General features: G+C 35.4%; 1 protein-coding gene across 3 annotated transcripts; it reads right to left on the reverse strand.

Moving 5' to 3' along the window:
• Window positions 1–9645: 9645 nt before the first annotated feature.
• On the reverse strand, window positions 9646–121421 carry Cap-D2 (CAP-D2 condensin subunit). Of its 3 annotated transcripts, none has more exons than XM_081741213.1 (28): window positions 121272–121421; window positions 115724–115853; window positions 109248–109382; window positions 107352–107530; window positions 103785–103930; window positions 101736–101886; window positions 97528–97776; window positions 93548–93709; window positions 91059–91229; window positions 66277–66439; window positions 62230–62371; window positions 60849–61059; window positions 58669–58922; window positions 55764–55896; window positions 54379–54467; window positions 53563–53724; window positions 51561–51681; window positions 45301–45633; window positions 42656–42780; window positions 40298–40424; window positions 37108–37235; window positions 31473–31612; window positions 27825–27957; window positions 22889–23153; window positions 19688–19811; window positions 17858–17947; window positions 11843–11929; window positions 9646–10357 (listed from the first exon to the last, which is right to left on the reverse strand). In XM_081741213.1, the coding sequence occupies exons 2-28, from the start codon at window positions 115842–115844 to the stop codon at window positions 10320–10322; spliced, it is 4179 nt and encodes a 1392-aa protein (XP_081597339.1). In that variant the 5' UTR covers window positions 115845–115853; window positions 121272–121421; the 3' UTR covers window positions 9646–10319. The 3 variants fall into 3 exon arrangements, with proteins under 3 accessions (XP_081597339.1, XP_081597337.1, XP_081597338.1); XM_081741211.1 differs by having other exon boundaries at window positions 9646–10361; XM_081741212.1 differs by having other exon boundaries at window positions 9646–10361; window positions 121268–121373.
• Between the last annotated feature and the right edge of the window lie 22758 nt (window positions 121422–144179).

The following is a 144179-nucleotide window of genomic DNA, read 5'->3' on the forward strand; positions in this document are numbered from 1 at the left end:
GATCGTACAGTTTATAAACAGTTACATTTAGTATTTTTTTAGTGTCTCAAGTAACCCCACTTGACGGTACTGATACCGATACAATCATTCTAATATCAATATTTGTAGACTGCGTGCAGTTTTGTGTAGAAAGTGAAATGTATAAATACTGAAGGGAAAACATTGCACAGAGTTCGTATGTTTAACATACTTTTTTGTTATGTTGTGCAAAGTAACTCCAGCCATGGGGTTACTTTGCACCAAAGTTTATATTTCAATAGCTATGGTCATACTGAATGTTTACTAATGAACTTGCACTAATGTTTCCTTATATATTTAGCTATTATATGTTTAAAATACAGTGTTCTAAATTATTACGTTTGTAAGTTACATGCCATTTTCTTTAAAATTGATTTAATCTTGTGCAAAGTACGGTACTTAGAGAAAATTCGATGACGTTGCTACAAAATCAATTGAACTGTTCTCTAAATTATTTAATATAATGTATTAAATTCCAAATGACCGCAGAAAGTTAGGAAAGATATGCTAATATTATAGCTATTCATGTGCAGGTCTGAACTAAATATGTACGCAGTTTCGCTTTCATTTGTTTTCATACTTTCCAAGGATGTTATAAATAGAGGATCTGCCCATATGTATCTTCATCCTATTAAATCGATGAAGCCAAAAAACAACCGAGCCTTGGCACGTCTGATTGGCTACTCTCGTTTCTGCAATCCTCTGATTGGCTGCTTTCGTTTCCGCCATGATTGTTGGCTCAAAACGTTGCGATCGTATTGGGCAGAGTGGGCAGAGTAGGGTGGTGAAACTGTGACGTATGGCTTCAAGATTTTGTTGTAAGGGCACATCCTCTATTTTATAAGATCCTTGATACTTTCAGTCACTTCTTTTGAACTGCCACCTATCAACAAGTATATAAAACATGATCCAATACCTTTATGATCATGTAAAAGTTGTTTGAATTTCATTCGAGACTCTTGTTGAAGTGTCTTGAACAATACTCTGATCGTGTAAATTTGAGGTATTGAATGGTCTTGTTCAAACTTCCTTTGACGTTGTACAAAAAACATAAGAAAATTTTCTTCATGAGTAAAGAAACCCGTTTTTGCTATTTTAAACATTGTCAATAATTACATGTATTCGTAAAACCATTATTTGAGGAACAAAAAGGAAATTGAATAATATAAATTGAATAAAAAGTTGCGATTCGTGTATTAATTAAATTTGCATGCGTTCCACTCATATTTGCCTTCCACTTAAATTTGCATGCCTTTTGTCATATTTTAAAGACAAAACAAAGAAAAATATGCATGCCTTCCACTCAAAATTCCTTGCTTATCTCTGCCCAAAATTTGTTCACGACGTGTCGTTTGTGGTAATCTGGTTGAGCTTGGTTCCACAATGAAACTATCAAAAACACAATTTATTAAAGCATCAACATCTTTTTCCATGTTTATTTTTATTATTATTATTATTTTTTTATCTCCGCACATCGCAACGTTGTCTGCTTTTACGCAAAACAAACTTTCTTCTCTCACTTAGCGCTCAATTCCTCTGCAGACGACTCTCCATTCGCACGAATTCGGACGAACAATCCCAGTAGGTTGGGATCGTTCGCATTCGCCTCTTTTCTTCGGTTTTCGCAATTCGCAGGTCGGAGTTACTCCAATTTATTTAAACGTGCTGGGGAATTCTCATTCGCATTTGCAATCTCATTCATGTCCAATAGAGGTGCGCCCAAACTGGGGTACAATGATAATTTATTGCAGCAAGGTGATGTGTACACATGTATCGTGGCGGACATAAGTCCTTTATCAGGTAATGGCGACTGCTTTGAAACCAAATGCAAATTATAAAAATTAAATGTCTTATCTGTAGTTTGATGTGCAGAAGAAACAAAATTGTGAACCAATGGTTTAAGAAGAACTCAAGTTTATTTGTATCATCATAAAAGAAATACGAAAGACGTTTTGAAACGAAGAAGTTGTAAGTGGAGGCAAAGAAACTTAAAGTAAACACACTAAAGACGAATTATTTACCATGTTGTGATCGTGGTTCAGTGGTCAAGGCGCTTGACCCGTAATCTGGAGGTCCTCGAATCGGAACCATGGCGTAAATATTTATATGTATCTTTTTTACTTTAGAATTTTTGATGGCGATTGATTGGCGATGACGCGTTTTATTATCTTCAGATATTTGAATACTTAGATGTTTCATCGGTTCGTGTCAACGCGATGCAAAATATGAGTTTTAATTTGCTATTGTTGGTATAACATTTACAGTTGCTTGTTCCAGCTTTTGCGCTAGTTTACAGCCTGCAAAATTTTACGAAGACTGTTACGGAATGAGGCTCAATTTGGACTTAGCATCAAGTGATTTCCACCTATTGAATTCCTCTGAGATTAATATCAGTGTTGGTAATTCATCCACTTTTTGGCTAAATCTGAGCATTTCGAGAGACTGAGAGACTTCTTCGTACAGCCAATTTTCTCCGAATGGATGTCATCATTGCTTACATGCCAATTCTGCTCAATGTAGGCAAAATATTTTATTTTACTGTGATTGGTCGCCTATTTCGGAATCATCTTCGACATCGAAATTTCCACAACGAATGCGACTAAACTATATTTTGACTGTTGCTTCTAATAACTTATCTTTTCCCATAAACAGCAGATCTTTTTCCACTGTTCTACAGAGCATTTGTAGTTTTATCGGAATAAAATTGTAAAATTTAGTGCAGTTTTTGCGGAAAGTTCACTCGTCTTCATGGCGCAATTATTTTTTCGTATCATTCTATGAATTCCAACACTTTCTGCACTGTTACCTGTCAAATGACGTTAGATTTGATCCGCTGCGACTCACGGCCTCAGACACTAACGCCATCTCGTGTTCAAAAGGCTCAATACTTTTAGACTATCTTATAAAACAAAGCTAATGCCGGTTTTCTATAAATCCTTATATAGAATTCATTACTTTTACATTTTAATAAATCTAAATAATTTATTATTTGTATTCTGTTATTTGTCTGAAGTAATATTCAACTAAATCTTAGATATAGAATTCTTCAACTGAAATACTTTAAAACTTTGACCAACATTAGCAATAGCGTGGATAGAATTTTTTAGGGGGGACAATGAAGGGTCCAAGAAAATTTTATATATCCATATTTATTTCTCTCTCTCTCTCTCTCTCTCTCTCTCTCTCTCTCTCTCTATATATATATATATATATATATATATATATATATATATATATAGATAGATAGATAGATAGATAGATATAGATAGATAGATATGTGTGTGTTTCAAAGTGAACGTTTTCATCTTTGTTGTTTCCATTCAAAAGAGAAGTAGGCCTACACTTTTACAGGGAAATGAAATAACTTTTATAGGTTCATGCCTCTACTTATTGAGTTCATATTTGAATGTTTCCAAATCACTTCCATAATGCTGGACCATAGGTTCGACAATGTTGTAATTTAAAATGTTTTCACTTTTTTTATGTAGAGCGGTAATTTTGCTACATGATCCAAAGCAGTTTTCCATATCAGTGATTGCCTTATCAATAGTAGACAGAAAAATGTCTCTCAGTATATTATCTTTAGAAAATTCGTTTTCTGCATCCAATGAAGGAAGAGATTCATTTGTTATATTTCGGTGGCAAATGTCTAGTTCGTTTCCACGAGGAACCCTATAATCTATCTGTTTGCGGTTCTGGAATTCAAGACCATTTTCTTTGTGTATCTCCAAACATTCTTGATAAATTGTTCGAATGTTATTCATTGAGAGTCATATTCACCAGACCTCATTTTCGACAGAGTTTGAACTAGTGAATCTACTAGAATCAAACCTTCCGACATGTCTGCATCTACTTGAGATAATGCGAAGCTCAAAGTTATAACATGGCAGCAGTTATTTCAAATTTTAGCAGCCCGAAAACACTAATCACACTAATTTGCAGGATGGAATGATGGAAGTAAATAAATATCACAAGTTCCAGATTTGGTTTTGCATAATAATATAGTTGTTTGGTAGATAAATTGTAATAATAATAATAATAAAGTAAAAAGTGATGGACAAGGACAAATGTTCTTAAGAGACAAACGTCGCACAGGATCAGGATCTGAACACCAACAGGACACTGATTTGTCGTCTCAATCCACTTTAAATTTTGAGCCTTGTTCTTCTAAAGTAAATTGCCTGTAATCGTCACGTATTCTTAAAATTCCGATTTCACGCTCTAAAAATATTGTAGTTTAATCAGTGACGAAACTAGACAATTGGAGCACGGGGTATATTTTGCAATTAGCATCCCCTTCATCCGCATCTACACCAATTAACGCACAGATTAGTTTGCTGGCACCCGAGGCAACTGCCCTGGTTGCAGCCTCTTGTTTTGGTCTGGCCGTAGTTCAATTATTTTTGGCTACTTTTACCCTTGAACTCTTAAATTGAGTAATGAATTTGAGGACATAATAGGTATGAGGTGAAAGCGTGTATTGGTATACAAGCTTATTGCTCATATATATCCCGTCTATTAATATAAAACTTGGTACAGTCATTTCTTACTCCGTATAGTATTTTCCTTGATACATTTGGATTGAGTGCTTTTAGCCGGGGCCACTCCAGAGAGCTCCAAAGTTGCTGGGAGGAATTTTCCCCACATTCTCCCAATTTTCCTTGTTTAAGTACATTATGGACCCCAATACAAAGCACCTCTGGAAAGCTTGTTTCATGCTAAAGAGAATGAACTATAAACCATGACTTTCCAATGAACAGTGTTGATGCAATAGCTATTTCACTACAAGTCTATGATTTTTATTATACTAACAGGGTTAATGGGACCCAGGGACTTACTCCGTTGTCCATGGCACCTAATTTTTTTGTGTATAAACATATGTTGGTTATGTTTATCGAATGGACTAGGTTTGATTCCCATGTCCGGATGACAGGTTCATATTCCTTCCTTGTGAGAGCATGATAGTTAACGTTTACGAATAATGTATTTTCGCTCAGAATTGCACGAGTAAAATAGTAATAAAAAATTGAGTTTTCATAATTAAAGTAAATTTTAGGTAGTTATCTAGTAACAACTGGATATCGGAAATATACCATTTTAAGCAAATTTATGATGCAATATATTTTCACTGAACATGACAGTCTCGTGTTAGGAGAACTAAATAACTTGAAGAGCTTATAGTGAGTGCGGGCTAAAGGGAACTCAGAAGGAAATATAAAAATATTATAACAAGGTCTTCTAAAAAATTCTTCCAATTTTCAGAAGTAAGGGGCCATGCCCCCCCCCCTCCCAGGAAAATATCCTAGTTACACTAATGAATATAGATCTGCATAGGTACACGAAACATTTCTTTAGAATACTACTTCTGAAACTATTCAAGTTACTGTATACAGTAAATGTTCTCCAACAGTAGTAGTTCGTCAAGCAACGTTAATTCTCTGGAAGGTTCTATGCTCATGAAGGCAATAATTCTTTGCCGAAACGTTTACAGTGAGATTTGCTTCTAGGTGTTTTTGGTGAGTACAGCTTTAATTAATAAGACTGCAACATATAACATGATTTTGTGATGGAACGTAAAGCACTAAGTGAACAGAGGGAGGGTCTTTCCATAACTGCAAAGTCTTAGCTTCAACAGAGGATTTCTGTCGCCATCTATTGGGTTCACATTTATGTTCCGAAACGCAATTTACAGGACTAAATGTGTCAAGTCTCGGGAATCCCAATAGTACCGCGATTCCGTAACCACCGCTAGTACTTTCGTACTACGTAGATCTAGTACCTTTTATATTTTAGTGTTCTAGTACGTTCACCAAGAAATCTAGTACTTTTCTCCTTCTCTTCTTTTCTCATAAATACATTTGGGGAAGAAAAAAGAATCTAATGAAAATTTGGGAATGTACAAAAATTTCTGTTCCTGGTAACTTTTTCTGCCTGTTTTTTCTTTTCAACAATGGTATTTACAAGAGCGGATCTGGAACATATTTGGTCTAGGAATTAATTCGTGCGGGTGGACAAGATATGGCGCAACGAACGGAGCGTCCCACAGTTCCGTGTATCCACACATGTGTTGCAAACCCCTGTCATCGCGTATCGTTCGTAGTATAGGGCAGTGGATTAAAGCGTCAACAACACCAGTTTGTAGTTAAGTGAACATGGCGCAATTTGTGCCTGATAAAGTGTTTTTGCGGGGTGTCCTGCTGCATTACTTTAACATGCAGAAAAGTGCGACTGAAAGTCATCGTATTTTGGTGGAAGTGTATGGTGACCATGCTCTAGCTGAGCGAACGTGTCAGAAGTGGTTTGCACGGTTTAGAAGTGGTGATTTCGGCTTGGCAGACCAAGAGCGAGCTGGACAGCCAAAAAAATTTCAAGACGAAGAATTGACAGCATTCCTCGAGCAGGATTCGTGTCAAACGCAGGAACAACTTGCAGCAGCATTAGGCGTTGATCAAACAACAGTCTCCAAACGCTTGAAAGCCATGGGAATGATTCAAAAGATGTCACATTGGGTTCCACATGAATTGAAAGACAGAGAGGTTGAAAGACGAAAAACCATTTGCGAATTGCTGCTTCAACGACAGCGCAGAAAGGGGTTTCTGCATCGAATTATTACGGGTGATGAGAAGTGGGTCCATTACGAGAACCCTAAACGAAAAAAGGCCTGGGTGAAACCAGGTGAACCAGGTCCATCACAACCAAAACGAGATATTCACTGTGCAAAGGTTATGCTGTGCATATGGTGGGATATGAAAGGTGTGGTGTACTATGAGCTGCTGCAACCGGGTGAAACTATGAATGGAGAACGTTATCGACGACAATTAATGCGTTTGAAGCAAGCTCTGGCCAGAACACGACCAGAATGGGAGAACAGACATGATAAACTTATTGTTCAACATGATAACGCTCGCCCACATGTCGCAAAACCGGTCAAAACCTATTTAGAAAATGTCGGATGGGAAGTTTTACCCCACCCGCCGTATTCACCAGACGTTGCTCCTTCGGACTACTACTTGTTCGATTGCATGAACAACGATTTGATTGGACAGCGGTTTACTTCTTCAGAAGATATCGAAACATGGGTCTCTGACTGGATCGCTTCCAAGGATGAGGACTTCTTTCGCCACGGAATCCGTACATTGCCTGACAGATGGGCGAAAGTGGTGGCTAGCGATGGACAATATTTTTCTTAAGGTATTTATGTATTTTGTGTTTGTACTACAGCTTCAATGTGTGCGTACCAACCGCACGAATTAATTCCTAGACCAAATAGGTGTCGTCCAGTCACCCCCTCTAATTAGTAAATGACCACAGTAAACAATATTATATATTTGGTGATTCGTTTAAACAGTAGGCTATTAAGGAATTAAAAATTGATTTTCTCAAGAAGCCCATTTTTTGGCATTTCTTGTTTTCTTTTGACATCCTCTATATTCGTCATACTTGTGTTACTTCAGTGGTTTTACAGTGAGTTCTAATACGACAATTAACCAGGATTCGGCGAGGATTTTTAGTTTGGGGATGTAAAGTCAAAATTGGGAGGATGTAAGTGTTTTGTATCGAATTTTGACTGGAAAAATTTAAAGTTGGGGTTCTTTCAAGAATGTGGGGGTCACTTCCCCACCCACAGGCAAGAGGGAGTTGTCGGAAACCTTGTAATAAGATATTAATGTCGCAAAATGTTATAAATAGGTTTAAACGGAAGCAGATGAAATGTTAGTACTTTTTCCCCAGATCTAATACTTTTTTCTGCATAGGTTAGTACGAAACATTTTTGTTGTTGGATGGTCACACTGTTCGCGGTTACTGTGAACAGTCATTATGAAATTAATCATAACCTTCTTGTCTTCTCCCGGAGCTAAGATGGTAAGGCTGACGTTAAAGCATCCCCCCCCCAGAAAAATAAAAGAAAAAGAGAAAATGCGTCCACTGCTATGTTGCAAGTTTTGCTCAACCTTCGTAGGTGCGAATTCCAGTTTTCTTCATTGCAATGATGAAATCTCGGTACAAGCGTTGCGAGAAGGTATACGCTATTATATTGTAAATGTTATGACGCCGTTTGAAATGAAGTTTCTAGTTTAACAGCCCTTTAGGCTATTGGACCAATGATGTGGGAAGAAATAAAAAAAAAAAAACGATGTTGTCCATCACATAATTGCAGGTTGTTTTCCTCATACTGTACCTAATGGCGGAGAAGCATGAGACCTAAGAGTAGAAAATAAAAATGAAATCTTTAAGTTGTACGTCCCACGGATATGCCAGCTAGGCTAAAGGAGACCGTGATGATGAGAAATGAATGCAATGGTGGAATGAAGAAAGTGGAAGGAAAGGGAGAACCCCTCCAACACGGTGTTTGTCCACCAAAAATAAGAGTAGAACCGTCTTTGGCTATAACTACATAAAATTTCGCACCTTCAGGTCATCTGGTAAATTCAGTCTTCAAATTATCAAACCGCGTTTTACAGTTAGGTAGTATTCCTTGTAAGCTCAATTAAGTGACCGCTGAAACAAATCAACATAAATCTTCCTGACAGCAAAATAATTGAAAGTTTTGGAAATAATTTTCGTAGCTTTGATCTCTCTCGATCACTTGTGGAACTGACATGGTGAGACGTTGTCTGGCAGCCAGCTGCGCTTTCTAAGGGTGGCTGCAAATACCTTCATTGATGTCTCAATGTTTGAAATGGAATTCAAGACCTGCTGTAATTCATTTATAAGAAATGATTCTACAACGTTTCAGTCCATTTTATTTTCAGATCAGCTGAAAATGATCTCAATTATTACACTATTCCAAGTCATCATTTCACCTTTCAATTGATTTCATAGTTTCCGGGAAATACTATGCAAAGATCAGTATTCAAAGAGAAGTATGTATAGGGTGCCCCAGTCGAAGGAAACGTTGGTTTGAAGAAGTACAAGAGGAAATAAAACATTTCCATACATAAGGAATGAAATGAAACGAGGTCGTCAGAGGATGTTTAGAGAATGAACACGAAGTTGCATGCTTCTGGAGCCGGATGCTAGAAATTCTGATGTCATCTCATGACCCTAATAAGCGAGTGTAAGTTCCTCATCATTTAACTGATGGACAAACTCTCGGAAATGTAAATTAAATTCTTGAAACATTTACAATAAATGAATATTATCGGGGCTACCTTCGAATGGGACACCCGTTACAAATTATACGATGTGCGTTTCATACTGAAAGAAGAACACCAGATGTGTATGTACTATATAAAATGGCCATTTTTTATTTAAAGGTTCTAATTTACAAGTGCAAATAGACGATTAGTTTCATACATGAATTAATATAGTTAAACTTACATATAAAATATTATTTTTTTAATGTACATTTAACAGATAAGAAGACACGTAGGATGTTTTAAATACCACAGAGTAACGTATAGTACATCCACAAATACAATTTGTCTCACGGAAGTATACTAAAGACCATCTTATTCATTAACAAATTAAGTAATTCATTCTCTAAGTTTCATTGCAATTATGCACACAACTGGCAAGCCGAGGAGAGAATCCTCCGACATAAAAAGTTAATATAAACTAGGGACTTAATTAAAAATAGAAGTTATGAATCTTTAAATGGCTAACATGAAAGGAACGCTCACAGAACACGATTTACAAATAAATATAATTCAATCCAGTTTGATCTAAATTTCAGCAAGTAACAAAATTAAGAGAGCCAAGAAAATTGCATTTGATTAATTCTATGGAACTTTTTTTTTTTTTTTTTTTTCCAAAAAGAATTGAAGCAATTACTTATTCACAGACATACACATTAAAAAAGAGTCTTAGCCTAAGAGTTTAAGTCTTGAAGACTTGTTTTCTCCGCAACACAGAAATAACTTGATGATCCGTGGTGACTGTTTCACAGAAACTACAGGCAAAAACATTTGTACCGATATGTTCCCTGATTAATTGCAAGCGGTATACAAGAAAGTAGAAAAAGACATTTTCTTTGTTTACGAAGCAGCTGATTATGGTTCTGATTATATAAGAACATCCACCTGACTGCTTCCGTATCAAAAGTGGCTCTGCCAGTGGATTATGTCTTACTCACTGGGTGACTGTTCAGTAACAAAGAGTAGTACTACGGCCTACTTTGTACTGTGCACGGCCAACAAAGCCTCGAATGTGACCACTTTAAATCATTAACACTTATTTCCTCCTACTTCTGGTGCTCCTGGTGGACGCTGGAGTTGCTGCCTTTTTGGTCACCGACGCCGGCCTTTTCATTGGTTCCGGAGTAAATAATCTGCTCCTGGTTGATCCTCGAAGCTTCTTCGCTACAGGCGACGCCGGCTCCGAACTCTCGGAGTCTTTTCTATCTGAAACAACAAATAATAATATCCTCTTTGTCTTCAAGTTACATATAATTAACTTCAGTGGCGTACGCAAGGGAGGTTGAGGTTTAAGACCCTTTCCTTTCACAAGATATAGAAACATAAGTATTTACTATATTAAGATATACATATTTAAAAATCGCGCTTGTCCTAAAAAGGAAGAAACTGCGTGCCCCCCATCGTGACAAAATTTTGCGTACGCCAATGATTAACTTCAAACACGAGAGCAATACGAAAACTGATGACTTACTTTACATAGTTACTTCGAAAATGTAGCCTAACACTTGTTACACTCTTAACTGTCTATGGTTTTGAATCAGTCTTCACGCACAAACTGTTTTAATTACATTTTTTTTTTTTTTTTAAATAAGTGACAACTCAAAAATGGCTGTTATTGACATTCTCTGATATTGAAAATAATTCTAAAAGTTAAGGAGTTTTGTGTAAAAATATCACAAGTGGAGGTACACATCCTTCCCCACAGAACGTAATTGTGCCATTTGTCTACCCACGTTCACTTATATCAGAGCCAATCTTCCATTTACTCTCCTTTTCCATTGCGTGCTGAAATGCCTAAAAATGATTTCGAAAAAATGTAATGCAATATATGCATTAGAAATATATGTAATAATCATTTCCACGTATTTGCATCATTACATCATTATATCAAAGAGAGCTGGGGATATTCATATTTTGTAAAGCTGCGGACTGAAGCTCTCTCATGCTTCTGAAATGAAATGAAATGAAATCTCTAATAGAATGAATGGAACACATACAGTGTTATCAAATAAAACAAGTGGTGGAGGAAATGGTAATGAATGAAATCGTGAAAAGCAGAAACTGGGAGAACCCACTGAAAACCCGCGCACGATATCTGTCCATTACAAAGTTCATTTGGCACGAGCTGGAATTAACCAGAGACCCCGCGTAAATCTGATGTGATGTATCAGTAAATCGCCTTTGGAATGCAGTTGAAATAAATAAAAGATGGATGGAAGATCAAAGTTTAATTTATTTGATTATAAATATGTAAGACTACTCTCAAGTCTTCATCCGATTTCTAAGTGCTTTTAGCTTGAAACCGATAGATCATGTTAAATGAAACACACCCAAATTGTAAGGCGTTTCATTCAAATACTGTTAGTTCTTTTTCAAGCTAAATCACTTTGAAATTGGATGAAGACTTTAAAGATAACCTATATATATAATGTATCATTTGTGTCTGGCACAATTGCATTCAGAGCTACAACTCCTTAACAACAAATCAATGGTTGCCGCTGCGTAACGAGTCCAGTCATTACAGCTTTTGATTTATATCATGCAGATGAAAGATACTAATATTTGATATGGAAGGTTCTGGTTTTCGAGATGTTTCCACACAAATTGCTAATACGTTTCTCCTATTTCTGTATCCTAGGACTAACTGAATACGTAAATACCTTAAGAGGGAACAGTAATGTTTTTACCTGACTGGTGTGAGTCCTTCTTCCTTGCAGTGTCAGTTTTCTTTTTATTAGACTTTGGCACATTTCTGGAGCGAGTATTTGCGTTTCCTTAAATAATAAATGAAAATAAATTACATAAATAAATAGTATAATAATTTAATGTTTGTTCTTATTAAATAAATGAACATTAATAAACAAACGAAAAGCATAATTCATTCATTCAGCATTCGCCGTCAGTTCGTGAAATTACCTGAACAACATTGAAAATAAGCCCCGCGGCCATTGAACAACATGGTTTAATGAACTCCTTAGGAACACAACAGAAGTGTTCGTACAACTACGGAGGATGAAGGCATACATAACACCACTTTCGTTCGGTAATCAACAGGTTGAGAAGGTTGAACTCACGTCGCCGTTTGGATATGTGCACAGTGTAGTCGGCACTACGTTAACATTTCTGATGGAAAAAGGATCTGCAACAGTTGAGTGATTCTATCGTTATTTATTTATTGAATTGAGCCTGTCCCGTCCCTCGGCGAGCACACTATCCAGGAATGGAGGAGGAAGAAAGCGGCCTGGGACTTGTATATTACGTACCATCCCAACATTTGCCTAGTATGAATGAAGAAAACCCACGATGGCTGGTCTGAAAAAACTGTTACACCTTTCCGACCGACTGTCCTCATCGAGAATCGAACCAGAGACCGCTCTTACCAAAGGGAGAGCGTTAGCGAGCGCGCTACGCGGGATCGCGGGGTTCGATTGTGTTCAACGTCCAGGACAGTTTCAAACCTGTCTCCCTTTCCATCCGCTGAAGGTTGCTGCTAGTATGTTGGTCCATGTCTTTCTCCGTCGAGGCGTGGATCATTAGTGATGAACTCCATGAAACGCATGATAAACTTGTCCGCAAGCATACAGCACTGGTGTCCTCATGCTCAAGATAATGCACTCCAAGGGATGCTAAAAGAACGGTGCAGACTCCCCATGCACTGCAGTATAAAACCCTTCCTCATCTACCAAGTGGTGCAGCCAGAGAATTCTTTGACTAACAGTTTTTGTCTTAGAAACTGATACATGTTTGGTGGACATTTCAACTACACCAACCCTGTATTTAAGTCATATCCATCTCCCAGTAATGAGGTACATAATGAATACATTTTTCAAATAGCTGAAATCATTTGCTCATTTCTGGATAAATGAAATTATGCACTGAGGGGACGAATTTGTTTACTGTGTACTTAGAAACTTTATTTGGTTTAAAGTAAAACTTCTGGAATTAAATTATGGTGAGGATAATTTTGTACTCGATTCTTATAACTATCAAATGTCTCATGATGAACTCAAGAGTCTTCTATAATCCACTGATGATATGGATTAATACAGATAATGATGAATTTATGAGACATAAATCATTTACTGAATAAACACGTGTTAATAATATCTAATCATTGTATAATCCGGAATTAGGTACCATTTCCTCTTACAAGTCTATATGGTTATCGCGTAAATCCGATGCAAACATACATCCGATGCGTCTGACTGAACATGTAAAGAAATGATCACCAAAATTTAAGTTGCTATGGACCATAGGGAGCGGAGCTAGGGATGAGAAAACTTCGAATGTCACCGAAATGAGAGAAAGGCAGTAATGACGGTTATTACGATTACTGTGGGTGGTAAAAGAAATTATTATCATCACTAAGCTCGGGGACTGAACTTCGAATTTGCTTAGCGTTTCTGAATTGACAGTGATTGATTGTGTATCTTAACAATGTTCCTTTAGCTGGCAACAGTGTTCAAGTTGCTTAACGCTTTTCAATTGTTTTCGACAGTGTGATGTGTGGAGGCAAGAACATCTAGTTGTTTGGTGGACCCTATATCATGGTCGAAGATCATACAATATAACACAAACAATAAGCCATCGTATCACAATCATTTAGAACTAAAGACCCTCTGAATATGTTTATTCACGTGTATTATTTTTCTGTGCAAACTGAAGTTGTAATCATTTAAATACAGTGGATTTATATTTAAATGAAATGAAATGAAATCTTTGAGTTTTACGTCCAACGGTTATGCCGGTTAGGCAAAAGGAGAGGTGATGATGAGTAATGAATGAAATGGTAGAATGAAGAATGTGGGAGGAAACGGGAGAACCCCGAGAAAACCCATGCACGCGGTGTTTGTCCACCACAAAGTTCACTTGGCGGGGGCTGGAATCGAACCCGGGACCCCAAGCACCAGAGGCGAACGCTCTACCACTGAGCCACCGCGGCCCCTTGGATTTATATTTAGTTGCATTCATGTGGTATACGAATCAAACCATAAAATACAGTCCACTACTATGAACATTGTTTTTAACATTTTATTTTGTGAAATTACAAATATATACATTCACATTGTACAGACAATTTTTAGGCGATAGGCGAAAAAAGTAATTTTGGAACTTTTAATTTACATACATTTTTAATTATTTCGTTTGCATATATATATTTTTATTGGCTGGAGCAATTTTATGATGCATAAGGAAAGTTTAGGAGTGTAATGCAGAAATGGAAACTAAATGCACTTTTTCAAGTTTATTGCAGAAAACAAAATTAATATTTTAAAAATTGCTTTTTAATAAAGATTACTATACGATGAAACTGAATATCTTGCAAAGAGTAAAAGTAAACAAACCAAAATTAACCTACCAGCCATAATAAGGACAGACAACTCAATATAACCTGCATGCAATGTACAGCTGTTCTGAACGAAACGGAACAAGATTCTGTGATAAACGTTTTATTGTGTATAGTATGTATGGCTGGATGAAAGGACTCGCGCAGTTGGCGCAAAAATTTTAACAAAACCAGTTGACGTATGTGCTACAACCTGAAAAGAGCTGTGGTGTTACGTGCCATGCTATGGACGACAGGGAGCGGAAGTAGACGGGTCGTGCCCATGTAGAAAGTGCGCATAGAGCGAGACGGAAGCAGTGCTGGTAGCTTTCGTGGTAGGAGCGACTCCGAGCGAATGAGCATTCGATCACGAATATCAGACAGGGTCAATGGAAGCACAGTACTTTGGAGGCTGATATAAACGTGCATCATATGTGCACAAAATGCGACAAGCTTTTAGTTCTGAATTTGATAGCAGATGTGTTCCGAACGCAGGACGAACGGTTTCGTTGCAGAACAGATTAAAACGCAGCTGTCTGAGGAAGTTGTTGCCATTGAGTTTAAGACACAAGTGGTAGACGACGATGACATAGAAGATGAGGTTAGTCAAAATGATTTCGGCAATGATCCAGCGTTAACAAGGGGAATGGCGCTGGTGCCAGAATGAGGTCTACTAGTCGTTGAGCACCATGAATGTGGTAGTTCGTCGTATGCTCCATCACCACCTAAGATAACGTGAACAAAATTCCCGGACAATTACTTGGACGATGCCTAGAAGATGTGGACTAAGCAGCCCAGTCAGGGAGCCTCCCCATTTGTATAATCCTGGATTAGCGATTGTCATGTCACCGCGTCTGAAAATCACAACTGCTCACGCACAAAAAAGGAAGTCTTGAAAACAGCATTTCTTACAAGCACAATTTATACTGTACGTGAGCATTTCATCGCAATGTGACACCATGCAATTACTCACGACCACACAATATGCATCTGGGCGATGAATATTACGAAAGAACCTATCATTCACAGCGTTCAAATCATGGATCAAACGCTTGAAACGTAAACAACAAAATAGTTTCGCGCAAGTTTTCACAAAGGTAGTTCGAGAGTCGATGTTGATGCCGCCGCTGTTCAAACAACCGCAGCAGACTTTGTTAATTAAATTAAGTCTTTCATTGCAGAGCACGAGTTGACTCAAAATCAGATCATTAATATAGATCAGTCTACATTTGATCGAGTTACATTTTGGAAGTACTCTTCTCATTAAGGGCAGAAAGATGATCTTTGGTGTCATGGGTTCAATAGCCGCCACAACGCATTCATATATGATTATGCCTGTAATTAGAATGGGTGGCACACTATTTCCACATATGTACGTTCCTGTTTCGGAGCTCAGTAGTCACTTTTCAGTCAGCATGGCCGCTGAATTATGCAAGTAGATAAGCGAATATGGCCAAACGCGATTTGCAAATCTTTCTGGAGTAAGTCTTGTGGCCCGATTTGCGGGCTAAGGGTCGTGTTTGCTTTTGGTTGACTTTGGTGAGTAAAACAAGGATGATGATATTTACAATGCGATAGTTCCCAATAGGTTTTTTTTTTTTTTTTTTTTTTTTTTTTTTTTTTTTTTTTTTTTTAAAGAAGCTGATTCCTGCGTTGTACAAACCGCTAACGTGTGTTTCTTTCATTAAAAAACATGATTAAGTTCATCACCAATACTATCCAGCATTAAAGTGTGGCAACGCGAGACCTTTTTCCGCCTTCAGTCATTTGGTCATTACCAGTTTTCCGCAAGTCGATTCAAACCTTTGATCTGCTTTGTGTTCTTCAAATGTGGATATTTCAGTGAACATCCCGCACACCCTCCAAATATAGTTTCGAAACAGAACTTAGTAGGGACGCATGTGACAAGCTTCCATTCATTCGTTGTGCTCACTGCGAGAAATGTTTGTGTCTTGGCCACGACACAGAGTCATTATCGATCTTCATTCAACTGCACCTAAACTACAACGGCCTCTAATTGTCTTTCCTCGCGTGCAAAATCATCCACCCTTCTGAATATGTAATCAGTGTATTCTATTGTCTTTTATGTTGCTAATATATTTTCCCGGTATCCTAATTGCTATTTTATTGTGCTACTTGTTACATCAACTTTCTACTGAGTTGGCACGACTGCGCTCAGGATAACAACCCTATAATATTTTATAGTCCTTGCTCCAAGAATACAGTTGGTACGTTAATTTTGGTTTGTTTATTTTCACTCTGCAAGATGCCTTTCTCTCATCTTAGCGACATTCAAAGTTTTATCTTCTGTAGCTCTGCTCTCTACGGTCCATAGCAGCTTAAACTCTTTTCGTGCTCGATCAGATGAGGATCAGATCCGGTGTTTACATCGGATTTGAACGACAAGCATATAGACCTTTAATTGTTAGTGAATAATCTCACAATAACAAGGATAGGGTCTGGTACAGTTTGTTAAAATGTAACCGGATTAATCGTGTTTTATCGTCAACTATTTGACAAATGGTTGTATCTCAAAATCTCACTTTTTCAGACAAAGAAAGAAATATAATTCCATAAAGGAGGGAAAAGTTAAATATGCAATAATTGACCAATAATTCCACATAACGATTATCTGGAATAGATGACGAGTTATTACATATTCAATTGCTTTCCTGTCTACGTAATCTTAAAAAGTGAGATTCTGAGATACGATACTTCGTCAAATAGTTAACGTCATATGTTCTAGTTGAGACTGCTCTCGAACGTTCCCTTTCTTTCGTTTTGAAAAGATTATTAAAACTTTGTAGGATTTTTAGTATTTTGTAACAGTATAACAGGTAAATTCCTGTTACCAACGTTTATTATTTATTTATTTTGAAGTAGATTGAAGACGAAAGAAGGAAACCAACCAAACGTAACTAGAACACTTAAAAGTCAGTAAATTTGCTTCATTATAATCTTATATCTTATAACATTAAGATAAAGCTTATTTAGCTTGAACCGCATCTTAAGTACTATCCATTCATTAAGACAAAACAACAACATAATAATAACATGGTTAGCTTACGCCTCCGGCGCGGAAGACCTGGGCTCGATTCCCGGCAGGACCTCACGTGGTTCAGATATCTACGTCTCATATAAGCCTCTATACTTAAAGGAGCGCTCAGCCCCAATCCAATAAATAATAATAATAATAATATGTGGGTTAGATACAGTTACATTATTGTGTCCCGTGAATAGTAACAACAAATACAAGAGAAGACATTCGTCACGGAGCTTTTCATACATTTATTTTAAATTGTATTATCACTTTTAATATATGCGTATTTCATTAAATCAATTATGTACTCCTAAAATGAAAAGAAATACTACGAACCTTTGGCTTCATCTTCACTACCTGCTGATTCAAAATCGCTGTCAGACGAAGAAGGAGCTTTGGATTTTGGCGTTCGGCGAGGTTTTCTACCTATAAAATAAATAAACAAATAAAAATTGCTTCTTATGTTAATATCTCATTCTATTACAGTGAAACATATCTTTAATGAAATCACAAAATGCAACGATTTATTTTTGTAAAAACAGGCTATTGCTTGATACAGACATAATTATTTCTTCGAAAAATTTCGTTATGTTTCAGACAGCATTCTGCTTGAACGTAAGTACTTTTCTACATACTATACTTTTATTGTCAGAATTGGCGCGCAGAGCAAATTATCAGAATTGAGGGAATCTCTCACAGCTAAAAATGAATAATAATAAAAAACAAAGCGAAGGAACGTTACACTGTTAACACATTATGAATGTTAAGCTAAAAATACTTAAGTTCTGCAGTAAGCACTTCTATTGTTGATAATTTCTACGTGTTTATCCAGATAACAGTCAACATTTGTAATCACCGCTTTTATATTTTCAAAAACAGTAATGGAAATGGGTCAGAAGTTCTCGAATGTATTTAGAAACAATAGTTAACATTTGCCCGATTCAATATGTTTTAGATACTAATTCATAACAACGAAGAAATTAACTACAGGGTCCGGCAAAAAGGCCTCCCGTATTTGGAGATGGCGCTGTGTGAGTTGTGGTAGGGGTTCGATCGACAGCGGTATACGTGCCACTTTCAGCACTTGTAATGACGTGGCGCGGTGAGCATCGTGCGTTTGTTGTGGCAGAAGTATATTCGTAATAGTTGTTCTGTGATTACTACCCAGCGGGCATTTCGCATTCGGTTCGAACTTGGCCTTCCGGGTAGAAAACTATTCCAATTTAGACATCAAACTTTAGAGCACTGAGTCCAACTACAGTTTCTTTAAAAGGATAGTTTATATTGCTTAACAACAGTACGTATAGTAAAACTGAAAATTAAGAGAATCTATCAGTCTCCCAGGCACACATGAAAAACCCGTAGTATTCACAACCCCTTCAGTCGGCAAATTGGAATTTTTTTCTTTTGAGGGACTATCCATATCTTGGCTTCAAAAACATTTTTTTTTTTTTGTTCCCGCCAAACAAGAAACAATGTTTGCAGAAATTATTTGTTCATAAGAAGGTTGCCGCAAAAAGCAATTATTATTATTATTATTATTTATATTTATACAGTATACTTCCGAGTATCAGGTCTAATGTTGATGGAAGGGCAGGCCGGAGTTCTATGATTCTAACTGTATGTACTGTACAGTTATAATCAGGAACAGCTGCAAGTGTACTATATTAACGTCCGTTCCACACTGACGAAACAATGAACGAAGGAGCAGAACGCTGCTCTTTTCCTGTCACAACTTGTATTTTGCACACAACACGTAGGAGGATCGTAGCACACGCCCGCTTCCAATGCCTTGGCTATGTTGCTAATACAACGCCTTGCCTTTCTAATTTAATTACTATAAAAGAAAACTAGGCCGGATACTTGGGAACAAAGGAATAACTTCTGAAATATGCAAATGGAAGATTACTATATATATAAACGTTGGATAAATATACATATCCTCATCAGGAAACAGCACGAGAAAAATGATTACAACGAATCATTCGTTTCATATGGTTTTATCTCGAATTACATTACCAACCACTACAAGTACAATTACAATTATGCATAAAGTCAATAAACACATATCAATGGCATATACGAACAGGAAATATCTTTGCTGAAGTCATATCAAGTAGTAATGACATTTTAAACAAACCGATAGAGTAAATAACAAAAACTCACAGGAACTGGGCGCAGTTGCATTCTTTTTCTTCACTGCCTGCGAAGCCTTGTGAGCGATGTTTTCCTCTTCTGTTCCTTTGCGCTTAAACTCTTCAATTCTCTGCTCCAACTCTTCAATTAACATCTGCACATGAAAAACAAAAGGAAACATATTCACACTTCTTATTCATAGCCATTATTAATATTCAGTAGAACTCTAATTAAGGGACCGATCCATATCACATAATAGGAAAAAGTACTGTACATTATATACGTTTATATACACCCAAGGTGCATGTAAAAACAAGAAAAGGCCTGGGTTACTACAAAGAAGAAAATAGAAGAGGAAAATGTTATTGTTGTTAATTCTATACAAATACACACCGTGACTATTTTTCTACATAATCAACGACGGAACTCCAAGCATTTCTGGTAGTCTCAAGTTTTTGTAGGCCTTCTTTATAGAAATCTGTCACCGGTGACTTCAGCCAGTCACTTTTTCAAGTAAAGGAACAAAACAAAGAATGATGACTAGGCAATGTATGAGAGGTAATCGAAATTTTTGAATCATCTCAACAGTATGGCTGGGTGTTGTCATAAATCAGAAAACTTCCTCTTGGCCGGTTTTGGATTGCACTTTGCAGATAAGAGTGTTTGCCAATACTTCATGTGATGTCAACTGCACTCTGTCTTCTTGTGTCGATAAATCGGATCACAAACCCAACTACTCATTTGGCGAGATTTTCTATGATGGCAGTCATTTGAACTTACTGCTTCTCGCCACACATTATACGTCTGTTGTACGCACATAATGCTAGAGACTGCTTCTTCGCATACACAGCTTGTCAATCTTATCAGAAAAATAAATACACTGCTAAACAAGACTGCACTTATTTAATATAAAAAGCACATTTACACGTGACGTTTCGATCTTCTAGCCAAGATCCTCATCAGACATCAATGTACGTCTGATGAGGATCTTGGCTAGAAGATCGAAACGTCACGTGTAAATGTGCTTTTTATATTAAATAAGTGCAGTCTTGTTTAGCAGTGTGTTTATTTTTCTGATTTTATTTGCAAGACGTATGACTATGATTGTGTGTTAATCTTATCAGTGTTGCCAGTTCCACGTTAAAAAGCTATCCTTTTTTCACATGCACTTTGTATATAAGGTCCTGCCAACTCCTTCATTGTATGATGACTCCTGCTGTAGCGAAAAGTTGTTTACCAAACATTGTGCAGATAAAATGTAAAAACAATGAAATAAACTTAACTTTACCAAAAATATCCAAAATATACAGAAAATTTTTCCAGGATTTCCATGTTTTCCAGACCTTGAATGCACCATGCAAGAGGACCTTTTGTCTTCTTTTGATGTCACGAATCACCTCTCGGAGTTTGTGCACATCTTTCAGATTCAGACATATATATACTGGAATGTAAGCTCCATGTATTCGTTCGTAAAAATGTAATTTCGTTGAAATTTCTATTTAAACCAACATTTAAAGTTTGTATTATATTGGAATTTTCTAAGTTTATATACATAAAAGCAAAAGCAGAAGGCGCTGCTGTTTGATACCCAGCCACGTCTAGGAACAACGACAATGTTCCTGCTGTTTTCAAAGGATTCCACATTTTTCCTCATCCACTCCATTTTCCAATTTCATCGAATTTCGTCACCTTTAGGCTAAGAATATACAACAAGCCCCTCGTACAACAAGCTTACCTTTTTATCTAACACTGCCTATTTTTGACTATTGCTCCAATTATCCGGATTGCGTCCACAACTCATTAGTCCGAATAATTGGAGTTTCGTGATATATACAATTTCAATTTCTTGCACACATTTACTTATGGAAAGAAATGATTTTAATTTTATTTCTAAAAGAACTTGAATGAATGAATTACTTCAGCTAAATTCAAAATAAGCTCAGCCACGTAACTACAGTGATTATTTTCAATGAATAACACGTATATTTTTCTTATTTCTGTGAACTTTGAAATCTAAAAGTGAGACCTCAGTCGCGAATATTCGAAGCAATGATACAAGCAAAGGAAGAACATGAACACTGCTATTGTGTGTCTATTCCTTTCAACAATACATCCCCTCTTTTTACGTACATAGCTAGTATTACAATAATTTATATACCAATGGGTCACGAAATCGCTTCGCGTTCAAATCGCTTCACCGACTCATTTTGTGAACAATTTTTCCGTCGGTTCACGAACGATATGTTGCGGTGCAAAACGCAAGCACACACACATACAAACATATATATACGCCTGTACCCACAATCCCACGCGCTCAATAGTGCAATCACGTGCTAGTCGTAAACATTATTATGAGTACTATGTTCAAGAACTTTCCTTTTTGTTCTTTTTTGTACCTTTTTTCGTTATAGTCCTCATTACTTATTTGTCTGTAATTAAAAATAATAATATTTTCATTCTATACTCTTCGTTACAGGAAAAAAAAGTTAAAAACGTAAGAAATAATACGTATCACATATCTATGGTTAGAACGCATTCATTTTATATACAATAATTTCAATGAGAAACTTAGTTTCGATTCGCGAACGGATTAAATTTGTTTCCCGCGGCTCCACTGAATTTCGAATGCAAGAATTATGAACATTATTTTGAGCAGTGTTATTTCAATTTCACTCTGCTAATTTTTCCTGTCCTTTCTCTGTTCTATGCTATTATGTGAATGTTCAATACTGGTTACGTAGAATATTGGCAACAGAATGAAACTTATTGTGTTTGTCTAATAATACTATCTTTACTCGCCTATTTATAGTTACGACAGGAAAAATTATCACGATCTCTTTCAAGCTCTTTTTCAAATACGAGAAATGAACAATTAAAAACTACGATGCTAAAAGGAAACTACGTTGTTTGTTGTTTGGTTTCATTTAGTTTAACGTCCCACGATTATGCCTGTTAGGCCAAAGAAGACGTGGACCTACTGATTATAGTGGAATCCGAACCACTTTGGTCGTTCAACTATATCCCCATCGGGAATTGAACCCGGGACCATGCGGGCTTCTACGTTGTTTGTTGTATATCCTACTTCAGCTGCAATGCAAATCTACACCCTGGCATCCTCCACATACCAGACGCTTTCTAATGGAATACGGAACCCTTCGTACCAGGGATAAGCGTTCTACCACTGAGCCACTGTGCCTCCAATTAAAGAACAATGAAATGGTCATGACTTACCTTTGTTTCAGCTTTAGCTAATTTTTTACTTGAATTAAGTATTGAGGCAAATGCTTCATACACTTGAGGTTCATGAAGTTTATCAGCGTAGCAAGAAATATTTTCCTGTAGTTTCCGCAGACTCCGGTCTGAATAAGTGATCAGAGACAGGCAATAGGCAAGATCCCGCCACTGGCGCTCCATCTGCGTTGCTCGGAACCGCAAGCATAATTTCTCCACTAAAAGTTCAAGTTGACGGTCCTTCTGGATTAATAACATTATGTATCTGCGAATAGAATAAGAGAATTAAAAACAATTGATGTAAAGTTGTCGCAAAGATGCATACAAAATTGAAATTTGCCACGATTTCTCAATAAAGCTAATACATCTTTTTCCATTTGTTGCTTTTTTCTTAAAAAAAGCTACAGATAAAAGAAGCGAATTGGAAAGGTCAAATAAAATTTAAAATGTAAACGACAACCCTGTGTTAACCTAACAGGGAACTAATGACACAAAACATGTAAGAACAAGGTTTGATCCCCGGTGGGTGGCAATGTGCTTTGGAACCTCTTGTAAACTGTAGCTGACGCTTTAAACAGCCTTGTTGCTGACAAAAAACATCAAAACCTTCGAAAACAAATGAACTCCGAAACAAGGAATATGATATTATAAGCAGAGAATTATCCAATACACTGGACAAATAATTAGCCACACGACCTAAAACTTACTTAATAACGTGTATACCGCCTCTGATCTTGATAACCACCTGAATTCTGCTTGGAACTGAATTCGTTCGCTCATCAATAGACTCGTAGTTCCAGTATAGTGTGGTGATGCCTATTTCTGTGTTTCACTAATTTCTAGAAAGCGCCACCGATTTCCAACTGGATTTAAATCTGGAGACTGTAGAGTCCAAAACGGATAGCATAGGGTGCCTTAGACCACCGATAGATGCTCTGAGCCTTGTGAACAGGGCAGCTGTCATCTTAAAATTAGGATCATCCAGTGCATGTTATCATATGAAGATGTTGGAGAAATTACACCTGCTCATTAAAAATGTCGCTAGTTCATGTTCAGATTCACCTTATGAGTAAGCTAAAGTTATAATACGAAAAGCGTTTCAACTTTATTATATAACACCTTCCTTAAGGTTGAACAACATTCTACACACACACTGCGAGTGAAATGTTTCATTTGGCTTCCAATGTACTCGACCCCATCATTGGAATATAGGCAAAAACGCGACTAGTCGGACCACACTATACGTTGTCAGTGCCTATATTCTTCAACTCATTGAAGACGTAGAGCTATGAGAAGTGGGCTGTTTCGTGGTACTCAACTCTAAATGTCTATTAATGAAGCCTCTATCGCAGCGTTCTTTCGGAAATTTTGTTCGGAGGGGCCTGCAGCGATTCTCCTTGGATTTAAAAACAATTTTCCTCTAGCAGTGTGCAACTCAGTGTCTTTCCCTCTGTGCTACAATCTTTCTGCAACCAAAGTTTTGGCGAAATTTGTGTTTAGTATATGATGACTGCTATAGTTCCTGGCTTTGTTTCCTTCCGTCCACATAAAACCTTGAGTGTAGATTCACATGAAAGCTTCGTATCTTAGTATATTATGGTGCAAATACAGGTTTCTTGTCATTGATGTAACTTTTTATTTATTTATTTTAGGCTTGAAACTATGATGGTGAAGGCCAGTGGCGTATTTAAGATTTTATTTCGGGGGGCTTTGCCAACTTTAGTCCTGGAAATATGTAAACTCTACAAGATATTTCATTTACTTTAATACAGTAAATAACATTTCGGGGGGGGGATTACGCTCGGAACCCCCCCTCCCCTCCTAAATACGCTCAAGCAAGGTTCAAAGTTTTGGAGTATCGGAGCGTCATGAAATTTTTGTTTCTCTACGGAAAAACTGTAAAGGAAATTCACATTGAGAAGTCACAAATATTGGGGAAGCAGTCCACTTCCTACATTATCATCAAAAACTGGATATTTTTAAGACTGGCCATTTCACCATTGAAGATGAATCTCGCAGTGGGTACCCTCAAATCTCAACCAACTCGGCAATATGTGACTTTAGGACACGCGAATATCAGAAAGAGGAAAAGAGATACTCAATATCTCACGGCAGCGTGTTGAGTTTATCATCAGCTATATACTAGATACTAACAAGCTTTCACCAAAGTGGGTGCCGAAATGTCTCATGGATCAGAAGAAGGAACAAGTTGAAACATCCAAGGGCGGTGTTGAGGGCGGGCTCGTTTTGAGGTTGGTACTTGGGATTGTTTGATCCGATTGGTGACTGACAATGAAAGCCGTCTCCATATTTATCACACGAAACTAACAATCAGTTAATGAAGTAGCGTCACTTCTGGTTTCCGTGGCCAAGTTCCGCACCCCAGAAATCAGCAAAGAAGGTCACAGCTTTAATTTCTTGTTGATGACCTACCTACCTTGGAATTCTTTATCACCGGTGAGTATTGTGCTTATCTTTGCACTTGCAATTAAGACGAAACGGCGCAGAATATAATCCAAAAGGATTTTCATTTTGCACAATTGCCCAGTTCACACGTCCCACGCTGCGGCTACCAAATTGAACACCCTGAGATTCTAATTGGTCCTTCGTTCTCCTATTGACGTCATTTGGCTTGCCCTAATTATCACCTATTTCCAAACTTGAAGAAATATTTCAAGGACATACCGGATGTTCAACATGCTGCGGAGACCTGGTTTCAAGGCCAAAGGAATTTTATTTGCAAGGACATAATTTTATTCCTCCAGCTCTACTGTTTCTGAGCAAAGTCAGGAGCTGAGGAAATTTTCAGCACTTCCTCGTACAAGCAACTGATACATTCACTCGAGTTAACTGCAATGGTCATTCATTAGTGGTGAGGGTCATTTAACCATGTGTTACCAGTGAAACGCTATCTATGGCAACAGAGAGAGAGAGAGAGATCAATGTTAGACGGTGATTTCTTTTTTGTCCAGGGTTCTTTGACATTGTTAAATATATTTATTATATGGTTATTTGATGCGTCTCGGAAAATATAAGAAAAATATTATCCTGATATTTATTTAATGTGTTATAGAAAATCATGTGAATTTTGCTCGAATTGTAGATAAAAACACGACCATCACTCAAAAACAGGAGTCATATCGCACGGAGCAAATCGTTCAACTCCAATTCATTTGAAGGAAGTTGCTCTGTTTTTATTGATGGTAGAATCAGGCACCGTTAAAGTTTAAAGGGATCAGTTGAACCCTTCCAGTACTGACATTTGTTAAAAGATTTTTTTTTTTTTAATGTAATTTTTTAAGTATATTTACAGGAGTTTTCTGATCTTATTTTCTTAAGGTTTATGGACTCGAAGTTTCCGAGATATTTAATGTATACGTTGGGACTCGAGTACCAAAAGACATCTAAATATGCTGAAAGCACACAGCATTCCCTTTTCTATTTATTAGTCAAAACTGCACACTTAGAAATAAACAAGATACAATATATTGATTCATATAACAAATATGTTTGGATTGTTATGATATTAGTTCTATTCGAAATATTGCTACACAAATTTAATGCACACAATTGTAACAACTGAAAGGGTTAAAATTTAATTAATTCTAACACAAACAATAAGTTTATCAAATTCTTTTGCTTCATCTCTTTAGTTTTGGATCGGAGAAGGCACTATTTAGCTTTTGTAATATTCATAAATAGCTTTTTTTGTTTCTTTAAATGACTTCTATCCTCGCTGGGACTATTTCCAGCTGCACTTCTTTTCTTATATAATTATCTTCAGAGATTTTCTTGCAAGATTTCAAAGCGATATTATCCGAGAAACAATTTGAGTTGCAATATTACTTGCTGTCACCCGCATCCATTCAGTTATAAAATTCTGTTCGAAAACACTGAAATTTAAATTATGGCTTTGAGTTTCTTTTTAGTGGAAAGTAAAAATCTACATAAAGAAGTTATTTTCAATGTTTTGGTCAAAAAGTTGAGTGGGAAAAGTTATGGTGCTTTTTTGTTTGACAAGTAAAATCCACGAAACGTCGTTACGAAGAACGATCGATTTTTCCTTTTTAAACAATACATAAAGCAGTTTATAAAGAGTGACACGTGTAATTTGAACTTCCAATGGTTTTGAACAAATTTTCATAAGTGATTGAGTGCAAATAGCAAGAAGTGATCGTACCATTCAAATTGTTTTTCGGATGATCCTGTTTCCCACAAATCTTCCATGAATCTCTCTTGAAAACGATTCTATAAGGACGGAAGTACAACTAGGAGTAATGTTATCGACAAAGGTCCCACCGAGGATCCGAAATCATACAAAACAAAAAATTAACACAGTATACAGAGTTGCGTGCTTCCTATTTATTTATGCCGTATGTATCCTATAGTATCCATTAGCAAATATTATCTAACATTCATCTACATGTTTTTATTCTTAAACACATCGAAATAAAAGACATTTCCAATGATATTTGGATTAAGCCTCTTCCAAATATCTCTATTTAATCTACACAACCTGTCTATTTCAAACGTAAAAATTGAATACTTTAGATTAGTGGTTCTGAATCTTTTCGAGCCTAGCGCCCCTCGGGAGAATGCAACTGTCCCGAGCGACCCCCGTCATCTTAACTCAATCCATCCATGGCTGAACGTAAAACTGAACTTGGACGAAACAGTCTAAGAAACAGTAAAAGACTTCAATTCTCAAAATCAGCCTTGAATATATACATAGGAAATTTTGTTTAAATAATTTGTCTTACATTTGCCATCTTTTTCCTTACATCTCTTCCCTCAAACGTCTCCTAAATAGTCTATCGCTCTTTTCTGTTCCAGTGCTCCCTTTGACAACAAGAACTCCCCATGGAGGCGTTAATGCCCATATTGAGAACCACTGATCTAAATGAATGATGTTCAAACCTGCTAGTCAATAACTTACTTCATTATTGTACGGAAATTTTCCTCATCAACTGCAGCTTCCGGATCTGAAAGTCTTGAAATAATATCTGGCATTACGTTATAGAGTGCGTTCCCTTTTTGGGACAATTCAATAAAAAAGTGTCTTGACAAAGCTGAAAAAAAATAAATAAAAAGAAGCCACTATTTCTTCTACTAAACAACACAGGGTGAGATTGTTAATTTGTGGCTCAGCTCGTACTATACATAGAGCCCGCAAACGAAATATTACATATGAAGTCGTGTGGATTTCCAAACTGCCTCCTTTAACCTTAAAATGACATTCAAAATATAAAAATCATACAAGCAACACAATTCGTCCACCTCCCTTAAGAAAAGTTGAGGAACGTCAATTTTGTTCAAACATTAACCACTAACACAAGACTTTTCTTTGAAATACAACAATTTCCTTGGTTTCCGGTATATTTTGAAGCATTTCCCTGATTTTGAAGCAAGGTGAGTGTGAACCCTGAGGTTAATGCTGCCAAAGAGACCTAAGTCGAATTTTAATCTAGAACGTGCTAATTTGAATTAGAATTTGAATTACGCAAGAAAATAAGAAATTTCTGTTTCAAACACTTTTTTTTTCCCTAAAAACAGCATCGAAATTGTGATTACCCAAAATTACTTTAAAGAACTTATTTTCAATGTCATTTTATAGACAATGGAAAATTGTGGAAAATAAGTTTGGAACAGAAGTTTCTTATTTTTATTCAAAATCTACATAAAAATATTTAATTCCATTTTTTTAAAATCGATTTTTGTTTTGTTGTAGCGAAACTAAAAATTTAATTTAAAGGAGAATTTAGGATTTAGTATTTTAATCAAATTTTTACCCTCTTCAATTGTAAAAAGTGATATCCAAGGACTTGTTTCACCATTACATTTTGAATGTCTTGTTTAGAGCAAAGCAGGAATTTGAAAGAAAAACAAATGTTTCGAGCAAAAATGTATATTGAATCTACATGATGCATTAAAATATTACTACTTTCTATTTAAAACTCTCAACTTTCTATCTCTTTCAGAATTTCACAACAAAATTTGACGCATGTTGAATTGATACGTTAAGTTATCGTTTCAAGGTTCTATGTACAATACGAGCCGGATTAACTGTCACACCCTGTATATATAACTAAAGATTAAAACAAAAGAATAAAAAAAGCAAATTAAATTCAAACCTAGAGAATTAACATAATGTTTCAAAAATAAAAGTGTATATTTTTTATGTCGGACTTAGAAAGAAGTTGGTCAAGTGCTATATATGGAGCATTGGACTTTACGGTTCAGAGAGTTGGACATTACAGAAGTTAGAAAAGAAATATTTAGAGAGCTTCGAAATAGGGTGCTGGAAGATGGAGAAAATAAAATGGACAACCCCAACTGATCGATGATTTGAAAAATAGATGAGAATATCGGAAGTTAAAGAGAAAGCTTAAGATCGAGAAATGTGAAAGAAACATTTGAAGGCACAAATCTAGAATTGAAAAAAAAAAAAAAAAAAAAAAAAAAAAAAAAAAAAAAACTTATTAATCCCAGGATTTGCACTGCTATAAACATTAAATTTATCATTCACTTTCCTGTTCCTTGAAGTTAGATAAACATCAATGATATTTCGAAAACTACTGGATTTTTCTTTCTTTGACAGTCTTATTTTTTCGCCATGCTCGTATATATTACATATTTTATTTTTGGTGTATCTCGTGCTGGAGGGATTAACGTACTTCTTAAATTTATTAAACCACTGTTCGCTCACCACAACTCTAGTAAGTGCCTGCCATCCTTTCCAGCTTACAAGCCCGGAGCACAGTGTTTCCGGCACCATCGTTTGATCTGTTGTCATTAACTTCCCCGTTTGTGGCCCCTCTCCTCCCTCCAAGCTTTGGATACGTTGAAGGATTGCCTTTTTTAGAGCATTCATTTCAAATGGGCCGATGCATAACGTAGAAGCGCCACTTACAATAAGCATAAGAGCAGAGCAAAGGAAATAGGGCAATGGAATAACCAAATGGCAATGAATCCACGAACGTTATGCCTTCAGCAGTATTGACAACACGATCAATGTCCATTACTCTTCGGTTGGAAATAACTGATTTACAGAATCAGTGGAGAGGACGGTCCCTTGTTAATTTAGAATTGTATTTGTTGAAAGAATCAATGGTTTAGTAAATCTCGATTGCTAGTGACGCGAACCGTCACAGTCGATGATAGCTTCGAGTTGACTGCTAAGGGCTCAGCTCAGACGCGAACCAAATGACTTTTCATCACATAGATATTTTCAATTATTTTCGTCAGAAGAATTCCTTTCTGAACGTCGTAACAGCACTCATCAAACACCAAATGCACATAGAGGGTGGATTATTTCTCTTGACACGCCCTCATTACTTCTAAAATAATCGATAAATGCGATACGAATACTGATCAACCAAATATTAACTGGTGATATTGTTTCATACACTGCAATACCCCCAAAACAGCATTGTCAACCCACATAAAGTTTTATTTTATTTCAAATAGCACTACATCAGGTTATTACATATTTGAAATCTACATTTTAAGCAACACTTATTATTCAGTGTCACAAATAAGAACACTACGCATCGAAATTTTGGACGCCTCTACAGCAATAGTAACGAAATGCAGATCCAAAGAATTTTGAGTTTAGCTTCCTTTTTCAACAGTTTGGCTATATGAGGTGTGGACTTACAGCTAAACGTGAGATCAGTACATGAGTTTTCGCCGAGAATCAAACCCATGTCTCACTACAACCATGATATGACGTATTTCGAAAGTGTGGAAATAAGGAATTGAAAAATTGACTTTCTTCGGAAATGGATTAGAGAAGTATGGCATCCAATTACATGGACGGTTTAAAATAGATGCAAAGATCGTAATGGCGCTTATAGCAACTCAATGCGTCAAACCGTTCTGGAGATATGAAAAACTTGAGTACTGTTTCAAATGACTTTTTTATGGGGAATTTTTCAAATGGTTCTTGCTCTCCTTCGCTTTTGTAATGTTACGTTACCAGCTTTTGACAATAAAACAATTTCTCACCATTACATAATTTTAGACAGTGTTGCAAACTTTATCAATGTTTATTATATCTCCGAAACGATTCCACATATGAAACTGCAGTAAACGCCACTACATGATTGGACGTGATATTTAACTTAGCACTTTCTCGAAACAAAAATTTTCGAAAAAGTCGGATTTCCCATTCCTTCTAACTCTTGCTATTTATTTGAAATTAGTTATATCATGATCACTGTATTCGATACTAAGGTACTTCGGTTGTGCATTGCACCCTCCATTTCACTTACGGCATAACTGTTGCAAAGGCCTCCAAAATTTGTCTGTGATACTGCAGCTCCTTAGTTCGTGAACAATATGTGTGATATTATAAGTTTTCGTTTAAATGTAGATCTAAAAAATGTAATAACCTGATATATTAATATTTCACTATATTAAATGTACAGAACTGTTAATTGGTGGTATTGTGCAATATGCCAAACAATACAGCTTTCCAAATTTGCATCATAAAAAATTTCAGCGTTTTTTATCTATTAGTTCAAAAATTGTAAAAGGCGTTTCAGGATATATATACTTAACATAGATATTAGAAGATAATTACCTGCAATCTTTTCATTAGCGTCCACAATACACAACGCAATATCTGATATCTGACCCTTGACTTTCACCATTTCGTTGAGGATTAAATGCGTTAATACTGTCAATGTATTTAAACGTACCATTGAAGACTCATCATGTAATCTGGAAAAATAAAGTTGGAATAATTATATTAGGGACTCATTATAATGGCACTCCAATTCGTATAATAAAGAACATAATAATAATTTAAATCAGTTTCGCAACCTTTTTCTACTCGTGGTACAGCATGAATTATTTATGACTCAACGCAGCACACCAAAACGTATTATATAGTCATGCGTGTTGTGCTATATGGATGCAAAGCATGGTCGCATACTCTGAGGGAACAACGCAGACTGAAAGTATTTGAGAATAAAATCCTGATCCAAGAGGAATGGGAATAGGGAATGACGGAAACTTTATAACGAAGAACTGCACAATTTATACCGTTCACTCTGATATTCCGATTTTCATCTTCCTAGCTTGAAATGCACGTGACATACTCTCATTTTGGCATAAATATTGAACCTACATAGCATAAACCTTCTTAGCATAAATATTTCAATTCAAGGTAGATATTAACTAACTAACTAATTCTATAGGCTATAGAACCCGAAGTTTCAATGCCGCGTTTACGAAAGCTCTCCATTGTTTTTTGTTCTTAGCAAACTGAATCCAGCTTCTACTTTGTATTCCTATTTCTGCGAGATCCATCTTAATATTGTTCTTTCGTCTGCGCCTAGGTCTTCCTAATGGTCGTTTTCTGATTGGATTTTCAGTAAAACTTTAAGTGCTCATACATGACTTGCCCACCTGAGCCTCCTAGACTTGATGACCGTAACTAGGGTGTGTCATAAACTTATTTGTGCATTATTTTTGGTGTACCCGGCTCAGATAATTTAATCCTTTTTATTTTAAAATTCTGCTATCTTTAAACAAACAGTGTAAATAATCGTTGTCTCGCAACGGATGTATATCAACAACGAGCAGACGAAGCAGCCAGTGGCCTTGGCAATCAACGGCAGCCAATCACAATCGTACTTGTGCTGACGTCACTATGGTAGGTGGGACTCACGTGAGCAGCGAGAACAAGGAGAAAACGCGAGAGGTAGCCATCATTAGGCGCCAAGAGAGTTACAAGGAAGAGACTCACCTCATCGCTGCTGAAACAAGTCACATAAAATGTAATATTGAGCACATCCGTTTGTATTTTCACAATCTAAAAACATCAACATTTTTTGCTGTCATAATATTACCTTTTACTTGTAAAGACATGTAGGTATAGCGTTAATATTAAATATAATCTCCAATTTGTGCGCATCATTAGTGTTATTCTGACTCGAGAATTGCTGCCTCATGTTCGTTCGCCTTGTTGTGCATGGTACGGAATATATATTAATGCTAGCAAATTATTGTTGTAATTTAATTTTTCAGATTAAGCGATGCTGAAATTTTGTCCTATTCGTAAGCTTAACGTTGTTATTTGAATTTTTGCCTATGTGTAGTTAGCGATGAAAGAAGCTATTCTTTTATAATAACTTGTTTCATCGTTAACGCTCGGGTGAAAAACTCGATTAATGACTATTTACTGTAATGTTTGATCTACTAGGGTTACCACCTTATGGAGTAAACATCACAGGTGAACGGTATAAATTGTGCAGTTCTTCGTTATGAAGTCTCCGCCATTTCCTATTCCCGTTCCTCTTGGGTTCGAATATTCGTCTCAGGATTTTATTCTCAAATACTATCAGTCTGCATTCTTCCCTCAGAGTATGCGACCATGTTTAGCAGCCATACAGCACAACAGCCATGATATCGCTTTTATATTTCAAGCTTCAAATTCCTCGACAGAATTCGCGATGACATTATTATTATTATTATTATTAAACAGAAATGGAATCCTGCATTTATTAACAATCTATGAAATAAATTAAAGCAAATAAAGTCAATAGATTCAAGCACCATATATGAAGTTATTCTACTGCAGAAACACTCTTCTATTGTTATTACAGTAAATAATTTTTCTCGTACTTTCAATGTGATACTTGTGCCTGCTTAACTGCAGACAGGTGGCTGATCCATAAGAAACGCTATAACGTTTACTCCGTAGGATGATAATCCTAAGAGAGCAAACATTACATCAGATAGTCGTAAATAGGACGTTTGCTGGAGCGTTGACGATGAAACAAGTTATTATAAGTAATAGCTACTTTCAACGCCAACTACACATAAGCAAAGATTCTAAATACAACCTTAAATATGCTTACACACCAAAGATTCAGCATCATAATTTTCGAAGGATAATAAACACCACAAACAATAAGTAGGAATTATTGTCAGTACCATGCACATAAATTGATTACCACCAGGCTTGAGGATACAACATGCAAATCACAATCAATACGCACAAATGGACTTAAAATTTTAATAATTAACCATACTTACATCACCTTATATTAGGTATTAGATATTACACTAGAATTGTGTATCGATGGTTTCTATATATTGGAATATAAAAGGATAAATTACATTGTTATGTGATTATGTTCTGCAGCAAGGTAATCGAGCTGTTACGTTTCTTGTCTCTCGGCGCCAAGTAGTGTTGCCTACCGCCAAATCTATTTAGTTCTCGCTGTTCGCGTGAGTTTCTCGTGTTGGGTGACGTAAGAGCGGAAAGAGCTGTGATTGGCTAGAGAAGCGCTGGCCAAGGTCAAGCCAGTCGTCTGAATCCTCTGAGCGAGAAAAGGCACACATAGAAACGTAGTCTGCTTGCAAGTGACAATCCTTTTAAAATAAAAGAGAATTAAACTGCTTGAGCCGCATACAGCCAAAATAATGTACAAACGAGTTTATGACAACGCTGGCAATGCAAGTTTCATTTCTTCATCGATGGATTTGTTTGTTATTTTAATTTCAATCAACGTCGAGAAGCCTAGTTCACATAAATACGTAGTTGAAAATATTAACTGCCATGTTGGAGGTAGCTGTGTATTCACTCCTTATTGTCAACCAAAATGTATCTAAAGGAACTTCGAGAAGTTTCAGTTTTAATGTTCTATTGGCTTTTAAATCTATGAGTTGATCTTGTATATTAATTGGAAGATGTTCTGAATTCGCAGCGAACAGATCACAAACCCAGTAGAAATCTTGAATACTTTTTGAATTTCTCCTGCAGGATTTGTAAATGTTCTTTATAAGAGAAATATATCCAATCATTATGTGCAAATAAATCCGCATACTTATGCTCTTCAACGTTCAAAAATGTACGATCTCCTTTTTAAATTCACTTTTTCCTTGTAATAACTACCCTCTGTAGGAGTGTAGTATGCTCTGATTTCCTGACACAAGATAGAAAAAAGTTTAGAATTTAGGGGTTTTGTTTTAACGATGTTCATAACTTTTATTACTTCGTCCAGTACAACTTTCAGAGAAGATAGTAAGGACTTGACTTGGCGGTGAATGAGGTAATGATCACATCGTATGTTAGGATTTGCTTCGGGCACTTTAGCTACAAATCCTTTCATTCTGCCTGTCATAGAAGCGACCCCGTCTGTGCAAACACTAACGCAATCTGTCCAATTTAATTCATTATGGAGCACATATTCATTAGTTACAAAAAAAAATTTCTTCACCGGTGGCTCCCTTAAGAAGTTCTTTGCAACAACAAAAAGCTATTGTATCTTAATTGATAAAAGAAATTGAGCGTGGCCGCTAATATCAATGGACTTATAGATCTGAAGTGAGAACTTCTGGCTGCTGTTGATTTTTTCCTTCATAATGTCTTTAATGTCACATAACATTTCAATAATTCAGAGCCTAATAGTGTCAGCAAGAGAAGAATGTGTGAAATTTGACTAGCAGCTTCTGAGCCCAGGGTTGTTCTTACCATTTCTTTACAAGCAGACATTAACAATGTTTCAGGTTTATATATATTTTTGATAAGTTCGTCTACCTTATAACTGGCTTCCTCCTCCGAAACACGTACTAGCTGTCTTGAATATTCTTTGGTTTTCGTTTTATAGCAACAACAGACAATACTCGGGATCTTTGCTTGCCAGAGAAGAATGTTTTGTTGATAAATGTCGTTTCATTTTACTGGAACCATAGCAGCATTACTGGATCCTTCACCACAAACGATACACTTGGGAATTGGGCATGTTTTATCACCACACCAAAAGAAACCGTAAGGTAAATAATTATCACTATACTGTCAGTGCACTAACTTTACATTCTTTCTTAGGCTCCTGGCTCAATATACTTTCACTACTTCCACTCGTACAAAGAATTCGTCCATCTTGAAAAAATATAGTTTTAACAGAAAATAGCAACAGTAACTACTGACCAGCAATCAATATTCGGACTACTTCAGATGACAACTAAAACACAATTGAGATAATTGTAAGATTCGGGACATTTACTCTTCAAAAGAAGTGACACATATGGTACTGATGTCTAACAATGGGTGGGCTCATCGATACAGGAAGAAAGTAATAAAGTTCAAGAAGCACTGATAAAAAGGGACCAAAACATCGTAATAAAACAATACAAGACAGGGAAAATTTTGATAATTTCAGTAGCTTTAATGTGGAACGGGTGTGTACAAAATGCATGCGATCGAAAGAATCACAAATCAGCAGTAAAGACGAAAAGTACAAATATTTTAGTAATGAATAAACTACCTATGATATTATAACAACTGTGAATTTATAATTTACATTTAATTTCTCAAATATGTAAAAATTTGCAGCATGTAAAATACAAAACAAGCATCATCTTAAACAATCAGTACAGCGGCTGAGGATATGTACACGGAACACTGCAACTGTGATAAAATAATAAAAAAATACAATTAATTTCTTAAACTAGGTTGCTATGCTGCAAAAATTTTGTAGCTGTCATTAAAGAAAATCTTGCAACCTTACAATATTCCTCCATGTAAACATAGTCTTGAAAGGGACATGGAACAATTTTTTCATCTTGCAAGGAGTCAAACCATGTTCAACTTTCTCGGTCTTCTTACTTCCTACCTGCTATCGCCCACCCACGGACATAAAGAAAAAACACAGTTTCGCCGCTTCCGAAACGACGGATTCTTCACTATTTGTCCACTAGAGTGCAGTGCTGTATGAGTGAAGACATCTTTCTTGCTGTCAGAAAGTAAATAGAAAGATGGGGCTGCAAGATTTTTTATTGACAGTACAAGATTCTTGCACCATGGCAACCTAGCTTTACAATAGGCAAACATTCGCGCTACACCTCTCAACTTGCTGCGGTACACCGGTTGCGGACCACTGACTTATATGCATTAACTACCAGTAAGGACAACCAATACATATCTGGAAAGTTAATGACTTTAATCTAAATTAGCTGTTGCTTGTGAGCCTTCTGTCCATTACACACAATATAGGCTAAACTCCTGCTTAATTATAAGCTCTAATTGGTTACATTTAACTCACTAACAAAAAAAAAAAAAAAAAAAAAAAAAAAAAAAAAAAAAAAAATTAATGCTAAGTAAAGATGGTTATGGCCCTTTTCCTATTTTGAAACAACCACATTGAAATATGAATCACAATACTTTTAAATCGACAAACTGCCTGGAAGCACAGAATAGAGTTTACCTTCCATAAAGATGCGGTGTCCACGGCTCGATTAAGTTTGGGAAGCGGTAGGTCAGATCACCAAGTGCTACGATAGTGTTGGAACGTATTATTGGTTCCGGGCTCTTCTCTAATATTGTTATTAACAACTGAAAAAAAAGAAGGAATTAATGTTTAAAACACTTGGTCAACAGCATGCTAGCACTACAAACCATGCAACTTCATTCACTCACTGGCAAACATTAATGGAAATGCATCTAATAACACTCATAGTAAATTACGAATCTGGTCCAAGGTTGGCACACAAGGAGGTGATAGTAGGTAGTAGTAATTCCTACACAACTTTTGGGACATCTTGAACGTGCTATACAGGGTGCTGAAAAATCTCTTACCTTAATAGCAAGTCTCCGAAAGTGACACAGTGTCCGTGGGTCTTCCGTTTCTTTATTCCACATTTCATTCACCATAGTCATCATCATTGTCTCCCTTACTCTTGAAGCATAATCATGGAGCGTTAAACTAAAAAAAGGTAACAGTTACCAGCGTGGCTATATAAGACGAGACCTACAGTTTGAACTGAAAACTGAAACAATACAGTACATTGAATTCTCTCATGTACCAAAGGCAAGCTGGCCATTACATACAAACAGACGTCCGGGCAGGTAGTGATTGTACATATTGTGAATGTCTGGATCCTACACTCGCTGCTGCTATTGGTGAAACTAGCGATAGACATTGCCGGCAACCTATGTCCCACATGTGCTCGATAGGGAGACTTAGCGTATCAAGCTCAGATTCTCAGTGTGTGGGAATGCAATATCATGTTGAAAGATGATTTCGTAAGGTCGGAGGACAGGGCTGACGACGCCAGCCATAATTCGTGAAGAAGGACCAGAGGCGAGCGGGATGGTAGCAATGCTCCTCACACCCAAATACAATGTATGACGAGGACAACATATGCTCAATTCCTTCGCCCACCTCTACGTCTACGGAGAACACACGCACGAACGTTAATGTGTCCCATACAAATGACTAATTGATCCTTGTTTACTCTCCGGATACTATCGAAGACGTTCTCGACAACAAACAGGTAACAGGTACCGCAACTGTAGAAACTAGAACTGAGACCAACAATCGACTGTTAAGTATTAGTGAGTTAATATCGTTGACGCCTATGACTGTGCTGGCGGGATGTATATCTGTTTCCATTGTGTATCATCGATGGACCACACAAGTAGAATGACTCCTAGCCCCACTACACAGCTATGCTCCAAGGAATTACTGTACAATAGGCGTACACACGGAGTTAAAATACATTTTTCTCATTCATTTTTGTTGCTGGACCGACTGAATATTCTATTCTTCTTAAAGACTCAGAAGAAGAGAACAGGTGACCACCGAAAACATAGCAAATGTGTTTAGAAATGAATACGGTGAATAAAAGACTTTAAGAAGCAGTTACTAGTAATTTTAGAAAGATTGTTCATGCTGCTATAAATACTTACTGATTCCCACAATTTTTAAAAATGTATTTTATTTGCGCATTCACATTTTGACAAATACAAGCTACACCATTATACAGTCAAACCTGTGAATAACGGAAACCTAAGGATAAGGTCCTCGATTTACATAATCTTCCCCCTTCAAAACTCCAAATGCCCCTGTTTTGTTTTCTCCGAAACATAAAATACTATCACTCGTGCGATAATTTAAAAATACCGCTTTTATTAGACAATTGATAATCAACTATGAGAGCTATTTCGAAAGTGACTCACGTTTTGAAATAAAAAGAAGACACGTGTAAGTAGACATTTTTTTACCATATATATTTTGAAGCGACACTTACACTACTTTTCGACATAGTCACCATACAAGTTTAGGCACTTATCATAGCTATGAAAAAGTTTACAAAGTCCATTGGCATAAAAACTTGCCGCCTGTGACTTCAACCATTCCTGCACGCCCGCCTGAAGGTCTGAGTCTTCACCTAAGCACTGCATTACTAGCCAGGTTTTCATGTGAGGAAACGAGTGGTAATCATTTGGTGCGAGATGTGGTCTATAAGGCAGATGGTCGAAAATTTCCCAATGAAAAGCCTGTAAAAGTTCCTGAATCCTTCGGCCGAGTTCGTGTGGGCAGGCGATGTCGTGAAACAGCAGGATTTTCATACTCAGTTTTCCTCGGGGTTTGTTTTGAGTTGCTCTTCGCAACTTCTGTAATGTCTCACAATATTTTTAAGAGGTACTTTTCGCACTAAGTTCCACAAAGTTCCAACTAGCAGAACTTCCCTATCCCAAAACAAAGTAGCCGACAAGGTTTGCAAGTTTTATTTTATTTTATTTTGTTTGTGTGTGTGAGAGAGAGAACTGATGTACCTCCACTCCATTGCCTACTTTTTAGCTTCACAATTAATGAACTAAATCCAAGTCTCGTCCCCAGTAACGATACGACCAATAAAGGAATCACTGTCTTTGTTTCAAGTTTAGTGCTCTTAATATTTAGTGCTTTGATCAATTTTGTTTCAGTAATACACAATCAACCAATAGGAATAATCTACTATGTTGGCCTACAATTTATTTAATTCTGATATTCCAGCACAAAGCGATGTATCACTATGACCATACGAGCCCTATCTACACGTATGGGACATAATTATTTGTCTGTTACAGAGGGATTATACACATTTAGGTTCTTCACGACTCATTCGGTAGTTGTAACATGCAGTAAAGACTTTACTTATACAGGTAAATATAGCTAATATCGACATACTTATTCAATGTTTAAATCATGTGGTGTTTTCGAAACAGGGTGACAGAGAAAATACTTGGAAAGAAAAGACGAAATCTCCAAGGAATATAGCAGAAAATTTGTCAGGGAAGTAAAGAAGTTCTGCAGTTCTTCGCCATATGACTGGCTCTCCCTGATCGCTTTTACTCATTGAAGGTTTCCATCAAAAAGTAATTTATTGTGGACGAAAGAACTTGGTTATTCTGGCTTATGACAGATATTTTGTGGGAAAGGAATTTAGTTGTTCTGTACTCTATCGCAGATATACTCAGAACTGAGAATAATTCCTGTCCGTGTCCATGAAGGGAAGGTTCTATCCCAAATACATATTCTTTTGTCGGTACAAAAGAATCTGTTCGTATTATGGATGTGTCCGTTAAGAGAGGTTTCACTGTATACTAATTTTAAAACATAACTTTCATACCTGTAGATGTTCCTCGCAGTACGTGGAAGAAACTAACATGTACTTAGCAAGTGCTAACGTAGCTGACGTTACAAGCTCTGTATTCTTGAATTTCTTCGGATTGGTACAAATATGTACAATTGCTGGGCTGAAAATAAATAAATATTAAGACGGAGACAATTTTGATTAAGTAGAATGCTCTTGGAATCTGAAGAAGATTGTTATATTCTTAGTATAATTTTATAGGAATGTAAGAACTCTTCCAGGATTACAAGGTTCATTAAATATGAGTGTTAGTTAAGCATAACGAAATATGACAGATTATATCTATGTTAAAGTAAACAGAGCTAATTTTCTTTACCTTACTATCGATAACAGAAAAGTACATTTTCTTACATTTGTTTGGGACTTCAGACGGGAACTGAAATTGAGTTTGAAATTTTGTTTTTTGTCTCCCAACCCAAAGATTATGAAGAACGAGACCTATTATCACCGCAGATGCAAGGACCAAGAACTCAAATTAAATCTCGATGGACGAAGCCTTGACAAGCAATGACATTACATCATAAATTACAATAAACAATAAAAATCTAATGGGAAAAAGTGGAAAGGCTATTACTCACTATTTTGCGGTGAGAAATAGCCTTTCCGGTTTTTGTCATTTAATATAATCACCGCTCGCAATATTGTGATATAATAAAAATCTACTTTCCAACATTGCACCAATTCTATTGTGTCTGATATTCTATTGTGTATTAATCATTCGAGTGAATATTCATGTTTTTATTTCGATATCTTAACAATAACGAACATCTATCTCATATAACTTTGAACTATGATATTTTATTTTGGTGAACACAGAGTTAACCCTCGAGTGCCTGTGTGGACTGCGAATAGGGTCAGTTTATATTTTGAACAACTTACAGTTGGTGCTCATTATACGTAACTCCAGGATTATCTAGCTAATCGCATCTCTTCAGAAGCTTTCCTGTGGCATGTTGGGCGCCATTTGTGATAAACATTTACTGCATTATTTTTTTAGCTATAGTATATTTTCAGAAGTTTAATTATTATGATTTTAAAGGCTGTTATTTCCTTATGAAGAATAAAACTGTTCTGTTTAGCATCCCGCTGTGATGCATAGACGCTCGTGCTTAGCAACCAGCAGCCAATCATAGTTCCCTGCCTGTAATTACATCACTATGGTGGGAGAATAACGTGAGCGCGCCAAATGACTGGGTAAACAAAAGGTAACGGTGTGCAACTCGTCCTTCGCGGCGGAATCCTACAAGATTCAAGAAACCGTCAAGGACTGCTGAAATAAAACTGACAACTGAAATATTTATCAACATAATTTTGTATTAACATGAATATTAAATATTAGTTTTACCTTGTATAATTCTGCAAAAGTATGTAAAATCACAATAATATACATTTTTCCATTATATATCTGTTGTGATGGTTTGACCTCGCTGTTATTCTGTGTGTTGGGCATATGGTCTACGGAGTTTTGATATACATCGTTTTATATCGTGTATTGTATTTCAATCTTAGTTTTGAAATCCCCAAGTGATGCTGACAGTACTTATAATTATTTATTATTAGGTTATTGTTTGAATGTAGCTTCTGTGTTGTTGTCGTTGGAAGAAGCTATTGCGAGAGTGATAACTTGTTTCACAGTCAACGCTCGGGCAAACATAAAGAAATGACTACGAAAATATAATGTTTACTCTATTCAGGATTTATATCCAATGGAGAAAACATACGTTGAGTTGTTAACGGTATGTGAGAAAGCAGTTCCTCTCATTAAGAAAAGAAAATCGCATTACGCACCAACTTATACATATCCAGGAATATAATTTGCTTTATTAAAAATAATAATAATAATAATAATAATAATAATAATAATAATAATAATAATAATAATAATAATAATAACCCACGGAAGAAATCATTTTAAGGGGAAAATGAAAAACGCACAACGTAAAACTTACGGGAAAACTGGAAACGCTAGTAAGTACAAAAAATAAGCACTATAAAACGCCTTTCTTAATGCATACTTCGCTTAAATAATTTCACCAATAGACGTTTTACCCCATGCTATTATTTCTCTCTGCCAATTTTAGTTTATGTTCTTCCCATTAATCCTTTTATTCCTTCTTCTTTACTGAATACTAACGAAGGCCCATAACCGAAGCAGGAAACAATTATGTTTTTCGTGAACTTTTCAACACATCCAGATTAATTTGATTATTATTATCAAACAATATAGTTATGTACAGAAATTAAGATTGGGTTAGGTTTCAAAAGATTAAAATATAGATAAGCGATGACTTCTTCCATTAGTTTTTCAGTATTGAAATCAAGTAGATGTCTTACCTAATTAGGGAGAGTAAGTTTCCTCCAGTAACAATGTGTGATTCACAAATTGAACGAATGGCTTCAGCCTCAGCATCATCAGCAACGGCACCTATCATACTTAGCTCATCATCTCCTTCCAAATCCTAGAACACAACACAAACAAACTCTTAGGTTCACTTTCATCTACGTTTTCTAACCAAGTTAAAATTTAGTATACGAGCGGTTCCGGGTTCGATTCCCAGTATAGACACTCAGACGGAAAGGTGTAAAGGCACTTTCAGGCCACCCTTCCTGATTAAGGTTTTTCCTCATTCACATCAGGCAATGTCGAGATGGCACTAAACATAAATGCCCCAGACCAGTTCCTTCTACGGGTAGTGTGATCATTCGTCAAAACGAGACGAACTAAAACGGTCGTAGATGCCAAAAGCCCAAAAACACAAATAAACAAACAAAAGCAATGCACATAGCAAATTACTTATGATTTATTAAAAAACATATATATATATTTCTTACTGTAATATTGCATAATTTTTATTTTTATAGACGATATTTCAGCTGACTGTGCTTCAACATTCACCTATTCAGTTTTTTTTTTTTTTTTTTTTTTTTTTTTTTTTTTTTTTTTTTTTTTTTTTTTTTTTTAACGTAAACTTGGACTGGAAACAATTACACTTCCTTGCCTTCTATAAGTAATAAAGTATTCCTGAAAATATCCTTCAATTCCTTGTGCCCCTGAAGAAAGCTAAAATCACTTAATTATATCAACATTATTAAAAATACAGAGTGAGAAGTATATGTCGCTCTAGCTCCCAATGTCATCACATCAAGAATTTGGGATGAATTTTTTTGTACTTGCTGTAAGACTAGAAAACACATCAGAGTCGCCAAAGACATGTATATCAGGATTACCCAAACACTTAAATGACTCAGCACTCCATAAAGGTGTAAAGACCCTATGAAAGATTTTATCTATAATAAAAAATCTGTATACGAATTATTTAATGAGTTTTCCAACGAAACAAATTTAGCTAATAACAAAAAGTATTTTGATAGTTTAGTGATTTAAGCTTTGTTCAGATACATAACAAATGTAAGGATATTATCGAGAATATTTTATTACTTATAGAAGACACATAGAAAATGCAATTGTTTCCTGTTCAATTTTACGTTTCAGAAATACTGACAACATCAAAGTTAAAGCATAGTCACTGAAATGCCGTCAAGGAAACGCAATACTAAGATAAGTAAAATATTATTTTATTATAAAATTAAGACATTGTTGGGCAATGATAATAATAATAATAAGAAGAAGAAGAAGAAGAAGAACAAGAAGAAGAAGAAGAAGAAGAATGCGCATTAAAAATGAAACTTGTCGTTGCTGTGAGGAGTGTTTTCGCGCACGCACATGCACACAATTAAAGATTCTCACACACTTTTATCAAGTTTCAGTTAACTGAATATCCATGCATTTTTAGCGACAATTTCCCTCTCGTAATTTGGATTGCAGGAGGAAATAAATGCACGCGTGTAGGTACTAACGTATTTATACCACGTCTTGGACTCTCTCTTTTTTTGGTAAAAGATTTCTCAGTCAAGATACAAGCCTTTTTCTCTCTGCTTTTGAAACTCATTCCTCTTACTATAAATGAGGTGTGAGCAAAGTTCAAAAAAACAGACCTTGAGTGTTGCATAAGATATGATACTAGACGCATTGAATGATTTAATAAGTACGTATTTGTCTATAGGTCTATTTTCAGAATTTTCTAATACATTATCGCAGGGTTTCTCAACTCGGGGGTCACGAAGATAAGCGAAAGAGATAAATCTAATTAGAATCTAACATCCAAAAATATTTTTAAATATTATTTTGAATTCTGTTATGATAGGCACATTTATTATTTTTATACATACTGTTAACAACAACAACAACAACAAAAAAAAAAAAAAAAAAAAAAAAAAAAATAGATCTACTTAATATTTTCAACAGGTGTAGAGTTGTTTAAAAATCAACTTAAATGAAAGAGGTACGATATAAAACTAATGAGAACTGTATATTTAAATACAATTAAAATCGAAAGCTAATGAGATACCTAAGCATGATGTGATTTCACTAATGCGTTAATGTCCGGTTGAATCTTCGTGGCGCACATTATCAAATCTTTTAGAAACAACTGTTGAAGTTTTAAAAAACAAAATTAGAAATCACTTTATTTATTTTATCATATGACATAAAATTAAGGGAGTTATGAAGTTTTAAAATTTTCCAAAGGCCTCCATTTTGAAACAGTATGACGGATCCGATTCAATATTTGTGAATGACTGAACTGACCAAATTTGGTTTTAATCCATTCGCTTTTAGGGAAGTTACTGTATCCACTATATACAAGAAATAAATTCTACTATTATAGAAAAAGATGAATATCGTGAGATCTCCGCAATATGTATATTAAAACGGCTACACACGCTTACTACAAACCAGAAATTATAAGGGGTCGCTGGCAAAAAGATGTGATAAAATGAAGATCGTGAAAGGAATTAGGTTGAGAACCACTGGATTACCGTTTTTAACGCAATTGCCTGCAATCGGACCCACAGCAAGTAACTGAAATGGAAGACCCTCCTGGCCCTTTCCCCTTATTATAACTAAGATGAACCATTACCTTTGGATTCCTTGGAGTCTCGGAGGCACAGGAAGCAACCGAAATGGCAGACTTCCTGGCTCTTCTCTCCTTCTTTCTGCCCTTCTGTTCCTGCTTGCTTTCCCTGACGAAGTTCCTCCGCTTGAGCTCACAGTATAAATGAACGTCCAGGTGGAGGAGGTGGCAGATGGCGATGTGGCCACACACGTAGATGAATCGGGACAGCAAAGCGCTAGGGCATTGCGACAATAGCTCTTCTTCCCCTTCGTCACCCTTTTCCTTTTCCTTATTCTTAATCTTCGAGCGCATCTCTTTAATCATTTTGCCGCAGATGATGTCAGGGTGATCAGCCAACTGAAAATACAACACAATTATGTAGCACATCATACATATTTCTAAAGATCTGTATTTCACAAGAACTGACTCCGTGCAATATGGAACAATGAGTTATTTTGGAATTTAGATTATCATAATTACTCTTTACATTTCTTCCTCGATATTGTTTAATACATTCTTTCCATACAAAATTAAAAAAGAAAATTCTTGATACACAAGGTAGAACACAAAAGTTGACTTCTACAAAGAGTAACTAGATGAAGTCTGAATGTCTTGGACCGAGATCCTATTCTTATGTCTCTTTTCAAATTACAAGTTCTGCTAAGTTATTAATCACAGTGATATCTAAATCGTCACTAGTAAGCATATGACACAGGCCCATATAAAATGATTCTTAGAGCTTTGGTGTCCTGTCAGCGCAATACACGTAATATAAGAGTACGTGTATTTTTTTTAATGCAACACTAAGTTTTTTTCATTTTTTTTATGTTTTACAGATACTCTATACCCATGGTTCCCAATTACTTCCGAGTTGCGGACCGCTTTCTATTTTTAAGATAGAGTACGGACCTCACATCTCTAAATTTTAGTACCTGCGTAGCAGTAGTAGTTGACAGGTAGGTTGCAATGTTACCACAATTACAAACCTTTGTTTATGTTAAGTATACAATATATAGTACATACATCTACGGAAATAATTACATTTTTTATATAAATTATGAGATGTAAATAATCCCAAGTACCACCTAAATTTGTTTCACGAAGCTTTATTCGGAAGGAGTGCTCCATACGTTAGTGTAACACATAATAAAATACAAACACAAACTACTCCACTTGGCATCATGCATTCAAGGATTAACCTAGCATTTATTAACAAAGTTCGCAACAAGATAAAACCTCGCAACAATAAGTTTTAACGGAAAATGTCAATACTTAACAAATCCCAACAAGGAAATATCAATATACACAACGCTAGTTTTTTTTTTTTTTTTTATCTTCCTTTCTTTCCTTTATGATCAACATCCTATTATCTCCTATTTACTTTAAATTATTTCTTCTTTCTTTCCTTCTTCAAGGCTTTCAGTGCTCAGTTTTCCTCAGTCTATTTTTTCTCTTTTGATCTTTCGTTCTTGTTGGTTCTCTTATTTCCTTTCGCTCCTACAGTTAAGACTGTCGTTTTCTTACTTTTCTTTATTTCGTTTCTTCAATCTATGGCGTATCCTAATTCTTCTTTTTCTTTCTAAATCGACTGCCATTGGCAATTCTACTTCTCGATCTTTTTAATTTATTTGGTTCTTCATTAAACTCTATTTGTTTCCTGTTTACACAGTTACGAAATCCATTCACTCTTCTCAATCTTCTTTCTCTTTCCTCGTTGTTTCGCTTTGCGAATCCAATCCGTAATTTTGTTTATTCCCACAATATACAGTCTTCATCTTCCACGGTGTCTACTAAAATTCCAAAATGAAATTTCGTGACCTTTTCTTTACCAAACCATACAATTTCGTAACGTCCTCAAGAGGGAATTTGCAAGCGAATTAGGCCACATTTTCATGCATGCGATAGAAGCGTGCTTTGCTTGCGATTTAGTAACGTCTAAAGCCGATCGTAGACATTTTTGGTGGAGAATTTTGACGTTTTACAGAATAAAATTTTCCAGTCTGTACTTATACAGATAAAAAAATCGTGACTCAAAAGCTAAATTCCTTGACTTTCATGATCGTTTTCTGATTTCGTGACTTTTGTGACCCTGTCTTCTCAGGTTTCCGTTTTCTACCTTTCTTTTAATCTTACATCTTGTCTTCATAGACTATCTGCTCTTCTTTCTTGTCGACTGTTTTTTTCCCAAATTGGTATGTCTCGACCTCACCTCGTAATCTACTTCTCGAAATTCCTTGACTTTCATGACAGGTGTCGGACGACGTCGACATATAAATAAGGAATAAATAACGGTCAATATTTATATATGAGAATATTATATTCTATATTCTATAGAGACAAATAGTAATCAATTGCAACATATATACACACTCCACTTACCTTCAATAAAAATCTGAATAACGTCCGTTATAATGGTTAGCTACGCTGAAATTGGAATACAATTAATGTTAGAAAATATGTATTTAATAAAATTTCCCTTATTTCCAGTCTTTTTCCCTGAACTACACGATTTTCCGTGACTCCCCTGACCAAGAGAGACCCTGTTTTAATCCCTCTTCTCTTTCCTCTTTCCAATCAGTCATCTTTTACTATCCATCATACTTCAAATTCCGATCTCCCTTTGTCTCTTCCTTCCATTCGGTGATTTCTCTCTCCTTTCTGCTTTGAACTGAATCATTTCTTTCTTTCTCTTCTCCTTTAGTTCTGAAATTTCCTTTCTAATAGCAATGACTTTTCGAATCTTTAACTCACACCTCCTAGTTCATTTATCAAATACAAGATCTCCGGGAAAATGTCAATGTGTCTTGTAGTGAGTACACTTATTTTTCTTCAACAACATTGATAGCAGCATGTTACACACAACACACTGATAGCTCTCGGTCACTTTTGGGGGTGTTTTCTCATCCACAACTGGATTTATTACTACTTGTCTCATAGTCACTAACTGACCGTGAATCCACACTAGTATTCATTGCTTTTCTTTTGCCTTTTGACTCAGCCATTTTACCATTGCAGTTCCGAATATTTGTCGTAAGATGTTAATAACTTCCCCCTCTGTCACTTAATTGGACTCTTCCATCACGTATTGGTACAAAGGACCACAATCAAGATGCCAACTAGGGAATGTTATGCCTAGTGCAGTAGAGAATTATTTTATTTGTTCCAAGATGTAGCATAAGTTATCCAGTCAGCATCAGACATCCAGTTTGCCTAGTCGTGATCCCCTACATTCAATCAAAGCGAGGAATTCCAGCTCAGCGAACAAACGTAACACGAGTAGAAGATATCAGTATTTTTCATTTATTGATTGTATTGATCACCCACCGATCGAACTGTTGATTTATTGGAAAACGAGGAACTTTACCCATCGCAAGGAAGTTGACATTGCGTATTTTCGTGATACTTTTTTTTTTTTTTTTTTTTTCAGTTACATAAAGCTGTTTGCTAAAATTTAGAATAACAACACGGATGATCAGACCTTAGTAATGAAATTTATTTGTCTGAGAATTCATGTTGTTTTCTGCTGAATTTTAATGATTTCTTGCAGAGTTGAAATAAAAGCTGAGAAAGTTCCTTTCCGATTATCTAACCATCGCTAACATCAATTGCCTGTCGACACGAAGCCCGACTCAGCAACAACACTAGGAAGTTTGACTCTAAAAACCGAGGGAAACCCGGAAGCAGGCAATCAGCCGGGAAGATTCATCACGGAAAATCAGTCCGTCAGCAGTTTCATTCTACGGGAGACTCTAGCCCAGTGGCTAGAAAATCAGCCGAGAGTTAGTTAGTTGGACAGACAATCGTTCTCGCTAACAGTCTGTCAGCGTTGCGATCGGCTTACAAGCAATAACGTGAGTCTGAGGTACAGCCACTTTTAGGCTAATTAATTCAGACTTTGGAGTTCTGCACGTTTAACACAGAACAAGGATTCAGCCAGCACTATTCTGCAAGAGGACGACAAGGAGCCCAGTCGAGATATGGAGTGTCGATAAGTACTGTGATTCCAAGCATTCATTGCTTTCCAAACCCTAAGTTACCTTATCTACAACTGAGTCACACCCCAAGCATTCTTGTTGGCGACGCAGCAATATTGAAACTTCATTTCAATATTAGCACCCGCAAAACATGTAATAAGAGCTAACTAATATCTCGCTTTGGTACAGCGGAATATCATAAGGCTTAAGAAAATAAACCGATTAGAACTATCAAGCAGCATAACTCCAATAATGATGGCTTGCGTTATACAAATAAATAAACGAACATTTCATCAACATATCAGAAGAGGAGAAAATATCATAGAAGAAGCCGTCTTATGCGATACCTAGAGAAAATAGTTTAAATAAACATAATAACAACTCTCATCACTTTCAGCAGGCACATTTACTTAGTGTAACTCCGTGATTCTAGTAAAAATCCTCCTAAGCTCAGTTTAACGTCGTTATTACTTAATCACTACGTCAGGAACATGCAGATACAGATTATGTCAATGAGAATAAAAGGCCACCAGCAGTACAAAGCAATAATTATGTAAAGCAGAATAGCAAATGTTGAATTGACATGTAGAAGTGTGCACATTCATTTCAGATAGAAGAGAGGACGGAACGGGAACCTAGTTCCTTAGAAAGACATTACTTGCATAATTCGAACAAAATCACAAAAATAATATCACGTTTATTTTAAACAGCTACTAAATATAACTATTGCAAGAGTAACAGCACAAAATTAGTGAAACTATATTCAAACTAGATCGCTAGATTCATAAAAATTTTTACCTGCCATTGAACTAACTTCTTCTTTTACACATAAAATAGCAATTTTGGCCATGTAACATTTCAACCACGAAATATAAAATTTGAAGATGTTTTTGTTTTGTAAAATAATTTGGCTTAATTTCTTTGGGTAAATAACATAACATTAATAAACAATATTTTGCAATTACATATAATTAATTTCGCATTGTTAGTATTTCAAACGAAATTAATGTGAATGTCCATTTCACCTATAAATATACTTTGACACTGACAAGAGAAGAAACAGTCAAATTATTGCATAATCATTTTCGCGCATAGAAGCAGTTATTTTGGGAGATAAAAAATAACATTTTCAGATCATATGATATATAAATGATCCGTTATAAAAGTAAACAGCAGAAAGTTGGTAAGGTAATAAAGGTGTGCAAACTGAATTCAAGAGTTGAACGAGATATTCCATGTAAAAGTAACTCGCATACACTAGATATGTGCAACCAAGCTCTTTTACATAGGACATCCTGTAGAACGTTAATACACATATAGTATGCAATATTCCATTGTTTAATCTGCAGAAATTTTAAAATTTTATGACTAGTATGTATATACTATGCAATTGGTGTTTGTTTGGAAACCACAAAATTCCCTCCTCAGAAGGTTCTTTTATGCCAACCGTTTTATTATTTTTTTTCTTTGTTTCAGTTTCACTCGCACAAGAGAATCTTCGCAAAAGTTTAAGGAAAGACTAAGGAGCATATATACATATATAATAATAAAATCGCTCGTAACCGGCAATACCAAAACGATACTTCTGTATTCTTTGTAAATTCGCTTCGGACAAGCAAGTTCAGAATGAACGTTTCACACAATAGCTTACTCTAAGTGTTTCATTGGCTAAGAGATTACATGAGTTCTTTTGTACGTTAAGCAGCCGGTTCAGTGTTTACATAATGACATTTCAAAATCTTTGTCTAAGTGGTACCCCTGCAAAACGCAAACGAAATGTTTTCACACACAAATTAAAACTTGATTTGCTGGAGAAAATGTAAGCAGATCGAAATTGATGGCTGAATATAAAATTGGAAGTTTAAATTTGTTAAACAAAAAGAAGATGGTCAGCTCAAGTAACTAAAAGGAGACAAATGATTAATGAAAGCGAATGATTGTGAAATTACTTTTCTTTGTACTCTCCAACAGGGAATCAAATCCGTTTTGCCAGTTACAAGAAAGCTTAAGTCTAAAGATCATAAATCGCAGTCATTTGACAAAGATTGGGACTGAAAATTTTCAACTTGTGTAAAGTCTTTAAAAAAAGTTATTAAGCGCTTTACACTGCTGGTGAAATGTTGTGTTATTTAAATCTCTGCATAAATTGTTCCCCACAAAGTATCATAAAACGTTTTTAAGTTCAAACGTTTAGAACATTCTAGACTTAACACCTTATTGCGAAACAAACACAGATATATATCTAAAATTAGCCATGACTCAGTCGGAAACTGAAAACACTTCGTCATTACTAAATACAACAAAACAAACCTTGTAAATGACATTAATCGCCTCCGTCGCCATTGGAACGTAATGTTTATTTTTGAAGTTACACAGCTCAGCCACCAGAATTGTAGACAGACGAACAAACATTTCATGGTCTTCTGGAAACCTGTGAAGTTGAAGCATTTTAAAATTGTTTCATTTGTTTCAAAAACACGAAAAATACATAAATAATTAAATAACTCCACATTTTATAAATAATACAGTTTATCTTTTTGCGTTACAAAACATCCTGCTTATGAAATTTAAATGATAACGTTGTTGTTTATGAAATGGGTCTGTATCCTGAGTGTCATTATCAAAAAATCTTGTCATTGAGATACTTTATTATGTATATTCCTTGACCAATCTCTGTAGTTTTAACTTCATTGAAGGACATCCCTCAGATTATGTCAAAGCCTAATTATGCTACTGAATTTTTTGGACAATTAAAGCACAACATATAACGTTCGTCTGAAACGTACTTTATTTTTCATTTCTAAGAAAATGATTGTTGGAAACTACATTATTCTCTTTGGCAAAGGAATAAAAAAAAATTAAAAAATGACCGGGGGAAACGCCAACATAAAAATAAATTTTAGGATGGACTGAACTTTTACGATAGAATTATATACAGGGTCGGTTCTACCATACGTGAAAAGTGCATTTGCCGGCTAGGCTAAAGGAGACGGTGATGAGAAATGAAGGAAATAGTGGAATGAAGAAAGTGGAGGAAACGGGATAACCTCGAGGAAACCCATGCACACGGTTTGTCCACCAAAAAGTTCACTTGGCGCGAGCTGGGATCGAACCAAGGACTTCATGCACCAAAGGTGAACGCTCTACCACTGAGTATATATTATTTAAAATAAATATTTTTGTTGGAAATAGACTTCATGATGATGGTAGTTATATTTACTTAGCTGACACTCTATTTGAATAATACATTCATAAATTATGTTTAGGTCGCGTTAGTTTAAGGTCACATGAACAGTGCTAAAGCAAATCCCAACATGAATTGCTTGATTGTTCTCAAATACAAGAACTAAATTCTCGACCAGTAGAGAACATCTGTTCCATTTAGTTAATTATCAGTCTTGTCTTTGTGACAAACAAGTTCCTTCTCACTGTAAGTGAAAACAAGTTTTTTCTTTAATTTTTTAACAGATGCAGAAGAAATATCATGAAATAAAGACAAAAGAGCTATTTGCCCTGGAACTGTAAACTGATATATTGAGATTGAAAGTCAATATTGAATTCTAAAAAAAGAATTAGCATCTTTCCTCTCCAGGTGTGTTTGCTTCATTTTTCACTAACATAATAGATTTTATTTAAAGAAAATAAACAGACACAACGAGATGTATTTTTAGTGTTTAGGCCTTTCTGAGTGCGACTGCTCTTTCCCTCCCCTTTGTTGTTCATGATGCGCAAGCATACTTAAAATCGTGCTTTAAAGTTTTGTAATTTCTGGAGAAAGGGAGGGAGAGGGGCAAATGATGCCATTGCACGGGCAGAAGAACATTTTTCAAAAGAAGAAAAAAATATTCAAGACGTAGAGCATCAAACTAAGGAAAATCCATTTGTTTGGAAAGAAAATGAACGATTACATAATCTATACTGCCATAAACAAATTTAATTGGAGTGGGGTTCTGATGTAAAAATACAGAAATAAATCCAAAATTACAATAGTAACTCTGGAAAGATACGGAATTTAGATTAGTGATGAGAAACAAATGCATTATTTATTCCTTTTTTAACCCCATGTATAACAGACCTGGCTATCATAATATAATGTATCTAAAACAAGACTCCACTTTTAAGTGTGAAAATAATATCTGTAATATCTTGGTTACCAAGCCCATTCTGCAAAGTATCATTCATATAATTACTTTTGAATGTTCGTAGTTCAGTCTCGACTTGGCCTGGAGACATGAAACAAATAACAAAATACGCAGAATAGAACTGATATTCAGAGAATACATGAAAGCATATATATGTATAAAACACGTACCTGAGAGGTGCTTGCATGGAGTCTGACTTTGGTTTTGGTGGAACCATCTTTAACAGTGCTAAACAAGTTTCGATCAGGAGAAAAGGATCTTTCTCTCCAGCTTCTCCAAGTCCCACGTTCACTAACACTGAAATATTACTCGAAACAATCTCCATTTCAACACTGAAAAAATAAATAAATAATAATAATAATAAAAACCTTTGTAAATATAAAGACGCTATTCATTGTTATAAAGAGATTGGAAAGTTTTAAATATGTACTATAACGTTCGAAACTCATAGTTCAGAAATTTCTCTAATCAGTTCATTAGCTGTGACTTCAATACTAGAGGTGATTCAGCCCTTTCACATTAAAATTTCAATTGAGTAAACGAACCTTTAACATTGAAGTCTTAATTAGTTATGTGGTAAGTTTAACATCGGAATTATGAAGTTCAAAATTAATTTTTGTTATCAAGACAAAGGCATATAAGTGAAATGAAACATTACGCATCTCCTCCAGATTTACTCCCTCTGGTGTAACCAGAGGAAATCAATATACTATTTCTTGCAAATTATTTTCTTTTACTTGTAACTTTTTAAAAAGTAGTTAAAAATTGACGTAACCCACATAACCACGAATTACACCACGTGATGCATTACTTTTAGCAGAGAATATCCTGCTTAAGACATTAAGTTAATATATAGAAGTTTTTTTTTTTTTTTTTTTTTTAATATAATGGGAACTGAAAGTAAATAATACTATTAAATTTACTTAAAATTACGATATGTAATTTACAGTTTATTAAATGTAAGAGAATGAGTACGGATAACTTACCCTGCAGCCATCCTCAAGAGTGTAAGAGACGCTCTCCGCTCTTCAGCAGTTGTTCCTTGCATGGTCATTGTGAATCGTTCCCACATAACCTACGGAACGTAACGAACTCATCAATTACGATTCAATATATTGTAAGGATTCTCACATCATGACAAAAGCACATGTCAACACAAACGTATAATTGCTTGTAAACAAGCCTAGCAGACAAGAATCCGACACGGAAGACACCGAGGAACGCCGAAAGAAGCGGACCTCACGAAAGGACCCGAAGAGGACAGATAAAAGCTCAATCACCGAGGGACCTGGTATCAGTCGACCAACTGATCGCTTAACCATTACCTTTCTATGTCGCTGTGGACTAGGATCATACCTCTTTCTTTACCCTATGTCGCACTGGACTAGGGATCCCATCTGAAACTTATAATTCTAATCTAACCTACAACCTGCTAAATGTTTTGGAAATTGCCATGAGTGGAAGGGGTACCCGGCAAAACATTTAATATTCCTTCACTTGGTCATTGAGGAGGAGACATTGAATCAGAAACATTTGTATTTATTATATTTTGTAATAAAATTTGGTGAAGGTGAAAAGTCGCCCGGACCATCATTTAGACTCTACCTATAAAACCATTGTGATATTAGAATTTCTACTACATATTACTACATATTTACGCCGGCAATTGTTAAAACATTTTAAAATGTAATAGTACAGTCTTTGACCTCCCTTAATTCCCATGGCTGAAGAAATTAGACGATTCATCACTCATGATCATCATAGGTATTCTACCATTATGGAACGTCACTTCCTGCATGCTCCAGTCTTCAGCCAACCTCTTCATTTTCTAAGGGTGACAGAAATTCAACCAAGTTCCCACATATATTGACAGTACAATATTTACTTTGTACTATATGATCTATTCGTCATCATCACTATTATTTTTTATCTAATCGCCCATATTTTCCAGTATAGTGACTACGTTCCAAACAATTTGACAAGAGATCGGAGGGATGGGGAAAAAAGACACCTAATAGACTTGTTTCAATAGTAGAGATTCAAAGAAACTTTTAGCTGAAAAAGAGAGACGCTCCGATCTCTGTTTGGTATCCAAACTACAACGTGAATTTAACATTAACAGAATGGAAGTAACCCTTGTATGTCATTAGGTAATTTTCATCTATACGCAGAAAATGTCTATGCTACATGCTCTCTATCCGAGTCAAATGTGGCATGCCTCTGGTGCACGAGGTCCTGAGTTTGATTCCCGTGGCTCAGACATCATCTTATGTAGCCCCTCACTGCTGACAAGGAACGTAAATACAAATGAATCAACTAGGAAATAAACATAATAAACATGTATTACTACAGATATCAAATGAATACGAACCTGTATACACTGTTTCGTTATGTTTTCTGTCTTCACCCACTCCTGAATAAGCTTCTCCAAACACGTTATCTCGCCTACATTTAGACTGCTCACTAATGCAATTAGATTGTTCACGACTTGAATTGCATGTTGTCTGAAACAAAGTGAAAAATAATTTTCTATTACTTACATCTACACTGTTTGCTTCAAAAAGGTTCTCAAGATAACCCTACTACTTATTATTTGCATTAAGTAAATAAATTAGGTACTCAAAAGAAATATTTTACTGAAACCAGAGCAAGCACAAAGGAGGCAATTCTGAATGGCCTACAGATTAGCAGGCACAGAAGTCCAACACGTCATACGATACAGCTGAAATCTGCTAGTAAAGAAAATTTGACTCGATTCTGATTATTAAATTGGATCTGTCATCCGCAGGTGGTTATACGCTCAGAAACAGACTTTTCTTAAAACTAGCGCCATGACAAAATGTGCTTCTTGTCTTTCGAGTGTCTTGGTTCTTATCTTGAGAAGTAGGTAAGGCATGTAGTTTGATTGTGAATACATTTTGGTTTAACTATCTATAATAATTATGGCAGAGCGTTACTTATTGATCTTTTCTTGTAATTCGCAAATCCATAGGTTCTTCGTACATGTAAAGAATGCTTCAAAGTGAGGAAGCTTCAACAGTAAATTAACGCAGCTGGAAAATTCTTTCTTAATATGCAGTTGAAAAGTACGTACTAAGGAAGGAAGTAATAAAAGGGATAAAATGAAAGAAAGTAATTAAAATAGGAATTCAAACAAAAAATGGAACTACTTATATACAAAGAACAAGATCAATACACAAATTAATTATTAACCACCAGCGTTTTTAACGTACTAGCTCAGGAGATGATTAATTTTCAGACGTGTATTTCATTCAATGTTCCGCGTCTTTATTAAATCCCAACATGTTTTCACAACTCTATTATTTGAAACTTCCGTTCTGATTTCGAAAATGAAAGGAAATCTTTCAGTTTTATGTCCCACGGTTATGCCGGTGAGGCTAAAGGAGACGATGATGATGAGAAATGAATGCAGTGGGAGGAAACAGGAGAACCACGAGAAAACCTACGCATACAGTGTTTGTCCACCAAAAAGTCCACTTGGCACGAACTGGGATCAAACCAGGGACCCTACGCACCAAAGGTGAATGCTCTACCATTGAGCCACCGCCTCTCCCCGTTCTGATTTCAATTCCAACGGGGAAATGCCAAATAAGCGTCGTCGAGGACACCTCTCAGATGGAAGGCTTGTTTCCTTTAGAAAAATTAGCCAATAACAAAACAGCTCTTTCCTGTTAGCAATATTTACTAGCAGATCTCTGAAAATCTGATACCTTAAAAATTACGTGGTCACAGGACATACACCAAATAACTGAATGATAAACATGTAAACTTAATTATATTGTAATAAACAGAATATCTAGCATATCATTATTAACTTGATAAAACTGACTTTATTATGCCTATATATTTATTCTGTTTAGGAACTCTGTGTTTCCTTCGTCAGTCATGATGTACGGAGGAATAACTAAGCCAACACAAAATTCACATTCCTGCAAGTTAAAATTAAATTATATATTTCTTAACTTCGTCTCAAGTAAACAGTTGACTAATAGGAATGTGAGTTTTCTTTTGCCTTAATTTTTCTTTGTACATCATGACTGACGAAGGGAACAAAAGAGTTCCTGAAAATTTTCACTGAGTAAATATACAGGCATAATACGGGGCTAGCGTATGATCTCTCTGATTTTGTTCGCATATGTTGAAAATATAAGGCGTAGAATATTGAAAGAATAATGAAAAGAAAAATTCAACAAATTTTTAGACATGAAGAGCCTTTAGTACACAAGCTTAATATCCAGGGGCATACTTGTGAGAAATGTCAGCGACAAGAGAGAAGCATGTACATTGTGTACTTTAGTTCCATGCAATTACTGTCCAAAACATTTCTATAAAATTTTATACGAAAACACCAAGTGCCAAAACACCGTTACAACAATCGGATATCTCTGTAAGAAGAAATTCGAGGGACGCCCATCTGTTTCTACTAATTGGTGTCTGACTAGGTGGCCTCCCCGTTCACCTGATCTGCACGCTTGTGACTTTTTCCTTTGAAGATTCGTGAAAGATGAGATTTATATACTCTTAACGAACTGAAGAATCGGCTGTGGGTAGAGTTGACCACGATATGCTTCGATGTGTGTGAATGGAGGAGATGGACTAAGAAGGCTATGTCGAGGGCTTGTATTCAAACTTGGTGAATTTTCCTTTTAACACTCTACGCCTTATACTTTTAATACAAAACATGAACCTATCAGGTAGATCATTTGTGCTAGGCACGTATAGTAAATTATATTAAATTATGTTCTACATTTAATCTTTGCTGCCAGTAACTTGGCGACTTCCTCCCAGTCACCTTCATCAGAGTACTTACAGTTAGAAAGATGGATGAAATTAGCGGAATTAGAGAAAGTTAGAATAAAGAATGCTCTTATTTCGAAAGTAGCAGTGTGGTTTCTTATATTAAGGTTAGCAGATTTGTTTTCAATGAATCCAGGGACGCTTTTCAATGTCAGTCTATACCACGACAATATATTGAAAAATGTATTTTGTCCGGGACAAGGAATGTTTTCAGAAAACAGAAATTTCTCTTATTCCTGTCTTATACCTCGAAAGTTATGAGCAAGAAAATTTTAATTCAGAACAGAACCTGGGCGAGTATTTACGTTTAAAATGAATTCTTTATCTATTTAAGATTGCTAATGCTGAATTCATAAAAAGAATTCACGTCTTATTTACATTACACCAATTTATACTTGAACATCTCAAATAAATTATACTGTTTTTCTAAGCTATAGTTTATAAAAATATCCACTTGCCTGGAGTTGTTTTGCTCTGTATTTAAATAGAGCTTCTTATAAGACTCTGCAACAGCATCTTTTATCGCTTGCTCCCTTGTAGATGTTAAAAGCAACATTCCCCTAACGCCAACCATCGCCTCAATCAGTCCAAATTGAAACGCTGAGGTGAAAAAATCGATAGCTTCCAACACATCACTGCTTTGTGGGGAATTCAGCAGTTGGCACGCTAATGGAAGAGCCTTATGGATCAACTTGGTGAATGTTATAGATTCCTACAAATAAATAGTTAATATAATCAAACAGCAATAAAGAAACTCTAATAGTGAATATCTAAAAGTTAATATATTAAGTATATATCAGAAGTTGTAGAATTTACAAAGCTGTATAATAATAACAGGCTAAAAAGGGGAAAGACATGGACTGAAGAGAGAGGAAGAAGCAACATCGACTAGGAATGAAGGAATAGTGGACAAGTAGTTCTTAGTTGGCCGAAACAAAAAAAATAATAATAGTAATTTTAAAAGCATTTAGAACCAGCTACTTATACAATTACAACAGAACAGAGATACGATGTATAAATCATATGACCACTATTTTTCATCTGTCAACTGGTAAGCAACCACCATCTGAAGGATCGCTTAATACTATCAACTTGAAAACAGCCTGTTTCTGTGTCTACCACTAGTTCCAACTTCACACAATACGCTAATACGCTCAGAAATTTTAACCATCATTTCACTTACTTTAAATTCTGATTCCTGAGAATTTCTTTCACTCCCTGGAAGTGCTACGAATTTAAAGTTTTATTTTTTACTGTTACAAAAATGGTCACATGTCACAGATAAGGCATTATTTTTGGAGATTATTTATTCTGAGAACAAAAATGTAAGTGAGATGCGCTTACGCCGAGATTGTAAACTTCTCTGCATAAACCCCATCACGAATTTCTTTATTTGCTTGTGTGTTCACTGCTCTGCATAGTGACAGGATTTAAAGGATCAGAAGCTTATGTTTCATTCAGTATGAGGCACAGTTTCATATTTTCAATTTGTAAGTGTATATTTTCTAAGCAAATATGATTTTGTTCATCTCAATCTCAGCTCAGATGTTTACACGGTCAAAGTGTACTGAAATACACTACAAAAGATGTGAGTGGCAATCAAACCTTAATATTTATAGACGTCTATAGGTGCCAGCTATTATTCAATTCTCACTTGCAAGTTTCACAATTAATTTTCAATTGTTTTCTTTAGCTTCGTATAATGTAGAGAAAAAAAATAGTTTTTTGACTTGCTTTTCGCTTCAAAGTTTAAGTATAATCGCTACTTCGTACCAATAACCAATCCATTCCCTTAAATTAATTTGGAAACCATTCAATTTGATAAAAATACCATTTGCGAACTGCTACATATCTTAAAGCATACAGTGAGTGTTTTTGCTCCACATCACGCACGTTCAGCAAGAAGTGTGTATATATTTTATATTTCGTTGTAACTTTCTTACAAAGCAAAGTTCTCCTAAGAAGTTATGAAGGCTAAATTGCATCCTTCAACTAAATGCTATACCTTCATTCTTCTTCTGAGGACTACCAGTAAATAGTAAAAAATGGCATCGTTCTGTTACAAGATCTCATGTAAGTTTACGAATTTGAAAGCCGAGGAAAATGAGAGGATTTGTTGAAACGTACGGAGATGTAAGCAAGACGTATTCAGAGATCAGTTTTTCTAAATATTAAATATGCATGAATTTATTTCTTTCAACAACAGTAAAGCTTGTCCTTAATGAATACTTAACTTAGTATTCACTATTAACGTATTTATCTTATTATTTGAAATAATTTTTCAAAACTCATACAATCACGAAAAGGAGACAGTGTAAACCAATGACAAAACAGATATATACCATCAAATTACATTTAAAAAGGAAGCATAATGTATGTAGCTTATCTTTAAAGAACAACCTAAAACCCTTTCTAGTTATACGCTTCAAGGATGATGGTAGCACTGATCAGTTCGCTAATACAAAAACCTGATATTCGAATAATAAGGTAAGTATTCGTTTTCTAAGACAAGAGGTTACTTTTGAAACATTACGAAGTTTAACCTATGCTAATTCTTATTAAAGAGACTTCATGTAGTTGTAGAGAATTAGATGTAAGCTCTAATATTTTAGAGTACGGTTCATATATGAATAGTTACCTTCAAATACTGAACTAATCGTGTTTGCACTTTCACCTCCTGGTTCTCTTGCCCCTCTTCTCCAGAGCCTGTAGGTTTCTCTGGAGCAGCAGTCTTTTTGTTTTTGGTCTCCAAGTAAATCTTCTTCAATGATTCCACGTACTTCTCTACACTCTCTGCACCGTCACCCTCATTCGAACTCTGGGAGTCCAAAGGATCCTCTTGGTCTACCCTAAAAACAAAGATTTAAAAATTATGATTCCCACTAAAACACATTTAATATTGACTTACTAAAACTTATAGCTACCTGATAAACTCTGATTTCAAGTCCAGAACCTAAACATGTTGCTCTTCTCTTGTACTACGAATTTAATGAACATTCGTCAATTACAGAATTTTGGCTCCTTCACATCACTATTTTCTTAAATATATTCCAGATCTGCATCAAAATTTTCCACTTTCAATTTTTAAAAAATCGACTTTTTTTACAGACCACTTTCTATCGGTTTCGTAGATTCAAAATACCACAACTAAAAATCGACTATGGAACATAATTTTTTTAGTACTTACAGATGTTACGACGAAGTAATTGTAATTAATCTTGCCAATATTTCGATTTGATTTTAGTGTCCCTTTGAGTAAGAAAGCTATATGGCTATCGATAGATAGATATTTATGGTCCACTAAATTATCACAATTCATACACTAATAGTAATGATTCAAAACCAAAACATTACATAAGCGTATGATAGTAATAAATAAATAAGTAATACTAATATCCTTAATCTAAATTAGCCCATTCTACCTAATCTAACTAACCAAACCTAATCATGTTGCTCATCTCATTAATATTACAGATACTGCTGCTGATGCAATTGCTTATATTATTGAAATACATTTTCTTAATAATATTTGTTGTACATATTATCACAATGGACCAAGACCTATCAATTTATTATCATATTCCTAAATTAATGCATACATATCCTCCAGACTGGGTATCTTACTTTTAAGGTAGCAAATAGGATGTCTCCTATGCTATTGTTATATTATTAAGGGGGGAAAGGGGAGAGAATCTTCGATAGGACAGGTAGGAAATCATCTAGATTTTAGGTGATATGGGGAGTGCAGGTTCCATTAATTTCTTAGTAAATAGAGAGTGACATGATATTAAGTAAGGAACTTAGGATAATTATTTAACTCTTATAATACAATTGCTGCGAGTACAAAATAAGTACACCTTTTAAAAACTATATCTTCCACTAGCAATAGCAGAGCAAGTACATATACACTCTTTGTGTTACTGCTTATGTAAAAAAACAAGAAAACAGAAAGAATTTAAAATTAATAAGAATAAACACAATAAAATATATTGAACTGTAAAAGGTGGAAGTTCACTAACCGATTTCCTGCTATATCTAAGTGTTTCCTATTTAAAGATAAGAGTAAGCGAGCAGCATCTTCGAATCGTTTAGCATCCAAATGAGAAACAGCTTCTTCAATAAATTTGGGCAGCGTTTCTTCGTTCATTTCTTCATCACAATCTGTGAAGAACAAAAATTAGAAGTAGTCTAACATATTATTCATAGATATTAGTTCATTTATTACTAAAGCAAAAACACTTCTTAACCTTTAGGAGACCAAGTCACTCTTTACCTTGGTTTAAATGCATTAAAAACTGGAACTAGGAATTTTAGGTGCAAAAGTTTCGGAAAAAGGTTTGCAAATTTCAAATGTAAACATTCACACAAACAGTCCCAAAACTACGACTCAAATTCACTCATGAATTAAAACGTCTCCTAAAACAGGTCCCAGAACGCAATGTTATTAGTCATAAATCCAGAAAGCTGTTAAAAAAACTCTTTTTTTTCTTCAGTGAAGTACATCTCCGGTCATTAAATAAATGTGTGTTTGTAAAATAATAATAATAATAATAATAATAATAATAATAATAATAATAATAATAATAAAACCACTCAGCAATACAGATTGGTGACTGCCATGATTGTTGGTTTGATGTTGCCACCTCCCTTTACTTCCTATTCAATAGTCTTCATCTAATGAGATTTCACTGAAGCGAAACTAATGAGATGTCATACACGTTTCTTGTTTATTATTATAGGAAAAAAATGCGACGAACAAGTCAAAAAAAAAAAAAAAAGGTTTAACAAGTGATGGCAGATGCAACCAAAACACAGTTAGTTCTCAAGCTAATTTCGGCATTTTAATAGAAAATAAAAATTAAAGTGCAACCCCTAAAGTGCCTAGCTTTATTAATATCATTCATATTTGTCTATCGCTCTATATTTTCTGGACTTATTTAGTAGTTAACAGATGCATGTTACTACTTTTATTGGTTTATATTTAGACAGTGTTTAGGAGTTCCAGTAAATAATGCATTAAAATTCCACTATTTCCCAGATTGACAATTTCCACTCTCAGTTAAAAAAAAAAAAACTCTTCCCAACTCTTGGTCCACTACGCCTCCAAGGCACGGCGTGTAATCGGCACGATTAAGTTAATTTACTAAATCAAAATAAATTAAAATACAATAAACTAAAATACAAACAAAAAAAAAGTTAGTTATCGGCTTTATGTATAACGCACTGTATTAACGTCTACTACCATTATCCAAGGGTGATATATATCGTACCGTGTAAACAAGACCTAATTAAAAGTAACTATAGACATAGGCAATAATCATATATATAAAAGAATAAAACTGACATATAACTGAGACTTATTATTGTAAACTTTTGAAATATTCTTTTACATCAAGTTAATATACTAACATACAGGAGGGACGATAGAAAAGACCTTAAAAACTGGAAAACTATATTTCCATCGAATACTTAAGAAAAACGTTTAATGTTTGTAACCGACTTTATATATCAAATTACGCATATCATATAAATTATTCTTGTTATGTGATTTTTATAATTATTTGAGCTCGATTTATAATTTTATAACCTTTTAACTTTATTTTTTATTTATCAAATATCACAAACTCCCTTTCCTTTTTTTTCTTTCTTTCTTGAAGGCACATTAAATTGGATTTTTAAAGCATTTTTCGTAGGTCGACCTACTCTATGCGAAGTTAGTGACCGGAGTACCTTTAGTTTAGGTATCTAACAAAACTGCTGGGAGTAGCGAAAAACTTAAAAAATTAAACTTAAAAGAAAAATAAAGAACGCACTAAAAGATAGGCAATACATCTTTAAATTATATATATATATATATATATATATATATATATATTAGGGTGGTCCTTAATTACATGGCGAATTTTTTTTTACGAATTTCTTTGCTCCCAACCCCTAAATTGGTTCCATGTCGGACCCAATTTATCCATGAAAAAAATGGGCTCAATCGAAGAATATTTAACCGACCCCCAAGCGACCTAAAGTTTGAATGCATATCCAATATGTTAATATATAGGAAAAGTCTGGAATAAACCCTTCTTACTTTAAAGTGGCTGAAGGGAAAGGGACCAAATCTTGGATACAGGGATTGGAAGTAATCCACATCTGAGCCTGAGAAATAGCATGATGGCGGCCATTTTGAAGTCCGCAATTTTGTATTCGGACCCAAAATTTTAAATGGAAATGGTGTTTTATGACCATTTTTGGGTAACCTTTCATTATAAAAACATATCTTCCTATATTTTCAACTTATCTCTGGTCATTTAATTCTTTTTAGCTTTGAAATAATAGTTTATTATCTTTCAATACTGTATTGTTTTTTTCTTTATAGGTTACTGAAATATGAATAAACTATTACATACATGTAACAAGGAAATAATTATATATGTTGTTATATAATTACATCCCGTCGAAATACACACCAGCCTATATTGAAATTATTTATATGAAATGAAATTACATAAATAATATAATGAATGTTTAAAATGATAATAAAAGAAAGCTGAAGGCTGTGGATAACTAGCCAAATTCTACTGCATCATTAAGCCAATTTTTGTAGCATCTGGATACTTTTTTCTGTGTTCAATGACTATCTGCAATATGTATGGTTTCTTTTTTTCGTCCTTTCTTAAAATGTTCCCGTATTCTTGTATCAGTTTCACACCTCTCTCTGCAACATCATTCACCACCACAATGTTTTTCAATATATTCAACCCACGTTGAAAGTTCACATCTTTTTTCCAAGTAGATGGGCATGTGCATTTCTTTCTTTACTGTATGGTTTAATTCAAATAAGGGAAACTATTCAACAATCTTATAAATCTGCAGCCCGTACAGAGATATAAACTCTCAGAATATTAAGTTTTATTACTTCGGAGCTTTTATTTTCCATAGTTGATAATTATTACATGTTCAGAGATAAGTGGAAAATAAAGGCAGACATCTGTTTGTCGTCAAAAGCTACCTCAAAATGTTATATCATACGAGGTCATTTCTATTTAAAATTTTGTGCCCGAATCTAAGATGGTGGACGTAAAGATATGCCTCATCTTGGTCACTACTCAGTGTGAGGTATGGATCTACTTCTATAACCTCTATCCAAGATGTGATTCCTTTCCCTCAGCCATTTTTAAGTTACAAGAGTTTATTACAAACTTTTGCCATATACTATACATTGTAAATGCATTCAGATGTTCAGGTCGCTTGGGGGTCGGTTAAATATTCTTCGGTTGAGCCCATTTTTTTCACAGATTAATTTGGTCCGACATGGAACCAATTTAAGGGTTGGGAGCAAAGAAATTCGGAAATCGAAAATTAAGGACCACCCTAAATATATATATAACAACTTGAACGAAACCGCTAAAAGTACAAAATAATAAAAAGTTAAAATACTGTAATTCATTTCATTAGCATTATAAAAAACATTTTGAAGTCTACCAAACCAAACTATTTAGTACTTCATAAAACTCATTTTAAATTGAGGATTAATTTGTTTGGTTTGACACACACTTCTCAATTCTTATAGTAATCAATTATTTAATGTTTCTAAGTTCAATATTATTATTATTATTATTATTACTTTCTACCTTTTAGCGCCTTTGTTGGAATCGGTTGATATTGTTTTCTTAAAAAGTTTTCTCTCTCTTCAAAATACCTATGCACAGTAAACATATGGTTTTTCGTGTTATAATTGGAAAAGAAAGGTAGAACATATTGCTATATCTGTACTAAAATTAGAATGCTTTAAAAAAAAGGACCCAAAATATTCCATGTGAAAAATGCCGTGGAACAAAACTTAAATTTATCTTTTCCCGACCCCTTCATGTCTAGCTCAGGGCTCGTGTCCAGTTCACACATCATCATGCAAGATCAACACTTATGTATAGGAAGTTCTCCACTGCACTATCTCGCCTCCAAGAGACTAGCCACAGTTTATTCTATAGAACTTTCTATATTTATAGAGGTCTAAGAATCTGACCCAACACCTTATTTGCATTTGAAGTAAAGAAAACAAATCGAGAGCGAACCTGTCTGTTTGTCTGAATTTTTGAGAACTTCTGCCACCGCCTTTTGCACTTCCTGTTCAATCTCTTTCCAGAAGTCTTTGGCAGAATCTCTGTGCTTTTCTTCTAGCTCCTTCAACTTTGCCTCTTCCACTGAAAGTTGGGAGTCAAGGTCTTGTACTCTAAGCTGTGGAAAGAAACAAATATTCTAAGGAGAAAACAAAAAAAACTGTATAATAAATAACAATAAATTGTGATATTGAATCTGAAATTTGCTCTTTTTGTCATGACAAAGGAATTACGAGCGCTTCTCAATTTCTTAACTTTCGAGATCATCTTAAAACAATATCTAAATTAATACACTTAGACAGATTGTTTAAAATAGAATGTAGACCAAAACTTGGGTTTGTATCCAAGTTAAGCACCCTTACAACGAATTGAATCCGGGAGCACACGCCAGAAAGAACTTATGTAGTTAACTTAGTCACAAAGGGACTGAGGATTTAACATAATGATAAACACAAACTTATCTAAAAATTATTTAGTAATCAATTATGTAGTCTTTGAATTGAACTCAAAAGTGCGTCTAAATATTTACAAATGCAGAAATTTTCAATGAGTACTTCTATCTTCTTCAGCAGCTTATTTACTTACATAAATACACACTGCTCTTTCAATCACATAACTAAAAAATCATTTCAACTATGATTAAGCTTAAACGGCCTTCGTTGGCTCACTGGTAGAGCGCTCATCTCTGGTGTGTGGGGTCCATGGTTCGATCCCACCTCGTTGATTTGTTTTGTGACGGATACACTTCATGTGAATGGATTTTCTCGGTGTTCTCCCGTTTTTTCCCCACCTTCCCCACTCCACCATTTTTATCCTTCTCCTAATCACTATCTTCCTTAGTCTCGAAGCATAACCGTAAGGACGTTTAAAAATGATTAACGTACCTCTAACATTGTCTAATTAAAATAAAAAATCACATCACGATGAATGTTTCTATTAAACATAGTAGCTTAACATAAATCTATTGTATAAAAATGAAATAGATCTTGTTTGTCGCCGGATCACTAGAAAACGTCTGAACTGATTGAAATAATTTTTCGATATATTCGGTCCGTTCATTAATTCATAATTCTCAGGATTTTTTTCCAGACGTCAATGACAATGGCAGCGTTCTGGAATATACCAAATTATACCTATGTTACCAGTAATGTGTATCACTATTTGTAATATTGCTCGGACTAACAAAATATTGTATGTTAGGATCTGAAGCATGGAGCGTTAAGTTGAAAAGAAGGGTAATTTCCGACATGTTCTCCTACACGAGTTCTACTGCCACACAGGTATTCAGACAAATCTGCGTAGTGTATGGAGAAGACGTTATTGCTGAAATGATCACCCGGAAATGGCTTGACAGGTTTCGAAGTGGAAATTTTGACCTGAGCAATATCCCATGTTCTGCTTGCCCATCCCACTTTGATGAGGGCCTTTGAATGACATGATCCACCATTATTCACGTGAAAGCACGTAGGAATTGGCTACGAAAATGGGCAGTGAACACGCACCCATTGCGCAACATCTTTAACATATGAGAAAAATTCAAAAACTGGGTTCATGGATACCGCATTTACTGAATGCCGACAACAAGAACCAATTTGTTGCAATGTGGTTCTTTGCTTATCCATCTTGAATCCTGTCGTCAACTTCAGCCCTTTTTCACAAGAGATGAGAAACGGTGCTTGTATGTAATCTTTCAGCAGAGGAAGGAGTGGGTCATCCCAAACAGAAAGGGAATACTATGTTCCAAACAGGATTTACATCTCAAGAAGACAATGCTGTGTGTCTGGTGAGACATATAAGAGATTGTCCAGTGAACTCCTATCCCGTAATTGTACCATCAACATGTTCAAGCAACACTTCAAGAAAAAGGCCGAATAAACAACACGGCATCATCATCCACATGAGTAACGCTAGACCATTCAGCAGGGAAGTTCATCCTCATTCGGCGTATTCCCAAGATGTGATTCCCACATATAACTATTTTTATCTGTTCCTGTTGAATCCACACTGTGGTACATCCTTCGAAAACGTTAAGCACCTACAAATTTACACTGCTGACTTCTATGAATCCAAGCAAGCGAGTTTTCCCACAAAAGCATGCAATAACTGCTTGAACGTTGCGGGGGAATACGTTACTGACCAAATTTATCCGAATTAATGAATCAATCCAATAATCATCTACCTCAAACAACTTTCGTTTTTTTTTAATTTTTCATGTTACTTTGCTTAAAATGCATAACCTAAGAAGGGAAGCGGAAAGGTTATAATTTATGCGAAGAACTAAGTATCTCCCGAACTCCTCAAGCTACGAACATAAAACGCAGTATAAAAACACTATCATGGGTACATGTGAAGAAGTTTGGTTTGTATGAAGTCATATTTTCTCAATTAATATGGTAAATTTCTACTTCCGGCTTAAAGCTGAGAAGGAACATACTAATGGGACGCGTAATTGATTACAGGAAAGTACTCCTCACTATCTATTACGGTTTTTAATCTATGCACATCAATGTTAAAAACGGAAGTGGTTAATTTCTGCCACTAACGGTTTCAATATTGGGTTAATAGAGATGGTAATCCCTAAATCGATTCCAAAGGAAAGAAAACGCTTCTCGCTATTGCTCTAAGTTCCAATTTATTCACCGGCTGGAAAAACAAAATAGAATACCATGGTAATAACAGTACACTACCTCACCTATAATGTTCCTTCAATACGTATTTTTTAGCCTATGTTTCACTTGTAGTATCGTTCAATCTTCCTCAGGGCAAAGACCTTGAATTATTTTCCTATGCATATCTTCACATAATTGTTACAACTAACAGCTACGTAGTAAAAATTTTTATATTATTATTATGCGTCCTTATGTGAGGTATTAACAAATTTTTTTTTTAAATACCTTCCCAGATAAGAACTCTTAACCTTTTAACATTTGAATAAACTTAACTATTTTTATGTTTCTTTAGGATTCACTCAATACGATCTTCGTACACCAATCTTCGTTACGTCTAAGCGATCAGTGCTTCAAATTTCTAGAAGTTCTGAGTTACCAGACCAAACAAAATTGCAAATTCCATAACTACTAACAACCCATAATTTATGAATCTTCTGATTTTTTTACAGTCAAATAGATTATAATAAATTATTTTGAAGTCCTATAGTCTAGTTTTTTTCTTTTTTTCTTAATGTAATAAGGAATAGTATCCCAGTCTTTCTGAACGTTCTTTATATATATTTCTAATATATTTCAAATACGTTCCTTGCTATGTCAGAGGCCCAATGTAAAATTCCACATTTCGTGTTTAGTGATTTGAAGAAGTTTTGACAACCCTGATAAAGTTTCTGTATCCTCACATGATTGCTTTGGGCTGAATTCAATCTTCCTTTCATTCTTCTAATGAATGCTCAAACTATATTATAAAATTGAAGTGACTATATTTGAGACTCTTAATCTCTTGAACCGATCTTGATCAAATTTCTGACATAGATGCGGTTCTGACCTGGGAGTGTTTTTAGCTGTTCACCTTGACGGTACAACTTAGGGGAGGGGAAAGAGGGGAGTTATAAAACTTAATAACTCTTGAACCAAACGATGAATCTTGATCAAATTTTCAACACAGATGACGTTCGTGCCTAGGGTGCTTTTTATCGTTTCACTTTGACGAGCAACATAGGGAAGGGGGAGATATACTAAAATCAATATATATAAAAATAAAAGTGACTATGTTCGTAAGTTAATAACTCCTGAACCACCCGATCGATCTCAATCAAATTTTCAACATTGATGAGGTTCAAACCTGGGAAGTATTTTTATCTTTTCACTTTGACGGTAGATCTTAAGGGAGGGGAGCAGAAGGGGAAATATATGAAAATAAATAAAACTTAATAACTCTTGAACCACGGGACCGATTTCGATCAAACTTTCAACATAGATAAGGTTCGGACTTAGGATGTTTTCGTCATTTCACTTTTACGGTGCAATGTAGGGGAGGAGGAAGGGGGAGATATATATGTAAAAAACAATAAAAATGAAAGTGACTGTCTTTGTGACTTCATCACGCTTAAACCACCCGACCGATCTTAACCAAATTTTTAACATAGATGAAATTCGGACTTGGGGTGGTTTTTATCACTTTTGTGGTAGAACTTAGGGGAGGGGAGACATCTATAAAAATAAGTAGTTAGGGGTGGTTACTTCTGGCGCATTTTCCTCCCTCCAAATATTTTTGACCAGCGCAGAAGAAGCCAGCTAATTATAGAAAGTTAGACGGCGCAAAGTATTCCCCTAACTACAATGTTAAAGTGAGATTGAATATGCTTTTATGACATTTGAAATCATAAAAACTTACATCTAAAAACTTAAATCTAAAACTATAACTCTTCTAACTTATAATGTCCCCATGGTAGGGTATTGATCCCATCCTTTAAAACACATCTCTTATCATCTACACAACTTAAAGCTAACTTATTTACTTCTATACTGTACAAATCGTGCTTATAACTTCTAATCAAGTTCATCTTCTTATAATATTCTTTTTGGCTAATCAAACAGTCCTTATATTCGTTAAATGACAGTTCTTTATACACGACACTCTTCTTAACACCTTTAGCCTTCTTACAACACTTTTCTTTATCGAACTTACCTTTAAAGTCTTTATCTGTTAAATCTATTTGAGGTGCTTTTATACTGTACATCTTACTTCTTAAACCTACAAACTCTTCTATGATTGTACCTTTAATCTCATCCTTCATCTTACCAAGTATTTTCTTATTGATTTGTGGTATCTTATATTTGTTATCTTTAGGGTAATCACTCGTATCGAAGTAATCAATGTAGTTTTTCATGTCCTCGTACACATCTTCTGTTTGAATATGGTATATATAGCTATCAGTATCTGTATAACATACTTCTATTTTGTCTTGGTATTTTGGCTTCATCACATTATAATGGAAGTCGTACATTAAATATTTTGACAAATCTAGAATTGACATACCGACATAAATCGGTTTGTTAAATTGCACTTTAACCTTGTTCATGTGAACTGCTACTAAATTTTCCGTAAAAACTGTGGTACTCTTATAATTCGGTTTTGCTACAAGCTTCTCGTATTTTTTCTCATCACTTACAAGTTTGATATTAACTCTCTTTCTAATATTTTCCATAGTCTTTCCAAAAACTGAATTGTTCATGAGCTTATAGAAGTCTCTTTCAAAGTCATTTGTTGCTGTAGTTCTCATCTGCGTGTTTAAATCAATATATTTCTTTAACCAATCTGATTGTTCGAATTCTATTACTCGGTGTATCTTGTTAAGTTTTAATCCAAGTGAAAGACATTGTTTTAGGTTTCGATAGTGAATTACATATTTTTCTTTGTCATATAGGGTTGTTAAGAGTTTTGATTGTTTTGAACCAGGTGGACACATGTTTTGAGGTGCTAATGGGTAGTCTTTGTGATAGTCATGCAATTCTTTAGGATATTCAAGATCAACTTCTAATATGTAACCAGTATCAGAATCATCAGGAATATTTGTGAAATCTATATCTCTTATCTCATCTTCACTTAACCATCTGAATCCCTTATACGGCATATATTGACTCATTGCCCACCCATACAAGTTATTGGCATCTAGATACATTAAGTAAGAATCTTCTTTATTCTTATTGTAATCTTCCATATACTTATTGTTTGCTTTCACATATCTTTTTGAGCATTGACTAATCCCACCTCTTATACCTTTCTCTACCATTAATACCATATCATAATCCCACAATAATTCTAATTTTATATTTGTCATCTTTAACATTGCGTCCCAAGCTAAACCTGGTGCTGTCATATACCAAGCTGGATCAAGATCATAAGCTTTAAGACATGTTTCTCTAAAGTTCTCAAACACATCTGCTAACAATAATACATCTGTTTTCAAATATAAATCATGGTATTGTCCGAGATTCTTAATGCCAAATGTTTCCCATACTTTCTTTGCATGCTTATAATCCTCATCGCTTATATGTGTGTTCATAAGCTTGTTGAAGAATGCTTCTTTTAGTGGTAATTTTCTTTCTCTAAACTTATCCCAATTGTTAACATAATCATATGGGTAAACACCTTTTCTTATTACAAGTTGAAACTGTTCTTGATTAGGATAAAAGTGTTGGGTATGTATCATTTGCTCAGGTTTCAAGTTCGATGACAATTTGTCTAAGCTAGAAGCCATAAATCTAAATGAATCTACAAATTTCAATTTAATAGTTCCAACCTTTTTACTGAATGATATGTATCTTTCCTCGTTATTGGGTATTAGATCTATTTCTTCTTTATTACATCCAAGCTCTTTTATAAACAAGTGAGAGTCATATCCTGTCAAGTTATGTATGATCACTGGCACAAACTTTGGTACTTTAACTTTTAAATTGCAGTTATTACATAGAGGTGCTACAAACTCTCCTGTTATATGATCGTGATGTTTAACTTTGTGGTTTTCTGGTGTATATTTTACTTTACAGTAAGAACAGGATTCGGATTGGTTGAACTCTTTTATCTGTTTACGTGTTAATGGCAGTTCATTATTTTGACTATATATGTTTGATATTTGTTTGGCTTCTTTCTTTAACATTCTTATGAACTTCTTAGCTGCATCTTTACCTCTATACACAACAGGATTGGTTTTACTTCCATCACTCTTTACTACATAATAACAAAATCCAGATGGTTTGTGTCGTTGATATTTTTTGGTATATGGCTCGTTATCTGGATAACATTCTTCACAACCCATAACTTTATGTAACAAACATTCAAAATCAGCATAAATCACAAATGGCATTTTCATTATGTATTGGTAGTTTTTAAATTCAACGCATTTACCTTGTTCAGGCATTATTATTTTTACTGGCTCATTTAACGAACAATCTTGCTCATGTTTATTTAAAGCGTTTTGAGAGTAAAAGTATAACAAACATCTGTCACATAAATATTTTCGAGCTCTCTTTTTAGTTAATTGTGTACATACTAGTCTGCTTAAATCCTTAATCCAACAATAGTGTGTTTTAACTTGGTCTTCATTTTGTTCTTTTACATATAATAAATTGACATGCTTTTCTTGCTTGTTTTGTGTGTGATGTAGTATATAGATTGAATAGTCTTTATCATATGCATAAACATTTATAGAAATATTAAGTAATTTTTCAGCTCTTGGAATATCGCATAGTTTTACAGGGAAATGAATATTTTTTAATTTTTCTTGTAAGTATTTGACTGTTTGCTTGTACTTGGAAGGTCGTTGTGGATCTTTATTAACTGGGTATAGTGCAGAACAAATTGAATATAAGAAACATTTTTCATCTTCATTCTTTACATTAATTACTGCCTTTTTGTTTTGAATTTGTTTAGGTAATTCTATGTATGTTGATCCTCTATATGGTGTATATTTGACGATTGCTAGTTGTAAAAAGTTAATGTTTATAAGAGCCCAGCCAGAACCTCTAGCTTGGAGCTCATCCATTCTTGTTCTTAACCTTTGTTTCATCTTAGTTATTTCTTCTTTCAAATTACTTGATCGATATATTTCTTGGTTTTCAGTGTTAAAATAGAAGTTTTGAGTTTCTTCACCTTTCTTATATGTACAACTTATATAAAGATTAGCTTTCAATGAACTATGTTTACTTAAGCTAATTTGTAATCTGTTTGATATAGCTTTAGATGTTGCAGTAATATATTGTTCAAGTGGATCTTGTGGTTTGTAATCTGTTGTAAATCTCCATGTTTCTAATCTTGATTTTAATGCAATGTTCTGCCGTTTTACATCGATTGGTTGTGATTCAACTTTGATTCTTGGTTCTTCAATTACTTCTTGTTTAAATGGGAATATATTTCTAATCTGTCTCCTGCTTTGTTCATCATCATGTTGTTTAAGAAGGTCTATCAGTTCTGCTTTTCTTAATCGGGAATATCTTCTGATTCCCCTCTCTTTACATTGTCGCCTTAACTCTACTACAGTAAATCTATTATAATTATTCATCTTATTTATTATATAGAAAATCTTTATACTCTTCAATTTTTATCTTCACCGGGTTATTTCAGTTCATTTTCATTTGTCCTAGTACAACGCTTAACATTGTACACCCCTGCTATTGTCTACATATTACGCGTTGTATTAGAACACGGCTTTTATGGGATTAGCCCATCAAAGTCACATATACACATTTAAAACTGAATCATTTTTGTAAACTTACTCATCATCATCATCATCATCATAATCATCACTACCATATTTATATTCATCATCACTACTCAAATCAGATGTTTTTTGTTGTATTACTAATAACTCTTTCTCCTTTAACAGTATTTGCTTCTCTAGTAGTGTTGCTAAGAGTTTAAGATCATGATGAATTAGTTCAAGTCTATCATGTAATAAATCAAAATGCGCTTCCATATTTGTTATATAGAAAACCAGCAAAAATGAATCAATTTAAAAAAATCTAAGAATAAAAACAAACATGACTAGTGCTAAGGAAATATTGTCTTACAAACCTGTATTTGATTGTGTATGTAAATATTTAGATATTGGTGGTTATAATGACAAAGACAAAATAAATTTTAGCATCTCAATAGGTATGTTAGATCATTTGTTCAAGAAGGCCACTAAAGAAAACAACTCATTTCTTACACAAAACATTCTCTATGCGAACGTTATGAACTTGTCAGATGAAATATTAGATTCACTGACTGATGAACAATGGCTATCTATAGGCCATGATGATTATGAGGAGGAATATAACTATGATCACATTACAGAAGACTTCATACGTAAATATCTGCAGAAAGTTAATTTGAGTGAAATATGTTTATGGAAAAATTTATCTGAAGAGTTTATAAGAGAATTAGCTGATAAAGTTGACTGGGAGATTATTTCAGGAAGCCAAGACTTATCAGAAGACTTTATCAGAGAATTTGCAGATAGAGTTGATTGGAAAGAAGTATCGTATCACCAAAAGCTATCTGAAGAATTTATTAATGAGTTTATAGATAAAGTTGATTTTGATGCTATATCTTACAAAAACGAACTCTCTGAAGCCTTTATACGAGAACATGCAGATAGAGTTAATTGGTGGTACATATCTGGAACTAAACAATTATCAGAAAACCTTATAAGAGATTACGCTGACAAAGTAGATTGGGAAATGATTTCAATGTCTCAAAATTTGACAGAAGAATTTATTGCAGAGTTCGAAGGTAGAGTTCATTGGCGTAACATTTCAACTTATCAAGACCTATCTATAGACTTTATATATTCGTTTAGACATTACGTAGATTGGAGAGCTATAATAAGAAAATATCATAATAATCCCAATTTAGGTGATATGTTGAATGTAGCATTCGCTGTTGCAGCAGAGGGTAATGCATAACTAATTATCTTTTATGGCTATTATACCATAAAAGTTGTATGTTTGAAAGGGAGCCAGTGCTGGTGGTCCCCCCAGTTGTAACCAAAACTTATTACCTTTACCTCTACAAATCTCTTATACTTAAAAACAAATCAATAACAAACTCATCGTCTTCTTCTCCATCCGCATTCCGTAGGTCTACATGACAACGATGTGAAATAACACAATCATACTTTTCTTTTACTTTGTTTAGGAGGTTAATCGAGTTTGGGTCTTTGGTTTTAGACAATATAGTCATGTCTGGATATTTTTCTTGTAGACATTGTAATCTTGTCTTTATGTTACGCTCTTGAATTCTTCCAACCCAATATCTGTAACTCTCATAGATCTTTACTTGCTCTCTTTTGTCTGTTTCGTACTTTTCTAATATCTTTTGTAGTTGAATAGGGGAGAGATTCTTTTTAACAATAACTAGTTTGTGTACTTTCCCTGGATCTTCTGTATGTTCTGCAGCTATCTCTCTAAGTCTTGTGTTTTCTATTCTTAAATCGTTCATTTGTTGTTCTATCTCTTCTACTCTTGTTTGTAACTCTTCTTGGTCTTCTCGAATTTGTTTGAAGTCTTGGGTGAAGTAGTCTTCAATAATGCTGCTACACTTATCATAAAAATCAAACGATAACCATGAAGCTATTTCAACCAACACTCTTTTGTATACATATGTTCCAGAAATCAACAAGTCGTTTTGGTTTGTACCTTTTGATTCTATATAATAATGTGATGATTTTTGGTGGAGCATTTCTGCTCCGCCTAATTTTGTGTTATAATATTCTAAAAGGATTTTTGATCTAGATAATCTTAACCAATCTTTAAACGGCTTTCCGCCATCATGACACAGCTTAGTAGCATTGAAGTAACCAGTCTTCTTATCTATAATCAGTCTAAAGTCACCAAACAAACCATACCAGTAGTCATCTTTGATCTGTTCATAGCAAATGTCATTAAGACTAAGAGAACTATCCATAGTACCCATATTTATTATATAGAAAATCTTTATTTTTAACTTCATTTTCATTACCACCTAGTTTTACTGTGTAAGATGAGTTTCTGAAGTTCCTAGCTTCGGAGGAATTTATTTCCCCATGTGCAAAATCCCACACAGCGAAACCAAACGAAGCAAGCAGATGGTACTAAATTTCAGAACATTTTTAGCCCCCTCTGTATTCGGAGGTCCAAAATGTTCTTAAGGGTGAGCAATAGCGACCCTGGAAATATGCTATGAGGGGTATCGTTTCGTTATCCCCTTATCTCGTTCAAACTATCCTTTTATGGCATAATAACCATAAAAGACAAACATTTATATTTACACTACAACATTACTTTTATCTATCCAACTATTATGCGAATCATCAAACCCTAGCCATTTGACATATACTTTGTCACCTTTCTTTCTCAACACCTTTTCTACCAAGTATTCATCTTTATGCCTCGTCTTTAATAGTTCTGGTTCGTAAAATCTACCTTGCACATCCTCTTCTTCTAAATCTTTAATTCTATATGTAGGCGGATTAGATGGAATAACTTCACTGATAACAAATACTTCTGTTGACCAATTAGGTGTATATCCTTTCTCAAATAACCCTTTCGACTTACTTATACGAACATGATCACCTAACTTGTATTTGGGCTTAACACGCTTATATTCTTTTTGATACACTTTCTCCAATATTGTTCGCTCATTCTTCTTGTTAACTTCTATAGGTTTTAAACCAATTGTTCTATGAATTTGATGATTATACTCTTTAACTAGTGTTGGTAATATCTCTATCCATTTATAATTCCCTTGTGTTGTGAACCTTTTCCACATGTTCTGCTTAAGCGTTCTATTGAATCTTTCAACCACAGAAGCTTTCTTACCACTATAGGTTGAGTAGTGATTAATCTTATTTTCCTCCATCAACTTCTTAAACTCTTTATTGTAAAACTCTTTACCTTGATCTGTTTGTAAGTTACTAGGTTTTCTCGTTCTTAATATGGATTCGAATGCTTCTGTAACATTCTTCCCACTCTTATCTTTAACAGGAACAGCAAACGCATATTTCGAGAACACATCTATAATCGTTAGCAAATACTTATAACCTTTATTGATTTTGGAAACGCCTTTTAATACTCCGCTATCCATTTCTACAAGATCAGCCTGCCAAAGATCATCGATACCTTTTATAACTACGCTTAATCTGTCAAAGTTTTTTCTAGATGGTTTGTGAATTTCTTCTACAATGTCTTCTCTAACACCTTTACCTTCTTCTAGTCAATCAGGCTTTTTAACGAATTGAGTTTTAGTAATACCACATACAGAACAAATACCTTTCTTTAGATATCTTCCATTCTTTGTTTGTTCAATTCTAATAGTATCTTTCTTCGTATCTGTTGCTTTCTTACACTTAACACAATACATCCTGTTTATTATATAGAAAATCAATAACTACCGCTGTTTAATATTATGCTATCAACATTCTCACCATCATCATCACTATCTTCGTCTTCTCTTTCTACATGCATAAGAAGCAATAGTAATTTACCATGTTTCAGATCAGAACCTTTAGATGGTCTAACTGCTAATTTGTCATTTGTATTAAAGTGCAATGGAAAAGTTTCAACTAGAGAATCATTTAAATATATATCTATATAATACGTATTGTAAGATGACTCTATATGCATTATCCTACCTTTATAAAGAAATTTGTATGCGATAGATAGATTATGTATTAAAAAGAACGGAGTTTCAACATTTTCTGATATCAATCGACTATGAAGCTCTATAACATAACTCCGTTTGATGAAGTTAAGCTCTTCTTTCAACATAGCAATATCTTTTCTCACAACTGTATTATCTGATGTCATTTTAACATTACCAAAGATATCCATATTTATTATATAGCAAACGTCTTTAAGAAAGCTCTCTTTCTATGTACATTACAACAAACAATAATTGTCCTTCTTCCATAGCAGAATTTTTATTTGGTTTAATCGTAATTATATCGTTCTTCTTAAAGTCAAAAGGTATCTCGTTAATCAAAGTATCACCCAAATATATATCTAGAAAGTATTTATCCAAACTTAAGTCCATGTGCATTATTTTCCCATTATAGAGAAATTTGTAACCGTTAGAGAGATTAAATATTCTAAAGATTGGCTCCTTAACGTTTTTGGCTCTTAATCGATATAGTAGAGGCATGGTTTCTTTCTGCATAACCAATTTAGTAGTATCCATCCTAATCTTTTGAAAATCTTCTCTCTTTATGTATGTGTCTTGTAACGTTTCTAATGCATCTTCAAATCGTTTTCTATCGTTCTCTAATTGGGTTTCTATTGACCTAAGTTGACTTACGCTAACAACATCATTTAAATTCTCCAACAATTTTAATTTTTCTTCACTAATATCAACATCACCTTTTCTATCTTTAACATTAGCAAATATATCCATACTCATTTATTATACAGAAAATGTCCATCCTAGTTTTTCAAAACATTTCTTTAACATCTCTATTTGTCTAGGTGAGCGTTTAAAATCAATATCAACATGAACATCATGCTTTTTCAACAGATAGTGCAATACACATTTCAGGTTAATAAACAATGCTCTTTCCGGATACAGCTTCCTAAAGACCTCGTGTAAGTTTTCGAAGTCGTTTATAAGTGCTTCCTCCATATGTTGTAATTTTAATGGTTTTTGATCGGTAAGGTGATAGTGTATTAAATAGACATCATCATAATATTTTGTGTATTTGTTTTTCTTTAGTACTTCTAGAACATCTTTTGTTGATATTAAATCTCTTAGTATATCTCTAAGTTCATCATTTAACACCTTGAGCACCTCTTCGGGAATAATTCTATCCTGTAAAGCTTGCAAACGAGATAACTGTAACTTAAATCTTTTTGTAGTATCGTACCATGGTTTTCTCGCACAAGCAGCTCTCATTCCTTCATTAGTATCGTAAACCCAACCACTCTCTACAGAACAATCATCACAAATGTAACCTTTTGTTAACGACTTACTACCACAATTACTGCACTCTAATGGTCTAGAGCTATAATTCGACAACAAGTCCTTTAAGGTAATTATTGGACGTAACTTTTCCAACTCTTCTTCTGTGTACAAAAATTTTGGTATTAGCATTTTCCACAAATCAATAACTGTATATACGTTGTTTCTATCTCTTAAGTCTAACTCGCTAACATACTCAAAATACTGATAAAAATTATAACTATCTAGTGAATCTAGTTCATCCTCATGCTTCTCAAAATAATCTAAAAATCTATTGTGTATAGCTTCCATACTTATCTTAAAGCAAAACTTTTATGGATACAAACCATAAAAGCACTTATTCATTTTTAATCATATACATAACGTCGCTAAAAGAATACCCTTGATTTAGAAGATTTAAAACCTTAACACAAAGATGACCACATATAACTGAGTTAAAGTCTTGTATTCGTTCGTCATTGTAAAGTAAGTTTTCAGTACCAAGATATTGTACCAGTTGTTTAGGAGGAACACCACCATAAGAATCAAACACGTACTTTATGTTGTTATCTTTCCAATAGCATATCCAATGAGTACCAATGTTTTCTGATTTATCAAGGTTAACTACGCCACACTCATGTACATGGGGTTTTTGTGGAAGTTCATCACTCATAAATACACCTCTAAATCGTTTTATCTTTAGTTCTTTAGCCAACCTCTCTATATCGAAGTTGGTCAATGGTTTTAGTTTTTTGACTTCTTTGGTTTACCTGCCCCCTGCTTTTCTTCCATGGCCATATTGTGTCTCTTTTGTTCTTCAAGTTCTTGTTTATTCTTCTTAGCATCCAGTACAGTTTTAGTAATCGCTGCTGCACCACCTGCTAATGAGCCAACTGCTCCTAAAGCTGCTAGAATGGCTGGAATTGTAAAGATAAAACCGCCAATATGCTCTTTCTTAATCTTTTTCATTTGTGCAGTAGTTAAAGTTAAATCCATTCCTTTACCTTCTTTAATTTTCTTAGCTTTATCGTTAAGTTGTTTCTTTGTTAATACATGATCAATATTTAGATCCTTTAGCTCGTTATAAGGAACACTAAACATACAACCTTTAATAGAACACATCTTCCTATTTATCTAAGAGAAAATCTTGGTTTGCAAAAGTACAGTTGTTGTTGCTCCACCAAAATCAATTAAGGAATCATTCTCATCTGTTATCCTTATCTCAAAATTATCAACCTTGTCTTTGGATATAGGGAAAAATAATGGATAAGTAGGCTCGTAAATAATACTATGTTTGAACTCAGCATCTGTTTTGAATGATGCTATGATCCCTGTTTCTCTATGTGTGTATTCTGTATCTTTAACAAACATGCCATCTGCTATACTACAGTGAACATTTACAGTATCAAACGGATGAAACTTTGGCAACTTACTTCCAATATGTGTTTTGTTCTTTTCTAAAACTTCAAAAACATTAAACCCGAGGACAGTGCCTATACTCCCAATTGTAACATCATTACTATCAGTTTCAATTTTAACTCTATTTCTTAAATGATCTTCTGATAATGTTATGCTGATGGATTGAGATTTTAAATATTCATTAAGACTGTTTAAGCTGTATTGTCCTTCTGGTATAAAAACTTGTCTATCACCATATGAGAAACTGTTTTTTTGTGTTGTTATGTTTGGTGTCAGATATGTACTGTAAAACCCAACTAGTCCTATGCTTAAATAGTTGTTACTGTTGTCTAATTCGTAATGGAGTTTCTTCTTTAAAACAGAAGTATCACTCGTTAGCTTAAATACCTTAGCCATTTATTATATAATAAATGAATGAGTTTGATTTACCTAGAGATATTCCAAGAGAGAAAGTAATCAAGTTAATAGAAGATGTCATTCGAAAGTTAGAATGCAGTTTAAAGAAGAAAAAGAGAAAACTACGAATTGTTAAATATGCATACTACACTTTGATCACGTTGTCGGTTATTCTTTCTGCAACAACTGGGTTTATTAATATTTTTATACCTGTAACAATTTACTCAATATTAACAACATCTCTTGCAACTGGAAGTGCTATAATAACAGGTTTGTCTTCGAAGTTAAACATAAGCAAAAGAAAAGACGAATATAAAACCATTGTCACTTGTATTAACTCATTTAAAGAACAGTTAGAGATGATAATAACATTGAATGGTGAAATGGATGGTGAATATATAAAAGATACGTTGCTTAAGATTAGAGAACAACTTAAAGATATAAGATCATAAAAGAGTCGATTTTCTCTATAATAAATGAGTAAGAAAACTATTAATTGGGATGTAAAAGAGATGATAAAAGAAACAACAGCTAAGAAAAGAAATGGAGAGCTTATACCTGATGATATTCGTTGTCTTATCGTGGGTCCGTCGGCGTGTGGTAAAACTTTTTTGTTATTTAACTTCTTATTACAGCCAGGTTGGTTAAACAACAATTACTTCTACATATATTCTAAAAGCATGAATCAGCCAAAGTATGAGCAGTTAAAAGATCGATTTGAGAAAGCAGAACTAAAGTTTAAGAAACAAATAGCAACGTTCTTAAGCGGTAATGATTCTATTGTGCCTATTGATGAATGTGAAAAATACTCTGTTGTTGTGTTTGACGATTACATTTTAGAGAATCAAGATACTGTTAGAAATTACTTTACAAGAGGTAGGCATAGACATTTAGACTGTTTCTATCTTGCACAAACATATTCAAAAGTACCTAAACAGCTTATAAGAGATAACGTCAACTTCCTATGTATATTCAGGCAAGATGATACTAATCTTAAACATGTGTATAATGAGTTTGTTGGAGGAGATATGTCTTATGATAAATTTAAAGAGATATGTTCAAAATGTTGGCAAGAAGATTATGGTTTCATAGTAATTGATATGACAAGGAAGGTAAACAATGGTAAGTATAGGAACAAGATAAAACACTTTATAGACGTTTGATGTTTATTGACGTTTTACGTTTTAACGTTTGACGTTCTTTGACGTTTATTGACGTTCATTGACGTTTTACGTTTTAACGTTTGACGTTCTTTGACGTTTATTGACGTTCATTGACGTTCATTGACGTTTGTTCGTTTGCTATACAATAAATGGATGAGAAAGAAATTGATAAGAATATTAAGCTGAAGGAGTTCTTGATAAAGGGATTCAAATCTTGGAAGAAAGAAAGAGCAGGTATATACGATAAATTTAAGACACAAGAGCAACCTGTAATTGATGCTATTCAAAACTTGGGAAGTGAGATCAAAGAAGTAGCAGAACAAAATAAAAATCTAATAACTGAACTTGTTCCAGTTGCACATAAGACGGCTTCAATAGATCCTAGTCTACTAGAAACACCTAAAAAGATAACTTATGATAGTTCTCCAAGTAGTAGTGATACGCCTATAACGGGGGAAATAAAACAAATGAGAAAACAAATTAAAGACAAAGTGGAAGGAGTAGAACCTTTAACAACAGCACAGTCATTTGGTAAGATTGCAACGAAATATTATAGTAAAAGAAATGATACTGTGTTTGGAATAAGAACTGTAGAAGAAGATGGAAAAATAATAAACAAGATAGGAAATTTGGAAGTTAAAGTGAATGGTGATGATTTGATAATTAATGGTAAAACTTATAAAGGAACAGAAGGTCTGTGGGAATTGTTAACGACGAATACTAGTAAAACCATTGAAGATTATGATGATGATGATTTTGAACAGTACAAGGAAATAATAATAGACTCAGATGCTGCCTTCCAAAAATATAATCGAGATAAAAAGGTAGCATCTAGTAGAGGTTCAAAGTACAATAATATTATCAAACCTATTTGGGATAATTATATTAAACCAACTTTACCCCCAACTCCTAAAAAGAACACGACGCCTAAAAGGAGTGGTGAAGGAATTAAACAATATACAGAGATACCTAAAGAATATGTATGGATGGATGATGTGAGAAAGTTAATTGATCGGTTAATAGTTATAGATGGAGAAGAAAGGGCTGGAAATCATAACTTTTACAATGAGAAAGTAGGTATAGTGAGTATGATTAATAATAAGCTTTCGCAATTTATTCCTAATGATCCAAAAGGCATAGGTTATTTGATTAAGATCTTAAATACGTTACCACCACGATTCTGGAATGATGAGAAGCTTGGAAAAGGACTAATGAATAAGATCTTAAACATGAAGGGGATACCAGAGATACATATACCTGGCTTCAGATTTTGTGGGCCTTTTACGAAGCTTCAAGAAAGGTTAGAAAGAGGTGATGAAGGTATTAACCCATTAGATGAGGCCTGTAAAGAACACGATATATACTACAGAGACAATAAAGATACAGAGTCGAGACATATTGCAGATAAGGAACTGGAAACTAAAGCATGGAAAAGAGCATTTAGTAGTGATGCGCCAATTGGTGAACGATTAGCTGCTTTTGGGGTTGGTACTGCTATGAATGCTAAGGTTAAGTTGGGATGGGGGTTATAAGTTTCAGAAAATTTTTCCTCGGTCGACTTTACGACAATGCTAACATTTATATAGCTTGATGGTGTTTACCATAAAGCGCTGTTTCAAGATTTTCTTTATAATAAATGGATATTGAGAGTTATGAGTTACAGAGTTTTAAAGCTAACACAAGAACATTTAATAATTTGAATGAAGCTAACAAAGATATTGAGTTCGATTTCAACGTGGGGGATGGTTTTATACACCCACACAAAGCAGATTGTCATATGACTTTTGAAGTTGTTGGTGCATCAGCTGGAGGAACATTTGGTGCAAACGATACTATAAAACTTGTAGATAACTTCTTCCCATTCTTCTTTTCTCAAATTGAGGTTAGAAAGCATGGAGTTGTTATAGATAAAATCGAGCTACCTGGAATTACATCTACAGCTGTCGGAACATTAAAGATTTCCAAGCCAGAAGTTGAATATTTAAAACAAGCAGGATTTGAAACAGATGATAAACTTGGTCTAAGAAAGAACTTTAGTGTTTTGTATCCATTGAGATTAATTCCAGGCTTCTTAAGTGATTATAAAGAGGTTATGTGGAAAGGCGGATTGAGAATAACATTTACAAAAGCTAACAACAATAACGATGTCTTGTACAAATGGACTGGATCGGGAGCAGCTCCTCACGATGGGAAAATAACAATTAAAAGTATGGAGATAAGAATGCCTATTGTTGAATATGAGTCTAATTACGAAAACAAGTTAAAATTGAATATTCTTAAAGAACCCAAAATCATGTTTTCATTCCATACTTATCAATGTGTTCAGAAGACTGTTGTAGGTTCTTTCTTGGAGTTTGATGTTACTACTCAATTTAATTCTAGACAATTTGATATGCCTGATTTCGTAGTTGTAATGTTCCAAACTGATAGAAGTGGCAAACAAACAGCAGATGCAAGTAAGTTTGATCATTGTAAGGTGAAGAATATCTATCTTAAGAATGGGAGGAATGAGGTATTTCCAAAAGAATCAAGAAACTTAGATATTGCTAACAAGGATTACTTTAAGATGTACGAAGATTATACTGCGTTTAAGAGAATAACATGTGGCAACACCGAAATGTACTATGACCCTAAAGAGTTTATAGATAACAGACCAATGTATGTGATTAATTGTAGTAAGAGGAAGAATGTATCGGTAAATGAAAGAACGAACATAAAGATCGTGGTAGACTTTGCTGAAGTTGTGGCTGCTAATACTATTTGTTATGCGATTTTAATTGGGCGAAAGAACTTTACATATGATCCTAAGAATGAGAAAGTAGTAGAAGAGTTTTAGTTAGCAAAATATCAACGGGCATAAGGGTATCGAAAAGATACCCTCAAACTGTTTTCATTAACGATTGTTTTATGGAAGTTTTTCCATCAAACGAAATTGACGAAAATGATTAAATATTTTTGATTTTCTATATAATAAATACGATGGCGAGTCACATTGAACTTTTAAACAAGCTTGGAAGTCTTGAGCAAAAACAAGTTATTGGATTAAGAGAATTAGAATTAAATACAGAATATAAGATTGTGAAAATAGAAAAGATTAAAACTAAGTTTGGGAAGAGCATTTTAGTTGAATGTGAAGAGTTTAAGATATTTCTTCCACCTAGATTTACAAAACACTTAACAGATAAAATGATTGATGAGATCGTTAAAGATGGAATAAAAATCAAATACACTGGTCTAAAAGAAAACTATCCAACTGTTGAGTTCTGTATGTAAATCCAAAAATGAATGAAAATGAACAAAAATATGTTCTCAGAAGTAAAAAATGGTGTGATTAGAATGGATCCTCAAAAGAAGTTTATACTTACTAACAATTTCAATGTAATTGTGAAAAATGTGCAAACCGAAGTTCAAGTTGTTTTTGATATTAACGGTTGTCTATTCAGCTTGAATTACGATCAGTGGACAGAGTTTAAGAAGTCATTGTTTCCTATAGAGAACGAGATTAACAGAAGATTCCATTATCAGTATCCGAACTTGTAATTTTAAGTATGTTCTAAGTGTTTTATGGTGATAAAGCCATAAAACTGAGATCTTTAAACATACACAATACATAAGGAGAAGCAGTACTTTTGAATGTCATTTAAATTTTAAAGATACATGTATAAATAAGAGATTTATTTGAGTTTTTTGTAATTATATCCTTAGAGTTATGCAATTTATAAGACATTCGATAGATAGGAAATTTATTTGTCTATTGACTACCGTTTGAATTTTGAAAATCGGTTAATAAACAACGGAGATATAACAAATTCGGAATAGTATCCTTAGAGGTATGCAACCCACAATACAGTCAAAAGATGGCAAATTTATTTCTCTGTCGAATGTCGTTTGAATTTTAAAAATCGGTTAATATTCGGTGAAGTTACAGAGAATTTTAGAAAAAATCAAAATTTCGGGAATTTTTTACGGGTTTATTTTTGAGTTTTCGGAAAAATGTTATTCTTTAAAAAAGTCTTAGAATTTTATGTAGATTATGCTAGTATTTTTTATTTTTCAAATTTATGAATTTTATTTTTTGCAGTGTATACCAACTCATAATTTTTTATCAGAAATTTGCCAACTTTTTTATTTGATGAGTTAGCACATTATAACTATGGGGACGTAAGACTACCCTATTAAAAATATTTTGGGTAAACACTATAATATTGGGCAAGTGAGTTGGCAACACTGACATTTTTTTCTTTTTTTGAACATCGATGTTTTAGCTATATATGCTAGCTAGGTGGACATTCTAAGAAGTTACTCAGCTACTCAGTAGATAGTGCTGTATATCATGTAGTTTATCACTTTGCTAATAGATGGCGTTGCTTGTAGAAGTATTTGTTCATATATAAGGACCGATTTTCACTTGATTTCTTGAGCGTAGTGTTAGCCGAGCTCGCTCGCTTGCAGTCTGGCCAGCTGTAAGTAGTTATCGGCGTGGACGTCGCAGGTTCGAGTCGCCTCCAAGCCAGAAGAAGGATTTTCACTCTCTCATCTATAAGTCAAGCAAATCAGATTGAGTTGACGTGAATGGAGACTAGCGCTAGTCGGGAAAAGAAAACGAAGGCACAACAGAAGCAGCAGCAGAAGCAGCAGCAGAAAGAGAAACGGAGGCACAACAGAAGCAGCAGCAGCAGAAGCAGCAGCAGAAAGAGAAACAAACAGAAAAAGGAGCCTGAGAGGCAGCCAAAAGCAAACCAAACAAACAAATAAGAGAAAGGCGTAAGTCCTCTCAGGTCCACCTGTGCACAGGTTTTGCTGCTTTTTACTTTGAAAATTTATTTATGATTTTAAATGTGATAAAAGCCTATGCGACATACTAAACTTTATCTTCTTATAATTCGGCTATTTCTGAACCGATTTCGATCAAACAAAAACCATTTTTTCAATCAAAGATAGCTCTATAAGTTATAAGTTTTAGATGTAAGTTTTTATGATTTCAAATGTCATAAAAGCATATTCAATCTCACTTTAACATTGTAGTTAGGGGAATACTTTGCGTCGTCTAACTTTCTATAATTAGCTGGCTTCTTCTGCGCTGGTCAAAAATATTTGGAGGGAGGAAAATGCGCCAGAAGTAACCACCCCTAACTACTAAAATAAATAAAACTTGATAGCTTTTGAACCACCCGACCGATCTCGGTCCAATTATCAACACAGATGAGGCTGGGGGCGTGATTTTTTAAATATATATTTTCACTTTGACGGTACAACCTAGGGGAGGGGGAGATTTATATATAAAAATAAACAAATAACTCTTGAAACATCCAACCGATCTCAATTAAATTTTCAACATAGTTGAGGTTCAATCCTGGGATTGTTTTTATCATATCACTTTGATGGTAGAACTTAGGGGAGAGGAGGAGTGGGGAATATATATAAATAATTAAAACTTATCTCTTGAACCACACTTCCGATCTCGATCAAATTTTCAGCATAGATGAGGTTCGTGCCAGTAATGACTTTTATCATTTTACTTTGACGGTGCAACTTAGGGGAAAGGGAGGAGGGATATATATATATATATATATATATATATATATATATATATATATATATATAAAATGAAAGTAACTGTCTTTCTGATTTTATCACTCTTCAACTATCCGACCGATCTTGATGAAATTTTCATTATATACGAGGTTCAGACCTGAGATGGTTTGTTATATCACTCTTTGGCGGTGCAACTTAGGGAAGGGAAGGAGGAGGAACATCTATAAATGATCGAAAATGACCGATATTAGTGTCCAACCTATAGTTTTCGAGGTCGCTAAAATGAATAGTGACACTTACGATGCCGTGCCTTGCAACATGGATATATATTTATATATATAAATCATTGAAAATGACCTATATTAGTGCAAAAATCGATAGTTTTCGGGGTCGTAAGATGAACCGTGACACTTCTGATGCCGTTTAAATCCAAATTCAGACCTGCAACTGGGGGGAAGGAGGAGAAGGGGAGGGAGTTGAGCTGATTTTAGTTTAGCGTCCCTTTCAGCAGCGAGGCTATATGAGACGTGGACCTAGTGATTAACGTGGAATCCGAACCACATGAGCTCCCGCCGGGAATCGAACCCTGGTCTCCTACGCCAAAGGCGCGTACGCTTAGGAAAAATGAAATGAAATCTTTGAGTTTTACGTCCCACGGTTATGCGGGTTAGGCTAAAGAAGACGGTGATGATGAGTAATGAAGAAAGTGGGAGGAAACGGGAGAACCCCGAGAAAACCCACGCACACGGTTTGTCCACCATAAAGTTCACTTGGCGAAGGCTGGGATCGAACCCGCGACCCCAAGCACCAGAGGTGAACGCTCTACCACTGAGCCACCGCGGCTCCCGCGTACGCTAAGAGAAGGGGAGGGGTATATATATACAGATGGTGATCAGTAAAATGGAAACACCTGAACGAAATTGTAACTTACTAGATTAATATGGTGTCGGACCACCTTTCGCCTTCAGAACAGACTTGATGCGACGTGGGATGGAGGCATAGAGGTCGTGAATGGTAGCAAGTGGAATTTTACACCATTCCTCGTGCAGGGCATCGGCCAGTTCTGTGAGAGAGGATGGAGGTGGAAATCGTCGCCGGAGTCGTGTTTCCAAGACGGACCACAGATGTCAATTATGTTGAGATCTGGGGATTGGGCGGGCCAGGGAAGGTGTTGAACTTCATCCCGATGTTCCTCAAACCACGCTGCAATAACGCCAGCTGTATAAATGGGTGCATTATCATCCTGGAAGATGGCGTCATTGTCCGGGAACAACATCCCGACCATAGGATGCAAGTGGTCTCCTAAAATTGCGACATAATCGTTGGCAGTGATTCGTCCGCTAAATCTGACCACAGGACCCAATGAAAACCATGATATGGCGGCCCACAGCATCACCGAGCCGCCACCATGTTTCACAGTTGGGCGGAGACACTGCAGATCACAAGCTTCTTTGGACCTTCTCCACACATAAACACGGCCCGTGGTTGGGAATAGGGTGAAGGCGACTCATCCGACCATATTACACGTTTTCAGTTCTCAACGGCCCAAGTTGCATAATCGCGGCACCATTTGCGGCGTGCGAAACGTTATGGTCCCTGATGAGCTGTTTGGCCCGTGCAACACGACCCCGTAAGTTCATGTCATGTAATTCGCGGCGGACTATGATTGTCGAAACAGGGTGGGGGAGGTGCTGATTGAGTTCCTCCGTCACTTGCTCCGCAGTGGCACGACGGTTCTGCGTGACAATGCGCTTTAATATCCGGCGTGACCTGTCACTCATGATTTTCTTCCGCCCACTGTTCCGCTTCTCCGGTGTGGTTTTCCCGTGTGTTGTGTAGGCCGTCATCACCTTCGACACTGTCCCACGCGACACACCTAAGACAGTAGCCACTGTCGTCACACTCACTCCACATAACCGCGCACCAACAACTTCCCCTTTTGAAAATCTGAGAGGTCTCCCATTTTACACTATCTCCGTCTGCTGCAGCCACTGGACACTGCTGTTCCACTGTCCCTGACGTAGTATGGAGACCGACCTAACACACCACCATCAGCGGTCCGGCGCCATGACACCACTGCCAACCCATACATCTGACGTGTTGCCAACTACAGGGTGTTTCCATTTTTATGATCACCATCTGTGTATATATATATATAAATGATCGAATCTAAATTTAAATTCAGCCACGCCACTTGGGGAAAAGAAAGGAGAGAACTATTAAAATCATTCGAAAATGACCGATATCAGAGAGCGCTTTAGTAATAGTAAAAAATGATTGTCTAACAGAACATGTTACTATTTTTTCTTAATTTAACCCAGCAAAGTGGGTAATTGATGCTAGTATTTAATAAATAAAAACGACTACTTTTCATTTGCTATGTTTCTCTACCTTAAGCTACTGAAGATTATATTATCAAAATTTATAAATTATACTTTTTGTACTTCAAATAAATTCGTAGAAACCACTATATTAATCATTTATGTGTGAGAAATTTCTATAGAATTTTTGTAAAATATTAACAAAACTATATCTTTATCAAGGAGAGCACTAAAGAGTTATTGTAAATTTTATTTCTTAACAAGTAAATTCAGTTTACCACCTAATCTATTTTACCTTCACCAAATAATAATTCAGTGACTATTATTAATAACTTTTAATTTTAATGTGACAATATGAAGGGTTACAAGTTGTCGCTACCTAGGTCTAAGGATGCTACAATCATTTTACTACTTCACACACTCCTTTCCAATACATGTGAGATATAGAACATGCAAAAGTATTTTTGATTGATATAAAAGATTTTTTTATGAATATACAAACCCTGGCTGCAAAAGGATTTCCTTCCAAGAAAGTTCTAACAAGTTGTAATGCATTTTTCCTGACATTACTACTCTTGTCATCCAGTCTTCCAATCACAAGATCCAGAACTTGGGCTTGCCGAGACAAAGGAACAGCCTTCTCTCGGCAAAGGCGCTGCCAAATCTGTAGAACCTGTTAATACAATTTAGGACTGATTTTACAAACTGACACGAATTTACTCAAATATATAGATATTGAGAGGTAATACTTACATTGGTACAGTTTTTTGCAAATTCTTGTGAGAATAACTACATGGGTTACAATCTCTTTGAATATCATTCAATTCGCAACTACATAGAGAATTTGGTGTGTTATCTTCCACTTACAACAAATAGTATAATTTTAGCTGCCAGAGAAGACACTAATGTAATAATGTAGACATTCGATTGTTCAACCATAGTTGGGGTTTGAATGCTTAAGCGCCAACTTCAAGAGTAATATGATGTGTAACTGTCCAGGGAGCGAAATAGGTGGTGTAGTGTTAACGCATCGTCACGGAAAGACGGAGACCCAGATTCGAAACTGAGCTGTCATTTTTTCACTGTTTGTAGTATTATGAAATTATAATGAAATGAGTGGTAATACAACAATTATAAAATGGCTGCGAAGATTTTCACTCAAAGGCATTGGTACTTCGCTTCGCAATAGCTTCTTCAATTTGCACAGGATACATTAAACATCAAAAGGAAATGCAATGGATCTCGGAAAAGCCTCCCTTTGCCCACTTGACATTTTATCTTGGGTCTTGAGCGAAATATATTATATATATATATACACACTAATATTACCTGATTCTACATCATAAATTTTATACGAGAGTCCTAAACGACATTGTTCTGTATACTATTGTTAAACAAAAAAAATACGAATACACCGTATTTATGCAAGTATACGAGATTATCTTACATCGGCAGATTAAGCTTTGGTTGTTAAGTTCAATGATTTTACAGTGTAATAGCATATGCAGAACGTTACAACATACTTTCATTACATATTTTGATTCTAATACAGAAAAAATGTATTTGTTTCTATTAACGTTGCCGTATTTTACTGATATTTGTTGTTTTATTATCATAATTTAGGCCTTTGATTCCCAGCTGGTGTGTCGTATTGCGAAGTTTTAGAATTTAAAAATCATGAAGCATTAAATAAATAGTTAAAAATCAATTACCAGTCAACGCCTCTACCCGCAGTGACAACGTTCAATAATATCCAAGACTTATTACTTTATACTAACTTGTAATTTTATATAATAATAATAATAATAATAATAATAATAATAATAATAATAATAATAATAATAATAATAATAATAATAATAAAAAAACATCAAAAAGTGTGTCACAATGTGGTGGTTGTTCAGTAAAGTACGCTGTCAATCAAAACAGCTGATTCAGGGAACCAATAATTGGCAATGTTAACTTTCTCAGCATATCTTGAGATATTATACACAAATAAAACAATTTCTAATTTTCATTACTCACAAATTTGTTGAAAAAAAAATTGTCAGGAAACCTCTAAAAAATAAGAAAGGAGGAGGGAGTTCGACTTATAGTCGGGTAAATACGATAGATGTAAATGCTTTGTACTACAGTGATACGTTGGAACCCGAAGATAGTTCGTACCAGAACCCCATTAAAATAATATAACCTCGATTACAGTAATCCATCCTTGGATCTCACGAAATCGAATTTTTGAACATGATATTACCTGTGAATACAGTGGCTTTTAACACAAAATATTAAGAGTCACGCGCTACATAAATCGTCCTCTAATTACGTAGCACTGCCACTTAAAGCACAAGATGACCTTGAAAGCACTCTGCCGTTGCCACGTCTACTAAACAAAGCCGTATGCTCAATATTTTCCCAGCTGTTAATTGATTAGAGAAGTTCAAGAGTACACTGAATTGTAATACAGCATTAACTTCACGTCAGCGCGGGTAAACAAGTTAGTAGAGCCAGGCCAAAAGTAACAGCTCCTGGATCTTAACAAATAATAATATTTGAATAAAAATGTAAATTAATAACCCATTTCTAACACACAAACTAAATTAACATCGAAAATCATACGAGATGCTTTCAGTACAGCCATAGGTATGGTGGCCCATTGCGCTGGGGAAACGCAAGTACAAACAGATAAGAACAAGTCCTGAGCGTTCGAAATCCTCGCACTTTTCACTTGGGTTCTAAGTTGCTCAAGTTTTGGGTTAGGATTATGAGGGTAATACTATATATGCAAATAAATTTCACTGGACTTGTCGAATCGTTGTATTCTATCTCTTATTAACAAATGAGAACTACGAATTGGTTTCTCTGACCAATTTACTAACGTGGAAAGAAAGAATTCTTTACACATAATATGAACTTTCATATTATACTACAATATGATGTATGCCTCAGTAGAACACCACCTTGGGTAATAATTAAAGTAATAATAATAGTAATTACCTTACTCCGAACAAATGCATTAACGTCATGAATCCGATCTTCCAGGTGGTCAAGAAATTCATCTCTCAGATTCCGAGAACTTTCATCCAAATCTTCATTGCTGAGCACTTTTAAAACGATTTCCCCCATGATTCCAAGCACACAGTTCCTCATGCTGTATGACTGCAATGACAATATAGTGTTAATATTAACAGAGAAACAATTCTGCAACTTCACCGAAGTACGTTATGCAATCATGATGCTCAATGGTCATTTCATGCAACTGGTCCCTACTGTTTGATTCCAAGCCAAGTAGTTTTCTCAGGATTTTGTCGTTACCTCCCACATTTCCATTCGACCAATTATTTCATAACTATTCCCTTTTAATAGTCATTTTTTGTTTAGCCTAAAGATCATACTGTGAGACTTAAAAAAAAAAAACCTAAAAATTTGTCAGTAACTGTTAAACTCACATGAAAGCATTTTACAGTTCAGTTGAAATACGATGCGGTTTAATGTGTTAAGCGAACAATTCTTCATTTGAACAACCTGCTGCTGAAAATAGTTTGTACTACAACATTTATAACAGCATATGTAATGCAGAACTAGTTTTGGACAACTGTGTTAGTCATTGAGAAACACCTGTAAAATTCCTGTTATCATTATAGACTTATAAGATTACACCATAATACTTTCTAACTTCTGCTATGCAGCAATGAGATACCGTTTATCAATTTTTGAATCTAATGTGTACTATTTTTGTAAATTTGTACTGACGCCTGACAACTTTATAAAGTTACTGCTAAACCACGAATTTAATTTAATGTTTTTAATTCCCTTAACACACCATAAAGTTTTAAATAATTTCTTCATCTGCACTAGTCATACCGCTATAGAAAAACGATCAGTTTATATGTTTTATACGTTAAGTTTATGGTTCTAATTTAAAAATAAAGAAAATTAAAATTAAGCACATAGTAAGAAGAAACTGGCTGAGGAAATTGGTTTAAAATGAGCACCAGCCTTGAGGAAAAAGGAATAAAGAAATACAGATATACAGTCGTTATGTTATTGGCGTAGTTTTCAGTTTAATTCTAATTGGAGATTTTGTTATGCATACCCTCATGAAAACTTTTGAGAAAACAGGCAATGTACAGTGCCTGTTTTCGCATGTTTTGCTCATGTGCTACAGGTGTTACGTGTAAAGTAAATGGTTTGGAACAGAAACAGGCACTTATCCGGGAAATAACACCTGTTTTTGAATGTAATAATTCTTGTCCTGACATGAAATCACATGTGTGCACTGTACATTGACTGATCAGTACCTGTTCGACGCGCATGTACATGCAATGTTCAGAAGAAAATGTTGCGGGCTGCAGACATGTGCAGATCAGCGAATGTAAGTTCATGTGTAGCACGTGGTATTTAGTGAAAACGTGTCTGCGTATGTAGCGGTACCAACATATACACTGTACCCCACCGATATTGTAAACATGTACATTTGCGTTCCAGGCTAGCCGGTATTTTAAATGTTGAACGAAAATTTTCTGCACATTACATATAATGTGTTCCGTTCTTTAACGTGATTTTCAGCTATGCTGAATTTCAAAAGTAATCTGCTGTGAACATGAGCTGTTTTTTCCCTGTATTGCCGAATGTTCATGCAGGTTCCAGAGAATTGTTCATCTAGCAGGAGTTTGTCGTTTACATTCCGTGGGAATACGGAAAATAGGATATCCAGGTGGTTTGTTTTAGCAGAAAAGGATTGTATAAACATGAACTGTACATGGTATGTAGTGACAGCATGTATTTGCAGGTTGCAGAGAGTTGATTGAGTTGATTTTGAGTTTTACGTCCCGTTCAGCAGCGAGGCTATATGAGACGTGGACCTACTGATTAACGTGGAATCCGAACCACATGAGCTCCCGCCGGGAATCGAACCCGGGCCTCCCACGCCAAAGGCGCGTACGCTAACCGCTTAGCCACGGAGGAGCTCCAGGTTGCAGAGAAACAGTACACTGTCTGAAATATAAAAGAAACATGTCCGGTAGACAGAATGTTTTAAATCCGAGAAAAGGCCATTTTCAAATGGGTTCTCATAAAAAAAAAAAGAAAAAGGAAGCTGTTTTGTTATTAGGTGTATGTTGCTTGTATCAATATCATGTACATGCAGTGTCCAGCTACATGTTGCTTTCGAATGAATTCTTGAATTTCCAGCAAAACAGACTAATCTTGACAATATTGGAAGGCTCACTGTGTGGGTAGAAATTTGCAGGTGCGAATTTATATTACCACAAAATGGAAAATAGCTAGTAGGTCTAAAGACCAGGGACAGGTTAAAAAACCGAAAATTGTGCCCTATAGTGTAGATGCCCGCTATAGGGGACCTGTGCATTCAGTGTTAACTAATCGAAAAATGTAGTGTTTGTATCGTCTGAACCGCCTATTTCCAGTTCCCCTTTCACTGCATGTTTGCGATCCCTGTACATTGCATGTTCAGTGCTCTCGAACAATACTAGAATAGCACTGGTCTTCTTCTTTTTACATGCAATGTTCAGCGGATGACCAGCTGCTGTTGAAGAGAAAACACGTTAAGATCAGTTGCAAAACATGCAGTCCACAGATGTTGCGTTCGGTTATAGGTACAAAACATGTGTTTTCCAGGTACAAAACAGGTGTTCACTTCTTCCTTGTTTACCTGTGTTTTTCGATTTCCAGGGACTGAACACGCAATGTTTTTAAAAAACACGAGCACATGATCAGGCGTAAAACAGTGTTCCAATTTCAAGGGTTTTCCAGGCGCATGTTGTACATGCGCATGTACAGTACGTGTTTTTTTCTGCTGGGAGTGAAACCTGTCTATGTTGGTCACCATCAGTTCCATTGAAAAGTGTACAACATACAGAAAATAAGTGTGATTGGTGTATTTTTAGAATAAGATTTCTAGTATTACTTGATTGTAAAATTTTAATAACCAATGCCATGACATCTACTTTTAAATAATTTATACAGAGTAATCATAACAATATACAGTACTTTGACAATTGAAATGGTTAGCTTTAACCTTGACAATTTTCCGGAATTACTAAAGCTCCCTACTGATGAAAAGAGCCGATATAGCTAATAGTTTTACCAAAACAGACAGGGTAAACAAATACGTACAATCATTTCCTGAATTCCAATACGTCTTTTTTCTTATTCACATCTTCCTTCACCAACCCTTTATTAGCGTAGTGTTCTGGCCATTGACATCCAAGAACAAATCGTGGGAATGCATTGCTTCTTTGTCTCCAGTCACAAATACAGAACATTTGCCTCTCATATGGGAATACGAAAGAGTTAAGAAAAATAACAAAACGGTATTTTGTGTGGTCAAGATATGCAGGTAAATTTATCATTATCATCATAGGGTAAACATTGCTTCAATGAAGCCAACTTTTTTCCAAGATAGACAGGTGGCCAACTTCCAGAGTAATAAGTAACGAATATCTTACGGGAAAATGCAGACTGAAGACAAACTAGGCCAAGATGAGCAGGTGGCCAAATTGACAGGTTTTACTGTAAGTAGTTTGTAAAAGCAGATATGTGTAGTACTTTACATTGAGGCTAACAGCAACTGAGTATCAAACTAAAAATTTTGCAAGGGATAAAGAATTGTATTAATGTGGATCAAGCTGAACATGAAATAGAAGAACAGTGCACGATTTTAATTAGCTGGTCTAATACTTTTAATAGTAGCGAGATAATTCACTTCTACTCAAGATACAACAATAAAGCAAATTAAATCTACGTCTGGATTCAAGTTTAGGTGTCAGACTGAGATCATATATACATATATACACAAGCAGCCTATACGTCAAGTAAATGAAGGTTAAGAAAAATGGCATCAGAGGGATAAATCTAAAAATACAAAGAGAGTTTCTGTAGAAGTTGTCTGTGCACAAGTGAGAGGCTTAAAACAGTATTTAAAAATGGTTAATTATTGAACCTCATTTACTTACGTCTCCATCAAGATGAACTGTTAATAGGCTAATAGCTGACATCACGAAGTCTGGTAGGTTTTCTGCAATTTCCACGAGAAACTGAGAATAAGCTCGAGTGCCGGACGTATCCTGAGTGAGCTCACTTGAATCCATTGAGCCAATCTCCCGCACGATTTCCTTCACAATGCCTTTGCAGCCAAACTCTTGAACGAATATCACCACTCCTTGAGCCAAGGGACTCACGAGGTGTTCGTACAACTTTAACAACTGTAAAACAATGTATGAAAAATATTTAAGGCAGTTTTATAATTTAAAAATCATAAAATAGTGATTATTGGTAAGGAATCCATTTGTTACAAAATATCAATAACGTAAAACATTCACAGCTGCCATACTCATTAACTGAAAAGCACGAAAACCGAGTACTAAGAACTTTCTAAGCCTAACTTTTAAAAATCTGCATTCATCGTCTATACATCTCGAAATTCGTTCAAAAATAATACAATGCTCCCTTTCAATGCTATAAATAAATGCAATTGGTCTTAATGTTGTACCTGGAAATCAAATTAAGTTTCAAACTCAGCATTCCACCGAACTAGCTTTTCATTATCACCAATGTGAGTGAGTTGAGTTGAGTTGATTTTAGTTTAGCGTCCCTTTCAGCAGCGAGGCTATATGAGACGTGGACCTACTGATTAACGTGGAATCCGAACCACATGAGCTCCCGCCGGGAATCGAACCCGGGTCTCCCACGCCAAAGGCGCGTACGCTAACCGCTTAGCCACGAGGGAGCTCACCAATGTGAGTGAATTATGACGACATGAGAATAATTAATAATCTCTAATATATGGAAGACGTCCTGACTGATTAACACCAAGGCCAAGCTACTTAAACTGAAAATTTCAGATTTGAACAACACATAGGATTTGTGATGTAAAGTACCACTAATGAAGGATTTTTGGACATTCGGCTGCAACGGGTGAAATGAGGGTTCCAATTATTAGATGTACATATCTCGAAATTCCTCCAGGTTAGACACCAGGGATTTGGAATTTGCACTTTTCATTTAAAATAATGAAATCCGTGTTTTTTGTCATTTGATCTAGAATGGAAGACAAACAAACAAACAAACAAACAAAAAAAAATGAAAATTCGATGTGGAAAGTCTGAGATGGAGGTTCCAATTATTACAATAAGATCAGATCTGTTTTCACTACGCAAACAAGACAAGCTGTCTAAAGCCGCACAACTTACAGAGGGGTTATAAATCAATATTTGGAACAATTATTTTTTCTAAATTATTATTGTAACGTTTTACGTTTTGTTTGGTTGATTCATTTCATTAATGCTCTAACATAAATTTAAATTTCATGTAAAACAACTTCATAGTACACACTCTTAACACTGGTCAGAAAGCGTCGTGTGCCGTCATCTACTGAACAGCTCGGCCCCAAAGATACCTTACTGTAAAAGTCTGACCAAAAAAGTCAAAGATATGCTGGGAGGTTTTTACTCGTGGAGAACTTATCACGGGCTGCAGCAGTGACGGGTGAGGGGTCTCTGGCTATAATTGCCTAGACCTCTAAAATGTATAAATCCGTAACTGAATAAGATGCCCATATATCGGACATCCTTAGGTTTAGAGAATTGACATTTGATATTAAGATTTTCATTTAACATAATTAAATGCATGTTTCATCGATTTTCGATACCTGAGGTGAAAGGGAAGAAAAGGAGGTGGGGCTGATTCACTTAGATGCCCATACACGGTGATCGAATTCCGTACGAGACTTCGAGTCCAGAGGAGTTGTATAAATACTTATCAATTTAACTGAAACAAACAGCACTGTGCAATGTGAAATGAAGAGGTTGTGATGATGTAAAATGGGCGATCTCTGATTTCCAAAGAGGGCAAATTGTTGCCGCTCGGTTATGTGGTGAAAACGTCATGAAAATGGAAATTGTATTGGCATTTCGCGAAGGACAATGTCCAAGATGGTGCGGCGTACAAAACTCACATTGGGAAAGAGGATCAGTAGTGGGAAGAAAGCCCTCAGCGACAGGTCTCACCGAGCATTAAAGCAGATTGTCATTCAGAACCGTAGTGCAATTGCGTTGAAAGTGACGGAGGAACTCCTGCACTCCGCATATGTGCAGACAATCACAGTTCGCCACGAGTTACGTGACAAGGATACACGGATGGCTTTATACGAGCAAAGCCGCTGATAAGGGACCATCACACTTTAGGACGACGCAAATGGTGTTGTCAACATGCAACATGGACCATAAATGAATGGAAGCGTCTGATGTGGTCGGATAAGTTATCAATTCAATTATTTCACATCACGGGCCGTGTTTATGTGGTGGACACCCAAAAGAGAGTAAGATTCGCACTGTTTCAGGCCAACCGTGAAACATGGTAGCGGCTCCATAATGCTGTGGGCTTCAATATTCTGGCTTTCAGTGGGTTCTGTGCTTGACGCTTGCCGATCTTGTCACTGTTCGTAATTATATCGCCATTTTAGAGGACAATGTGCATTCTATGGTCCTGATAATATTCCCGGACGAATCCGACGCAAACTTCCACTACACATTCTCTCTCGAAACAGAGAACGTATAATACTCCACTTCCTGCTATTCCTGAGATTTATGAATCCATTCCAAGTCGCATCAGAGCTATTCAACGCCATATCAATCTGGTAAATTTCACTTTTTTCAATTGTTTCCATTAAATTGAAAGTATTTCTATATGACAGGCGTACAAAGAATTATTGTAAAATACTGCCCTCGGTAACACGTATGGGCATTTGTTAGTATGTAATAAGTCTTACGAAATGACGACTACAACCACAGGAAAATGCGTTTCTAATCATCACCCGTTCTCATGTTCTCACCACCATTTTCTCCACCCTAAACCATTGTTCATGTTGACCAACGATTTAGAAAACTATAACCTGACCCAAATGTGGAGATTAGCTGTTCTATGTAATGATTAAGTTTGGCAGTCACTTTTGATGTATTTGCTCTATGTTTCTCAGTCACAATGCTCGGAGACCCTTTGTCCACTATCACTGTTCACTGATGCTTTTCTGCAGATCATAATCTTAGATACTATTCCTTGCGACAAATTGCACACACCTCTAACTTAGGTAGACTTATGCAAATTAACAACCTCTTTGAAACTCAGATCTTCCATTTTGTCACCACCATCAACCTGCTTCAACACATGCCTGCGGTCTACCGCTCCTGATATACTACAGACGGTCATGTTAATAGTAACAATGGCCAAGCATTACACATACATCTTCAGTAGGAGCATCTCAAATATCCTAAAGGCTCTGTATTTCAGGTTGTCTCCATGATTTTAATAGCCATCTGTTCGGAATGAATTTAACAATGCTGGAAGAGCGTTTAAGAAATCGTATCGGTCTTCCCTTGCTAGATGTGTATTCTATCTGCACTAAAAGGTCAGGAAAGTTTTTGGAGTTTGATTATACATCCAATCTCAAGTAGCCACACAGCATTTGGTATTTACCTTTGAGATAATATTCCATGCATATTTTAAATGCATATATTAGTTTCCACTAAACGGACCTTATTAGTTTTAGTAAATAATAAAAATATATAAATAGATTATATACTCACCATTCACATTATTCTAGATACCTTTAAAACATTTTCAAGCACAGTTTTTTCCTCATGATAAAGGAAAAGGGAAAATAAAACTGAAAAGTTAAAAAACGAAAACCTAAACCCGATAACCGAAGATTATTACATTTTTTTATTTCCACTTCCTAAGAATCCATTAAAAATTGGATCACAGTTTTGAACATATTTGAGGAAGTCAGACCCTGACCACTTTGTGCAAGAACGAAGTTTGGTGTATGATACAAAAGAACTATGACTTTTATTAGTTCTTACTCGTGAAATAAAATTCTCTTAATTACTGAGGGTACGTTATATTCCTTTGGGTTTACCTTCCAATTTTATGTTTCTTTCTATTCCTGTCACTTGTGGACCACGCCCGAAGTGGTTCACAACGTTTTGAAGATATCTTGCGTAACGTGAATGAAAAATTTAGAATTATTTGAATTCATTATGAACATCCACTCTTGTTATCAACCTCCAGGATGTATTACTTTTAACTAACTCAAATTCTCCTGTGTACTTCCAACGTATACACATATTAGTTTTCTTCAGAAAGAAAGCAAAGCATTATGAAATACCTGCATAATTTTAAGACTGCAGCTCAGGCCATGGTTGAATCGCTTAATTAGTGTACCAAGTATTTGAAAGATAGTTTCCCTCATGTATTTAAGCTTTGCAAAAGCAATTGTTGGGTCTTCCAATATCTTGTAACAGCAATTTGCAGCCAAACTGAAATAATAACCACAAAGTGTTATTATTAGTATGCTTAAAGTTAGAAAATGTGTTAAGGAATACAGATAATGAAGATAACAGCAAAGGCTTTCTTTTAAAATGTTTACTGTCATTTTATCTGTAACAGAATATTATTCTATATTGATGACTCCAACAGCATTACAACAAATCAAAGCCACAACCATATTCCCTTTACCAATGCTAATTAAATAAAAATTAAACTCACTATTTCGAGTAGCACTCGCAACAGTGGTGTATATCAAGTGTTAGGAATTTGCAACAAATCATATATAAACAACATGAATAAAAATATTGCAACCACAATGAAAGAGAACGTTGATAAAAGTGATTATCCATCTTTAGATTTTCTTGGCAATTAAAAATAATACAACACAACATATAATTGAAGCTAAGCAAGTTTACATAAATTACGACATAAAATTCTACAGCAGTTCAAAATTGAAAGCTCCGAATATAAGGCCACAGAATAAGAGATCAAAACAGTTTACGAAAACTCTTCCAGACGCAATCAACGAAGTAAGTGTTTCACTTGCATTTTTAATAGTTCCACATAGTTGCAAACAGCCAACCCAATATTATTTATTTGTATTTTCCAAATACTAGAAGTTGAATAGAACTCCTAAATGAGCACGACTTCTACTGCTCCAGAAGTAATTGAATAAAATCAAATGATACGTATCCTATAGCATCCACTAGTAAATATCTAGACCTGTTTACTTCGGACACGGAAGTAATTATTTCCAAGAGAAGCTATATTTACGAATATCAATGAAACACTTATATTTTCCATATAACTAGCTTTGCTTTTTATGTACTTAAACTACTCGCTGAGCAAAACAATACTTTTTATTGAAAACTAACAACGTGTATAACCGTTTCGCCATTTCATAAGATACGAGACAAAGAAATAGCATAATGTCTCATGAAGACAAAGGCAATAATTGGCGGAACGGTTATACGTTCTTAGTTTATAAACAAAATGTATTCTTTTGCTGAACGAGTAGTTCAATCAAACCTTTATTTATTGATAACTATAGTACTCACCTATTTGTATTCCTTAATGCGGCACAAACTCTCCAATTCTTCGGTTACATACGCGAGTAGTCATTAACGAAGAACAATGAGGCTTAATACATGTCGCAAGCTTAAGATCTTGCAAGCTTATTTTTTCGCATTAGTGGACATTCAAATTTTTGTACGAAGTAAGTATTTTTCGCGTGAAGAATTTCCCTTTCCATGTAAAGGATAATCGAAACAATTGGCTCCCTTTGTTGCATTATCCTTTACATCCAATAACAATTAAATTATCAATTACATAGAAAAGGAAATTCTTACGCAAAAAATACGCTACTTTTTATATGAATTTGAAATGTCCACTAATACTAAAACAATAAGTATGTGAAGATGTCGTTACACAACATATATTAAGCATTACTAATCCTTGTTAAATATACTAATGTTGTTCGTATATGTAATCGATATATTAGGAAGTTTATTCTGGATTAAGGAACACAAAGAGGCGAGTACTATAGTTATATTGATGCGTATATTCCATACGTTTTATCAGTGAATTATACTTATTTATTGGTTGAATTAGAATTTGATGTTTCTTTCAACACCGATACCACATGAGACGTGGACCTACATTTAACATGGAACTGAACAGAATTGAACGTTCAAATTTTTCACGGGTCCTCACCGGGAATCGAATAGCAAGACCCCGTCACCCAAACCCGCGTGTTAGCCGCTAGTCTAGAGGGGATTTATTGATTTGCTTTCTTCCTACTTCACAAAACAGTATGCAAACCACTTTCTTCATATCTAGTCTAAAGAAGCTCTAAATCATGGTCTAATAGAGAACTCATTTTACTCACTTGACAAACTCCTCTTCTGCAACCGGAGGATCCCACAATTTGTGAAGAGGAAGCTGCAATAAATTGTACAGCATCTGCAGGGCTTCGTTCTTTCTGCCTGTCCAGTCCCAATCGTCTTCATCAACCTTCTTAGCCTTCTTCCGCCCCTGCAAAACAACCAACTACTTAGAAATGCTCTTTATGCGATTAATAATAATAAATAGTTTATGAAAGAATACAACCTTTTCCCTGCTTAAATCTTGCATTAAGATGTGACGAATTACTTCCCGGCTTACACCAAACTCCTCTACCAATAGTCTTACAGCCAAACAATATCTTCTGTAAGACGTTCTTTCACTTTTATGGTGAGATTTTCCGTACGCATTGAAACTGAACGACTACGTCATGCTTCATCTTCAATTCATTCCAACACTCTTAAATCGCTCATATACTGTCTGAATATCTGTACAGGAGACAAACGTATTCCCTTACACTTGTCGCATCATTTCCACGGCCTAGGCTGCACTTTGGAAGAGTTTAAAACAGAATTTAATGTTTGCTCCCTGCTCCATGGCGATACCATAACAACAGTTTCCCGCTCCTCACTGAATATGGAGTCATAGTTTCAGTCATGCTTGGCATACAATGAGGAGTTGTTGTTAGCATACGATTATTCATTTCTAACATCTTTCTTTTCTCCACAATATTGATTGATTGACTGAGGTTTATTGGGGACGTCACCATCTAAGCTATTTGTACCCGTTACGATCAACATAACGATCACGATAAAAATAAACATATCAAAATATAACAAAAGAACTCTGCTGCAAAGAGAAATAAAAAAACTAAATGAAGAGAAAATAAATATGAGAACAACAAACATACAACAATAACAATAAATAGGAATATATATATATATATATCAATAACAATAAAGAGTAACAATAGTAGAGCTCCTCCGTGGCTAAGCGGTTAGCGTGGGAGACCTCCGTGGGTTCGATTCCCGGCGGGGGCTCATGTGGTTCGGATTCCACGTTAATCAGTAGGTTCACGTTTCATATAGCCTTGATGCCGAACGGGACTTTAAACTCCACAACAACTAATAATGGTAACAATAGAGAGAAAAAATTAACAATAACAATAGTAAAAAAGAATAAAAGGTCAGAAATCAACGTTTGAGGCAACCCTTTCCACGTAGGTCAAGTACCGTCCACTCAGTTTGTCTTCTAGCATGTCTATCATGTCAAAGAAACTGCAGGTGGCTTACAAACAGGTGTAGATTTTGGTCTTTTCGAGGAAAGAATTATATCATGGAGCTGGTGTAAATGTTGGCAAAGTTTCAGGCCGACGACAAAAGGACAATCTGGTTGTGTTCGCCGAAGATAACCACTAATAGAAGAAACACGTTGGATTCGCTAGTCAACGCGACTGGGGTCGAAGTTATCAGGAACAGGATCAGTTTAGACGTTTGGGTCGCCTCAGATTTACGAGAAGTAGCTGCAACAGTAGCAAAGAGAACAGAAAGCGTGGAACGGATGCTTTCTTTCAAGCGACGCTTCGTATCAGCAGCAGAGATTTTCCCAACAACCATTAGCTCTTGGATTCGTTTCTCACGTTGAAACTCAGGACAGACCCGAGACCAAGCAGAATGCTCGCCCTTGCAGTTGACACAATAGGACTAGGTCGCTGTACACGGTTCCGCATCATGACTACGCTCACTACAATTCACACAGACAGCAGCACTCGCATTACACAACGTGCTGTTATGTCTGAAATGTTGACATCTGAAACAACGCAGGGGACTGGGAATATAGGGACGGTAATAACCAGTCTTTACATAATCCGGAAGTGTAGGTAAACTGAAAAAAAGAATTAGTGACTGAGTAGCAATAAGCTCACCTGACTTCTTACTTTTGATGTGAGGTACATATTGGTCAGCCAACTCTGATTTAATCTCCTCCTCGGTGGTATTTAGGAGGACTCAACATGATATCAAACCGCGAGAAACGTTCAGTGGACGATGGGATTCTACTGACACGTTAACTGATCCAATGGTAGTCAATTTAAGAAGCTTCGTTGTTTGCTTCTCGCTGACCGTTTCCACCAATAAAGTGCCATTCCGTAATTTCTTGATATCTGTAACCTATCCGGCGTTGTAAGTAAGGGAAGCGGAGAAGCCCCTATAGCACTCGGACAGTTTGTTTCGGCATCTTTACCTATAATTACACGATATCGGACTCCAGGCATCACAATATTTGTCTTTTCCACACTATGTACAACTTGACAGTTTGTCTCGTTCTCGTTTGGTTTGCGCTTTTTGCGAGAGGGTAAACCCGAACCCGAATTTATAGTTTTTTCCCCATAGAAGATTAGTATTTTTGTCCACAATAAAATCAATCTCGTTATATAATTGTCGGACTGTGCACTACTGTCTTATGTGATGGAAAAAAAGGGAACATGAAGACTATTTTACTAACAGAACTAGATTGCCAAATTTTTCAAAGAAAAAAAGCAATATTTTACGTTTTTTAGGGAAAGGAAAAAGAGTTCATTTTGAGTTTAACGTCCCGTTCAGCAGCGAGGCTATATAAGACGTGGAAATACTGATTAACATGGAATCCGAACCACATGTGCTCCCGCCGGGAATCGAACCCGGGCCTCCCACGCCAAAGGCGCGTACGCTAACCGCTTAGCCACGGAAGAGCTCGGAAAGGAAAAAGAAGATATGTAATATTCAGAATTTGCATATAACGAATACATAACCTAATATATTTCTAATCGGAAAGTGGGAGTTCCATTACATATAATACTACAACACTAAAAAGTATATTAAAATTTACTGTGGGAATTATTGTGGTTTGATTCCATGTTAAGCTGTAGGTCTTTATCTCGTATAGCCTCGATAATGAAAGAAGCGATAAAGTCAAATCCAACAAACCAAGTATGTTGCACATATTTTTATTTCAATTAATTGTATTTTAATGACGATTTCGATCTCTTAACAGTCCCACAACTTTTATAATACGTTCAAAAAAATCCTTGTAGGACCAAACGAAATTCACATTAACTTGGAGTTCTGTTTTTATTAGTTTTGTTGCTCACATCAGTATATGATTGAGAATGTGTTGACAGACGAAGGTTATGTTACTAAAAAGAAAAAAAAAAATTCTTAAACATACGGTTGGGGTGGTGCCAGTTAGAAGGGAGATGAAAACGATCGCTCTGAATACTAAATTAAATAATTGGGTTGCGTTTTTAACAGTGTGGGAGAAATCTGTTCCTCTAATCAAATATTTTTATTCGTAATAGCTTATAAAAACACTTTAGAAGTGTCCAGGACTATTATCTCTCTCATTCATTATGAAAAACAGAAGTTGTTTTACGTGTAAAATAAAAACGTATGACGTAAAACATGCCAGAAAAACGTAAAATCTGGCAACCCTATATTACATGTAGTTACTATAAAAGAAACAAGTTATAAATTTTGACAAAATTAAAAGAGTAGATACCAGTGGTTGTATCTAAATCGATCGTGAAAGGTTTTATAATAAAAGATTCCAGAAAATAACATTGGAATATTTTACTTACTTTGCCATCAACCATCGCTCCTTCGGAGTCGTGCGAGAGCTTCTCTTCGAAAGCAATGATCATCTGTGTTAATATGTAGGTCATCATCTTCATCATATTTAACGTCTTCATGGAGGTCTCGTAGACGATGTCACTATCTTCGAGAACGAGCGACACCTGGTTCACCAAATGGTGGAAGCCTACAACACACAATGGCACCGACATCACTATTTGATACTTTTGCTTTATGCCTAATATGCAAGTCATGTAAACATAATAAAACGTAATCTGGTATTCGCTACATTGACTATATGAGCAACAATGACTATATGATCTTAATTAAGACAACTGGATTCAGAGCCTTTGACTTCTTAAAACGTCTACCAGTTTAAGTTAAAACCTGTACAGTAGGAGTGAGGCACACTTATGAGTTGAGTCTAGTTGCCATAGCTGATAGTTAAATATGAATTTCTATAAATAAGAATAATTTACATTTACGCATGTTAGAAGTTACTAGCTGAAGAAGCTTTTAAAAAAAAATCCATACAGACTTTGCTGAAGGATCACTGGCAGGTAACTGCATCTTAGGTCGGACCATGAATGTGGTACTTAAGTATTGGACCCTCTATTCAAAGAATTGAAAATAAGATATCCAAAGACAGGATCGACGAGGGTGCTGTTTTTGCATGACAACCATGTTCAACTGTACAGAAATTGATGATTAAAAAAAATCCAGGTTCCTAAACCACCTGAGATGAAGTCCGTCATGGCTGAAATGCCTTTTAGAAAGGTGTAAGCCATAAATGTTTACAGCACAACCAAGAATGTGGAGAGAGTATTTTGAAGGATTGTAAAGGTGAAAAGTCGCCTGCAAAACTTTTTAAATGACCCTCGTGATATATTTTAACTAAAACAATTTCTTTCCGCAGAAGGTGACAGCAAAACGTCATGAAACATTTAGTAACTTTTATTCACAAACAGAACACAAAGCTTGCTAAATGTTTCATGACATTCTACTGTCATTTTCGTCGAAACCTACAGATACAACTTGTACACAGCAAGTACATCTTGAAAGTGTATAAATGTTTCAAGTCCTGTCAATGTATATTACTATAGAATCAGTTTGCCAAGTGATACGCAGTTCTACATCGTCAACTGAGTGTTTGTTGTTTGTGACCTTACATAGAACTACGTATACATCAACGATTGTTCATTACCTATAAATCAGGAATTGATTTAATCAATTGATTGAATATGCTATCTGTTTGTTTCTATTTTATTATTTCACAAATATTAATTTTTATTCATAAAACTACTCTCTAGCTTACTGCACATGAATGACTTTTATCAGAAACCAGTACTCACCATCTGGTTGTCTGAATATTCAAGAAAACGTTTCGAGTTGAAGCATAACCCAGCAGCTGGTACGTTCAGCAAAATACAAAGAAAGGTAAGAACTACTACTATCGATAAAATCATATACAGTCCATTGTATAAACATGACTTAAAATGTAGTGTCCTAACTACACATAGGACATTCACAATAGTATATCCAAAATCTGACAGAAAAGAAAGCTGCCTCCATTTGTTTTCTGGTTATTGGAAATTAATTTTCTATATTTACTGAATATTTTTAAATCTCAAGTTACGATATTTCCAAAAGATGACCAATATATTACACGAATCCAGGAAACGTTTTCTCCATGACAAAAATGTTCTAATAATAAAAACAAAGATTATTCTAATCCGAAAACTTCGCCTATAAATATGAACAAGGTTCATATTTTTCTTTTTAACTAAGCTTTAAATTTTACACTTAAAGCTTCTGAAAATAATTTTATTTCGAAAAACCAATGAAACTGTATTAATTTTGTTGGATAAAACTGACCGTGTAAGTAAATTAATATGTTGACTTACCTTTGACTGCGATCTCCCAAGCTTTATACCTGCCATTATTGTCCATGTGAGTGAAATGGATCAACACATTGTGCAACGTATCGAACTGCTCTAGAATAAATTCTGCTCCCTCTTGACTCAGTGCTGATTTGCAATCTACAATGATCAGAGAAAAATTACAAGTAGTTGATTTCCTCCTCTCGAAAGTCATAGTTCTCCTTTAGATCTTGCAACTAAGTGATTAAAAAAAAATACAAAAAAAGTAAAACAGAATAAAACAAACAAACAAAAAAAAAATTCTGGACAAGAAACTGGTTGCAGACATATACAAAACTTTTTCTAATTAATATGAAATCGTTGTCATTTGATTTCATACCTAACACTCTACACCGACAACATTTGGGAGGTGATTCCTGACACCAAGATAAGACAAAAAGTATAGAACAACCTGGGTACACAAATGCTTGCTTTCGGAGTTACAGGCTGCCGAAAACATGAAAAAATTAATTTTAATGGTCCATAGCTCCAAGGGACGAATTTTCAATCACTCCAGAACAATTTCTATCTTACTTAAAGAAATTGGGGTCAACTGGAGAGACCGGCGGCTCAATCGCAACCTGTACATAGGACAACGAGTCAAGATGTGCTTGAGTGAAGGAGAAACCAAAAGTGTGGAGATTGGAAGAGGAATCAGACAAGGATGTAGTATGTCGTCTCAATTAGTCAATATTTACAGTAAATGGTTAATGAAGAAAGCATTAATGGGAATTGGAGATTTCAAGATTGGAGGGCAGATCATTAACAAGGTAAAGTATGCAGATGATATGGTTATTATAGCTAGAACCGAAGAAGGACTACAGGAGATTATTGACAAAATAGTTGACACTGGGAAACTATATGGAATGGAAATCAACATGGAAAAATCGAAAGTCACGAGAATATCCCGTGGAAATGCACCCTTACGGGTCAGAGTAGAGCAAAGAGTACTTGAAGAGATTGATCAATTAAAATATCTGGAAGTATTTTGACAAAAGACGCGTACTGCAAAGAGATCAGGTCGAGAATTATTATAGCCAAAGAAGAATTCAACAAGAAAAGGTAATTCTTAACTAGCAGCCGTAATATTGGACTAAAGAAGAAATTGGTCAAGTGCTATATATGGAGCATTGGACTTACTGGTTCAGAGACTTAGACATTACGGAAGTCCAAGAAATACTTAGAGAGCTTCAAAATGTGGTGTTGGAGGAAGATGGAGAAGGTAAAATGGACTGAAAGAGCAACAAACGAAGACCTTTTAAAATGGATAGAAGAGAAGAGGACACTTCTGACCACCATCTTTCGTAGAAAGGCCAATTGGATTGGACACATCTTGCGAAGAAATTGTCTTCTTCATACCGCCATAGAAGGAAAGATGGAAGGGAAGCGAGGAATAGGAAGAACAAAAGTGATCGATGATTTAAAAAATAGAAGAAAATGTTGGGAGTTAAAAAGAGGAAGCTGAAAATCGAGAAACATGGAAGAAACACTTCCAGGTCAAACTGAAAATTAAGAAGAAAAGAAAGAGAAAAAACTCACTAGTCCCAGGACCTGCCAAAAGGCAGAATAGTTAATAGTAGCACCTATACTATGGACCTACCGTAGTTGGGTCAAGACTTCACTTAGGAACTACTATGTGCCCTATCCAAATATCCATGTTTCAGAATCCTGCGGCACTTCCTGAACAATTTTTATAGAGGTAGTTGATGAGTACTTCAAATTACATGTCGATAGCCAAACTCTCTCTGTAAGAATTGTTGCTTGAGTAGCTTAGGATTCTGAAACATTGATTTTTGGATAGCGCACTGTTTCCTCCCGATTGGAGATAACAATCAAAGGTTTACTGTAATTTGGAATAAGAAATGGAATTTTACTGTAGACGAATTTTAAGGTAGCTTCTTTACGAATTTTAAGGTAGCTTCTTTATGTCTTTGGTTATTCGTTGTTTATTGCCTAATAATTGTTCTTTTCTGAAATTGTGTGTGTGTGTGTATTCTTGAATGTTAGGTAGTTAGTTTTCGTTAGATGTATGCATTTAGTTAGGGGTTTGTTCAGAGGTAGTAGGATCTTCCACTCTATACTAGTCTGAAAGTAAATTGCAGATTTTCGAGATGAGGCAACAAATAATTTTATTTTCGTCATCTTGGTTTTCTTTTTATCTTCATACTATATTTCCTTTATAATATATTCACCCAATCATCAGTTATTTCTTAGAGGGGTTCATACAGGTGGATTATTTTGATTGGAAGTTAGGTGTCTTCGATCAGAGGTGTATTCCTCTGATTCGTAAATACGTACCCAGTTCTCTGGTTAAGAGACGCATTATTTCAGCTACCCGCCGAAAAACAAGAAGCTGAAATATGTTGATCTGGCCAATTTTAAGAAATTTCGTGTAATCCCTACGAAAATGATGCTATATGAACGTTCATTTTAAAAGAGCAGAACAACGTCTTACGTTGAGATGTCTTGGAATTGCTCAGACTGTAAAAAGGGCCCACATAAACACTCGTCTGTTAATTTTAAAGTATGAACTATGCTTTGGGCCATGTGCGACAGGAGTAATAATTATATCCAAATTGTTGTCAGAATTACATTCTCCAACTGAAGAACAGTTTGCAAACTATCTTCCAGTGCTTGAATGTGGACTATAACTGCACCTGTAGAGGTTTGGCAAGATTGTTTTGTACCAGTGAGTCGCAACATGATAGTTGGCAGTTTGCTACACGAAGTATCTACTCATCAGGAAAACAAGTAAGTGTACGTTTTAAGGTAAACACAGTTAAATCTGAACAGTGAAAAGAACCAAATATAAACGAGAGAAGTGACAGTGTTAAAAAATGCATTTCGTTTTATTTGGCAATAACAATAATATGTACTCTTCTTTTGAAATTCAGAAAGTGTGCATCATAGTAATGTAGGTGTCCATTCCCTTCTGGAACCAGCGTTTGCTGTTTTTTGCCATGTAGCCGTGACATACAAATATTCCTGTTGGGAGGGGGAATGGGTTCGTAACACATTAATATTGACCTGTCATAATATTTCAAAATGTAGCACTTGCAATCCTCTCTAGAAAGTAGAAATCCAATCCTTGCACTTAACGCAATGTACAAGTTTGTTTCGATTCGTTTGGTTTGTCAGTGGAAGTCCGCAGTATCGTTATTCGTTTGTTACTGAGATGCCAAACTGGCTGTTTTATTTATAATTGGAAAAAGAAAATTTAGGGGTCACTTCACAATGTAAACATCTCATTATGTCTCCTTGCAGGAATCATACTGCATTTTTAAAGAGTCCATAATCCTGAGTTTCAATAAAAGAGAGAGAAATTGGTTTTAATAAAATAGGTATTGAGTAGGATGTTGTTTTCGTACAGAATAAAAACAGTTTACTGCGTTAGCAATTCTGACATATCTTCTCTATTTTGGTAACTGCTTCGTAGAGGTAAACATACACGTGAAATATATGGAGACTACTTTAGGTGCAGTGTATATTTGTTTTTGTGTATTTTATTAGTGTATATGTCAGGTTTAATGTGTAGTTTATAAGTTGGTCCCACAGGCAATAAGTGTACTTGTGTTTAGATAATTAATGTGAATAATACATTACAAATGGGACGTAAATACAGGCACAGACTGTGTACTATTTATCTGTGTTAAAACCTCTTCTTGATAGGAAGCCCTAATACTTGAGAAGATATTTTGTGTGCTATGACTTGCGTAAACTGTGTTTTCCTACGAAAACTAATAAGAAAAAGAGAATAGTTGCATTTGAGGGACTGATGAGTAATTACAAAGCAGTATTTAAAGAATAATAATTACAAAAGTTTCAGTAAATCAAATTTTCTAATTGGAACCGTTCGTTAGTAGATACTGATGTTGATGTAATATGCTGTTTGCATAGTTTTCTTCCAATAAATTAGTCTAATAAATATTGGGTCTCGTTTACAAAATTAAATAAATAGATTCTAGAAAATTTTAATATATCTATATTAGCTTCGAAGTGTGCGGACTCGAATCTCCGAGGTGCAAGAGATTACAGTAGAGAAAAGGTGAGCGTATGTAAACAAATTAAAGTTTGGGATGTGAAGTCCTGAATGCTTCCGAAGTACAACGTTCTAGGAACTTCTGAAATTTTAGAAACATTTGGATTAGAAATTCAGTGTTGTAAGTTTTTTTTATATATATATATATATATATAGCGCTTACTTAACCTAGGAAGTTGAAGTGCTCTTAATTGGGTTATCAAACTACAGTCAAAGGTCTGGAGCATGAACATGAGCCGTGAGAGTCAACGACCGAGATTAAGTTAAGACTTTGTCCCGAGTTCGAACCTAGGCTTGTATTTGAGTCTTCCATTCCATATTGCACTGGAGTGGAATGTACACGAAGGGCTTGTACTCTGTACGGAAGATTGACCCCTTCGGGTAACTGCTGGTCCATAGGAATGTGGAAAGGTGACATCATCAATTCTTATTATCATCGAGTTGCGTATGACAATCTAGGAAGTAGTTAAAAGTTTCTCCTTTTACAACGAGTGGCGACCCGAGCTATATGAGAAATAAAAATTCAATCAATCAATCAAACCTTTTTATTATTATTATTATTATTATTATTATTATTAAGGTAAAAGCACATATTAGCTTCTAAGTGAGATCTTGACCCATCTACAGTAGGTCCTATAATTTTGGAACTATGAACCTTTGAATTTGATTTTTTCATGTTTTCGGCAGCCTACAACTCCGAAGGGAAGCTTTTGTGCACCCAGGTTGATCTATACTTTTTGCCTTATCTTAGTGTCAGGAATTACCTCCAAATATATATATATATATACACAGGGTGGACCATTTACCTTGATAAGCTCTTATAACTTTTAAAGTAGTGGACACAAAATGCTGAAATTTTGTATCATGTAAATATCGGCAGAGAGACATTGTTCGACGCATTGTGATCTCACAAGGTTAACAGTGTTGCCAACCTAACAAAGTTATAAGTTCAAACGGCACTACGTCAGGTACATAGTTCAAATCTACTTTGCTAAACGAAAACATATAACAGACGGGGCAATGCACACCTAAAGCATTTTAGTGTATTATACTATGATCATGATATGGATTTTGAATGAATATGAACACAGTTACAACAGTTTGAAAATTTGAATTTTTTCAGCAGTCTTTATTTCTAAAAACTACATAGGTAAGTATCTCATCCAATTGCATAAATGGCTTTCAATAGATGTGAAAATTATAATGCTGTTTACTTGTTTTCCTTGAACTGAGGTAGCATTAAAGTAACTATTGGGTATTATTTTGTCCTTGGTACTGGTTTCAAACATGAGACACAGTATCACCAACCCACGTGATTTTTTTTTAGTTTTTTCAGTTTTTGATGTGTCATATTTCGTATTTGAATAGAGGTAATGCTTTCCACTTGCGTAGATTATGAACATTTTGTACCCTTGTTTCAAAAGAAAGAGAAAAAAATTCTTGAATTTGGAACATTTTTATTGTTTTCCACTACACTTTTTTCGGTGTGAATGCTACTATGTATCTAAAAGATGTTAAAATCACAATGACATATACCGTCCACCTACTTTCCACCAATATCTCGAACAATCCGACTAGAAGATCCGAAATTATAAAAATGTTGAAAATAAGCTAGAATATTCCGGTCGGCCATTTTGAATCCGCTCCCCCGCTGTCACCACCAGAACAACAGGACTAAAACTCCATATTTATGTTTCTATTATGATATACTTTCACATTTATTTTCTTAAAATACAAATCTAAAATACGTGCGCTACCAACATTGTCCGATTTGTCATGGACTGACTGTGACACACTCTCCGCTGACCATGGTCGAAAAAAGGGTGAATAAGCAAGTCAAGAATCAAAACGATGCTTTTTTTTTTTCGGTAGCGACATTGTGTACGAGGAATATATGTCACAAGAGCAAATGATCCTTTTTCTACTGCGACGTTCTTGAATGGCTGCGAAAACGGGTCACTCGCGTGCGGCGAGACATCTCAAACACCTGGATGCTGCATCATGATCTTTGTTACAATGCTTGCGATTGTGGTATTTTTGCCCCAGAAAAAAAAAAAATATCCCTTTTGTTTCTCAGCCATTGTATTCGCCCGACTTGAGCCTCCGTAACTTCTTTCTTTTTCCAATTGTCAAAACGCATCTCAAAGGCCACTATTTCGAGGCGACTGAAGACCTCAAAACGGCTGTAACCAACCAGCTGAAGGCCATCCTACTTTCTTAGCTCCAACATCGTTATGAAGAGTGGAAATAGCATCTTCATCGCTGTGTAGCTTCCCAAGGGAAATATTTTGAAGACGACAAGGTGCAAGTGTAGTCATATTATAAATACAGCTGAGTTTCAAAAAAGTATCATTACTTTATCTATAAATTTCGTATTTATCTACAGGATTAAAATGATCGACAGTAAAACAAATGAACTTACCTTGCAACTTTCCAGGAAGATCCCTTAAAGAATACACTTGTGAAACAGTGTACTGGTTCGGCGAATCTGCTTGTAAGAGATCATCCTTGTTTAAGGGTATAACGAATTCAAAATGCGACATCTTGTAATTCTGAAAACAAGAAAGACTAATTAGTAATTCCGAATCACTAAATTTTGGATAAAGAGCTCTTCACAATATCTGTGTTAAAAATACTTAGTTAAGCCGATACGTTACATATTTCCGCAAGCAGCACAGACAACGCTTTGGCAACTAACAGAGATGTCCAAAACAAAGCCCCAATGAGAATAGTGAGTGCGAGCTTGGGTCAAAAAGACATTGTGAGTCCGATGCAAACAGACATGTCATTTTACTACATACATCCGCATGTTTTCCTATTTTTGTGTCTGTGTGTGTGTGTTTAGAATTATTTGTGCATTGTTTGAGCGCATTTTTAAAATTAGGGAATTGATACATTCAAAAAATTAGAGAATCTTTCTCTACAACCTTTACTTTGCAGAACCTTTTAACTTTTGTGAACGATTCAGCATGCAAGTTTAACATTCGTTAAAAGGGACGAAAAAAATAGCATTTAATACTTTCATTCTATTCCTTATCAAATTCTCTTAACTAAATATTTTTACATTACAATTATTTGTGTATATTGTGTACAAATAAAAGAGTGTAAGCACCAAATTATTGGTAAACTACATCAAAAGAAGACTGCCTGCGTTTATGGAACAAAAAGATTTTTTTCAACAAATCAGTGCAGTTTTCGAAGTAACAATCACAATGCTATACAGTTTAAAAAAAAATTAAAAAAAAGTGTAAAGATAGGAATAATACGAAAAAGGCTATTACAGTACTTTTAGGTTTAACTATAAGTATTTAACATCATGTTACAAAAAATTGTGCTATACGACAAGGTGCAATACGACATATAGTTCATTTGGTTTAGCAGTTATTTCAAGAACAGAATGCAGATTTGAGAAAGGTGCAAATCTTCAGTTTAACGTCTCGTCTCACGATTATGCCCGTTAGGCTAAGGGAGACGATGACTAAGGCAAGTGAATGATGGAAGAATTGGTGGAATGAGATGTGGGAGAAAACGGGAGTTTCCCGGGAAAACCCAGGGACATGATGTCGTCCACCACAAACTTACTTGGCTCGTGATCGAACCAGGGACCCCATACACCAGAGGTAAGCGCTCTACCACTGAGCCACCTTCCTTGAAGGTGGTTAGGACGTATTTAAAGAACAGAAAACAGAACTTTCAGAATAACTTTAGAGCTATAAAGTATAGAGCGATGTTGGAGTTCATTCTATTCTTAATATGCCTTAATGATCTATTAAATTTTCATTCGACGATAATATGCAATCTTTCGCTGCTGATAATTGTATCATTATTAATGGGGCTATTTGTCGGAGGTACAATTATTATGATTTATGGGAAAGGCAATGTGGAAATTATGTGTAAATGACAAGACTGTGACATATCGTGTTTGAGTTTTATTGAGTTATACAAAAAATAAGGAATCTCAGTTGTTGAAATCGTGTGAAAGGCAAGGCCTACTAAACAGGCGAACAGTTTATCGTAAGTGTAGAAACGAATTGAAGTACAGAAAAGAATAATAATCTTAATACAAACTAATCTAATTTAACTTCATTTCGTACAATTTGGCATTGGATAGCATTTAGTATGTCACTCAAAACTGTGCTACCCTAAGTCACGCATTTTATGACATATAAAGCAGGGTTTGCCCAAGTGGACCCAGCCCGAAAACCACCTGAAAAAACCCACCTGGGTTTTTGATCTTTTTGTTAGTATATTATTGGTACAACTAAGGTGATCACATTGTAAGTGATTTTTATCAGATTTTAGACTTTCCTTGGGCGAATTAGAGGCTTTCACGTTAAGGTATACAACAACATTCAACATAAGACCTTTATAAAGTTCTGAGTGCACTGAATGAATGAATAAAAAAAAAAAAAAAAAAAAAAAAAAAAAAAAAAAAACTTGAGATAATTATAGAACAAATTAATGTGTGGATTATGCTTATACCCTATTTGAAGTAAAATAAGCAATTTTGTATTTTAGAAAATACTTTCCGTGAATAGTGTGCTTCCTGACTCGGCGCCGCCGAGGGACGTTATCCCTCATACGTTGATAGGTTTAAGATCATAGGTGCCGGTACTAACAGTAAATATGTAAATACATTAGTAAAACTATTAATATTATTTCTCACCTTTCACGGTAACAAAAGTATTCAGTAAAATTTGGTTTTCCAACAACAGTTCAGTTCAGTCATTTGTTGCTACCCTTCAAATAAGCATTCTGTAGAATCAACACCAGCAATAGCATAAAAATTATAGTCAAAATTAAGAAGCTTAATGCTCGGAGCTCCCAAGACTACGTAACGCTTACTATTTTAAGTGATGAATTTAAACTTCAGTAATAATGGAAGTTTCGATGTACAATAAAGCAAGCAGTATTTTCAAGAAAAACCCGTCGTGAAAGAAGTGTTCGGGAAATTCCCGCAATTGAACCCACAGGCATCGGAAGTGAATACTACAACACTAAAACTATTTATTTTACGCTGGAAGATATTTAATTTCATTTATGACATTTTGAAACATTTACTTTAATAAAATATGAATTATAGGCCTATCTTTGTTAATTGTTTTAAATTAACTTTCAGGAAGGAACCGTCTTGCAACAAGTGCTCGGGAAATTCCCTAATTGAACCCACAAAGCATCGAAACTGAACTTCAACAATAAAACCATTTATTTTACGTTGAAAAATATTTATTTCATATAAGACATTTTGATGAATTATGTCTTAAAATTAATATAGCTATTTGGTATTCATATTTGGCGAACAGCACAGGCTCCTGGGAAGACTCGATCTACATTTGTTCGTTTGTCTGCCTGTACCACACAGTGTTCAACTTTTGGTCTTTTAAATTTCAGGATACAAGCTGGAGACACTCTAAATTTTCTGTACAGATTCTTCCGGCATACCAACGTAAAATTACAAAATGGCGCCCTTTCTTTCTTTTCTTTTCTGTTTTTTCAAAATTGGGGATATCCACGCTACAAAGGACAGTTTTCGGTCTTTCAAGTTAAAATTTTCGAAGTAGAAGCACGAGAGATTAAATTGGCTGTACATATTTTGGCGGCATAAAATTTTAAAATGGCGGCCATTATTCAAAATAGCGGGTATCCATGCTACAGGATGCAATTTTCGAACTTTTTAAGTTAAAATTTTGAGGGTAGAAACACAAGACATTCTAAATCTGCTGTATAGATTTTTTCGGCTATCCAATATAAATTTCAAAATGACGGCCATTTTCTTCAAAACACCAGTGAATAGAAAATTGTTGCAAATTGTGACAATGACAATCTTGAAATGTAAATCATATTTTAACATTTTTACCTCAAAAACATTGAAATATTTCGAAAAACCCCAATTAAACCCGAAAATCCCATATGGGCCCAGGTGGGTTGGGTTTTTTCAAACCGTGATATAAAGTGTTCTTCAACTATCCTCGTTTATTCACGAACCCATCGCCGCTGACGCGCATGCTTCCTACGGACGGACCCCTTCGCTACCGCTCGGGTCACACTGCTGCGCTCCTGCCCTGATTAGGTTAGACAGCATTCGTACTTTTTTAATGGTCATCTAGGACAAGTTGGTTCGTGTTCCATCCACAAGTTTTTATGCCATACGTCCACACTATATTTCGAAGAATAAGCATTATCAAGTGTCATAGTGTCACAACCTAGTCTTTTTGGGAAGAAACTAAATAATATATCTTTTTTTTCTTTCTTCGATTTTCGTATAGTTCGGCGATACAGCAGTAATGTTAATCTCTTCGCTCTCGTTCACCTCGTGTTAAAATTCAAAATTACTCTTTTCCAACCTCATTTAAAGCAAACTCAACGTCACTGATGTGCCTATTCCATACGGGAGCCTTCTCGCGTTGGTCCACATGCTACGCCACTGTTCTAATTCAGATGCAATTTGTGCTTTTTGATGGAAACCTAGAGAAGGTTGACTTATGTTTTTGCACTAATTTATACGGTATATGTCCTAACGCTGTATTTATATCTACCCTAACCGACTAAACTTTCTTAAAGTATGTAAATCCGTACCAAGGAATAAACCCTTTTCACAACAAATAACTTATACAAAGTACTAGGAGTGCAATTCTCATCAAACAAGTACATAAATCATGAATATATGCATGGCTCACATCTGCTGACACCAACCCGAAAACTACACCCAACACAATACCTTATAAACGTAACTTCTTCAAGGTACTTTAAATCAGTGATTTCGCATAGGCCCCACCACTACTCTCTCAATACATTATGTACTCTACTCTCCTATTTCCCCACTTACGAAATAAATCCCAGTTAACTTTACAACGCTCGCTCCAGCTGGTATAATCACTCAGAAACGAAAAATTACACTCATTTTATGAAAATAGATCAAAACTTTCCTCTTAAGCTAGGCCCCTCCTACCCCAAACCCTACTTCCCTCCCTATTTACTTTACTCTACCCTACCCTACTATATTCTACTATACCCTTTTAAAACAGACCTAGTTATCGAAAAAATGAAATGAAATCTTTGAGTTTTACGTCCCACGGTTATGCCGGTTAGGCTAAAGGAGACGGTGATGATGAGTAATGAATGAAATGGTGGAATGAAGAAAGTGGGAGGAAACGGGAGAATCCCGAGAAAACCCACACACACGATGTTTGCCCACCACAAAGTTCACTTGGCGGGGGCTGGGATCGAACCCGGGACCCCAAGCAGCAGAGGTGAACGATCTACCACTGAGTCACCGCGGCCCCCAGACCTAGTTATCAATTCGCAGCTGGAGGGTGTAGGGAAGGTTCTAGAACACAGGTCCCCCTATATAGCTTAGTAGCTAGGTTGATTCCTTTCTGTACCAAAGTTTAATATTTAATTAACATAGTATTGCCGATTAAGCGTCAGCGAGTGAAGGCGGGTTAGAGCCCGCAGGGTACGTTGTTTTCTGTCTTTATTACAGCTAAATAGAAGGGGGACCTGTTCTAGAACCTTGCCGAGGGGGTATTGTAAAGTTTACCCGAATCGACATTATGAAATAATAATATTAATAATTATTATTATACAGGAAAGAGTGCACTTTGTGCAACGTCACAAGAAACATACTTAAACGAGCCCTGCGGGGCTTCTGACCCCCCATCGCTCGCTCAGCTGTTTTGTCAAGCGGAGATCTCTTTGTAAGATTGCGAACCTAAAAGATACCCACAAATCAATTGTTCTGCACAAAGTGAACTCTTGCCATTATAAGCTTCTATAGTTTAAACGAACGGTTCCCAAAGTAAGATATTAAAGATGAGACTTTCCCTCAATTTTTTTCGCTTTCACAATACATTTCACGTATGGTTCAGTTACAGGTGATTGTGACCTACACTCCTCAATATAATAATCTGAAAGATATAGAAACAAAGCTACAGTTAACTCTTAATTATCAAGAAATAATACTTACTTACATATAACAACAAACAGTACTCAAACAGTTGCCGCCTTCAACGTGCAGGGTTGGAAATAAATTAAATTAGAAGAATCGGTTTAGAACCAAAAAAAAAAAAAATAATATCATAGATTAAGGAGTACTTCCTTACTTTATGGTATTATTAACTGAATTAACACAAATAATATATAATAATAATATTGTAGATCAACAATTTGGATCTATACACAAATTTATTACATATCTATATACATTTCATTCTTTACAAAATTTATTTTTAGTACTTTTAAAATTTGTTCCTTATAGGTGAAGATTCATTATTCAATGCAGGTTCATTACAACACTGATAGAGGTAAAGAGAAGCCTTGGGTAGTATTTGCGCCCCATTCTATAACGGTTAGCATCAACGCAACGCAAAAACAGTGTTCTAGTTTCTTTGGGCCTTATGCAGAGTCGTTTTGACGTATGATTAGCGTCATACTAAATGCCTGACTACTGCAAGAAACATATGTTAGTCGAACTCTTTAGTATGGCACTAATAACGCGTCAAAATGACTGCATAAGGCGGTTTGTGTTGTATACAAGTTTTGCGTTGCATTACGTTTCGGAAGTTAAGCGAAGATTGGTACGGTAAAAGTCCCTGAGGGTTATTTCTCAAAGCAACAAGTTTTATTTCATTTTTACAAGTCAGAAAACATCATGATGTAGAACTTCTGGAATAATAGTGAAAGTCATTTCAGTTCAGAATAGTCTGTCATAAAAAAAAAAAAAAACTATATTTTTTTGTTAAAATGAGTAAGTGTATATGAATCAGGATTGTCTAGGACATTAAAATCGACTATTGTTGGAATTTTTCAATGTAGGAAAGTAATATTTCATGGAAACCATTATAAAGGCTATACTATAGTACAAATGAATGAGTACTTATGAAAGATGTCTATGAAACATACTAATTTCCACAGGCGGGGTATTTCTGCATAATGTAGGAAATTTGTATTTTATGCTTATAGGTATAGAGCAACAAGTGTGAAATCGCTACAACTGCTCTAACAATTGCTTTGAAATTTTATGCGATATAAAGTGTTTTTGCACTATACTCGCTTATGCGCATATTCCCTGTCGCTGACGCACTTCCTGGGGATGGTTTATATTTGCACTATCCTCGTTTATGCACAATCCCTGTGTCGCTCTACTTGTGGACGCGCTCTTGCGATACCACGTGAGCCCAACAGCTTCGTTCTTCCCTGACGAGAAGTAGACACAATTTTGGATGCAGTAGTACCATAGTAAAGATTTTTTTGTATGATTATTTAGTTTTACGAATATCCCCGTTGGTTCACACCTAATCGCTACGGGCGTGTCCTTGCGATTCTGCACAGGTCGTACAATTTTGCCCTGTCCTGACTTGGAATGCATACAATCCTTGCTTGTAATGACTACCTAGCAGAAATTGATGTGTTATTCATGTGAATAATCGTTTTTATGACATATTTCTTTGTATAAATATTATCAATCTGTGTGAAATTATTTGTACATGCTGAAAGAAAACGAATGTATAGAATGTATTAGGGAATCAAATCAAGGAAGTAAAGTACAGGTTGATACATATTTTTGGCATGAATATTATTTTTACGTTGCATCAGTTTGCACGTCCATTATTAACCTGTACATAATTATATCGGCAGGGGCCAGGAAAATAAGTGTAGAATGACTTGAAGGGTATTATTTAAAGCAAGAAAAGTAATCTTTTTTAAAGTTTGCGACCTATTGTAAACCTGTACGGAAATTAATTCTATTTAGTTAAATGACAAATATAAAAATGTTGTTATCCCTCTATTAAAACAAAATAAAAATTTTCAAGCATAAAATTTTATGTTAAATCTTTTAAAGACATTTTGATACAATCACATGCCGATTACATGGTACACACAGTACTGGATTTACGTATAAGCCAAACAAGCTATAGCTTAAGATCCCACTCTCTTCCGGGATCAAAAATTAAAGGGAAACAGAACTGTGTATATATTTCCAATATATAACGTAAAAATAAATAAAATCCGATGATATGTGTTGTGTGTAGGATCTTATGATCTAAGTAATGGGCCACCACTTCTGCTAGTAGGCTCCATAAATATAATCGTTTGCTCAGCCATTACCAGTGATGTAATGCTAATTTTTTTGTTGGGCATATTCTCCATTCCTTATCATACACACACACACACACACACACACATATATATATATATATATATATATATATATATATATATATATATGGACAGATAAGGGGGTTCATAATTACTATTACAGCGCTTGGGGGTTGAAAGTAGACAGGAAAACATGCAAATACAAGTTTATAACACCGTAGTCGAAAGCGGCGTCCCTTCCGAGTTATGAGCGCGGGAAATTGCTAAAAAATGAACTTTGACCATCAATAGCGCAAAGAGACCTTGATTTAATTTGTGAAATTCTGTATCTACTGGGGCCGTTCACACAGATGTAAATTCCAATAATAATAACAATAATAATAATAATAATAAATCGGTCAAGAAGGTGTGAAAAAATCATTCTAGATCAGCTGTCTTAAGAGAGGGTTTTCTTCATTCGCACCAGGCAAATGTCGGAATGGTACCTAATTGGTATGCCCCAAGTAGTTTCCTTTCGACTGACGTGCCTGAAGTTGCCCCCCACCTCTCCCAAATTACATCAAACGCTGCACGTTAGTGCGCTAAGAACTAACGTTAGTGCTATCAGCTTTTACGATGTAACAGACCGATTAACGGTTGTTTACATTTTATTTGAGTTGGCTCCCGGATTGTAATGTTTACCCGTATTGTAATGTTTACCGGTTGTTTAGGCAGCGTTAAAGTTGGTTCGTGTATTGTAATACTGCACCCTAGTGCTTCCAAAGATTCGTTTTGATGTTAATTTGTTTCGTTGCCAATGAAATAAATGACACGAAAGGTGATTAGTTTTATATGCGATATGCAAAACACATATGAGATACGCAAACACACCAATAATTTACCACTAAAATTTCGAACTGTTTCTTTCTACAATTGTTTCTAGCGACGCATCTGAAAATAAGTGGAACGGTTGGTCGAAATTAGGTTGACTGAGCGCTGGAGGCTCACTCAACAATTCTCTCAATTGTTGGAATCTACTCAGCAATTCCTCAGTTAGACAATATTTTCTGTCTTTCTTTAACAAATCGAAAAATGGCGCTGTTAGAGCGACGAACTGAGGAATGAATTTTCTTCGCCAGGAAAGAATACCTAGGAAGGACCGAAGTTTCTTCTTAGTTTTAGTGCAAGATTTCCCAAAAGTTAAAAATTTTCAAAAGTTGTTCCAAATAAATAAAGTGTTCGTCCAGTTTAGAACCAAAGCACATCACAAATCGTAAAGAGAAGTGACCTATCAATAGTTCAGCCTTCATTTTTAGCTATAAATACCGGTATACTAGAGGAGAACTAACTTTTTCCCGCAACCGCATTTTAAATGTACACTGGCTAACCTAAGCAACCTAGTCAAACGAAAAGAATTTTGTAAGGTTTGCCAAATATTATAATTTAGAAAGTTCAGCTCGATTCCTGTGTTCAAGATACATCTTATTTATATTTCAATTCTCGGTACTTCCTTCAGAACAAAGTACGTCGATAAATTTTAAAGAAGGTAGTACAAAATCACTTCGTCTCGGAATGAATGCATTTTACTTTCAAAATATTATTTCGAGGAGAGAAGTTCAGTCGAGCAATTATCGCTTTCCTTTAATACCAACTGCTCAATCTGTTTTCCCGAATTAAGACCAAAGTAGCTAACAAAATGGGAAACTTTATTGTTATTGTCATTATGGTTACTAACCAGCTTCGCTGCAACAAAAGAATACCGCGATATAACGAAGATGTGATCGTAGTCCCTATCAGTACGTTTGAAAAAGACAGAGGAATTACTGGACCCAAAAGAAATTAATTGACAGGTAGGTTACACTGTTAAATTATACATTTCTGATACTGCATACTATACTGATACGTAAACAAATCCTGAATATTCAAAGTTAGTCTTATAATCCCTTTTCAAAAAGAAAATATCCTTTTCCGCGAGTTTAACCAAGTTTTTTTTTAAAGCTAAAATTATCATTCCCACTGACTAAACGAATTTGACTCAACTTGCCGTTCTTTTACACAATTTCAATTCTTTGGTTCAATAAAGCCACTAAAAGAGAAGTTTCTAAATTAAGATTCTAAATTCCCATTTTGTTATTGAATATCTATATAATCTTTTACCTCCTACATTATTCACAAAACATCAGGAACACAAATTAAACTACTAGAAACACAACAAAAGGAAAAGAAAACAAAAGTCAGGGTTACAAATTCAGTTGTAGGAGGAGCTAATACAGGCGGTGATATCTTTGCCTGTCTTATCCTACGGAGTGCTTCTAGCCACTTGCAACAGTGTTTTCCGATTAACGTATGTCTCCGCCCCTGGCTAGAGCAATTCCCTATTAACCACCTAAACAGCTTTGATCTGTTTACATTAGCATCTGTGCTAGGTATCCTATTAGGGTTTCTTACATCTTTTCTCCCTTTTCGAAATCTATCCATCCTTTCGTCATCAATATCAAAAGGAGTATCAACATTGTCACTACTTAGCATATGAAGTTTTATATTTTTCACTCGACTACCATTCGCTATCCTATCATACTTCTTTCTTTCACAATAAGCATACCCGAAAGAGCTATCATTAGCCTTATCATGCATTATCTGGGGCTCACATAACAAATATTTATTGGCACATGTCCTATACCTACTACTAAATACTAAATCTAAATCTAAATCTACGTCTACATCTACTTCATCATAATTCTCAGTCTCATTAGTTACATCATCATTAATAACATTTAAATGAGAACTAAGTTCAGGCGCTTCTAATGCAGCCATATCATTTTGTGAATTATTATTTATCTTATCTAAGACATCATAACAATTATTATGTGCTAATTGTAAATCTGTGCCTTCAACACTATCAGTTTCACATAACCCCATAGTTCTGATTCCTAGTTTAGTAGTAGCGAGTTCCATTACTTCATCATTCTTAACCGTTGATACTGGTGACATTTCTGTTCGAAGAACTAACATATTAGATGATAATTCATTTTTCAGTGCTTTCATCTCATATGAATATTCATGCTTAAGAGCTTTCACCTCAGAAATTACTTCACCGAATAACTCATCCATAGTACTGACTATGCGTTGTTGGCATGGCACAAACCCAGCATGAATCTACTTTAATACTTTGTTCAACTCCGGGCTGTGATAGTTTCAGACAGTCAAAGTGAACTTCTTTGCTACAATTTGCACATGCCATCGTTTTCACATTATTTTGATATAAGCTTTCTTGACAATAAGCACAAGCTCGAAGTTCCTGATCGTCACTAACGGAATCACTTAACATCATCTATTTACATCATATTAATTGGGTCACGCGTTTAGCAACTCATCATCGTTATATCCACTCATTATTTAGCTTTCATCTCGGTTAGCACACAAAACAGAATACTTTATCAAGTAAACAAATATCCTGGCTGGGTCGCCAATTTATAACACACCCTTTTCTTTGGTTATGTCTTAACTTAATGTTTAGGTTATGTTAGCTTAAAAGAAAATCAGTTCAAGCATGCGCAACGATTTTTATCAAAAGATTTCAGATTCTTGTTGAGTGGCTAATCGAAATGAAAGACAACTCGACGTCATTAACTTAAATTGAATGAAAAAAAATAATAATATCAACTCACATATACTTAACTCTATGATCAGTATTCGAAATTATAGAATTGAAATTTGGTCGTGATTGTTTATTCGTGCCAATCAGTCAACAGTTACATTATAACAATTATCAGGAACAACAGAATAAAGTTTGTTAAATATTTGCCTACATCGCAGTACGTTCAAACAATTACGATATTATGTTATTACATTGACTTAATATCAAAAATTGTATCAATTCTCACATTTCAATATCTTTACAATACATACTCAGTTCATGATCACTCGAGAATGACAGTCCATATGCTCTAATTATTCATTTAACAAAATGACATTATCATTACTAAAATTATTCCTAAATAGACGTTCACTATTTATAACCCTGTAAATATCATTTGAATGAGGCGACAACATAAGCCCTACATGACTGCTACTACATTCCCATTGTACTCTAGGACAAGTAAGTAGCATCTATCAACCATACGTAATGCATCTACAAAAAAAATCTACTATTAATGGGATGAGATATTTACAAATGAAAAAAAATGTTCTACTTCTACTTCTCTACGACAGGGTATTCATGGAACGTCATTATCAACATTATTATCATTTTAACTTCACCTGAAATCTTTTGATAAAAATCGTTGCGCATGCTTGAACTGATTTTCTTTTAAGCTAACATAACCTAAACATTAAGTTAAGACATAACCAAAGAAAAGGGTGTGTTATAACGAGATATTGAAGATTTTTGGTGGGGGGACAACTTCATATGAAGTTAGCCCCCACCCATCTTTATGCTGACAGATTTTCACAAAACTTAGCACATCGTTAGTGCACTTAAACACACTAAGCACTAACGTTAGTACTACCATATTTTGGGATTTATTCGAGATTTTCGATGGGGGGCCAACTTCAGAAATATCAAATTGTATACAAATAGAGGCAGAAACATGCGGTTAACGGCAATCGTTAGTGCATCATTAGTGCACTTAAAAACACTAAACACTGACGTTAGTGCTACCATATTTTGGGATTTATTCAAGATTTTCGGTGGGGTGGGCAACTTCAGAAATATCTAATTCTATACAAATAAAGGTAGAAACATGGGGTTAACGGCAATCATTAGTGCACTTAAACGCACTAAGCACTAACGTTAGTACTACCATATTTTGGGATTTATTCAAGATTTTTGTTGGTAGGGCCAAGTTCAGAAATATTAAATTCTATACAAATAGAGGCAGAAAAATGCGGATAATGGCAATCGTTAATGCACTTAAATGCACTAAGAACAAACGTTAGTGCTACCATATTTTGGGATTTATTCAAGATTTTTGGTGGGAGGGCCAACTTCAGAAATATTAAATTCTATACAAATAGAGGCAGAAAATGCGGATAACGGCAATCGTTAGTGCACTTAAATGCACTAAGCACTAACGTTAGTGCTACCACATTTTGGGATTTATTCAAAAATTTTGGTGTGGGCCAACTTCAGAAATATCAAATTCCATACAAACTGTCAGTATTTTCTAGAAGCACTAACGAATGCTGCACTAATCACTTTGTTAGTGCTTGAAGTGGGAGTAAGTTCACGCTGACCACCAAAGATATTTTACTTGTAGTACCTACACTAATAAAGCACTAACGATTGCACTAGAAGAGATCATTAGTGCTTTTTAATTTGGCAGAAATTTGACACAATGAAAAACTCTCCTTAAATTTCTTATGTGAGTTGCCTAACATGTAAGTGGTCATAACTACACTAATAGTGAAGCACTAACGAAACATAGTGTTTTCTAGAAACACGAACGATGCACTAAGGAACTGCTCTAATTTTTTCGTTATTGGTTGAAGTGGGGGCGCCAAGTTCATGAAGATTTCCAATGGTTTTTTACTTGCAGCACCTACATTAATGAAGCACTAACGTTAGGTGTTAGTGCACTAAGAAGCACTAACGATTTCAGTAGAAGAGATCATTAGTGCTTTTGATTTTGGCGGAAATTTGACGCAACGAATAATTCCCCATGAATTTCTAATGGGATTTTCGTGGCATATAATTGGCCATATCTACATCAATAGTTAAGCATTAACGGAACTATGAATGTTTTGTAGAAGCGCTAACGATACATTAACGAATGGACTTATTTGTTTAGTGCTTGAAGTGGGGACCAAGTTCACGATGGCCCGCAAAGGTTTTTTCTTGTAGCATCTATACTAATGAAGCACTAAACTTAGGTGTTGGTGCACTAGGAAGCACTAATGTTACAACTAAAGAAAACTTTCGGAAATAGAGTGAACTTAGCACCCACTACAAGCACTAACGAAAAAATTGGTGTTATTCGTTAGCGCATTGTTAGTACTTCTAGAAGATATAAGTAGTTTCGTTAGTGCTTCACCATTAGTGTAGATATGGCCAATTATAAGTCACGAAACTCCCGTAAGAAATAAATTGGGAATTATTCATTGTATCAAATTCCCAACACATTCAAAAGTACTAATTATCTCTCTTAGTGCAATTGTTAGTGCATCGCAAGTGCTTAGAACACAAAAACCTAACGTTAGTACTTCATTAATGTAGGTGTTACAAGTAAAAAACTTTGGGGGGGGGTCAGCGTGAACTTCGCACCCAGACTTTAAGCACTAACGGAAAAAATAGTGCCATTCGTTAGTCTTCTATAAAATACTAACAATTTCGTTAGTGCTTTACTATTAGTGTATGGACAATTACATATCACGAGACTCACATAAGAAATTTATGGCAAATTTTTCATTGAATCAAATTTCCGCCAAATTCAAAAGCACTAATGATCTCTTCTAAAGCAATCGTTAGTGCATTATTAGTGCTTCTTAGTGGATCTACACCTAACGTTAGTGCTTCTTTAGTATAGGTGCTACAATTAAAATACCTTTCGAGGCCAGAGTGAACTTGGCGCCGCCACTTCAAGCAGTAACTAAAAACTTAGTGTCATTCGTTAGTGCATTGTTAGTGCTTCTAGAAAATACTAACAGTTTCGTTAGTACTTCTCTATTAGTGTAGTTATGGCCAATTACATGTCACGAAACTCACATAATAAATTTATGGGGAATTTTTCATTGCATCAAATTTCCCCCAAATTCAAGAGCGCTAATGATCTCTTCTAATGCAATCGTTAGTGCTTTTAGAAAACACTAACAGTTTCGTTAGTACTTCACTATTAGTGAAGTTATGGACAATTACATGTCACGAAACTCCCATAAGAAATTTATTGGGAATTTTTAATTGCATCAAATTTCCGCCAAATTCAAAAGCACTAATGATCTCTTCTAGTGCAATTGTTAGTGGGCCGCGGTGGCTCTGTGGTAGAGCGTTCACCTCTGGTGCTTGGGGTCCCGGGTTCGATCCCAGCCCCCGCCAAGTGAATTTTGTGGTGGACAAACACCGTGTGCATGGGTTTTCTCGGGGTTGTCCCGTTTCCCCCACTTTCTTCATTCCACCATTTCATTCCTCATCATCACCGTCTCCTTTAGCCTAACCGGCATAAACATTGGACGTAGGCCTAAAACTCGAAGATTTTGCAATTGTTAGTGCTTCTTAGTGCACCAACCCCTAACGTTAGTACTTCATTAGTGTAGGTGCTACAAGTAAAATATCTTTGGAGGGCACGGTGAACTTGCCCCAACTTCAAGCACTAACAAAAAATTAGTGCCATTCGTTAGTGCATCGTTAGTGCTTCTAGAAAGCACTAACAGTTTGTATGGACTTTGATATTTCTGAAGTTGGCCCCCACCGAAAATCTTGAATAAATCCCAAAATGTGGTAGCACTAACGGTAGTGCTTAGTGTGTTTAAGTGCACTAACGATGCGCTAAGTTTTGTGAAAATCTGTCTACATAAAGATGGGTGGGGGCTAACTTCATATGAAGTTGTCCCCCAACCAAAAATCTTCAATATCTCGTAAACGCTGATAGCACTAACGTTAGTTCTTAGTGCACTAACGATGTGAAACGTTTGGTGTAATTTGGGAGAGGTGGGGGGCCAACTTCAGGCACGTTTTCGAATGTCTTTAACGAAGAACATTATTCCTCTAACATCTTCGTCATCAAGCCGGAGGTGAAATAACAACCTTTATAATTTTAGTAAGTTTTCTCGGGCTATCAGCTAGGTGAAGGTATTGATATCCGACGTTTCGAATGTAGTCATTGCATTCATGTTCTAGGATTGTGATGAAGAGACCGAGTCAAGTCAAGTGAAGTCTGGGCCCCCGAAAGGGGGAGGGACATCTCGACTTTAAACGGCTACTTTGTCCAATGGATATATTTTCTGTTGATGTGTTTATTGCGAATAGAATGTTCTGGGAGTTAAGGTATATCTTATTTTGTATAGATGGAATTTTATACTAGATGCAGGCTTAATCATCTTAGGTAGTTCTGAATCATATTCTTTAAGATCATCTAAATTGAATGCCCATGCACGCGAAGAACAGGCAAAGCCCACAACATGGAGTTCAATTGAAATTTTTTTGTATTCTAATTGGCTGAGGGATGTTGGCTCCTGATTGGGTATTGTTGTGGTTCTCTTAAGTAATCTCATTGAGCAGTATGTCATTGTCCCGTGGGTATATATCTGCTTAATCAGCTTCAATCAACTTAAAGTTGTGATGTATTTTTAGTTTTCTTTGGTGTGATGAAGTTTTTGATCTCATTGTCGGTCTGACATCGGCTACTTCCGGTTCTGTGGGCAGGTGCTTGTTTTCTTGGTGTAAGTAGCCTCTTGGTATTATTACCAAGAGGACTCCTTGGCCTCCTAATACGATGTTATAGGTATGTTTACGTGTAGTTGTTTGTGGGTGTAACTAGAGTGTCGTCCCGTTGGGATATAGCTTAGCCTACTTGCTCTCCGACTGTCGGCAAGGTCTGTACATGCCTACTGTAAGCTCGGTCAGTCAAGAGGAGCAGGGGAGCAAACAGTTAAACCTCTGCGTTCGGTTTGTTTAACGTCAATACTGTCGGGGAGGGAAGTCTGTCTTGCAAGATGGCTCTAATAAGAGGCGGATAGTACTACTGTACTTTTGTAAGAGCGGCACGATCCCTTAGCCTTGTCTTAGTCAATCATAACAATCAATTTTGTTTGCGATTTAAGAGTTTTACGCGGACATAGTGCGGACACATATCCTACTGCCACTTGCTTCCATACTGCTGCTGTATGCTTTACACCATAATTCCTCCGCGCTCCACCTCTCTCGATCCGTGGAGCACTTGCATTATGATGAGACCGGAGAGATGGACATGTATGGATGGATGGTGACTATTTAGGGGCGGAGCTATGAATGGGGGTTTGTAATTGGCTGAGGGATGTTTGCTCCTGATTGGCTTGTGGCTACGAGAAATGGCTTTGTTGATTTTGTTTTTGTTCCTGAAAAGGGCCGACCAGACATTACCCACTAATTATGTCATGAGATACTACCATGAAAACAGAGACGGTATCAAATAAATCAGCCTCAGTGCGACTTCTTTCCATATCCTTTCCCTTATTATAGCTATATTACAAATACAAAACCAGAGAACACACTTTGCCCTCTCCTGCGAAAAATCCCTTGGATGTATTTTTTTTTTAAGTCAGGAAAACCTAATGTATACTAATGCATACTGAATAGGTGGAATATATTCATATACATCCAATGAAAAATATGTCATCCATCTTCCATCAGTTCCTTAAGGCTTGTAATTGTCTCATCACTTTATTTTGTCTGCAGTCGATAACAATTTCAAATTGATTATATCTTTCATAAGTAGCTACCTACGATGTTCTCACTACATTAGGTTTTCCTGATTTGAATTACTTTCAAAATGATACAGCTGTTAAGAAATCTTTGAATCAACGAATTCATATCAATGTGTATTTCATTATGTCTTACAAATATAAACTTTTGTTAACAGACTTTACCATTGTAGTCTTTCCCGTAAAATTCTACCCCAATTTGATATATTACATGATCCCTTTCCTATTTTAAAAGTCGAGCGAGATACAAGATTGCCGACTTCAAGATGGCTGCCGTGATAAGCATACCCTCAAATAGATGTATACTTCCTCTCGGTGTCGGTTAATGTGGTTTTGTTTTTCATCCCTTTATCCGTTTTACAAATAAAATTAAATTTTCAAACTTGAAACACATTGTTATGGCTTGTTCTAATCAATCAGGTTATTGGCCACTGCGGCCATCTTTATGGACGGAAGCACTTAAAATTTCGCTTGCGCTCTTTTCTTGATATTCCACACTTGTCTGCCAAGTTTGTCAAGAAACTAGATTTCAACATTGATAGGTTTACTTGTCAGAGAGAAAGAGAGGGGGAAAAAACTATGAAATACTGGTACAGAACCTTCTTGAAAACTTGCGAGGCAGAAGGGTGAAATACGTATTTTAAGATTCATTTATTGTCTGTATTTCCATTTGAGTAATTTCTCTGAAAAATTAGCTGCTATAAGCAATGAACAGGGTAAGCCTCTTCACCAGAACATTTTGCGGATGGAAAAACGTTATAAAGGGAAATGGGTATATCCATTAAGCCAACAGGGAGAGCGCACTATATGTCTTGGTTCTACAGACCTTGGGGCAAGTTAGTTGCAAATCTTGGGCCCCGCAAATGTTCCCAACCGGGCCCCGCACCACCTAAGGCCGGCCCTGCTTCTAGTAATTACACATCGCAAAAACTAAACGTGTTACTGTCAGTATTCTCAGGTATCATTTTTAGCTATTCGAAACACGAGTGCCACAGTCCGGCCGATGATTAAAATTTATTCGTAACATCGAACTCGAATTGTTCTCCGGATACATAACTCTGGAAATACTGGGAGTATGAAACTCGAATGATGGGGATTCGTAAGATTTGAGCCTTCGTGAATTTGATCCTTTCACATGTCACGACAGTCAGAGAGTATTGTATTGTATTTATTTCATCCTTTTTTCATACATTTAGCACTGTATTGCAATGCATATGAAGTGGACACGTCATTTATATATAAACACAAAAGTAAAAAGAACAATAATAATGAAAATTACACACACTATGTTAATAATTAAACATTACACCTTACATCTTATCTATTACATTTTGCATGATATTAAAAATAAAGTAAGAGTAATTATTACTTGCAGTGTATGTAGAAATCCTTGAACATATATCAAATGCTAAAAACAAGCAACGACACTGGTTACTGTAGATAATGTAGTTTTTGTTGTTGTTGTTTCTGTTAGCAATTCATGTATTCCTCTATCGAGTAAAAGCAGTGTTTTAATAAATATTTCTGTAGTTCTTTTTTAAATTTAGCAACATATTCCTGAGTCTTTATATCTTTGGGAAGTTTATTGTATAGCATGATACCCGCCTATTTACACCTTTTTTCATATATTACGGTTCTGTGTTCTACAATGGAAAAGTTTTGTTTGTTTCTTGTATCATGATCATGTTTTTCTTCTACCCGCGTAAGGACACCCTCTAGATGTCTCTACAAATATCAGTAGATTTAAAATGTACAAACAAGGTACTGGGAGTATACGAAATTTTTTAAATATTGGTTTGAGGTGATCTTTTGGTTTAGCGGCCGCAATCATTCTTATTATTCGTTTCTGTATTGTAAAAATTACCTTGGCTTTGTGTGTATTTCCCCAAAATATAATGCCATATGTTAAATTTGACTGGAATAATCCAAAGTAAACCGTTTTTAAAGTAGACTCTTTTAAAACACTTTTAAGTACTTTAATTGCGAAATAAATTTGATTTAATTTTTTACCAAGCTTAGTTATTTGTACATCCCAGAAGAGATTTTTATCTATCCAGATTCCTAAGAACTTAGTTGAGTTCACATAGTCTATTCCGTTATTTTCAATTGAATTATTAACAGGCTGCATATGTTTGTTGCGCATATGATGAAAATTGATTGCTTGTGTCTTTTCAATGTTTAATTTAAGCTTATTTTCTTTAATCCACTGAGATAGTTTATGAAGGATTTCATTTGCATTACCTTCAACATCCTCATTTGTGTTCCCTTTTACTATGATATTAGCATCATCTGCATAAAGGGATAGTTCTGCTGGAGCAATATTACATGGTAGATCGTTAACGTATATCAAAAATAATAATGGCCCTAATACGGATCCATGTGGCACTCCACATGATATTTCTTGTTTTCCCGACGTGTAGTATGTAGTTTGGTTTGTACCTTTGTTACTGTATGTAATTTCTACTACTTGCTGCCGATTTTTCAGATACGATTTAAACCTTTTGGACGCAATGCCTCTTATTCCATAATCTTGGAGCTTTGAAAGAAGATTTCTATGTGACACTAAGTCAAATGCTTTGGAAAGATCAAGGAAAACACCTATACATTTCTCCTTACTATCTAAACTTTTATGTACAATTTCTACAAAATTATTTTATATATTGCTGTTTCCGTTGATTTCCCTTTTAGGAAGCCATGTTGCTCGTGTGTTATTAGAGCATGTTTAAGTAAAAAGGATGATAGCCGGATACTCACTGTGGTTTCTAAAATTTTTGAAAAAGTTGAGAGAAGTGAAATAGGCCTATAATTTTCAAGCTCTGATTTGTCGCCTTTTTTATATATTGGTTTTACTTTTGCAATTTTTAATATACTAGGGAATTCTCCACTTAAGAACGTCATATTTACCACCAAACGGCACGAGAAGCAGAGATAAGATGGTGTTTTTCTTCGTCACTCTTGGAGAAATTTAGTGTGACCATAACTCTACACTATTCTGGGGTAGTCAAAATTATTTATAATCTACTATGGTTACGTCCTCAACCTTTGAGAATAGATACGGCATGAAGTTGTCTCTGGCATAATGTTTGTGCCACTAATTTATCGTCGTTACCTCAAACTTAATTATAGATCTGCATAGTGTGGGTGAATGAAATTATCTCCTTCACCAAGATCAAAATCAATGTCCCTATTTAGATCGTTCAAGTTGGACGTTCTACAAGTTGGTTGGAGGACCTGGTAGTCACAATTCTCTTAATACATTCCACCCTGCTGTGTATTTAGATCCCACATTGAATCACATTCAGTATAGAAATACCACCCAACAATGCCTCAGACCCAACCGATAACAAATACGTGTACTTATGTGAGATTCAGAAATTAGAACACGCTTTCCTTTATTTATTTATTTATCTTTTTACACATATTCCTCGTCACTACCGGCATCTATGGCGTTAAGCCTGTCATGTGTAAGGAATGACGTCCATCAGCCAGCACGCCATCCAGGGAAGGAGAAGGCAGGTGACTTGTATATTAGGTACCCTCCTAGCATCTGCATGGTGTGAATGAAGAAAACCCAGGAAACCTTATGCAGGAGGCTGGTCTGAAAAAGCTGTTATTTCTTTGCAACCGAGTGTCCTCATCGGGGATCTAACCCGCAACCTTTCACATGGCAAGCGGCTTCGTAAGCTTAGAGTAGACTTGGATGCTTTACATGCAACCTTAGCTAGTAACATTGATGCCAAGTTTTCTACAGTGAAGGAAGCTCTTTTGGCCACATTACAGAAACTTGATGACCACAAATTGGTTTCAGCCATATGAAGTCACATAATCGACTCTGTTATCTCATCATAGCCTTACAAGACAAATACACCAAATTTCAAACCAGCATAAACTCTTTTAATGCAATCAATCGACTGAAAACTGCTGTCGGATTGAAAACTTCAAGAATCTACAGAAGCTACTACAGAAAATCGGAATAGTCAGTAGCGTTCTCGCAGCAGTTACTAACATTGTTTTGTAAGGGATGCAGATAAATGAAAATCTTGCATCTGAGGTCCAGTGATTACACAAGCTTTAGCTGCTCTATCAAAACATATCAATGATGTGGCTGACGCAGAATATACCTCAGAGTGGGTTGGTCAGATTTAGAAAATATATAAAAATAAAAATAAATAAATAAACGGGACATTTGACGAGCTGTTATAATTTGATAGTTCATCTACCTATAGTCACTGTTATGTCGTCATTTACGCCAATCTGGAAGAAAGCTCTAGCTTCTCAAAATTAGCAAACGCCAATTTTTATTCGAATTTTAATTTTTATATTACCCTTTAACGTTTAACAGAAACCAGAACTAGAGGCATCGATTGACTCTTCAATTCCCATTTTTTGATGACTGAATTTCTTGTACAAGGATTGATCTTTTCTTCAAAACACTATTGAAGTCTATACAAGAAATTACTAGTATACTACGAGCCAAAAATGAGACGCTTTCCTTTAACAGAACATTTTGTGTCCTGCTTGCGATTTTGTCAGGATATCGGATGACTGTCTGGAATAAAGGAGAGATTCATTTAAAAAAAAAAAAAATGTCTGGTTACCCTTCTTACAACATACCATTTCTACAATTCGTGACGAGCTACACATAGTCCAAACTTCTACCCAGACAAGACAACGGCTCCCATAAACTCTCTATAATCTAAGCTCCCTACAGGGTCATCTTGAAAGTAATGACAATGAGGCTTTCAAACCTAGCCTATACCTCTTGGCTATTACTGACGATCTTACTAATCTTCTAAATATCACAGTTAAGATGTTAATATACAACAAGAGATTATTATATTGCATACCGAGCACGCGAAAATCATTAATATTGACAGCCTCAACGATATCCTACCCAATGAAAACGCCTTAGAGCACAAAAATATTATCGAAAGCAACTTGAAGTACAAATCAATATACGACTTTCCTGCTAAATATACGCCAAGGAGCTCGAGCGGGGTTCCCATTTACTTAACGAGCACAAAATCCCTCACTTTTCCAGGTGACGACTTGGAAATTTCAAGGGGCTATATTCCTCCTGACCAGGGGTTCCTAATCTAGTTTGCATATACATGTATACAGTTATGTGTAGCAGACAAGTTTTGCAAAATAAATTATTTTATTTTATTCTCTACCAAATAGCTGGGTAAGGCAAAAAGAGAAACGGGTTCTAAGAAATAAAAATCCGTACTGAAAATTTCCCGATTTTTCCAGGTTTTTTCAGCTTTTCATGAAACAGTGCGAGTTTTCCCTATAATAATCGAAGTGAAGCTCCTGAGTTATCTGAAGTAGGAAATACCTTGAAGCAAGCCTTTATGACATAGTTTTGTCATAACGGTTAGTGCGACACTAATGGTGCTGCGAACACGCAACATGGACCGCTGATGACTGGAAACGAGATATGGTCAGATGAGTCATTGGTTCACCTTACTTCAAACTACGGGCTGTGCTTGTGTGTGGTGGACGCCCAAGGAAACGTATTATCTTGTGTTTTCGCTCAACCGTGAAACATAGCTGCAGTTGCTATGCTGTAGGCCGTAATATCCCGATTTTTCAATGGGTCTTGTATTGACACTTATTTGTCACAGGTCTTAGAGCTGTTCTATTTGAAATTTACTACATATGGTAGTAGCTTTCAAAAGAGTTTCCATCAATCAATGGTAAGGGGACTTGCATATACCACTCACACTTCGGATTCATTTTCATATCACATCTAGGGTCTTGTCTTTTTTGCTAATTACCACAATATTCTGAGCATCGTAATTGATTTGTATCTGGCTCACACATTTGCCTGATGCAAATATCAGCATCAGGATAAAATGTCGATTTTGGGGGCAAATTTTTGGCATTGCATATCCGTATCCAAAAAGAAAAATAAAACAGCAAGTTTGGTTATGCATAAACTAAGTGTCAGAAATTTGACTGTTTCAAGTTCAGTCCATGATCACAACTACAAATTTGGGAGTTAAATGAGGCATCGCAATTGATTCGTATTTGATGTGGATATCTGCATCGGACAATTCCTATACTTCTTATTTCATTTCCTTGTTAGTTTTATTTATATTTATTTAGCAAGGAGGAGACAACTGTTATTTCTTGCGTGATAGTTGTAGTAGCTTCTCGAGATATCATCTATTTATGACGGAAACAAGGACGGTGTTCGGAGTAGAAGGCATGTTTGGAATTAAGGCGAAGAAATAAAACTTCTTCAACTTTATTATTTAGAAATGAAAGAAAATGATATAAAACTTCTCTTGGTAACTAAAGGGAATGAATTATCTACATTGAAACGTTTGAGCATTAATTTTATCAGTTGAAACAAAACAATATTTGAAATTTTATAATTCCAATAGAAGACACTTTGAACTTATCTTTGTGACTCTTTCTACAGAACCACATTACACATCCCAATACTTTATAGCTCTCGAATGAACGAAATAACTAAGCATTTTTATTTTATAATATATATATATATATGTACATTTTGCTTATATGAACAGGTAACAATACATGTATAAAAGTTCACCATAATTAGATTTAAAAAAAAAAAAAAAAAAAAAAACTTCAGTACCCAAAATACTAGCTTATTATTTAGTTGTACAAAAATAATATATATAAATGGAGGAAATAACACACGTAAAGTACATTCACGCTTAGTTCACACAAATTAAGATTCAAGATATTTTCCCGTATAAAATCATTCGAGTGGTGGCCGTCATGTAATAGAGATCAAGTGCTTCTATATTCGCAGCTCTATCAAAAATAGTTCCAGCGTTTTAACACGTAGTTAAACTAACTTTCCAACAGAGCAAGCTGCCGGAAAGTCCACTACTGTAACCTCTACGTACTGCTTCACTTTGAAGCACTGTCAAGATAGGTCAAAATATAAATATACACGAGTCCTTATCAATTTCTCTTCCACGCATTGAGAGACTAGAGCCTCTCTACTTACACAATCAATGGAGCTGCTAGTAAATGTATTTTTCAAATTTTGACGAAATTCAATAGATAATCTATCAAGATCTCTCACGCCGACATATTTATCCTCTTGTTAGAAGTTCCCATTAGACTGCACTAGCTGACTACTCCTTTGTCATTAGCTAGCTGTTAGATTGGTGCATCGACTCGAAATATTAGCAGTACCCATAGATCGAGGGAAATTTCCTAAAACCTAGCAAAGAGGGCGAAAGGATTCTGGAGGGAAAATGCTGAAACCCAGGGAAATAGTAGCGTTGAGTTACAGACCGAATTTTACAGTACTGTTTTCCTTCTACTCCCTATTGAGAAATAATTGATGTTTCAATTCTTTCAGTCTTTGCTTTTAGATATCCATACCTCATGTCTCTGTTCTATCAGTATGGAGAAAGGATGGCATTATTGAAAGGGTGGACACAGATCACAGAATGTTTCATATCTGTCATTTTTGCTGCCGTAGTTTCCCTATGTCAAGACTTGAACAGTTAGTCAAATAAATGCGATGTGTTTACGTGTGTTCGTTTTGCTGAAACTAGAGCAAACTGCGAGAACAAGGAAGTTCCGCAACGCAAGTATTAGCTGCTTGTTCCGCGAGCTGCGAAAAGAACTTACAGTTGTTATGTTTTCCATTCACTTACAAACATTATAATGAAGGAGAGAATTGCAATTTTTGTTTATGTTTTTCAAACAGAGAGCTTTAAAGAGCAAATAGATCAATGAGAACTAAGGAAGGGGAACTTATTCACATGAAAATAAAGTGAAACACACATCAGTCTATGCTTTCTTTATCTAGCAGGCATACAAGTATTGTTTGGAAGTAAAAAATAAGAGTTTTATGTCATTGTATTTAGACTGAGAGCGGCACTGACTCATCCATGGGAAAGTAAGGCATAATTATTTCAAACTTTTGAACTAATGTATTTGAATTAATTGTTCATTACATAACAAGATCTATTGCATACGAGTACGCACAACTATTGTCGTTAAGTGTAGAAAGGTCACCCGGAACTTTAACTAACTAAAAAGGTGGGAAATTTGTAACAGGTGGAAGATGGCTGCTCTAACGGCAACATGGTGAAACGTGGATGTGCGTAGTGTTACCAGATTTTTGCGTCTAAAAGGACATCTAAGCAGCAGAAATTTATCGTCAATTTGTTAAAGTGTGCAGTGCTACTGTCATTACATGGAAATGAATAACACTGAGTTGGGCAAGCATGAAAACACACATCGTCCCCACCTGAAATGGTCTTCCAGACTATTGAGGTATTACCAGTGTGGTAACTGATTTACGAACGATACAGAAGTTCATCACGTCGTTCAAAACTTTAATGAAGGCATCGATGCCTTGGTGTAGCGTTGCAACAACTGGTTATGTTGAAAACAATGTCTACCAATGCCCTACTACTGCGAATATGATACTGCTCAAAAGTTTTCGAGTATTCCGGATTTTGTACGCATGCACTGTGAACCTAATATTTTCAGCACAAGAACTTTGCTGCCGTGTATCAGAAATATTCCTGTCTAAAGTATAAAATTTCTCGACAGTTGAATGCAGATCTCAGAGGTACTTCAGATGAAATGTCTAATTATAATTCTTAGGACTGAAACCGAAAAGAACAGTTCCATATAGATATTGCATAGTATAAGCAAAAATGAGAAAGACGAGGAAACGTATTAGTTCTCTTTGAAAGATGTAGACACAGGGGATCACTGTAGTGACAGGAAGTTGAAAGAAAATGCACTTTTTCGAATTTTGCAGTTCTTTTTACCTGGAGAAGTGTTTAAAAGGCCAATGTACAGCCTTCTGTGCTCAATTGTAGCTCAGTGAAAGTGTATATGTAGTGATTGTCGTTGATATTGTAAGGAACAAGAATGGGGCATATGAAACCATCGTACACAACAACAAAGGGTCACTGCAGTTCTTTATACTGCAAAATTCAGAAAAGTGCTTTCTCTTTCAATTTCTGTCACTGCAGTGATTCCCTGTGTCTACATTTTTTCAAAGAGAACTAACACGTTTCCTCGTCTTCTTCATTTTTTGCTTATACTATGCAATATCTATATGGAACTGTTCTTTTCGGTTTCAATCTTAAGAATTATAATTAGACATTTCATCTGCAACACCTTTGACACACGGCGGCGAAGTTCTCGTGCCAAAATAATAATGTAAGATAAAAACTTAAATATAAACATACAGTGAAAGGAGGTTACGCCCATTCTTCGCACAGCCAAATAAGTTTTCCACTTTTTACACGCATTTCTGTGCTCACATGGACAGGTATCCAAATTCAATACAGGTGGGCACATAACTGAAGAATGTACGTGACAAGCACCTAATTAAAAATTTACGTTTTGTACAAGTGGATGTAAAAAATTAAAAGGAAAACACGATTGTTGTGGGAAGAATGGAGCTGTAACCTCCTTTCCCTTTCTACTTATATTTATCATACATTATACTTTCATAACATGTCTGATGAAGGCGACAATACATTGTCGAAACTGATATACAAATATTTTTAAATTATATTAAATGCCTTGGTGAGTGTGTGCTTTATTAATACATGGTATCCTAAAAACCGTTAGGAAACTCCGGGACAATTTTTTACTGAAAGAAATAATGCAAAGTAAATTACAACGTTTTAAGCTGCATGTTGATGTACTACATAACTCACGTGATTTACTTGCAAATTCCGGTCAAACGTCTGATTCTTCGAGATTAGCTGCTAGAACAGAAGTTGGACACCGAAAATAAGAAATTGGGATGTAGATTTGTGTGAAGTAAGCGTGAAAGGAAAAAAAAAGTAGAGTATTTATAGCTTATAAACATTTCAGAAACTCCAGATACTGGCACCAATGTCTTTTCATAATTCCTAGCAAACAACAGAACACTAGGTACTATTCTTTGAGCTCATACAACAGGTACATGTATACAGAATCCTCAACAGGAGAGTGGATTCAAGTTAAAGCTTTAACTAACGAAACAGCTGCATCTAAATCCTACTTTTACAAATTTCCACTAAGCTTGTCAGCAACATAGAAAAATAACAGTCTTATAATGATACAATATGTACCACTAACAATAACATGGTCTGCTGTTTGCTATTGCTTTTACTACTGCTAACAGATTCTTAGTTGAGTATTTGGGTTGTGTTTTTTCTAAAATACAGTGCGTTCAATTTGAAACTGGTCCCGTGGTACATTCAGTTCAAAACATTTCTTAGTTTTGTTTAAAATGTTAGTCATTTGTTTTATTGTTGTGAGACTTTCTAAAACATTGTCACGCAATATCTTACCATGTTGGAACTTGATTAAAGTTAGTGCTGATTACAACAAAATGGCGCAACCTGCCACACAGCAAATTCATCCATAACGATGTTGAGGGATATCTTTGGTGACACCACTATTTCTGAAGACCTATGCCCGCCAGGTCCCCAGATCTCACTAGTCGTGACTTCCTTTTATAGATTTATTTTAAACAAACAGTTTACAGGGAAACTGCACATACCTTATAAGAACTGAAGAATCACATCACTGTTGCCATTTGGAATATAATCACAAGAATTCTCCATAAGGTTGCAATAAACATGGTAAATTGTCTAGACACGTGAATCAAAGGAAGACATTTTCAACATTTGCTGTAACTCATGTATGTGCAAAATACTATGTATACTTGTATTAGATTTTAAATTGAACACACTGTATCAAATCACTTTTGAGCATCATACACTGTTACTTACATTCATAACAACATATAAAATATTTCTCTGTTTAGAAACTTACAATACCATGACAATGTAAGGAAATTTAACTATTATCGGAAGCTGCTACCAGTCTACATAAAAGACACTTAGTAAACCTTGTGAAAATCATTCTAAAAGAAACGCACACATCTTTTATAAAAACTTCTCTCCATTCTGGAATACTTCTTTCAGCTATAGTTCTTTGCTTCGTTCTTAGTATTGTACAACCTATTTACAGACGTATTTGAAGGTGGTATTCCGAGTTCCCCTTTCGTACTTTCACATATTTCAAAATATTAAGAAATCATCAAATAAAAAGTAATCTGTCGTTACATAATATTTATAAATCACTATTAATTAGATAACATCATTTGTCTTCATGACTGCTCAGAAATTATAACGTTACAACTGATTACTACACATTAGAAAATAAAACACTGGCCATACTATTGTTAAGTTGTTTTCTGATAATCCATCAGTTTTAGAACTGTTGGAGCTGCTCTTTACAAACGCGGACATCTACAACTTGCTTCTCTCGATTTAATTCATCAAAACTGAAAATCTTAGCAACTTATAAATATCTAACAAATGAATAATGCTCTTTTATATCCTGTTACGGATCTGTTCAAGTGGAAGCCCCAAGAAACTAGTATT

This window comes from Thermobia domestica, chromosome 15, assembly GCF_964235325.1.
Source record: "Thermobia domestica chromosome 15, izTheDome1.hap1.1, whole genome shotgun sequence".
In the NCBI taxonomy this organism is placed as follows: Eukaryota; Metazoa; Arthropoda; class Insecta; order Zygentoma; family Lepismatidae; genus Thermobia; species Thermobia domestica.

Coding starts and splice junctions, on each gene's coding strand:
- Cap-D2 (XM_081741211.1), bottom strand. CDS start 115,844: ATGTCGCATTTTGAATTCGTTATACCCTTAAACAAGGATGATCTCTTA. Junction 107,531..109,247: donor TTGGGAGATCGCAGTCAAAG/GTAAGTCAACAT, acceptor TGTGTGTTGTAG/GCTTCCACCATTTGGTGAAC. Junction 103,931..107,351: donor GAGCGATGGTTGATGGCAAA/GTAAGTAAAATA, acceptor GTTGTTTTGCAG/GGGCGGAAGAAGGCTAAGAA.